General features: G+C 40.4%; 3 protein-coding genes across 18 annotated transcripts in view; 1 reads left to right on the plus strand and 2 right to left on the minus strand.

Moving 5' to 3' along the window:
* The window catches only part of PREPL (prolyl endopeptidase like), a 21613-nt gene extending 16021 nt beyond the window's left edge, over positions 1-5592 (plus strand). For all 11 annotated transcript variants that reach the window (XM_064446084.1, XM_064446089.1, XM_064446083.1 and 8 more), the window contains 4 exons: positions 478-604; positions 1684-1766; positions 2648-2762; positions 5120-5592. In XM_064446084.1, coding sequence (XP_064302154.1) covers positions 478-604; positions 1684-1766; positions 2648-2728 — 291 coding nt within the window. In that variant the 3' untranslated portion in view covers positions 2729-2762; positions 5120-5592. The remainder of the gene's footprint in view (positions 1-477; positions 605-1683; positions 1767-2647; positions 2763-5119) is intronic.
* SLC3A1 (solute carrier family 3 member 1) lies at positions 4270-21362 on the minus strand. Its single transcript, XM_064446091.1, has 10 exons — positions 20398-21362; positions 18942-19121; positions 17654-17808; positions 16478-16603; positions 13144-13263; positions 12023-12147; positions 10577-10775; positions 9629-9775; positions 5727-5843; positions 4270-4859 (listed from the first exon to the last, which is right to left on the minus strand). The coding sequence occupies exons 1-10, from the start codon at positions 20822-20824 to the stop codon at positions 4419-4421; spliced, it is 2037 nt and encodes a 678-aa protein (XP_064302161.1). The 5' UTR covers positions 20825-21362; the 3' UTR covers positions 4270-4418.
* A 14831-nt stretch (positions 21363-36193) lies between these two features.
* Positions 36194-100207, minus strand: PPM1B (protein phosphatase, Mg2+/Mn2+ dependent 1B). 6 transcript variants are annotated; one of them, XM_064446097.1, is made up of 9 exons: positions 99952-100206; positions 92179-92336; positions 92003-92075; positions 73588-73732; positions 60129-60992; positions 58114-58231; positions 49879-49990; positions 45775-45832; positions 38839-39868 (listed from the first exon to the last, which is right to left on the minus strand). In XM_064446097.1, exons 5-9 carry the CDS (start codon positions 60972-60974, stop codon positions 39563-39565), a joined length of 1440 nt encoding a protein of 479 aa, XP_064302167.1. In that variant the 5' UTR covers positions 60975-60992; positions 73588-73732; positions 92003-92075; positions 92179-92336; positions 99952-100206; the 3' UTR covers positions 38839-39562. The 6 variants fall into 6 exon arrangements, with proteins under 6 accessions (XP_064302169.1, XP_064302167.1, XP_064302166.1 ...); XM_064446096.1 differs by lacking the exons at positions 92003-92075; positions 92179-92336 and adding an exon at positions 83792-83907; XM_064446095.1 differs by lacking the exons at positions 92003-92075; positions 92179-92336; positions 99952-100206 and adding exons at positions 81508-81605; positions 83792-83907.
* Positions 100208-144179: the final 43972 nt, after the last annotated feature.

Genomic DNA, 144179 nt, shown 5'->3' on the forward strand with positions numbered 1-144179 from the left:
TGACATTGTCATCTCAGAGAAATCTTCCTTTATTTGAAGTAATGTGTTACCTGTGTTGCATGGCTTCATTAAGTATATATATGTATGTATATAAAAACAACTACTTCTTATGCATAGAAAGATTGTAAAAGTAAACCTCAACTACCGTTCTAAGGTGAACCGTTCCATGATCATGACTCCCCTTTTCTTGTAATCATCAGCAAGCAGACACGTATCAAACCTTTACCACTGTGGAGAGGATGTTTTTGATTGTTTTTTGCAAGTAGATGAATGTGAAGTAATTTTTCAGACCAGACTACTTTGTGCAGTTGGAGTGATGGAAGTGCTTTTTTTAAGAGCAGGTAGTTACATAATAGATGTGGTTTTAGGTAAGCTCTAACAAGCAGTACAGTAAGATAAATAGAGAAGAATTTGTTACACACTTTATGAGAAAAATCAGTTGTCATGTATTTAACTGGTTTTGTATTTTACTCTCAGTATTATCCTTCAGTTTTTATCACGGCATATGAAAATGATCAACGGATACCACTAACCGGAGTTCTACGATATGTTCAGAAACTTAGAAAGGCTGCACTAGATCACGCCAAGAGAACAAGTAAGAAAGGTAAGAATAAGAATATTACAGATACATGCAGCCAACTAAACCAGAGTATTAGTAGTCACGTAATTAAACATAAATATTGACTTCTCCTTAAATGTATTCATTTGTACAACATGATCCAGTATATAAAGCTCTGAAGTGATTTCCGTTATCTGCAAAGATGAGATGTGCTGTCATGCTGACAAATAGATAAATCTTAGCTCCTAAAATGCACTCTCCAGAGCCTTACGAGGGAGCAGATATCTCTGTTGTAAACCTCCCTGAAAATAGCTAAACACATATGTGTTAAATATTAATAGTGACAAACCACAACAGGCTCAGGAAAACACCAAGAATAAAAAAAAAAAAGACTGGGAGAATACGAGTTGGGCACATTCTTTCCTGGGCCTCAAAACATATGGCAACTGTTGGGCACGGCTAGGTGAACCCATACTGTCTAGTCCAGCTAGTGATACGGTCAGACCACAGTCCTCAACAATACATGGATAAAAATCTTTATTCATGCTGCTCCATAAAACACTACTTTTCCCAGTTTGCTAAAACTGCAGGTGCTAGTCCAAGTTAGAATGACAACCTTGCCAAGTCATAGATGCTTTTATACCTGAAACTTAACACTAGCTTTGGGACTGTTTCCAGCAAAAGGTACATTCAAGCCGTATTATTTTCTAGTACCATCTAATCTGGGGAGAGGTTTTTACCATCAGTACCAAAACAGATCTTGAATTAGCTCTTTTAAATTTCAGTATGCCCATCTCTGCTAGCAGCACAACTGCAATAGTTGAGAAAGGATAGCCGATGCTGCAATTGCTGTTGCAGTCTGCTCAGAAAGAAAAAGCACATCTTTCCAGAAAGACACAGAGAGAACAAACACGCTAAATATATAAATATTTTTCAAATACGTAGTTAATAGAAATACAAATAGTTCATCCAGCAAGCCCCTCCGGTACTTTTTTTCCTTGAGGCACAGCAGAAATTCTGTCAGAACAGAAGACAGAATTATCCATCCCTAAACAACTCACATCCCCGCTTACCTTTTTCCTCATTCATTCAATGTCAAGTGATTGCTAGCTTCATTGTTCCAGGAAATTGGATCCCTAATATCATCTTAGACATCCAGGCAAATGGCAGTCATTGTGATTCATCTTGGGAGAATTCACTGAATGAGGTATGTTCCTTTTATTGCACACATCCCTAACATGTTGGAGGGAGGTGTCCCCTCAATTGATACTTCAACCATAGTAGTTCATTCAGTCATCGAACATATCTTTGAAGTATTAAAAGAAAAAAAAACCCACCCTTCTGGAATTAAGATTGCTCTTGCAACATTTCATACATTTTGCAAGAGCAACTGCTGGTTTTATGTATATATACACACACACAAAATTGTATATATTGATACATATTTTTATATATATATACACATATAAAGAGCCAGTGACAGAGTCAGATCATTGAACCTCATTGTGCTTTAAGCCTCAAAGTAGTGTTAAACTCCCACTGTAATGTGCTGAGAGATTTGAATGAAAGGTTCCAAGTTGCACAAAAGATTGTTCCAGCAGGAAAAGTCTTGCACTGTAGAGTATTAAGTGCTTAAAATTGTCATACTGGCTATTTACTTCTATCTTCCCCATGAGTAAAACGTATATGATGGGTTTGATCTTTGTATTTTGAAATGCATGATCTGTACTATCAAAGGACGCCACTACAATTAGGTTTCAACATTTTACACTTTGTACAAGCGTGCATGCTAAAAGCAACAGACTCCCAAGACCTGCCACATTGTTACTGATGTCTCAGACTAATAAAAATTTGTATCCAGCTGTGATACTGTTAATTTTAACAAATCCTAACAAATGTTGTTTGGTTGCTGTGGCAGTTATTGCCAAAATGAATTCTTTCAGGAAAAGCCTTGTTCTGTGTTAGGGCAAGGTATTGCTTAGCATTAGTATGGGAAAGACAGACAATTAGAATAGCTGTGCAAGAACATGAAGGCTTATAGGGCAAAGAATTGTTTTATTTTGTAATAAAATATTTTCATTATTTTAGGTTGCGAGACACCTTGCTTTTCTGAACAAAGAACTTGAGGAAGCATGCCATCTCCACCATCATACGAAATCTTGCAAATAGCTAATAAACACCTTGAAGACCTGAAGAACTTCAGGTCAGATTTTCATTTATATGAAAAGTGAACAGGTTCTCCAGAGGATCTCTCCTCTTGGATCACTGCTTTATGGGCATAAGCAGACAAGAAGTTAAAAGTTGGGAGCGGCATTGGCTTATAAACATACAAACTAAAAGCTGAATTTCTCCCCTGCCAGACAGTACAGCAGTAGCCACCTGTATTAATTGATTTGTTCAGTACAGTTCTGTTCACATAAGCAAGCAGTGCAGCACTATACAACTGGAGTTTAAACACAACAGTTGGTGCTTAAAGCCTAGCATGTGAAAGCATGCACTTTGTACAGGCAGCCTTTCCAGTCTAAGACCTCTCTTCCAAGACCACATTTTACACAAGGCAATAAAACTCACAAGAAGTATTTGATTTAAAAGTCTCACTAGGGTCTTTAAAACTAATCCACATACACAGGTGATGATGACGATTGCCCTTCATAGCTGCACAGCAGTGCTAATCTACTGATCATATGGTGGGATTGAACAAACTGCAAAGAAGAAACGGACTCTCAAGAACAGGAATTTTCGCAGAACTCTCATCTGAGTAGATTAAAAATCTTGTCGTTACCTTAACTAGCATAGTAACCTTAAAAAGGATGTGCCAAAGTCCCTCCAGAAGACAAGATGAATACCCCAGAGGAGATGCCGGAGTTCCTCCAGAGGGTAACACAGAAAGAACGCCCCACTAGAGCAGCCTGATCCATGGCTTAGGTGACCTCCGAGCAAGGCAAAAAACTGCTATGCATTGCTTGTTAAGATAGCTGCATGGTGCACACCTAGGAACAGCAACTGGTACAAGCAATTGGTGGAAAATACACTACGTGGCCATAAGGTCCTCAAACCAAAACATCGTTCCCCAGAGCATCCCCATGCCCAAAACAGACTGTACCAAGTCAAATGTTTAGCCTTCCTTTGTGTCACGTAAGCCACTGTAGGTGCCCCAAATGCAAATCAGCACATGTGAACAAGTGTGACATGCAGTAGAGCTGGTTCAGTTGCTTACTGTGAATTAACATGTGCACCCCTTACCTCAACCTTAGGGTAGAAAAAGAAATAAGAGAATGCAAAATGGCTTCTAACTCAGTGGGCGGGGGGGCAGAGGAGTGGTGTGTGAATCAACTGGAAATACAGTCCTGAGTGTAGATTTAGACATATTAGCGATATTTTGTAACGTTGAGGATAATCAGAGCTGTTAGAATTGAGAGAAGAGGTAAGCCATCACAACTTTAGTATTGCTTTTACCTATTGTAACAAATATAGGGCCATCCCTTTAGAATAAGTTTTAGATATTGACAGACATTTAAAAAGTTACTATGAACTGCCACAGGCTGTCAATTCCACAGGAGCTCTTAATGACTAGCTATGGTCAGGGGCAGCACCCAGAAAGCAACTGTTCTCTTTCCGTCACAAAAATACACACACGTAAAGTGGACAGTTTTTTAGGACAGGTTTACTTTTCACAGACCCTAAGGGAGAGTTTTCATCACCAATACAGATGTAAGACAATTAGGTATCTTTTATTTTTCAGGATGTTGGTTTTGTACACAAAGTTTTAAAAGCCAAAGAAAGCTGAAAATTTCCTGGAAACCAGCATTTTTCTAAATTAACCTGAAGACTTGCTAGCTTGCTTATTCTACTCCTGCACTTAACAGTTCACATAAAGTAAATTGAAGGCACTGGAGTAACAAGCTTTTTCTGCCACAAAACAATTTCCTTGAAAAGATTCCATAGTATGAACAGGCTGTGCTGTTTTATATTCAAGGACCAGGCCTTCTCCCATTTCTGTTTTAATTAGTTTGGTATTGACAGCTTTACCAGCATTGCTAAAATTAGTACTTAGCCTTATAATAGCTTCAGACGGAAGGCTAGGAACTACAGCTTTCAGGTCTATTGTCGATTCCTGCCCAAAATTGAGAACCATCATAAAGACTCTGTCTAACCCATCCAACTCCCTCACATACACAAAAATATTACTGTCATTCCAGATGTAGCACATCCACCCCCGATGAATGGGTAGCTCATCATTGCGAAGTGAAATTAGCTCTCTGTACAAATTCAGGGTTGAGTTGGACCAGGTCATCTGGATCTGCAACAGTCAGCATTATCAGGGTCATTTCTTCACACTGATTGTAAATATTACTTACCCCTCACACCCATGAGCCTGCTGAGAACACACCTATTAGAATTGCGTTTTGACAGTTACCTCTCTTCAAATTCGCCTACAAATTCCACCGAAAATCTGCTTTTTCCTCCTGCACTTCCTCGACATTTGTGGAGTGGCAGAGACAGAGGTTATTAGGCAGGAGAGAATTTCCCCAGCTCTGACACTGTTTCTTCCTCCCACAGGTTTCTTGTAGTACCATTTATTCAGGAGAAAGCTACAGCCATTCAAAGTTTGATACTGAACTTTTTCCACTGAGTTTATTCTACTGAAGTCACAGGGTTTGTTTTCTGCTTTATTTTTCCTGTCTTTGATTTATTTTTTTTCTGTATTCAATTCTGGTCAGCACTGTAGATCAGCAAAACCTGTGATTCACTAACCAACTGACTTGAAAAAAAATTTATTTGCTTATGTTAAAGATGGTCCATGTTAAGTTCTTTTTACAAGGCCAGTGCTTTCTATAGTAATAGAAGTGAAAAAGAGACCAGATGACCAGATTTCAATTTAATGTTAATATCCTTTTAGTAATTGTAAAGGGCCAAATTGCCACATCTACATTTTAATTGCAGTTGCCCTGCTTAAATGAATGTAGATGAAGTAGACTTGCTGCTCATGCAAGAATTTCCTATTCTAATAAAGTTTGTTAGGATTCACTGCCTTTTTATTTTCCTCCCTTGAGTTTGTTCTTACTAGCTACACTACCAATTCCCACTAAGTAAAGAAGTCAGAGCGAAATAGATATATTAAAATATTTTCAAACCATTAGAGTTAGTCACACATACAGATACCTACTTCAACATTTACACTTTGATAGTCAGAGTTAACAGGTAACCAGCTACTGTTGCCTTCAGTAAAACCAGCATTAACTTTGCCATCCCACTGCATGGGGGATTTCTCTGGAAAGGTTGCCTAGAAAAAAAAGTGGTGTCAGAGCCATTACCAAGGAGTTACTTGTTTTGATTAGCATGTTAGAAAGTTATCCCTTAAATAGCAGGTTCTTATATCTTCCAAACAATCACCATTTCAGTATTGCTTTCTTTGGATTAAGTTAAAATTTAATTAGGAGGATTTAATCCTGCTCCAAATTTAAAGAGAAAATAAAAAGCGAGAGAGTTCCTGAAATGGCAGAGAACAGTGGGTCTCGTGGATACAGCATCACTGGGCAAAATGCGGAATTCCCAAATGACTCTGCTAGAGTTGTCTCCCCTTGTGACAGATAGCTGTCATTAGTAAACTTTCATCCAACCAGGATATTCTGATAAACATCCAGACTTGCAGTGAGTGAGTATATGAGGTAAGGAGTCTTTAAGAAAACATGCTGTTACAACAACTGGCAAATGCTATTCAGTGTCTGTTCTTTTGAGGCCATCACACTTTCCACCTTGGAACATTTCAAGCTCATATTTGCAAGAGGTACAATTTGGACAGGATTAATTGTGTTAGACAGAATTATTTCCAAGAGCAAAAACTATTGAATACCAGCTTTTAGCTGATTAAAGTGTCGATGTAAAAACTCTGCAGTTCTCATTTTGAAGGATTCTGAAAAAATCTAAAAAAGCTTCCTCATGGCTGTTGAAGAGCTTGCCAAAAGATCTGACACTTAAGTTTAATGATACAAGTGGGCATAAAATATTTTGCACATACTTTGTTTGTTTTCCACTAAAACTGTTTTTCATAGAAAGGCTACTTTTCAATACAATCTGTCAGAATAGCCGCTCAACAAAAGAAATTGTCACTTTGCTTTGTTACATTATAAAAAAAAGGGTTTCTCCTTTTAGCATGTTCTGAAAAGCAGGGGGGGGAAAATCCAAAATTTTCAATGCTGGTAACACTCCCTTTCATCCATACCTCTTTGAGCTTCTCCTGAAGTGTTTCAAACACTGGGGCTAAAAACTATACCCTGAGCAAACACTCTCCATCTTTCCAAGACACCCATTGATCGGGGATTCTTCCTCTCCAGACTGAAGAGTTGTTTTGTGTTGTTACAAAGCTGTGAGCCACAGGGTAGCCACTAAAAGAGTAAAGCCTGAGGAGCTGTGCTGGTTTTGGCTGGGACAGAGTTAATTTTCTTCACAGTACCTAGTATGGGGCTGCGTTTGGATTTGTGCTGGAAACAGTGTTGATAACACAGGGATGTGTTTGTTACTGCTGAGCAGCGCTTACACAGAGTCAAGGCCTTCTCTGCTCCTCACCCTACCCCACCAGTGAGTAGGCTGGGGGTACACAAGAAGCTGGGAGGGGACACGGCTGGGACAGCTGACCCCAACTGACCAAAGGGATATCCCACACCATATGTCATCATGCTCAGCATATAAAGCTGGGGGAAAGAGGAGGAAGGGGAGGGACATTCAGAGTTACGGGGTTTGTCTTCCCAAGTAACCGTTACGCGTGATGGAGCCCTGCTTTCCTGGAGATGGCTGAACACCTGCCTACCCATGGGAAGCAGTGAATTAATTTCTTGGTTTGCTTTGCTTGCATGTGCAGCTTTTGCTTTACCGATGAGACTGTCTTTATGTCAGCCATGAGTTTTCTGTATTTTACTCTTCTGATTCTCTCCCCCATCCCACCGGGGGACAGTGAGCAAGCAGGAAGGTGGGGGATGCTCACTTGCCAGCTAGGGTTAAACTACAACAGGAGCCAAGGGCAAGCCACTTTCCTGAAGAGTATCATTCTGTCAGCAGGAATCAGCAGCAGGAAAAACATGCAGGAGGTATTTTGACTTAGGTGTTTCTCAGAGAAAATGAGATTTCCTTTTAAATCAGTGAATCATTTCCCCACATCTGAATGAAACAAACCTGGTGATCATCCTGTGCTTCCTCAAGTACCTCTTTTGCTTTGGTACAAAACTAGCCAGCACTGTTGGTAACATCATGGGAGGCTGTCTTGTTCCCTAGCAGAGGCTTTCCACAGTGAAAACAGCATCTGCCATAGGACCATGTTCTCGTTGTACTCAAAAGTGATCAGAAGAGGCAGAGCTGAGCTGTTCCTTTTGGGCATGACCTTTTCCAGTCAGGCCCATACATCTTGGATAATGAGACACAACGCAAGTCAGGTATGATCATAGAAGGGACAAGAAATTACAGGGGCTGCATGTGAAAACTTTTAAGTTACACAGGTCAGGACAGCGTGAGAGGCACAGACACTGCTTTAATTCCTTGACCTTGAATAAACTTACTGCTGAAAATTTCAGTAATCAAACAAACCAAGTCCTGGGGTGCATCAAGCACTGCACTGCAGCCGGTCAAGGGAGGTGATTGCCCTGCTCTAACTCTGCACTGGTGCGGCCTCACCTCTAGTGCTGTGTGCAGTTTTGGGGTATAAGCTACTAGAGGGTGTCCAGAGAAGGGCCACTAAGTTGGTGTAGGGTTTAGAGGGGAAGCTGTATGAGGAGTGGCTAAGTCACTTGGTTTGTTCAGCCTCCAGGAGACTGAGGGGAGACCTCATGGCAGTCTGCAGCTTCCTCACAAGGGGAGGCAGAGGGGCAGGCACTGATCTCTCCTCTCTGGTGACCCATGGCAGGACCCGAGGGAATGGCAGGAAGATGTGCCAGGGGAGGTTGAGGTTGGATATTAGGAAAAGTCTCTTCACCCAGAGGGTGGTGGAGCACTGGAACAGGCTCCATAGTCACAGCGCCAAGCCTGACACTATTCAAGAAGCACTTTGACAACGCCCTCAGACACATGGTGTGAATTTCAGGGTTGTCCTACACAGGGACAGGAGTTGGACACGATGATCCTTCCAGGTCCTTTCCAACTCAGGACATTCTATGATTCACAAACATCCTGCCATGTGTTACTTGTAGCTATGATCAAGTGAGCTAGGCACCTGGTTCCTAGGCTCAGGTACCTAAATCCTTTATAGAAAGGGATCTAAAGGCAAATCAAAAAGCCTCTGTGACAAGCAAAAGCCACTTCTGCTTGCCACCAGGCAATGCTCAGCAGGGTTTGGTCTGTATACCCACCCCTCTCTGGAGATTTCTTCAGAGCTTGGGCACGGTGTGGAGGGCTGTGGCTTTGGTGCCTTTGCATAGTCAGAGCAAAGCAGCCTGCAGGAGATAGTGACTGTAGCTACGCTCTCATGAACTCTGATTTCTTTTTAAAAAGCAGACAGGAAATAATGGACTTTGCCAGCAATTAGAGTACTTCTGTGGCAGGAAGGAGATAGTGACTCAGTTCCTTTTGCCTCGGATGACTGCAACACACCTCTCATAACCACTAGCCCAGGCCCAGTGGTGGTGCTTGCTGCACTTTCTGCTGAAGTGAAGCAAAGCAACACTGCTGCAAACCATGCAAGACTGATCTGGCGAAGGACAGAAATCAGGGACCACGATTGCAGTTTAGCAGTTCAGACACACATCAGGGCCTTGGTTCTGGTCTCTGGCCTGGCCATTTCTGCCTGCTGCTCAGTGGTTTCGCCATGGCGAACACTGAAAACCATCTAAACAGCGATAAAGACTGGGTTTGTTTAACAAAAGTTCTTGTATTTTTGAAAGTTCTGTTACTTGGAACTAAATCACAGAATCCCAGGTTGGAAGGGACCTCAGGGATCATCTAGTGCAGCCTTCCTAGGTAAGGGCACAATCTAGACAAGATGGCCCAGCACCCTCTCCAGCTGAGTCTTAAGTGTGTCCAAGGTGGTGGAGTCAACCACTTCACAACAACAACAGGATCAGAGTTTATATGTTCTTCACTTACATTTTCTGATGCAATGTTCTCCATGCCTATTTCTTCACCATAGTAAGTTACAGGAGTTCCAGGGAGGGTTAAAAGCAGCATGTTTATAACATTGACGTAGTCCTTCCCAATCCGAGATGAAATCCGAGCAGCATTAGGGCTTCCAACCTGAAGAAAACACCATTCTGTTAAACACACATTATAAAATTCCATGCGTATGTGAAATTGGTTAACTAATTTAACAAGGTAGTAGGGATTTTATCTTTCCCCTCCAGGCCTGTGAGGGCAATTTTTTTTTTTTATCATGGTGCCAGCACAAACTTCTGCGCTAAATAATTCAGCACACAGAAGCCTGGCCAGCAGCACGAGGCAGAAGTGAGGAGAAATGACAAACAACAGCTCTCCATTATTACAGTTCGCTCAGATTTCTGCCATTTTCTCTGCTGTGTGAAGGTGGTGCTTATTTTGAAATGATCTCTTGCACATCCCAGACACGCAAGACCAGCAAGGTTTTAAGTTAACTGCCCTCCGCTACCTGCTTTGTTCTTCCCTGGCCCTGAGAAGTTTCCAGAATTCATTGCATTGAGTCAGTTTGTGGCCAAAGATAATTGTGCCAATCCCATTCTCACTTGTGGTTTAAACCCATGGCCCATACTACATTGGAGACACTGAGGGAGAGACGTGATCATAAAATGCCTTCTGTCACCCTTGCATGGGGAGTGTAACTGGTATGGAAGGGCAGGACAGCCAGCCAGCTGGCCAATGCCAATGACTGACAACAGCAGCTCAGAGTTTCACCTAGATATCTACTATAGATCAGCCATGGGGCCAGGCTGCTGCTGATCCTACTGAAATCAGCGTGCGTGTGTGCAGGTGGTTCTTGTTGCCGTAAGAGGAACTATCACCTATAGGTTTCTATCATTCTATAGAAATAAGCCCTTCCTCTAAGAGTTGGCTTAGAACTCTTACCGCCCAGTTTGGCCATTTTCCTGCAGGCATGTTTTTCATCCACAAGTTGACAGCTTCAAAAATACTGTTGCCTGATAGATTTTTCATATTAATTAGGTTGAAATTGAAGGGAAAGTCTGCTTCTTGGATAAAAGTTGTTCCATAATACATCATTGTCGCTTCAATGTCTTCCTTTTCACCACCATCAGAACCCATAAATCTGCAAAGAAGTACACGAGCACCTTTTTTGGCTCATTCTTGGTTTACACAAAGCAGAAGGAAGCTAGGAATGGTGTTGGACATACTTAGAAAATAACACAGCATTAAGAATTACGTTCGCTTCCCTCCTCCCCATCAAAAAAGATTAATACAGAGAAACAATATTTTGTAAAGTGGACAAGGAAAAATATTTCTTGGAAATTTCTGGAGAAAAATCTACAGGAGCCAACAAAAGGCTGTAAGTATCTGACTGAAGTCTTATCTTTCTGAATCCACATCCACGTAACAGCATTCCAGCAATTTCCATGCTTTTCTTTACAGAAAAGGACCTGGGAGTCTCCCAAGTTGAACACGAGCTAGTGGTGTACCCTTGGAGCAAAGGTGGCTATCGGTATCGTGGGCTGCATTAGAAGGAGTGCTGTCAGCACGTGAAAGGGAGGTGATCCTTCCCCTCTACTCAGCACTGGTGAGGGCACCTTTGTACTCTCATACACAAGTACAAGAGAGATGTGTACGTACTGGAGGGGGTCCAGCAAAAGGCCACTAAGACCATTAAAGGACTGAAGTATCTTTCCTATGAGGAGAGGCAGAGAGATGGGACTGGAGAAGTCTCAGGAAGGGAATCTCATCAATGTATATAAACACCTGAATGGAGGGTGCAAAGATGACTGAGCCAGGTTCTTTTCAGTGGTGCCAAGTGATGGGACCAGAGGCGATGGGCACAAACGGAAAAACAGGAGGTTCCCTCTGAACATCAGGAAACAGTTTTTCACTGTGAGGGTGACCAAGCACCGGAACAGTTGCCCAGGGAAGCTGTGGAGTCTCTATCCCTGGAGACATTCAAAAGCTATCTGGACACGATCCTGATGAGCAGTGGGGTCAGACCAGATGACCTCCAGAGGTCCCTTCCAAACCCAGCCATTCTGAGATTTTAACAATCTCTGACTATGTGTCTGATGTGAACAGTACTACTAATGCTATACAATAAATCAGCAACAGGGCTGAGTAATTACAGTGTCTCTGTGGTCCAAATGGTCGCCCATTCGGCTTACTTTTGTACAGACCATAGATACAGCAGAACTACCAGGGCCAATTCATTTTCTTTCCCTCACACATTGGGGAAAAGGTAATATAGCCTATGTACCATTATTTGCATTTGAGGAAGAAAACTTTTTATGGCATATTATGTTATTAAAAGAACCATTTTACTGCTAGAGGTTGATAAATATTAGCTGTAAAAATGATTACCTGTATCGGCCAGGTTCACTGCTGAACTGATTCATGGTTTGACGGAAGCTACGGATGATATCATGCATACCAACTTGCGTGGTCGTGTAGTCATGGTAGAGCTGGGAATAGGCTGTGATACTCTCCTTAAAGAAGAATGCAATATTTCCCACCAGTTCACCAATATTTTAGATTTCAGAACTCTCCAAATTCTTCTCATCCTTTTCTGAGACAATGCACCAGTCCAGATAAATTTTAACTGAAATTAGTTTAGCATACTAACACTAACAGTGCAGAGCTGAACTGCACTTGGGGAACTCTAAAGATATGATAGCAGAGGGGTGATTATTTTGGATGCCGTCCTTCAAGAGGGAGAGTTCACTCACAACACTAACCAACCGAGCCCATCTGCAGCAGCGAGCACAGCAGGTGCTGTGGCCGCACACCAGGCTGGAAAGACGGGCAATGTTGTTGTGACTTATAAAGGCATCAATACTTGTGGGGCTGACCAGTGTTGTGTGATCCTCAGCTCCACAGGGGAACAGTTTCTTAGTGATGGCACTATCTGGGAGCGTCACCAAGTTTACTACCTCAGCAAAAGCAACTAGCATAAATAACAGGGTGCACGCTTCTGAATGCATCTGGCCACCTCTCACTGTGACATGTTGCCAATACAAGGGGTTTTTTTTGTTTTACTCTGATGCCTACTAGCAATGTAGAAGAAAAATGTGCTACCAACTGCTACAGGATGCCAAGTGGGCAAGAGCTCTGAGCTTACCTCCTGTAGTGGGCTCCCCAAAGACAAGCAATTATCTATATAAAAGTCACAACACTGGTCTTGCAAATTATTTGAAATAGAAAATTCAAAGAACAGTGTCAGAAAAGAACTATGAAGTGTGTATGAACAATTCTCTTCCCACCCACAGCGCTCCTGCTTGACTGACCTACACCCTCAGCCCAGGGACTTCTTTCTTGTATATGCTCCTTCTACAGAGCACCCAGGAGCCACCTGCCTCCCAAGGGACACAACTGACTCAGTCTTCCCAAAGCCATAATTAGGACCCAAAAGAGGAAAAACATATACCCTCTTGCCCCATTGGGAAATACTCAGGAAAATAGCAAAGAGAGAACATATACGTTACTGGATTCTGGGACTTGTTCACTTGAGGCTCATCTCGGAGGTGTGTTGCTTCTAAAAGAAATTTAACAGCACGGAAACTAAATCCATCAATTCCTTTGCTGAGCCAAAATTTGATAATATCCTAGAGGAAAGTAAAAGTTGAGAATTCCAAGTGAGCTCATCATGCTCAAAATAGTACATACTTAAAAAGAAAACTAAACCTGTTTGCAGGTATTAATACATAACTATTTGGTTTTTAATTTGTACTTAAAATTTTACTAGATGTTAAAGTGAATCGTGTCGATTTAAGATCTAAATAGAGCATGTCTTATTATTTCATCCAGTAGAGAAAAGTCTGGTCTGTAATTCACAAGACCAAAGCCAGGGCATGCCTCACTAAAAGCCATTCCTAATCTCATCCATCAAAACAATTGGCTCATGCTAAGCGCTGTTGTTGGTGAACACCCGTCATTACTGCACACAATTAGAACACACTCATTCAAATATGCAAGAATGTTTTTCTGCACAGACCTTATGTCACCAATTTTCTTTTTCTACAAGAGAGCTCTTAAAACATTTATTCTCTTTTATTTGCCTGATGTGAAATTTTTAATTTTCTTTTCAGACTTATTTGTTGATTTTGCAGTCACATGAAAAGTTATTATCCAAGTTAACTACTATCAATCTGTAATTTCAGTATTGAATTCAGAGGTTAGTCACTATTAGTAAAATTATATCCTATGTTAGTAGCTATTGTATTACTACAGCTTTAGTTGCTCTAGTTTCAGCGAACAGTCCTAAAATTCAGTCCTCCTTGAGTGTTTTCTCCAAATGTTCTTTTAAACCAAATACTTTTCTTCATCTGAGGACAAACTTGGTTGTTTTTTTTTTTTAAAGACAGCTATTGAATTACCTTTTCTTGAATGTATGAAGTACGCTTATCTGAATAGGCTGGACCAGTAGGACCAGTCCACACTCAACTTTACAGATTTTTGTTTGTTTGTTTGGCAAATAAAGACTGTGTCTGACAGAGTTGTACTTTCTTCTAGAGACATTCTGAAAGCAGTGGCCCTCGATATGGTGTCTGTCCGGTATTGACTCCAACAAAAATTAATTTGCATTTATGCATGTGCTCATCACAAAAGCAACGCCAGGTATCAGCAGTGCAAATTTCAAGCACTGATGTGGTATTCAATGAGAAGGTTCTACTACTTTTGCAAGAAAGCTACAGCATAATGGCCACTAAGTTGCATTACTCCCACATACCTTTTGGCTAAACCAAAGACTTATCTAGAAGAGTAAGTTTGCTTCTTGCTCAGTCCCACAGCCCTAACCTTCTGAAACAGGATTTTAAATTAAGATACTAGCCAAAGATTATTCCTTAACATGCTGGAGCAATTAATGACGTTCATAAGCATTTACCAAATGTTGGTGGTGTCAGGCCAAACTTACTCGTTTCCATTTCATTTCTTAAATAGGAAATGCAGCATCTATTTGCTACTGGACCTTCGGTAACGTATCAACAACCATTCAAAAAAATTAACACGGACCATTGGAAAGTATGTGCAATGCTAGGAAAAAAGGTGAGAGTGGAAAGATCTGGCATTGAGGGAAGTACCAAGATTTAGAGAGGTTACTAGTGGAGTTCTTCAAGAATCGCTCTTATTTCATTCTTTAGTTAACAAGTGTGACCAAAGGTGTTTTGTTTCTTCACGCACATGCAGTACCCGCGGTGAGGGTAGAGGACCCAGAGAGACAGTGAGATGATCACAGTGTAACTGGACAGCCGTGAAGGCTACCACCAAAGAAATGCACCAAAACCCAACAGAACAAAGTAGCAAACACCTAAGGACTAAATCAAAACACCTGAGGCAGCTGTACCACCTGGTGGGGCAGAAGTTAAAGGAAAAAAAAAAGGCAGCAGTTGTCAGACTCCCCACATTCAGGCCCACTTCCCCATATTTTAATGGATTCCATGTTGTCTGCTGGGAGACATGATGCAAACAAGCATAAGGTTTCATCAGAGCACCACCTTGCTTTGTGAAGCACTCTTGCTGTGAGGGCTGTCCTCCTTTCTCCCCAGTAAAGTCAGGGATGTGGACAGGTCGAAGTTCACTGTCTCCCCCTTACCCACAAGCCCGGGCATTCATTGTAATTCAAATCAGCATTGCCTCACTTCCTTGAAAATGCAAACACCTCTTTGCTAAAACAAGGTGCCATCCCTACATTTGACTGGCTGATAAACAGTTTCTTGTATCAACAGAGATAAAAACCCTTCACTCTCAATGATTCAGCTCTGTTTCAGCACAGCTTCAGTGCAAGAGCTGCTTTACCTTCCAGTCAATCCTTTCATCAATTGTTGTCCTTGGTACAACACCCATAGGTGCTCAGTGCCTTCATGCTTGGGTCTTGATGGAGACTAGAGCTGATAGCAGTTAACTGCTTCCCGACAGCAGTCATGCTGGGTTATTTGACTAATAGCACCACCCTCAAAGCAAGTTACAGCAACCTTAGGATACAGGGGGAGATGCACCTACACCACTGTGCAAGATTCTGCCCAGATATCTTTTCTGTTAAATTTGTTTTATCCTGACCATCTGCATTGAGAAAAACCTCAGGCTGGAAGCACTGTGAGGAATAAGTAGCAGCTAAACAAACGGATGGAGAGTTTCCCACTTCAGGGAAGACTGGAAAAGCCCACCCCATTTAATCTAGCTTAACAAAAACTGAAGGGGGATGTGTTCGGAGCTGAAAAACAAATAAGCATGAACAAGGGTGGGAAAAGCTATTTCAGCTGAAGGACAGGTTTGGTTCATAGAGAGCTAGGTTTGTGAAAAAGGTTAGGCTGAAAAGTAGAGGGCTCCTGAAGCATCAAAGCAATTTTAAGAGAGCCTTTAGTGGCAAGAGAAAGGGAGAGGAAGCTCCTTTTAAAGTAAAGGAGCCTGTTCCAAAACCCCATCAAGATTTTGCCAGGCGCTTGTGACAGGAGACTTAAGCCAGCAGAAAAAGCAATAGTCATACTGCAACACCACCCGCTGCCAGTACTTCCACTCAAAGACAATTTTATTTAGGTTTTTTTCTGTGTGTTTTGTGGGTTTTTTTTGGTTGCTTGTTTGCTTTTAAATTAAAAAAGACTTGAAGCAAAGTAGCTCCGATACTGGAAGCATTACAGCGCTTGAATTTTGCTTGTAAACTTAATGTTTGCCTAGATATCTTTGTTTCAATTGTTTACATACACTGCAACCCTTGAATTACTTCCAACTAGATTGTAAATTGCGTAGCACAAATAATCAGAGAAATTAAGGTAGACATAGGTGCTCTGCTGTTGGTGTAGTAGCAGCAGGTTACATACTTACGTGGATTTCTTGCTGGACAGCAAGGCTGCGAAAATTTAAGTCTGGCTGTTCTTTTCCAAACTGATGGAAATAACACTGCTGTCTCACATGGTCAAACTGCCAGCTGGAATTCCCAAAGATGCTCACCTGCTCATATACAGGAGGGGGGAAATAATCAGAACTCTTAATTTAACAAACACTCCTATGCATACTTTAAGACACGGTGCATTACAAGCATATAAAAAAAGCACAAAATACCTAATCAATTGACTAAATTTTGAGTAATTTTGGTACTTCTGTTTTACATTTCCTTCTGCTAGTTTCTTTCCCTTTAGTCATGCTTCACCACATGTATTTCTTGTTCAATGTTCTGTTTCTTTCTTTCTTTTTTTTTTTAAAAGTAGATTTTCATGGGTAATTATTCAGAATAGGGAGGAAAACATGGGTGGGAACATTTCTTTTGGAATTGTTTCTCCTAAAACTTATTAAAACGAGCTTTATTTAACTTAGAGCTTTCTGCAGTCTGGTATTATCCCTTTGAAGCGCCAACAACAGTTAGCATTGTAAAATGTTAACATCATCTCTGTAACAAAAGATTCCAAAAGCTAAGATAGCTCTCAAGACTCTAAGTTTAAAGAGAAATTACACTAGCTGGTACAAGATATTAATTCTACTTTGAGTTTTTAGAATATACAAGTCCCTAATCATGCACCCATCAGTTCAAATGTCAAATAAATATATTTTAAATAGGCAACCCACTTTCTGGCCTGATCACCTTCCAGAAAAAGGAAAAAAACAAGAACACACAGTTTTGTTTCTCTTCCCATGAACTATGTTTTCAGTGAAGCTGAGATTGAAGTTTCTGGAGTGGACTCCCCAGACACCAAAGGGGGGTACTGTGAAAAACTTGTGCACAAATTGTTCACAACTATGCCTTTTTTGTTTGTTTAATGAGCGAAGATTTAACATTGAGAGAAAGAAACAAAAGTCATTTTTTAAAATTTGAAGTAGGAAACGTATCCACCCTGAGCTGGTTTAAATCTTAATCTGCGCTAGCTCATTTAGTTACATCAGTTTGTACCTCTGAACAGGCATTTCTAACCCAGTGTACATTGGGACAATTACGTTACAGCTGCTTTTGCTATGTGGCCACCCACTTCTAGCTTGTGACTTGCACGTGTCCCTTCCTGTGTTTACCCAGTTGTTTGGAGGAGTGACCGAACCATCAGCCTGCGTGCAGTCCTGCCAGACGTAGTAGTCCGTGTACTTCCCAGTCCGATTGCGACTCAGCTGAAACCATCGGTGTTTGTTACTTGTGTGGTTTGGTATTAAATCCATTATCACCTTTAACCCTTACAAAAAAAAAAATGAAACCATTAAAAAAAAAATAAATTCAACCTTTTAAGACAAAGCTCACATTTTTTCTTAATGCAATATCAGAAGTGTTTGGGCTTCTTCCTTCCAGAGGTCTGGCAAAAGAGCCTTCCAGAAGGCTCCTGCTGGAAGGGTTTAGGCTCAAGGGACTGGTGAGCACATTACATTTTGGGCCAGCACAGTCCCATTCCATTGGCTGCTGGTATGGGAATGCACAAGCAAAAACAAAAAGCCCCAGACTACTGATGCAGTTAGTGTAATGAGAGTCTGCAAGTAGCTGCGGCACATCTTGCTGGTACTTTACCCCTGCCTGTTGCTGGGAGAGGAACAGGACCGGGAAGAATAATCAGAACAGATTTCTGCTGTTATGAACCACTTCTGCTCACTCTGACTTCAACATCCGTCTGGTACCTCCCGGGTGGCAAAGGCACTTCACCAGTCCAGCATCAGTGAACACACATTCTTCCTCACCCTTCTTAAAGACTAGATGATGGTTTGCCAGCCAAAAACAATTTTCCAGTCAGCCCAACAGCTATGAGGAGAAACACCTGAGCAAATATTTGGTCTAAGGCATAAATGCACCAACCAAGGATGCAATCGCATGAAAGAAGTCTATGTTCTCTCCCAACCCTGTAATTGTTTTTCTGCTTTTTCTAGAAAGCAGCCATCAGTCATAAAATTCAAAGTCAGAAACAACTGCGTTTCAGCCTTGACCCCGTTGGACTATTGATGCCCATACCCATATGCACCAGGGAGCACAGACAGTATGCCAGTCCCACCACCCATGAACATCCTCGGAGAGAACCATGCCTTGCAGAGGATGTACCGCAGTCTGATGCTGCTGTTGTAAATCCCCACACCCTTGGTCCTGTTCCCAGCTCTTCCCCAGCACCCAGGGGTGGGAAACTGCAATCACAGAGCTTGCGTTGCTGCGGAGCTAACGAGTACTCTTTGCTGGCACCTCCAGCTGCTTCTGCTCAATGCCACCATGGGGGAACTGCCAGATGCACAATTTGAAATCTCAGATCTAACCTAGCGCTACAAGGTACACCTGTATAATATGAGTGGACGTCTTTTTAATAGAGTTATTTTGCTCAGAGTTGCAGCTTACCTCTATCATGTATGGCTGCAAGCAGATTCTCAAAATCGCTCATTGATCCAAACATGGGATCAATATCATAGAAGTCTTCAGCTCCATATCCAAGGTCTTTTAAGGGGGACTTATAGAAAGAGGTGATCCAGATGGTTTTTATATTCAAATATGTGATATAGTCCAGTTTTTCTTGGATACCTGTTCAAAAGAAAAGGGCATCACCTCTTTAGAAATGACAAAGTATTTTTTGTTGGAATATGTTTGCTGTGGGCTCTCAAAGCTGGTACAGAGATCCCTTTGATACATCACCATCCCCTATTTTCACGTGACATTTCTTCAGGGATAGTGTGAGATCACAGAATGGAAACCATTCAAAGCCACTTGTATAAGGAAGATACAGCAGGAATTTAAAAAAAAAAAATTGGATCAAAGCAAACTTCCACTCTGGATTATAAATTTACAATTTCATTTAATAAATTTAACACTCACTTCTGAAAACAAACTCCTATATTTTGTTAAAGTGCAGCAACTGATGTTCATGGAACAACAGTTAATCCTCAGACCACCCAAAGGGAAGCACAATTTTAATTCAAAGATCCTAGGTTTTCCCTGCCACTAGGAAAAAACTTGTACGGGGTTTTTCTGTTGTTTTCTTTAAGGACGTCTCACTCCAGCCTCCCCTAGTATTTTAAAACCCCAAACTCTCCTATCTTCCTGACATGTTACTACTGGCATGCAACTAAAGAAGCAGTTTCTTCTCTTCACTTGCCACTAGTCTATTCTAGCTAGTGCTTCTTGTTTAGAGGTTTATTGTCTATTATGGTGTTGAACCTTCCCCTTCTGAAACCTAAGTCTCAGCTACGCTACCTCTTAGTATCAGGTACCTCTTCCCAATGCATTCATGAGCTCAAACACACCCAGACCATGAACACCACAAGAAGTAACACATATTTCTGTCCTCAGTCACTTTTTCTTATGGAGACACAGCCAACCTAATATGACAAAGTGCTCAGCACCACTGGTCCTCCTGATTGACCTCAGTTTTGTGGAGATAAAAATCATAGAATCATAGAATGTCCTGAGTTGGAAGGGACCCACAAGGATCATTGAGTCTAACTCCTGTCCCGGTGCAGGACAAGCACAAAATTCACACCATGTGTCTGAGGGCATTGTCCAAATGCTTCTTGGATATTGTCAGGATGTTTTACTCTCATGGCAGTTGTGCTGCTGCTCTCTCTCAGCCCCACCTCTAAACATCTGTTCTAATTCCAGGCTTAGATTTAACAACTTGCGCAAGAAGCTCCTAGATCTATCAATGACAATGTGAATAATTAGTCAGACAACTTTTATTCTTCTCTCCAGTATGGTGGCTTTCTCTGTCAGGAGATTTCTCTCAGTGTATATACACATGTCTATACACACACAGACTACTTCTACACAGCTTTGCACATACTAAGAATGGAAATTCACCCACCTTTCAGATCCCCATTCCCATCCATGTTGCTGTCCTTGAAGGAACGAGGATAGATCTGATAAATAGGACTAGCCTGCCACCAGTTAAGGCACTTTGGAGAGAGAGCAATAATCGCAATCGTAGCACACACAAGCAAGACGGCAGCGGTGATTATGAGCCAGAAGAGAATCTCCCTGGTGACTCTGTACCGGGCTTGGCTGGAGAACTTCAGCAAGACTTCCTTTGGCATCCCCGCATAGGGCTTCAGCACCAGATCCTCTGTAGCTGCTGGGCCCACATCAACAATGGACGTTTTTGGCGTTTCTTCTTGGCTACTGGTATCTGTCTCCTTGTCATCAAAAGCCTCATTTTGAACAAATCCATTATTCTCCACACCTCCCTTCTCACTCAGCTCCATAGGTAAGCTCTTAGCTTCCTCCTCAACCATTTTACTTTACAGGTCCTGTCCTGGAAACTCTGGCCACAGGAAAGAAACACACCAACACACCTTTGTCCAGCAAAATAAGAAGCAGCGTAATTAGCATCTGGGTTTATAATCAATCGTGACCAACTGGTCAAAGTTCAAAAAGAGACAGAAAGGGCAAAGTGCTCCCGCTTTTCTGCATAATAGGCATCTTCAGCAAGATAAGAAAACACTACAAGAAAGCCCAGTCTTCCAGGGAGGCAAACCAATCGCTTGTACCAGCCGAGCAGAGTTAAGTTTACTGTTGCTCTCTCCAGTACACCAAACTTACCTTCCTTTTGACAGCAGGGGAAAATTTGGGGTTTTATACCAAGTAAAAGATTTAGTAAATTGCAGCTTTCCAGACCAGTCACGGTTTTCCCTGCCTAAAGCAGTCTGAGCATTAATGAGTAATTTAAACATGGACAGCAAGAACGAGGTGTTGACAACTTCTGGTCCAAAAGCAACAATACAAACTAAGAAGAAAATACAAAGGCTAGCTGCGCTTCCTTTCTCACAGCTTAGAAAAACACCCCCCTGCCTGCCCCCCAAACTAACCCAACCCAGCCCACCCAGAGCTCTTAAGCAGTAACCATGATAAGGCACATACCAATCTTGCGATTCACAGCATGTGACAGGTTGCTACGCCCAGAGCCATCCCCACAGGTCACAACACGGATAGCTCGGCACAGGCAAAAGCAAGACTCAAGAGAGAAAAACCCAAACCTGCTGCCCATTATTAAAATCACACACTCCCCTTTCTTTTTTCTTTTAATTGTTTAAAGGACAGGGACTTTTCCTGTCTCCTTTCCCCCTCCCCCCTTTCTACTACTCTAGCCAGGAAAAAGCATTGCCTTAAGTCTGCACAAGCATGCACAGATTTACATATCTGTGTGCCCTAAGGCCCAGCTGCCCTGAAGCCAGCAAGCCCTGCATCCCCCAAGACAGCCCCCTCCAGCCAGTGCCCTCTGCCCAGGCATGCTAAGGAAACACAAAGCAATATACATTTACCAAAGAGCTGCATGTAAAAGTATGTAAAAGCAAACACCTGCCCACAACCATAGGGTCAGGGTCCCAGGGAAACTCCCATGGGCAACTGCAGTGGAGAAAATGTTGGGTTTGGCCTCAAAAAAGTATTTATTATGTTTGCCTCAACCATAAAAGAAGTTTATAAACTAATGACTGAAGAAAGTCCATCATGCAATATTCAATTGTTTCAAAAACATGTTATTGCTTCTGTAGCTGAACTAAGAAGTTGTCTTTTTCTCTGATGGATTTAATCCTTTTCCTCCCCTTCCTCACAGCAGTGCCTGGCAGCAACCTCAGCCTGTGCAAAGTCAGGCAGTTGCCAGAGGGTTTGAGTTAACGACAGTAGTTTCAGTGCCTGTTAACTCCGTACTGCTGGGAAATTATTTGAAACAGCCTCTGCAGTATTAAGATCATGCTATCAGAAACCTGTAAAAGTTTCCAGGCAGGCACAGGCACTCAGGGCGTTAGCTGTATTTGGTACCTGGTTTGAATGTGTCGGTCTCTGTGTGCTGTACGCTTCATTCGTCTTTTCTGTAACACCAACCACTCCCCCCATCCCCTTTATATCGCTTCAACTTCATTTCAGATTAAAATAGCAAACATGTAAATACAAAACGTTTTTAGATTGCATCACACATGCCTCGATACCTCAGTACTCCCTGCTTTGCTTTTTGCCCATATTGTGAGTTTTAAACATGCTCACGGCTTTCTTTGCAAAAGCTCCTTCAAGCACCCAAGTGCAGGGGGAAGCAAAGTGGGTCAGAGGCAAGAGTAAAGGACAACCAAATTGCAGCTGCCTGCCACGGACATGCGGGTCAGCCGAACCAAGGGGGCTCAGGACGGTCGGGCACACAGAGAGGGCTCAGCGCCCAGGCTGGGAAAATCCGTGAACGCTCACAGCACCCTCTGTTGTGGGTTGTTGGGTTTTGTTTGGGTTTTTTCAGTTGTTTGTTTTGCCTTTTTTTAATTCCTAGACCATAAGCATGTTTCTAAATGGTGTGGCTGACAATACAGAACCAGGGTTGAGAATATGGATCTATATATAAATAGATATAAAAACGCAGGCACAGAATATGTATGTACACGCACCCCGCAGTGATGCATATGACCCTCCCAAAATCCCATCACTCACCACAAGAACAAAGCCAAGTCTCCCAGATGACAAGACTGTGCAAAATCAACACCTATAAGATGAGGCTTGGCTCCTGCTCTGATATTTAGAAAGAGAGAGGTAGGTAGTATGTAAAAAAAAAAAAGTTGAAGGATGACTGTGATGGGTTGACCCTGGCTGGACACAAGGTACCCACCAAAGCTGCTCTGTCACTCCCCCTCCTCAGCTGGACAGCGGAGAGAAAATATAATGAAAACCTCCTGGGCTGAGATCAGGACAGGGAAGGACCACTCATCAATTACTGTCACAGGCAAAAGAGACTGACCTTGGGGAAAATTAATTTATTATCAATCAAATCAGAGTAGAATAATGAGAAACAAACCCAACTCTTAAAACACCTTCCCCTCACCTCTCCCTTCTTCCTGGGTTCAACTTCACTCCTGATTTTCTCTACCTCCTCCCCCTCCAGCCATGCAGGAGGTCGGGGAATGGTTGTAACAGTCAGTTCACCACACATTGTCTCTGCCACTCCTTCCTCCTCAGGGAGAAGGCTCCTCACACTCTTCCCCTGCTCCAGCGTGGGGTCCCTCCCACAGGAGACAGTCCTCCACAAACAGCTCCAACATGGGTCCTTCCGACAGGCTGCAGTTCATGAACTGCTCCAGCGTGGATCCCTTCCACGGGGTGCAGTCCTTCAGGGACAGACTGCTCCAGTGTGGGTCTCCCACACGGTCACAAGTCCTGCCAGCAAACCTGCTCCAGCGTGGGCTCCTCTCTCCATGGGGCCACAGGTCCTGCCAGGAGCTCACTCCAGCACGCCCTTCCCATGGGGTCACAGCCTCCTTTGGGCACATCCACCTGGGGTCCTCCACAGGTTGCAGGTGGATATCTGCTCCACTGTTAACCTCCACGGGCTGCAGGGGGACAGCCTGCCTCACCATGGTCTTCACCACGGGCTGCAGGGGAATGTCTGCTCTGGTGCCTGGAGCACCTCCTCCCCCTCCTTCTCCACTGACCTTGGGGTCTGCAGGGCTGTTCCTCTCACATATTCTCATTCCTCTCTCCGGCTGCTGTTGCACAGCAGGTTTTTTTCCTCCTTTTCCCCTTCCTAAATACGTTATCGCAAAGGTGCTACCACCGTCACTGATGGGCTCAGCCTTGGCCAGCAGCGGGTCCGTCTTGGAGCCAGCTGGCACCGGCTCCATCAGACACGTGGGAAGCTTCTAGCAGCTTCTCACAGAAGCCGCCCCTGCAGCCCCTCCACTGCCAAAACCTTGCCACACAAACCCAGTACAAGGACATTCACTGAAAAAGGTCAAGTAGGAGTAACACTGACAAGCAGGCTGTACACTAGTTATCCAAGTAGCCCTGTTGTTTTGTTTGCTTATTTGCTTTTTGTTTATTTTTAAAATGCATTCCCAGCCATAGCATCACGTCCGACAGGAGCAGCCACCACCCTGCTCATTCCAAGTTTTTCCTACCAGGCTAACTGGGACAACCCCCCTGCATTTGTAGAAAATACAGAGGATGTATTCATGCTGGAAGACAACGGCATGACAAAATAGCAAAGCATTAACAGTACCATTTAAGCAGATTTCAGCACTGCTTTTTCCTTTCTCTGTTTCTCTCTGTAACATCACACCTGCCACACGAGCCTGCAGAGCCAAGGCCAGCCCTGCTGTTGGTTTGCTTGGTTTGTCACACAGAAGTTGCCGCAAGTCACGGTCAGTATCTCTTTTGAAGAATGCAGCCTGAGTCTGAGGATCCTCATGTTTACCATTTTGCAGCATGGGCATTCAATGAGAGAAGGCAGGTGTCAAAGCATTTACATACTCCAGATGCAGATCTGCACTTCAGCAAGTCCCAGAAAGCATCTCTGGCACACCACTGGGACAGACATGTAATTTATCATAATAAATAGCTGCTCAATAGGCAATGCTACATGACCATGACTTAAGATGCAGTTTTGTGTCTAATTCACCGGCATTTAATGCTAATTTAATCAACTCTTATCCCTGACTGCTTGTTCCTGCCTTGCATTGCCCCCTGCCTCATGGCAGGTGAAGTGTTTAGGCAGCTGTGCAGTGAACCAGATTCGGCTGAAAAAAATTTTCATTCTTCAGACAGCTCTATTCTTAATCCACCTGGTCCCCATGAGGCCACACAAATGTTTCTGTCAGTGCAGCACAGGGAAGAGGTAGAGGAGGACAGGCAGGGAGAGGGGCCAGGACACAGAGCACAACTACTCAACTGGCCGACTCTTCCGACAAATCATAGCCTTCACATCTAACATTCATTTTAGCACATTCCTGTCTGTTCTTTAGAGAAAGGGAGTAGAAAGCAGTTAAATCTCACACCCACAAATGCTCCTGGAGTCAAAAACAGGGAAAGGGTTTAAATTCTTTTAATGGCTTACCCACAATCATGCATGAAAACTGCAGAGGATCAGGGACTTAACCCCACTTCACCCAAGCACTACACCACTGCTACCCAAAACACTGTTGAAACTCTGGTTCCAAGAGAGTATTTCAGCCCCGCCTGTTCTTCAAGCCAGTAAACTTAATGGTGATAATCGCCTGCATGGACACCTGCGCTTGATCTAAAGATACTGGGAGGTTACCCTTTGTATGCATACTTCTAACAACTGATAAAGGCCAACTTAGTATTTCCCTAGTCAGGAGCTGCAACTGCTCTCTGTATGCATGGTTGGGAAACCAGTACTTTCCCCTGATTCAAACATCCTGCAGGGGCACAACAGCCAAGGCCTGCTCTGCAAACCCTGCCGCACAGGAACCGTGTCTTCAGAAGAGCCCCTTTTGTCCTAATGTAATCCCTAAGTAACATTAAAGGCTTATTTATACCTTAAGTAGGACAGACCATGTCTTAATTGCCAAGCGTCCGGCTGAAAAGAGGAGGATTATGCTGCTGTGGCAGATAAACACAGCTTGCACGAACCAGAGGCTGTGCTTAGATGAATCCATGGGCCCTACCTCCACCTTCCTCCGGCGGCTACGGGACTTGCAAAGATACAGGGACACACTGAATTATTTTAAGGTTAAAACAGAACATAAACCATCCTGGAAACAACCAGGTCGCTGCCTTGGAGAACATATGGTTTTTACAGCCAGACTGACTGTGCTTACAGCCAGGCTTCAATCATATTTCAGATCAACTCCACGTTGCTACATAAGAAGAGCTGCAGCACAAGCAGGTACCAGTAGAGCACAGGTACACTTAAGGCTGGACATATGGATCTTGAATACCAAAAATTATTCTAGAAGACGTGGAGGTAAAAATACAGCCATGGCGCTCAATAGGTATGGATGATCACCTACCACAGACCCTGGGGAACAAGCCCAAGAGTCTAGTACCTCCTCCTATAGGTTTTTTTTCTCCTCTCCTCAGACTAAAAATAAAACCACACAGGTATTTTATTACAGACTATTTTTTTCCTTTCCTCAACTTCAGTTGCTCACCTTAAAATTATTTGATAAAGGGCAACAGTAAACTTCATCTTAAGAGAGGCAGATCACCAACAATTCCCACTGAGCTTTAACTTTTTCCTTTTTAAAATATATTTTATGTATGCAGGCATTATGCTTCTGGCTTGCTCTCAAGCAATTCTGAAACGGTTCCCTCCTGAGCAATTTTATAGTTTAGCAGGAGTAACTAGCCAATGCAACTGCGTTAGCAGAATCCACTGAAAAGCATTAAATAGTAAAGAAAACACTTCACATTCTGTGCCAGTTATTCTGTTTACCTCAGGGTTAGATAGGGAAACAAAACCAACCGGTATGTGGGCAGTAATAGCTGCTATCTCCACACGGATTGCCATGGTTATTTCTATAAGATGGAGGGGTTAATTTCCACGAGTGGTTCTTACATGTAATTATTTAGATGCACGGGCTGACTAAGTAGTCTGCTGTTTGATGTTATACAAATGCCAAGGAGCTTGCCAGTTATTCGATACCGTACGTATCACACCAAAAACCACACAGAGGGGTGATTAAGCACCCTAATGTGCTAAGTGTAGGAAGATGTTTATTGTTAAAAAGTTTTCTTGCTTAATGCTTTTTCATTAAGTGGTTTGTTACCACTGGAACCGGTCTGACATAATGCACTTTACCTCTAAATATAACCTCATTATTTACAGAATCAGGGCCAGCTTTACACCCATGTAAAGAGGCAAACGCTGTGGGGTTCTCAGTTTTTCCTCAGTGGCTCCCACAAGACTGATGGATAATCTGACCCTTAAAGCTACGTTTCGTTCAGCACCAAGAAAGTCCTCCCTTGACGTGGAGGGCAGCCATCAAGAGAGAGACGCTCTAGAGGGCCAAGTTTCTGATGCAGTATGTTTTCCCCTGGGCATCCCTGCCCATGCACGAGGGCTCTGCTATCAGCCTGAAGTCCTGGAGGGTGGCAAAATGTAATTGCGTGGGACGCCGTGACAGGGTTTGGTGGGGGTTGTCTTGGTGTGTGTCTTTTTTTTTTTTTTTAATGCTCTTAGTCCACTAATGGACTATGCGATTAAAGGTTAATGGCGTTATAAATGCCGTAATTAGCTACTGCTTGGCTCACGTGATTTTCAGGGGTAAGATTTCAGGGGAAGGAGGCACCTGGCCCCTGCCCCCACGGGTGATCAGCACAGCTGGCTTCTCCCACTATTTTTGATTAAAACAATCATCCTCTAATTCTTGCTGTCAGTATAGCTGGAAGAAGGCAGCACGCAGAGCTGACTCCTCCTGGATGCCCTCCTCTACAGAGGGTTCAAACACTATGCTGTCACACATCCATAGAAAAACTTAAACTTCAAGTTTATTGCCTCTCCAGGAAGAAACTCATTCACGTAACTGCACCCTTCTCAGTTTACACTGTTACCACTCTTCCCTTTACAGCAATTGTCCATCACATTTCTGTCCTAGGGGATGACAACTTTCAAAGAATTTCCTTTTCCAGCCTAGTCCTTAAAAGCTTTGCCAGTAGGAGACCCAGACCTCAATTTTACCTTTGCCTGAGCTGGGCATGTTCAGCACAATATTAAACCCTGAATGACTGTTGCTGAAGTTTTGATGGCTGTACACTCAAGAGTGACTTGGTGTTACTGAAAGACCTCTGACATGGGAAATTGATGATACAGACAGCACAGCTAGGCAGCCCCACGGGAAGCCAAGCAGCAGCTCAAAATTAAAATGGCATTGCACTGCATCACTACCACATCTGTTCTTTGGGTTAATAAAAGACAGCACCCCATACCAAACAACATCTATCCATGCTCCAACTTCTCTCTTACAACAATTTACATTCACTTGAATAGTAACTGAGCAGCAAACTGTGGCCTGTTGAGCACTAAGCACTTCCTCATGGGGAAGGATGAAAGGATTTTCAGCAAGGAGCTGTCAGGCAAGGAATACTGGGTTTTGCTGGGCTGACACTGCATGACCACAGCCATCACCACACCATACAAGCTGTACTGCTTTCCGCAGTGCCTCAGTTTCTGTACTCACAGGAATTATACACATGTAGTATCACACATTTATATAGAGCACTCCACTGAGCATCACAAGAGCTTAGAATAATGAGTTTATGCCTTCTCTGTCTCTATCAGTGCATATCGGTAGGACCTCCTGCAACTAATCTGCGTTTTTCCACATATATCGAATTGGTGGCAAGCATATCACTATCAAACCTACTCATGTTGTGCTCCCCTGAAATAATTTCCACTGAAAGAGCTCAGTTTTGGTCAGAAATTTCCAATCTTTGTACAGACAACTTCACACTCCTACTATTGAATTGTACCCCAAGGCTTTTACAATGCCTGTCTGTGGCCAACAGTTCATTGACTCCACATCAGACCACAACAGTTCAGCCACAGGAACATGAGCAAGGGAGCGTGTAAAGTGAATGTGAACACTGGGAGTGAAACCAGAGTTGAAAGTATACGTTCCTGTAAGAAAAAAAAAAACAACCAGCCACCAAAAAAAAACACCCCACAACAGAAAAAACCAACGCAACCCAAACAAAACTAACAAAGAGCCCACTTCTCCAGCTCAGATGGACTCACCTAGCCTACTGCATGGCAAGAACTGGCATGTGAAAGCTTCTATACTCAAGTATGGTGCTCTCTGGCCAGCACAAACTAGACCTCTGCAAAGAAAGATTTCACAAGTCCAGGAAAGCATCTCCAAACAGATGCATGTGCCGTTCAACATAATAGGTGGTAGAACTTAATTTTCAATTTCACACTAGCCTGAGCATACAAAGACTGCAATGGAAGACAATGCTTACTTTCCAGTAGTTAGAAAAACTGCTAAAACCCTGATTTCAAGTAATAACCTCTAAAACACCACCCTATGAATCTCCCCACAGCCCATTCTTCAGCCACGTAGCACAACTTCCCCCAAGTTCCTCCACGGGCATGCTGCTTTCCTTTCACATACAACTGACCACAGCACATTCACACCTCTCACTTGCAGCCTCACTGTCTTCCTGCTTGTTCCCACACCACCTCACCAACATTAACTCCAGTTTCTGTAATAACCCACAGCTGCTCTACCCATCTTCTGTACGGGTATAAAGCAACTCTCAGTTGCGCATCCATTGTACCGAAATGCAAATCCAAAAAGAATACAAGAGACACGCTTACCACCACCACCACCACTAGGAAAACACTGTCAATGCATGCAGTACATAAGCAAGTAGCGTTCGCACGGTAAGCATGCTGGCAAAACCACTGTTTGAAAAGCACTGGACAGCAGCACACAAAAAACTTTCAAGAGGCATATATGTGATCCATACGTTCTAGGGTTTTATTACTATTAAAAAAAGAAATATTCTCGCAGGGAAGTGACAGTGACTAGCCATACTTAGTTTTCTATATTGCCTTCTTTAGGGTTGACTTTTTGGGGGTTATTTTTCTTAACTATACTGTTTCTGCGTATGTACTAAAAATATACAGATTTTACTCTGCTTAGCGTGGGAGGGTTGGTTTTTTTCATACACAAGAAATGGCTTTATAAGGCACAAAACTCAGGGCAGATTCTCATTTACATGGAGGTAATACTACAGTTCTCCCTAGATCTGTCTCCCTTTATGAACAGCACCCTTCGGCTAAACAGCCCAGTCCACATCACATGCCTCAGCCATCCTATCACTTATATAAGGTACCTATAGTGTGATGCAAATCATTGTATGCAACTCCATTTTGGCAAGGCCAAACTGAACCTGCGGTGGTGTAATGCCAGAACCGTAACCCTCTACAGCTTTCCAACACTGCCACAGATACTACTGCCGCAGGAAGGAAAAGAACACCAAATTACTGGACTTTTAGTTTTAAGGTATTTCTCCTCTCACTGGTTTGGAAGGGCTGAGTATAGCACCACTCCTGATTAACAGATGGGGAATGGAAGTCCAGGAGCCAGAAATACTCGTGAAAATGTTCCTGAGTTTCAATTTGAAAACACTTGCCCTGGACAACGGTATTTTTAGGCCAAGCCATACTGACGACCTCCCAACAGCTACCTTTTTCTTCCAAACGGTCTCAAAAAACCAGTAATAAAACATTCCTTAGAGCAAAGCCCCCATGAGATGAGTCTGCTTCTTCCTACACTGGCTCAAAGGGACTCTGCTCTAAAAACAGTGATAAGTCAACATAGTCAAATAAGGCTTTTTCAAGGGTGCAGTCTGGGTTTTGGTTGGGGTTTTTCGGTTTTCTGTTTGTTTGTGAGTTTGGGGTTTTTTTGTTAAGATTATTGTTGGTTTTCCCCCAGCAAGAATAATTTCTGTTAGGTCTTCACCATGCTATATATCATTCAGGATTATGAACTATACACTATAATCCTTTGCCTTGAAGTGAGATCTTGAAGTGAAACTAAGAAGCTTTTATCTGGCAACAGAGCTGTAACATTATATGCCATGTGATTGCATAAGCACTCCTCACAGTTTGAAGCTTTCAAGGATCCCGTTATCAAGGTGAGAGCAGTTATGTGAAAGGTGAGGGAAGCATTGCCTGCAGCGAACACCAGGCTTTCCATTTTGAACTTAATGAATCCACTGAATTGGGTGGGCTCTTCTGGTGCCGTATCTCACATTATGTATCTGCATAAAATAGTTTCAGGCACCTAGCTCGTCTGTACTAGTGAATTGGAGGGACAACCGTAATCCCACATTCAGCAAGCGTGCATAGTGTGCATTTAGATGCCCCTGCCCCTGTCACTCAAATAGTGGAGTGACAACTATCACACATACCCATTCCTCTCCCCTACCCTGAGGATAATTAAAGCAAGTGTCTTGTCTGTCTTTATATAGAATCATAGAATCATATAGGTTGGAAAAGACCTTTAAGATGCACTCTCTCATAGTTCTCATGCTTTTAGCTCTGCCATGCTGTCTAGGTGTCTGTAATACCAAGTACAGAGGGACTCTAATCCATTCAGAACCAAAACAGTTTGCATTTCAAAAACAGATCTTCCAAATATTTCAGTACTGAAGGCTGAATAGACAGACAGGCAGACATCTTTAAGTCAGTGATAATACAATACCCATTTTGTACAATTTTTTTCCTCCTTTTCCTTTGTTTAATCCAAAACCGTTTATTTAATGCAGTTCACAGCACAGGGACTAAGACCATATTAGAAATTATATCCACAAGATATAGTGTGGTGGTTTTTTTCCTTTTCTTTCAGTTCACAGAAGCAGGACTTGAAATGTGGTAACTACATATAAAAAAATGTTGCTGCAGTTACTCACACACTTGGATCTTTGCATTTTTTTCCCCTCTAATAAGTTGAGTGGGAGTTAAATGCAATAAGTGTAATCTCTGGAGCAACAGTATGGAACTTACTGAATGTTTTTAAGGTGAGGATGAGTAGGAGTGAAGAGATGACTTTGAAATGGTGAAATAGGTTTTACAATTGTCACCCAGTACAATAAAAAAAAAAGTGTCCATGACTAAAAGTAGAGACTGAGAAGTTGTCGTAAAGTGCCATGCTTGTAATCACCTCACGTTATTTGTATTAGCAGAGTATTTCCTACAACTATATCCTACCAAATAAAATATAGATTTAGGAGAGCTGGAAGACGTATTTCGGTTTGATTTCACATGCTCTCTGTTCCTAAAACTGAAATGTTATTATTATTTTAAACACACTAGAAAAAACATACCCAGGCCAAAATCCTTATTGCACAGTTAAACTTAGACAAGTTTATGAAGTGAAGAGGACCACTGGGTAAAGGATAGAAAAAAAAAAATCTCAGAGCACGTTCTCCAGTTTCTCCTAAGAACAACAAATTAAATACTGAAGATTATTTGTCCAAGATTAAGCAGACATCCACCTTTTTGCATAGGAGTATCCTGCCAAAACAGAAACAATACACATAGATAGAATGAATTTGATGGGGACAGTGTTAAGAAGTTTCCTTACAAAAATAATGGGAAATAGTTTTCATTAATACAATCAGACTTCAACATGTACGTATTTAAAGTTTCCAACTTCTAAATGTAGGGTGTTACTAGACTACATGTTCATCCCCCGCCATACCAAAACCAGCTAAAACACGCCACTGTAGAGAGCTGTTAGAGAGGTGTGTTTTCACCAGTTTCTCTTTTCGCAACTTTTTTTTTAAAAGGACAATTCAGATTTTTCAAGGAAAAATTCCTCTTGCAAGGAATATAACATACCCAAACATTTTTGAGTACCCTTTCTATATTCTGGAGACTAACTCCTGAAAGTAGTGTTTTATCTCACAGGACACAATTTTCATTCTACGAATTTCTGTCCAATTACTTTCACTTCAGCTTTGCAGCTCTTTCAAAGTGATAAAAGCAGATCCCATGCGATCATTTTCTGACATAACTTTGCATAGAAGTTATCTGAAAAATACTGGCTTGAAAACATCCCGTAATTACCCAAAAGAATCCAGAAACCACTTGAAGAAGGCCAGAAAAATCAGTATTTCTATATTTACAGACCAGATGAACCCCCAAGATAGTAACAAGGGGACTCATGAATTGGATTGTTTCCAACTATTTAGAAACTCAAAGGCAGGGTCCTGACAATACCAAAAGCTATTACAACATTCTTACATGTTACATGATCATATCTCATGTACACGATAGACAACTTTCCCACAACTCACCTTCAATTCCAGAAGTCTGAGAGAACAGAAAGCCAGGGTAACAGTCGTTTCCAAAACAGACTTGACACTACAGGTAATAGAATTATTTCCAGGAAAGCTCTTTCACTTAGTTGCCGAAAGTCTTCAAAATGCATCTTCCTACTACACAGCGGTTTTCCTCCTGTATTAGCAAGGGCAACTGCTTTCACAGAAAAGTTACCAAAAGGATGGAGAATGGCAGTGTGTTTCCCCACCCCGCCCCACAGCCCATCCCCATGACCTGAATCCGTATCAGTCTTTGGCAAGTTTTAAAAGCAGGTGCTGAGGCAATCATTAGTTGACATTAACTCGCAGTTGCTCATCACAGTAACAGCACAGCAAAGCTTTCTCTGCTGGATATTCCTAGGACAAATATGGAGAGATACAGACAGCCAAGGACAGAAGCTGGAAGTAGTCATCAACGGAGAACGAAGTTCTCAATAATACCAATCAGTCTTTAAATCCAAGCTTTGCAGCAAAGGAGAGCTGTAAGAAGGGTTTTGAAGAAGGAAAAACAAGGTATTTGGAGGAACATGACCTTTCAGATATAAAAAGGGCAAAGCACAGCAGCACTGATTAAGCATGTAACAAAGTGAATGATGTGAGATATGACCTCAAAGCAGGGAGCTAAAGACAGAAAGGAGGCGCAGTCATGCTAAAATGCAAAACCAACTCGCCTTTTGATCAGAAAAGCAACTAGGTAGGGATATACAACAGTACAAGCAAAGCATAGCTAGGTCAGATCTATACAGCAACAGTCCAAGCAAACAAGAGCAGGACAAGATCAGATTAGCATAGAGAGAAAGGGGTTACAGAGACACGAGACCCCAGGTGGAGTTTCAGTTGCATAAACTGTATGCTTACCTGGATGATACTGCCAAAGTTCAGCGACTTGGGCACTTTCTTGTGGCTTTGTCAAATTGCCTTCATCTCTGGGAGCATCCCATGCAGCTGCTCATCTGCATCAGTGGAGTTACCTCCCTCTAACTTCATTTTTATTTTAGAGCTAAAACACAGCTATAAAGAACTAAAAGCAACGTGCCTTCAGTAGACAATCCTTAAATGAAAAATTAGCTTTTCAGCTCAACAAAACCTGTATTAGTTGATAGTTGAAAACCTGCTTCGCACTGTAGCTTTTTTGCCAGAATAGACCTGGTACCTAGTGTTAGGCAGCATTGTTTTTTGCTTCATCTTCCAGGAATAAACATTGCCCAATAAAGGTTGGTTCAGTGCTGTAACTAATTCTTATTGATTTTGATTTCCACTATGGACCTTTAAAGTGCCCCAGAAAACCAGTCATTTTTCTTCAGCTAGTTTTACTTCTTAAGATTTCAGCCAATGATTATGGCTGACAGTATCGGAAAGATCACAGATGAAGCGGCTGACTTAACTCCATTTTACATATGGCACCAAGAAGCTACCTAGGCACTAATAGCTAGCCTGTGATGTGCTGAAAGAATTGACATCATACCGATTTCAAGTCTAGACTTTGGTGTTTGGGTTTTTTTTTCCCTCCTTCACCTAAATAGCAACATGAGCATTCATTCACATAAGGGGCATGACAAGTATGGATATTTTGACAAAGTCCTGCAAAGGTTTGCATGCAGGCTCAAATAAGCAAAGGACAATCCAGTCTAAGTGGAAACTTTCACTGTTGTTAAGTCAGGATGACACAACTTATATTTGCATCTGTTTCTTCATTCCCTATTCCATGTAACACATTAGCGATCAGTTAAAACAAATCTTTATTTTGCTCAAGATTATCATAGAGCAGACTTGAGAACTGACATAGAATACTTTGTCTTGTTACAGGAGAAGGCATAAAAATGAAGAGGAGGAAGAATCAAGCTGAATTTGATATGCCAGAAAGCCCTGAGGTGGAAAAGACACTCCCCACTCCTAGCGTTCTACAGAAATATCTTTGTTAGTTACCAGGTGGCAATATAATTAAGAGAACATAATTTTAAAACAGATGTTAAAATTGAGAAGCTACGGGAAATACATGAACAAATTTTATCAAATATTAAGGACTTCTCACACTACGAAGTCAAAAAGCACAGGGTTTTTTTTTTTTACAGGCTGCTGAAGTCTGAGCAGTATTTTGATTAAAATAAAAGCATGATTAGGATTTGAACCTAGTGGATGCATGAATGGAATGTAGTGCTAATTTAGAGGCAAAAAAAGAAGTCTTGATTTACATTTTGCTTTAGTGTGCAAGCCATGGTCCTTCTTTCGAAAAAGCTATGTGCATGCTTCACTTCTATACAATAAAAGCGTAAACCCTTTCATTCCAGGGAGACTATCCACATGATGCAAAAAAACCTATGTATGTAAGTAGTATTAGGATTGGAGCCTATGGAGTACAAGAACTCTTAGCAGTGGAACAAGGTATTTAAATTGCTCCCAAGGAAAGCTTGCAGGAGTTATGCTGTACAAGCAGATCCAACAAAAAAGTTCACAGAACTTAGACTCGAAAAAACTACAGGTTGTTCATAAATACACCCAGTCCACAGTAACACTAAGTATTCAGGCAGGTAATTACCATGCAGTATCAGTAACATGGAGGATTTCATTCTCCTTCCTTTCCCACCCAGTTAAACAACTTCATTAATGAAGTTTAGAGCTTGTACTGATTTTTTTTTATGTGAAAGCATTAATATGAGAGAATTTTCTATCCAAAACACTGTACAGGAGTAAGATGTTATAGGTCTAACCTCAGATCTTTAAGAAAGATCAATAAATGAGCTGACTAAAAAGTCAAGTTTAATCTGACTTTTTAGACTTTAAATGAATGCTCTCCTGTAGCTGGAATGTGTCTCATTGCAGCTGAATTTGGGATGGATTTGCCCTAGGAGTTCTAAGTGTTGTTTCCACTCTTCTGTCTCCCACAGAGAAGCCCACTTTGAGACTTCTAGCTTACTGTCACCAAGAGCCACATTTGCCATAGAGCAAACACAAATCCATCACTAAGAGATACCTCTAAATCCTAGTTGGTTATCTTTTTATGTAGAACAATTGCAGCTTCTTGATAAACGCTTCTCGAGAAAATATAAAGCATATCACACTGTTTTAGCAATCCTTTATTGAAGATAACAAGTTGGTTATGTTCACTGTATTGTATGAAACATCACAATATCATACTGGGAAGGTACTATCAGTACAGGGTTGGACCAGAGCGGACAGTCTGAACAATAAACCATTTTGCATTCTTCATTCCCTATCTTTTAACAACCCCCAAAAAACCAGTAAAGGGACAAATACCTGTTAACATCATCATTTAGAACACTTTTAACTTACAAAGCTAAAATCTAATGAATAAATAAAATATACCATGGCAATAAACCTCTCTAGACCGAAAAAAAAAAAATCAGATACACAGTGAATCAAAATGATTGGGAAAGCTGGCCTTTGGCACCAGTATGAAAGAGCATGTGGTTTTTACAGACTCACCATGGGGATAAAGTTACAGAAAAATACCATGAATTCCATTTCACACAAAACCAGTTGATGACTGTCATTAGCTTAAAACTACACACAAGGGCAATTACATCCTCGCTGAAACACAGTTTAAACAAATAGGAAAATGTCTACAAGGCATCCACAGCATGTAAATCATGTACAGATGGATACATTCATTGTTTCCCCTCCCCAATAGCTTTTATTTTAGATAAATACTTTACTCTTCCCCGTTTTCAGCATTACTGGAATCATTACATGCACAACTCAAAGGATTCAGGAAAAAAAAGTCAAGGTTATTGCAAAAATAGAATTAAACTAAGAATCTTCAAGTACCTTACATGACAGCCACTCTGTACCATGCCCATTGCTTATAAAATGAAAGGTCATTGAACCCATGAAAATATCTCTAATATTTTCTTAATTTAAAATAGATAATTTTAAGTGTATTTATAGTAATCTCAAAGTGATAATTTGAACTTTGAAAATAATGCAAACAATTAAAAATTATACCCATATTACACAAGACTTGTCTGTATCTTAAGCTGAAAAAAATCAAAAAACTATAGAAAACCACATAGAACAAAAAAATAATCACAATTTACATTATAATAAAGGCAAATCTTCAGCATTTTTAAAAAAAACCTGCAGCTGTGAGAGATGTCAAAGCAAGTCACTACTAACTATAAATTCATCAGTTTGGTTTTAAAAGATTTTCTCTAGCAAGAGTTTAAGGGTGTGTTGTACACATGCGTAAAATTCTTACTGTTTTTAGATGCCTAGAATCTTCATATATTATTGCCAAATACACTTATCTTCAAGCAAGCAGTAGGCAACATATCACAATTTGGACACCGCAGGGAAACCTAACGGTCTGGTAATACAGGTAAAACTGGAAAATTAAAAAAATACACATCTGATAGCGTGTTGCCCAATTGAAATTACTTCCAAGCCACAGAGCTGCAAAGCCTTCCAACTTGGTAACGTGATTAAGTAATGTCTCAAACAATTACTTGTTCTCTCTCATGCTTGTGCGCTCCACGTTTCATTTAGCCACAGTGTATCTTCAGAGTACACCTACAATCCCATGCACCTCAGGTACATACACCAATCTGCTGAGAGAATCCTTCCTTCCTTCCTAGGGCCAAAGTTCATTACAGATGTAATCAGTATGCCTGAGGCTGGTAAAAATACTGTAGTACAGGCAATGCTAAGAGTGGCAATATCAGAAAACACAAAAATGAACAAATGATGGAAAATTCTAATATCTTTCTGCCCATTTCACAAAATGTTGGAAATCCACCAGAATCTTTCCCTTGTATTGAAGAAAACAGATTTAAAAGTTTTTTTCCCCCTTTCAGAATCAAAAGCATTTTAGCAGATTTGTAAGGCTACCACGGATCTTCTAGATCTCCAGCACCCTACAGGAAAAGAAGAGGAGAAATATTACTACTCACCAATACAATTGAAAACATTCTGTTGCACTTTGGATTTAAGTGGCATAATTAAGTAGAGTACTAGCATAAGACAGACATTTTCCTTTTCTGCCATACCTGCCCACTTCCACACACACACATTGTCTGTTCCTCAATTTCATGAGGGAATTCACTTTTCTAAAACATGAACCTAGTAGGGTTATAAGCATAAAGACTTAAAATTAAATATTATCTGAAGTGGTACTAAATCATGGCTATCAACAGATGCTACACTTATAGGCTACTAAAAAAAAATCATCTATAAAGTACTAAGGAACAACTCTACAGGTATTCCTGGTCCACAAGAAATTCCTGCATGCTCTTTTTCATTAAGACAGTGAAATTTGTACCTATTTTGAACAATGATATTTTTGTGCAAGTGTTATGAACTGACCACCTACACAAGAATTCCAGATTTAACTTATTAGCAAACTGTTACTACCACTGGTAGTTTACCTGGTATTATCACTGATACACCCAAACGCACATACGTGTCGTACATTAAAAGACATGGTGAAGATTTGGCAGAAGGTAAACTGAGGTAGAATAGCCACTTTATTAATTTATATGGCTGGTATTTAACGTGAACCTGAGGTACGTTGCCCAAATAGAGGATTATGATGAATGTGCCGAACCCAAAGTTACACAAATATTTGTAGAAACTAATAAACATCATGAGTCAATATCAGAAGCTATGCAAGTTTCAAGTCATATCAGAATGACAGCATTTCAAAGGAAGTTTATTACTTGCTTAAAAGAGTCAATATGCATACAGATATTATTCCACAGCATATTCTTTATTTTCATTTAAACACAAATGCTTAGAACTTAACACTAGGTACTCAATTTAAGTACATTTTCATTTCTGGATATATGTTATTCTACAACCTGGAAGTAATAATACAGTCCTCTAGAAAATAGGCATTTATGATGAACAATGGATACAATCTAAATTGGAAAAACCAAACACATTTCATGAAGAATAAGTGACATCCTAAAAGGTAATAGCTTTTGTAATGTAGTTGTAATAGAAGCTACACACAGTTCAAATACAAACATGCAGCATACGATGCTGGGGAAAAAAGACTGAAGAATTTGTATAATTCAGTTTTGCACAAAAAGATACAATTAAGATGTGAATTACTTTACAATTAGCAAACATATACCATTAAATTTATTATTTAAGAACGTACTTAAAAGGAAAAGTTTTAAAATTTATTTTTGAATTAGCCTGTTAGATTCCTACTGTATTAGGATTTTAAAAAAAATCAAAGATCTCAAATGGGAAGTTAACTGCTTGCTACACAACATAAGATGCAATTACTGTAATATACCATAGTAGCTGAACTTCTAAGGAATAGAGAGCTTTATATAAACAATCTGTACAAATAACTAAAGGAAAAGCAGACAGACTTCTAGGATAGATGTGACAAATGTTGAGATATAAACACAGGAAAACATGCCAAGTGAAACGAAACGTTAAATTCGCTATGGAAAACATTACATCTGTTTATTACTCATCTCATTCATCCCTGAATCTTCATTTGAGCTCTGTATTTCAGCAAGGTGATTCCCAGATTCTGTGTGGGTGTCTGGTACGGGGTCACTGGGTCCAGCATGAGTATCTGAAGTAGATGCTGCAGCTGATTCAGCAGTGCACTCCTCTGCCTGCATCTTAGCTAGCCTGTAACTAGACAGCATCTCTTCCAGAAGGTGGCGGTAGTTCCCCCTATGATTAATTCTCATTTGCCTGAGTGCTTCCACCAATTTTCCCTGTGTTCCACTTTCCTCGGCTTCGCCAGGGTCCTTTTTTTAAGATTCAAGACCCCAAAAAAATCAGTTGTTAAACTAGGATATTGTCTAATGACATTTAAACAAAACAAAAACACACAGTTTTTCTGACTGAGAAAACATCAGCATTGCTCTATTTGAATCTAAAACACCGTATTAGCAACATATATCTTAGAACAATATAATCTGTGTTTGTCTATTTTATACATCATAATTTAAGAATTTATACCTATTACATCAGCATTTTTCATAATTTCAATTTATTTTGAGCCAGAGAGTGTCAACATGGTACCTCCTCCCAATTTACTCCATCTTGGTTCAAATTGGCTTTTGATGAATATAGCTGATATTCCCCACACCTCAATTGTCAGTGAAAATTTTGAAAATTTAAGCTTCTTTAGCAATCAGGTCAATATTTTTAATTGTGAATTTCTGCACAGCCAACAGCAACACAGTCCTGTGAAAAACTTACTAAAGAGAATAAATACATAACTCTACTGCTAGCAGTTTATAGTTGAATCATCACATTCTAAAATACTTTGAGCATTTATTTCAAAGTTATCCCCCTATATCAGAGACTGACTTCTGCATGCAGAATGCTGCTATGAAAGAAACATGTGCCCACCCATCAGCACCAGGAACGGTGGTGTTTGAACAACATAAGACTATTTCTGGCAGATGTGCATATTGGCTAGAAAAATTAACAGGTAGAACAGCTATTCAAAGCAAAATCTAGCAACGTACAGCACAAAATCTGAGTAATAAGCATGGTTAAAGAATGGAGGTCCCCTTGGCAAAACACCTATTTGGCTACAAGCCTTCTGCTGAGGAAAACTTTTTTTTTTGTAACTTTCAAGTGCTAAAGCAGTACTGTTGCTTTAAGGGAATAGTACATTCTAAATTATTAATATCTAGCAAGTTATCAAGTTAGACAAATGGAACTATCTCTGGGAGCCAGCAGATTTTGCAATACATTAGAAGCAAAATGCAGAGTGCCTTTTTCTCATGCTGACCTCATTTTGTTGTCATCTAGCCCAAAAGCTTCATGAACTACAAGTATTGCAGTCACTTATTTACAAGCTTAATAGCAGCATTAAGACACTACCTTGAGTTCAGTAGGATTTTAGATGGTGTAATGTTCCTAGAATAGAAGCCCCAAGACTGATTAGCACAGTCTAAGTTAAAAAGGGGACAATTTTACCACAAAAATGAATGCTACTGCATATAATGCTATCCCTCTAAGCTTAATCTGTTGCATAAATAGAAACATACTTCCACTGTGGTTTGCTTGTCTTAGTTTGAGATGTTGACTCCCATGTACCAGCATTTTCATATTCAGATAGCTCTTCAAGAGCCCACTGAGGAGAAGCAAGTTAAAGGAAGTGGTTTTAATGTATGAAGTTGGACTGTTAATGCTTCATGAGCACAAAGTCAGTGAAAACTCAGGGCAGCAAGATAAAGATACAGACGTATCCTCTTAGGTTTTGGAAAAAAAAAAACAAAACCCACAACTATTTACGTATTTATCTAGCCAATATTGAACAAGGCAGCAAAACTGAACTGAAAAAAATCCAGTTTTTTAAAGTTCAGAGAACATCTAAATTCCACAGTTCCTCCAGCCCATCAGCTTTGCTCTGAGGTTGACATCAGTGAACATAAACCCTGAATCTCCACATTTCACAATATTCAGATCTTTAAGAATTCTTTTGGCAGATTGAAGTGAACACTTTTGATCCCGTACAACACTGAGGAGTAAAAGCAATATAATCACAGCTCTGAGATTCCTAAGCAGTTCAAATGCTAGTAGGAGTCGAAGTAACAGTGCTGGTGTTAGTGTTTGATATTCAAACTCAAAACCTGCTTTGCACCCTGTTTGACAGCAGGCTGTTTTGTGCTACCCTTGTTCCCTCAGTGGTATCAGACAAGAAACCCTACAAGCAGGAGGACAGAAACTGCCTCTTTTATATACTATAGCCTGTATATACACTGTAATGCAGATTTTTCTCTAATGATGAGTGGCTGGAACGGGTCCCTGAAAACTAAGATTATTGTGCAAGTTAGCGTTCGTCTTCTTTCATGTTCTAATTCAACTTAGTGCTACTGACCGTAAAAACATGAATAAATTTTCACTAGCTATTTTTAACATAAGCATTCACAATTCTTTTACACCAGTTCTACTGTTAAATTTTGTATATAAAAAGGGCTACTAAGTATTAGGGACAGGATTTACAATGTTTAAGGGTGTAAGAATTTTGTCCATTTACATTTTTAAAATTATCTGTAGCAGCCCTTAATGACATATGATTTGATGTAGCAAAGTGCCAGTGTATTAGTAAAAGCAAGAGACAAATAAGAGTGGTTTCAAACAAGATGCTCAAACACTGCTTAAAACAAATGCCACTAAAACTATTAACACATCCACAACAATTTTAACACTGTTCCTTGTTTTAGGCTACATACACCCAAGTAGCCTAATTGGATAGTAGCCTCCTACTCTTAGGAACACATAAATACGGTTGAAGAAGTAGAGCCGTTAGAGAAAGAATACTACTTCAACATGTTAACTAGAACACTGACTTGGTGGTACTCTAAAATCACAGTGGTAACAATTATTTACTTATGAAGAAGTTAAATTCCCTTTGAAGTTTTGAAAGTACCAAGCCCCAATACATAACAGATTTCTATTTTTTCACTTGCCCTTGTAAAGGCACAAGCCACCACATTTATTGCAGAAGTCCTTCTGCTGAAACACTTGCAAAGCTGCTCTTTGTAAACCCAGTCCTGGGTTTAAAAAATACTTGTACTCTGCTTGAGATGCATGAGAAAAAAAACCCAAAACACCCACAAAAAAACCCTGCCCCCCAAACTTATGACTGCTATACCCTGAAGCCCCACTAGTGATCTCTGAATACTCCTGTAGTAACATTCTTTCACTCAGTCTCTCACTCTACACAACATCTTAGTTAGGATATATTTTAAAGATTCTCAGAAAATGCACATGTGAAGAACTGGAAGAAGTTACAACCACTAGCTTAGATGACAAAAAAAATTCTAAGCACAGCACAGAAATCTTTACAGTGCTGAGTATAAATGAAGCTAATCTAGAAAAAGATACCAACTTGGTTTTGATTTATAGACCTCCTAAGAAACTTATTTGCAAAGCTATTATGATCCAGTTCACAGTAACTCAGGAGAACTAGTTTAAACTGTTAAAACACCAGAGTATAGTCTTTTGAAAGATGCCATATTCTCAATTGCAAAAGTTAATCTGGTTGGTTTGGGTTGATGTTTTATCGCATTCGTTTTCATGGTTTTTAGTGGTTTTTTAAATTTGTACTCATGTGCATTAATATTTTAGCAGTTACATTATTACTTTGTCAATGTAAAAAAATGGTTTCAGCCTTACATAAAATCATCAGATGATGATGACTGCCACAGGTAGACTTTCCAGTTAGTAACACCAGCACACTGCACTATACCCAGGCTCCAACAGACACAGGGAAAGATTCTCAAGTGCAAGTCAGTGCACCTTCATACTCCGCACACAGCACCTGTCTGCAGCTCATAATTTTTAGTATGAAGACCCGCTCTCACTTCACACTGGTTTATAACAGGGGCATTATTAGTTACATTTCGGTCTCACTTGGAAATGTCATCATTGGGATGGACCACATTTCCTTCCTACCTTTGCTTCCTGTTTACATGTGAGATGTGTAGCAACATTATCACAAGCGTGTAGACATTGTGGAGAGTCTGATGTTGAGTAACTGAACAGCTTCCTTCCCTTTTACTCACCCCGTGCACTAAAGTTCAAAAGACTAAGAGATCACCACTTATATACCTGGAACTGAGAAAGACTAGCAAGGAAGTCACATTTTCATCACCTCAGAAATGAGGCCCACTAAATGAGTCTATTCAAGGATAGTAAGGTAACAATTCCTACTTGCTGGGAAAGTACAAACAGGAATTGCATCCTTCACCCAGTGGTACATCCTCCTCTCAAAATGCTCTGGGTCAGAATCACTTAGGACAGAACGAAGAAAAGGTACCACCTGACAAATGACATCTTGCCACAAGATCAAACCAACATTTGTTCCACTGTATTTAAAACACATCATCCAAACCTTTATCGAGATTTGCACTAAACACCAACAGAAGGAAAAGTTTACAAAGTAGACTGGGGTGTACTGCTGACATTTCATATTAAAGAAGCCAAATTAAAAGGACTCAAACCAACTATCCAGGGATTCTAATGGCAATAAAGGTCAAAGCTATTAATAGTAATATGGGTTAAAGCTATATTCTTTCATGAGTAACTTGCATATTTAGTTCAGTTACCTCATTTTATTAAATTAAAATGGCTGATATACAAAAATTTCCTGGAAGTAGCCAATACACAAAAGGATAATGTATGTTAGGACCCAGCAAGCTTGCAAGGCTACTGAAAAGTAAATTTGGATATAGGAAAAAAGATGCATCAGAAATGCAACTATGGCATGTGATATTTCTAGGAAGTTGCCATTAGACAACCTTCCCCCCCCCCCTTTAAAAAACCCAACCAACTTATGAAACCTATGCCATAATCTTCAAATAAACCATTTTACCAATAACTTCACCCCCAAAGCAGGAACAAAGTTATGGCTTAATATGAAAGCTAGTAGCAGGCTGACAGAGGTGCAGAGTTTCCTGAAGGACTAAAGAGGCTGAAAAGAGAAAAATTTTGTCTAGCTCGTTTTGTCATCCTGTTGCACAATTTGTTGAAAGTTAAATGAAAAATGTATACTCTGTCACTTTCAAACAAAAAAGCAACTGCTAAAAAAATAGAAAAGTAAGAGTACAAATAGTGAATCTCTAACAGAACAGTGGCCCCTTCCACCTACACAAGCCTTCTAGCTTAAGAGAATAAACCAAATAGAGGAAACAAAGGGACATACCACAATAATAGTTGTGGTGAGACTGCATATTCACAGTCTCAAGGGGCAAACCTGAAAATTTCAAAGTCTTTAAAATAAAATTTGACATCTCCCCAACACAATTCATTGTAATGACTACCTGACTGAGGACCTTGTAGCCATCTCAGAAGAGAGAAAATACGACAAAGGATTTACTAGAAGGTGAGTAGTACCTTCACAGGTTAGTTGACAAACTCTAGAGGAAATGACAGCATGTGTACAAGCAGTGATGTTCTTTATCAGTTTTTTGGTATTCCCAATATTTTTTAAAAAAACAAATTTAACCACAACTGATACGAACACCAGTTATTACTCTTTATACTGACATTAAGAACCACCTAGTAATCAGGTTTGAAGTTACAGAAAACCATATTTCATCATGCTATTTAAAAGTCAACTTATTAGGAACTGGGCAGAAGAACATAAGCCATTTTAGAAACCAGAACTGAAATAAATAAAATCACTTTACACCTTCCTTAAACCACTGGACACAAGATATTTAAAAAGAGTGTAAATACTAAAAAAGTAGTCAATATTAGTCCCAATTACCCTTTCTATGCAGTGTACCAAGGTCTTCCACTCTTACGGAAGACAATAGGAAGTGTGTTTGCCCCCTCTTCTACTAGATTGCTGGACAGTAGACATAACAGCTAGTTAAGTAATGAATATGCCAACCATAATTTGACAATAATGAGCTATAATTTAGAAAAACCCTGCATTGTTGCCTCACGGGTTTGACTGAAAAAGCAGTAGTCGAATGTTTAAAAAGCCTTTCAGAATTGGGTGTCAGTTTGCTGTCTTTTTCAGGATAAAGTTCTAAATCAAATCCATCCAAAACAAGGTTAAAATGAACTATATGCTACAGCGTGTTTATAATACTTCATTGGCAGTGATATACACTTTTGCTTGATGACACTACTTTGATGTTCTCATTAACAAAGAGATGTAGCTATCAAAACAGGAACTTACCCCCTCATTCTCTCTGTGTGGATTCAGCCTACTATACACAGCTTCAATAATATTACGCCTAAAAAGAGAAGTTTTAAAAATATTAATCACAAAGGATTTCAAAACATTAAGAACTTAGAAGGTTTGAGCACAGTAATAATTTCCAAGTGTTGAAGACGTTTTGCCTTTAACCTGCCTCTTAAAAAGATTCAGCCCACTCTCAGTTTCTTTACTCACTTTCAATATGATGTTTGGGGTTTAGCAGTAAGACAGGATTTGTAAACACTAAGCAAGGCAAAACACTCTTACCTTACCCTCCCCATGGTCTACCCCTTTACATCTTTAGAAGTTCCATCCTTAGGAGTGCAGTTTAGAAGTTGCAGAGTCAGATTTTGACAAGAGTAACATTTAAATCTGTATTTTGCTTATTATTTCAAAATTATTCAATTTTACTGGTTTTCTTGCCGTATTTCTGGATGCAGAACTTGAAGACAGTTGGGGTTTTCCCCATTTTTATTACACATACACAGGTTACTACTCCCCTATGAACTTTTGAAGTGTTGTACCCAGGGTATACAACCTCCAAGATGTGTTGTGTTGTATCTATTGACTGCAGAAATTAAAAAACCCAAACACCACTAGCTAGACTTTTTTCTGGCAGTGCTATATAGGTCCACACCTTCACAGGCAGGCAAGATAAGAATGAAAAGCTACTCAAAAAATAAAACCCAAAATAAAAACAGACTTCTGAGAGGAAAGAGGTTATGTCCCTACATCTTCAAGTCATAGTAAGAATTAGGAAATGTTCAAACAAGTATAATAAATATGATCAAAGCTATCAACAGCTTCAACAAAAAAAAAAAAGAACTGCTACATGAACTAAGACTCTCAAGTCTGGAAGTAGCCAAGATGTATAAAAATGACATCTTACAGTATGCGGATAAGCACTGACTGTTGACTCTTCCAAACAAAGAGCACACAGGCAAATGAAGACAGTGGCAAATGTCTCAAAAAATACACAGTGATGGCTCTCAATGCAACAGAAATTTCCTCCCCAGAATAGTGAGGATGCTAAAAGTTTGATGAGGCCCCTTCTGAACATATTTGACTATATGGAAGAGAAATTCTTAGTCACTAAGTACATAAACTACCTGAAGATCAGGAAGCACCTCAGCTGTAAGAAGCTGAAAACCAAAATAATGATAGAGGAAATATTTTACGTATTTTCCTGGGTTTATATTCTTCCCCAGGCATCTACTTTCAGCTATCAGGTGGACAGGACATGAAGCTAGAACAGTTCTCACTCTGATCTACTATGACAAGGTTCTTATGTTCACACCATGGAAGCAAAGCACACTCAAAACAGAAGAGTTCAGTTTTTGAATGGAATTTTGCAAGTATGTCAGCTTCTGAGACAAAGCAATAGATCAGGTAATCTCAATATCTACTGTCCGGCATCAGAATGTATTTTTCCAGCCATGATCCAGAATTTAAAACAGTACCTACTAGAATAGTCAGAACTCTGGGAGATGGTTTACAGATCAATGAATCCAAGGGCCAGTGCATCAAATCTCAGGATGACCCCTAACCTACAACACTGAAAAGAAATTGTGCTATAGTGTGTTCAGCAACGATGAAATCAGTGTTTCTCTACACACCACACCAAGACAAGCAGGAGGCAGGCGCAACAGATACACCTGACAACTTGAAGCCTCAAGGCAATTGTGTATATGCAATTTGTGCTTGTTCACACACAAAGGTTTTGGGCTCTTTCTGAATGACTTCCAAGAAAGAAGTTCAGAATTAAACTGATGGTGGCACTTTCAAAAAATATGTCCAATATGAAAAGTCCACTAAAGAACACAACTTCAAGGGCATATCAGTTCAAGTCAATACTTGAAGAATTCTGGAAGGGTTGCATGGCTAAGCTAGCATGGGATCCATCTGCACTGATGGAATATTTTCCTAGAGAAAGGAAACTAAATCTTTATGCAAATGATACAGGAAAGGGTTCTCTTCTCTCCATTTAGTTCCATGTTCAGTGATGGTGGAATGGCACAATTTTGACCAGACGTCTGTTCTATGGAGAGCAATGGTACCTCACACCAATGTAACAGAAAACACCCAGACAGTCCAAGCAAGGCTGCCATAGAAGCAGCAGATAGCCACTGCAGAGCATTTAAATCAGACTTAAAACTCAAGCCTTTGAGAGTTTTTCTACTTTAGCAATTCACCTTTCTCTGAACAGCATATTTCTTTGTAGTCTCCTTTGAAGGGAAAATTCAGGAGCAAGATGTTGAGTGGAAGTACTAATGTCCAAGTGACAGGATGACTCATAACTTCAGCAACAAGCGACCATTCTTTTGGCAGCATTTGAAGTTACAGAGGGATCTGCGTCAAGCCAGAAGCCAGTCTTTGAAAACTAATATTTTAAAAGATAGAACACCACCATCAAGTGACCACAGGAGAGTTGACACCTGTAGACCTCCTGTCTCAAAGAAGGAGCTAGTACAGGCTTCTACTCAGGTGGGATGCTTGAAGGAACTATACAATGCCAGTAGAAGTGGAACTACTTCAGAGGTTCCTAAGGTTTGCAAACATAATCCAGTCATGGTAACATCACATTGCATTTCTCCAACTCAAACATACTAAAAACCAGGAGCAACTATAACTGGTGCTAAAACCAAATATGTCAGCCACAGACAAGCTTTCTGCAACCTGTTTGAGCTAGGTCTTGGAGTTCAAACAGAAGGATGACATGCGAATTCTTCACATCCTGGTACATCACAGGAGAAGGATCTCAAGACAAAGAATATTTTCTTGTTAGTACAAAAGTAAAGCTAATAAAAGTTACACGGTGTATGGTTTTGGGTTGTGTGGTTGACCTTTTTCAAAACTTCCGTTCAGGAGCTCAATCTCAGAAGTGAAGTTAACTGAACACATCACTGTCTGCCTTTGGCCCAAGTTTTCAGGTTAAGAAAAAGTTACTCAATATTGTATTATATTATCTTAAAAGAAGCTGCAGAACACCTCCTGAAGTCAGTTCTCTTAACACAGACCTTCCAAAAGTCAAAATGGAAAGAAAGGCATCAAATGGCAAATTCTGAATCTAAACCTATTAAAAATGTAACCTGGGTTACAACAAATCAAAATAGAATTTATATGCAAAAGTTCCAGAATAATGAAGTAGTCCATGATGCATGTTATTAACGAGCAAAACACAAGTCATTCAGCAGTTGGGAGGCACTAAGAATAGGCACACCACAACTTCTCTGAATGCTTGGAATGCACACAAGTGGAGAAAAAGGCTCAAAATGCACAGGCACTTTCAAGGCTAAAAAAATAATAGCAAACAGTAATCATTAATAAGTACATGCAATGAAAATAGATGCATACACAAACGCTCAGAGGACAGGGCTTCATATTTTGAAACACAAAGATTCCAGAAGCAATGCAACCTATGCCAGGGAGCAATAATGGGTCTCACTGTTTGGGGCATTCTAGATTGAAAATTATTTATGCAATCCTAAATTATGTTCATTAAAATCCTTAGGTTGTTAGATCATCACCATTAGCCTCCCCAGAAAAACAACGTAATTTCTGAATGTTTTTTCCAATTAAGTTTCAAAATGCATATCCTAGTTCAATATTCTTAAACTGAACGTTAGATAAGCAAGACTAAACAATTTTATTATGAGAATGCTTGCCGAGCAAATAAGCATTGATCCAAACTTAAATTGGATACTAGGTGATCGAGGGAACATGACATCAGGAAAATTGAGCTGGTATTTTGATATTCTGATTACATTATTGATAGTTCTTAACAGATGTAAAGCAGTAAATAGCCAAGAATAAATATTTTTTATTTTTTAATTGGCCATATGGAAATAGTAAACTAGTATGTTATGTACCAGAATATGATCGATCGGTTTCATCTTACCATTTTGGAATGGGAACGGTGACACAAATGTTTATGCAGTGCAAAAGGTAAACTGGCTTAAAATATAAAACCTAACTTTCTTCTATAATTTGAGTACAGCTATTACAATAAGAAAGCTTTAAAACATTCAAATAAGCTTTTTTTTGTGAAGTAAAGAGTTCAAGACACTCCAGTACTGTACTCACTTGCCAGCTAAACCACCTCCTGGTGGTAAATTGGGGATATTCTCCGCAGTTAAAATACGAATAACATGAGCAAGATCAGGCATTCCTTCTTCACCCGATTTTTCCATAATTTCTAATTTAAAAACAGAAAAAAATCCTTTGATTACTGGATTAATACTACCCATTCCTTAAGACACTAAAATACAAGATAGTATCACTTTTTAACAGATGCATTATGAAAGAGTTACATATAACCAGGAAAACATTCTTTAAAATTTAGGTAAACAGTCTTTGCATGGTGGAACAGAGCTATTAAAATCCATAGCCTGCCTTTCCGGTATGCTTCTAGCCATTCTCTCTCAGAGAAACTCAGAAGCAGACTGTGAACTGGATGAAATATCCTGGAGACAGCAGCCTGTTCTCTTTCAAAAGGAAGACATCTGGGAGCCTGTTTCAGTTACCTTCCCATTGCATTGCAAAACATTTTAGTAGTTGCATGCCATAAAGCCAATGCTTCCCAGGAATTCAATCATACTTCACTGTGAGTAACACCTTGAGTTCTCAAAGGCCTGAATCTCCAGTGCATAAACATTAAGACCATCATGCAGTGGAGAGGCATATATAATGGCCCATTATTTCTCAAGTGGCCAAAACAGAATATAGAACTGATGACGAATAATTAATAATATAGTATTCCATTTTCAAAGCAGAAAAATCACACAAGTCCAGTGCTAGTAAGTTCTTCCGCCTTGCAAAAGAACTGCCTAAACTGAAGTAAATCTTCACGTTCTTATTCAAAGCTGCTGCAAGGTGAACATGTAACAGCTGTGTATACATTCACATAGGCAAAACACTACCAGCTTCTAGTCATCAGCCTCTAGTCATTCAGCTACCACCACAGCAGAAAAAGGTTCACTAAGTTAACTACAAATTGTAGTTGTATGCATGTCATGTATTTTTAAGATTTTTTTTTTCCTGAAAATGAATTAAATTAAGGAATGGAAGGGCGTTTCCTGTAGACATGGTTCTAGATAAAAATTCTTTGTTTGAGCTAAAGAATTAAGAAGAATGAATCCTCTCAAATATCATACTAGAAAAACCACCAGAAACAAAAAAACAACCGTCAGTCAGTCTGTATCTTGGCTACTATCCAAAGGCAAACAGATCACTTAAATTTCTTACAATAAATTTATTATATTCTGGATGCCTGATTTGGAGCCTGCAGTTAAAGCTAGAAGCAGCTACAACGTCAGTTTCTTAAGTTAGTAGAAAAGCACATTGATTACCTACTTTAAACACTGCATCCCAAGTTTCCTGGTATTTAAACCTCTTGATGTTTATCACCTATCTAGAAAGCAAGTGGTATGCAGGCTTCACTCAGGACTACTGAAAACAAAGTGCTTGCAAGGTACTTGATTACTTTGTATCAGGGTGATCTATAGGAAAGCCCCCCCAAAAGCAATTCTCTTTTAAAAATAGTTTTACTACCCTGTAACAAATAAGGTGCTATGCTTCCAAGGCCCAATTTTAAGTCAGCACCATACAATCTCTGCAATGAATAAGCTAGGTATACTACTACTAGAAGAGGTTAAACATTCTTCCATGAAACTTTATGCATATTACCATACATACATCCATTATGAATGAATCACGGCCAAAGGAAATGACAGCTGAATACGTATGCTTGAATCTTAGGATTTTGGTCACTACTTCTGTACACATTCACACAAATCAGCTACAAGTCCTTTTATACATTGCCTCCATTTGTGCAGTTCTACCTAGTTAGAAGTAGACTACCACTATAATTTTGCTGAGTCACATCTGATAGGAAATGTATATACTGCTTTTTATACCAAGAGCACATCTGGTTCTGTACATACTAAAAGCAGACAAATAGCAAAAATTAAGAAGCAGAAAGGCTACAGAATTAAGTGATTACTAACTAATACTACAAGATTTTTGTATCTTCTTAAAAGGGAATTAAAGCAATGACAACTAAGGATTGCTGTATATTTCTTCTTACTGGAAACTTCTATTTGATACTGCATAACCACTTCACAAGGAGTGCTGAACTGAACCATGAGCATCTCTTCATATCTAGAAATTGCCAAACCAGGAATTCTGGTGAAACTGACTATCTCCTTTTTCTTTTCCTGAAACTAGGGTGAATAATTTCATCCAGAACATGTTCTCTCCCTTAAAAAAAAGCTTCCTAATAGGATATCTGAGAACAAAGCAAATGACCAAACATGACCTTATTTCATTACACATCAGTTAGCAGATACACACTGCGTATTTGTTTGACAAAGGCCACTAGAGAAAGAAACCAAATGTTTTCACAAACAGATTTATAGGCATTTACAACACTTTCACCTTCATCTCTATGATGTTAAGAATAACCCTGCAATTAATTTTTTCCTTGAATCTGCAAAACATGATTGTAGAAACTTCTACACCTGCATTGTTAATATAATGCAGACACTTAAAGAATAATTTCCTGACATTATCACACATGCAAATCCATGGAAGTCCACTACGAGGTCTTCTACTTTACTCCTAAAACAGTTATCACAAAAAGTTTAACTATTTAACTCAGACTTAATTTCAAAAATTCAGACAAAAATTTTTTCAATTTTATATAATTTAATTCCACTACTTGACATTTTTACCAGTTTCCTATGTTCCGGCATCTCCTTTGATTTCCAGCTATAAGACTATGACAAATCAGTTTTATATACAGTATATATTTTGCATATGTAAAATGCACCATCCAACTCACTGTATTAACTGAGATTTCATCTACTATTGAGACTGTTTAAGCCTACATATAACATGTGCCCCTAGTTATGATTCGGGGGATCAGTGTTCTGTGGTGTTCTGTTGTGTTTGGTTTTTTTTCGGGGCGGGGGGGGGAAGGTTTTTTTTTTTTAACTGCACATCTGATACACCCTTTCAAATAAACTGAAACAGGTCAGAGAATTGACTTGATCTCTGTGCCTAGTTTTCTCTTCCTGTGACCAAACTTCAGATCTCAGAAAACAGAGAATAGAAAGTAGCATCTGAAAGTGGCAGTAAGACAAGACTGACCTAGCATAACTTAACTGTTGTCCAACACCTGCATTACTTTGGAAATTAACCAGTTAAGTGACTCAAAACAGAAGCACAGCTGTGCTCATCATCATGAATGGCTCAGTCACAAGCTACTGACTACAACCTCACAAGTATTTCAGAATACTCTTGAATAGGCAGCTTTGGAATGCAGTTATACACACTCTGTCAACCTCAAGACCCAAACTAGCACGAGGGCCTTGGTATACAGTTCTTCCACCAGAAATCTCTGAACTAACACTTGCTGAATTTATTTTTTTAATAACCATTCAAAAACCCTGTTTTGGTATTAAAACAATAATTCTATTTTGATTAATAACTCCAGAAAGATCATCTCGAACTACTAGCTCAACCCATTGTACAAACACAGAGGATCTCAGCATTCAACGTAGGAATGCACAAAGACAGACTACAAATGTTACATGTGTAAGTATTCAACTGCTTTTGAACACTGATTTTTTTTTTATTTTTAAAAACAAAAAGCATGCCTCAAACAATGCCTTTCTCCCCAAGCCAGAGCTTAAAGTGCGCAAGCGTAGCAGTGAAAAAACCTGTTGTCTAAAAGGTTTGATGGGTTAGTCCAGTCAGCTTGAAATTTAAGGTCCACAAGAGAACAGAAAAGTGTTCCATATTGAACAGTGCACATTCATTAAGAACAAATATCACTGATCAAACTAAAATTGGGACTCCTGAAGCAAAGGATTTTATACTAAGTGCCAAGGCTGCCCTAATATAAGTTAGTCACTTGCTGAAAGACAAGAGTATCTAAGGACTCATAGCTTGTATTTTTGACATCTTCATCTTTGCAGCTTAGTAGTTCTACGACAAGCTGGTCTTTTCAGAATATTTTTACTACATATGTAAATAAAATTGTTATTGGCTATCAACCAACTGCACATAACTTGTGAACTGTTAATTCTTTAACAGATAAAGAAACATTGTTGCACACAATAATTTAACATAAATAAAGCCCATTATTTGCCTTTTGAAAGGAACAGTCATCATCTAGTCCAGTAGCTTAAACATTAGTAAGTCTACTACAGATTCTCACTTATACAGTCTCTTGCTGTAACTGAACAGATTCTTGGACTTAGCTGCCTAGCTTACCATTCACAACACACATTCACAAAACACATCAGAACTATAAATAAATTATAACAAATATACTTCCCTGAACAAGATTATCCTGAGGTGTAAACTCTATTTAGAATACATCTAAAGAGATACAACTTCTGTACTTTGAAAATGACTAGAAGATACAACCAAATCCATATCAACATCACAACTTTTCTAACAGGCTTTAAGTTTTTAGGATTAAAGGCAGTTTAAACCTTTCAGGTACAGCTCTTTTATGCACTGTTTTCCAGACTACACTTAGTCTAAAGACATAAGCAAAATTAGATTATGGCAGTTGTCCTTACCTGATCAAAAAGATGTTTCCACCTTCCAAAACTTTTCCTTACTACTCCAATACCTGAGATCATCCCCCCCCCCCTTTTTTTTTTTTAAAGTGTATAGTTTTAGGTAGTGAGCAGAAATACTTTCCATCGGACTACTTTTTAAAAATAATCCAACATCTTTCCAAACAATTCTCCCCATGCTGCTTAGTGGTTTGAAACATTTGTTTAAAGCTTCCCTGTATCATTTCTGAACTAACAATACTTAAAGCACAAATGTAAGGTAAAAATTGCAGTCCAACAACTCTTTTAATTAAGGAGGCGGTGTCAAAAGAACAATTCCATAGAATTTATTTTGAATGCAAAAATCTGTTATAAAACAGGTAAATATTTCAAGTTGTTCTGAAGTCTGTTTCCTTTATTTTCTCCACTTATTGACAGATTTTCCTCAAATATGCTAACTCTCATTCTGTGCTAAATACTTGACATTTAAAGACCTTGCACTCTGTCCAATTAGCAGGACACAGAATGACACATGAAACTCATGCAGAAAAAAAACCAAGTAGAGCTGAAGCAACTCATTTCTCTTGAGCGCTTAAGCTTAATAATTTTGAGTTACATTTGGAATGGCTTTGCATCAGTTGAGGCTACAGACTCTCCACTTGTTTTTGGTGCATGTAGTATTTGTTAAACATGTTAAATACATTTCTGCTAAAGAAGTTGTTTTGATACAATAAAGTAGTAACTCATTTATGCTACAACACTGCATTGTTACTAGCTAGTAGTGCTTCCTATGTCACAGAATGGTAGGGGTTGGAAAGGACCTCTGGAAATCATCTCACCCAACCCCCCTGCTTGAGCATGTCATTCTCAGTTAATCCAGTCACTCTGATCCAAAGTTATTTGACAGCTTTTCTATTAAATATTCTTAACATTCACTTATGAAAACAATAAAATACACTGCAGTTCCATACATTTTTCACCTATTTGCTAATTGAGAGTGGAGCCACCAAGAAGCTGGGAATACTAACCTTTAACCACTGTGTGCACACTGACTGCCATCAGTCAGTGAAGGTAACTGCTCCTGGCACTCGCCCAGAGCCTATTAACAGCTTCTATACTCAGACACAGGAAGATAATAGGTATTTATCTTAACTAGTGTCATCTAGGAAGCCTGGGATGTAAGCCAAGTTCTGAGAAACATGCCTAGAGTTACCATTTGTAGTGACCATTAGCTCTCTCTAATCTCAAGAGAGACTACAAATATGCAAGCCATTTCAACTTAGATCCCATTTAAACAAGAGGGAAAGACATCACACAACACCAGCACATTCAGAGAACTTGTATCGTGGCCTGAGGGCCTTCTTATATATATTTAACGGTAAGGTTTGTTACATCAACTATCTAGATTACTGGGACACTGACACAAACAAAAAATTTCTCAGTTTACCTCATTTGCTTATGAGCGCAATTAAAAAAAGATATCTAGACAAAGAACATGAGTAATTTTCACAGCTTTTCACACACATGAAAAATTTAATGTTGAAATGTCTACAGTGTCATTTCTAGCATTAAAATAAGTTTGAGAATTTTTGATACCGAAGTGGCAAAACTAAGTTGTCCACAGCAACCAGCTTACAGTGGCAAGCAGGTATATTTCCATGTCACTGTCACATTTTACACTGAATTAGTGTTAAGAAGTTATGACTGGTTAGCTGTGGTATTTTTGCTATTGTACACTCAGAAGATTCTTGATCTCCTCGGATCTACAGATTACTTCTTACTTATACCTAGTGCTACTTATTTGGATATAAGCTACTTGCTAATGAAAGCACATCCAATCAGTCCTTTCAGTATCCATTACAGCAGATATTCAAATAAACCAAAACTAACAGGAAAAACAGAAGTAGCATCTATCTTCTATGTGGCAGTGCTGGAATCCTGGATGCCTGGAAAGTTTCCAGGTCCATGTTGAGAAAATTTGGTCAGTCACACCTTCTTTCATAAAAAATGCTCAGGTAGTCAGCAGCCAGAGCTAAGGCTTATGTCATGGAGACGTTGTTGCAGTCCCAAGATGGTAGCCTCATGCTGGTTCAGACCTGCAAAGTTCCAAACATCTTGGCACCCAAATTTAAAATGACTTTCATGGAACTCTGATAAATCCTGTAGATTTCCAATATTATATTTTTCAATATGAACACAGAAAATCACCATCAGGACAGCAATACTGTAGTATAAACCTAAACCACTGGTCTCAGCACCTGGAACGAACACATCTAAGAAGACTACACAACTCATTATCCATCTATAAAGAGATCGCCTCTTCATGAAGCACAGTTAAACTTGGATCTAGTGATCAGAATATTATAGTCCAGGCCTGAAACAAGTCAAGAAACGGTACAAATTATCTCAGCCAGCTTTGTCTTCAGTAAACCCTTTCCTTCCTTGAATACTGTTGCTGTAACTGATAGCTCCAGCAAATGGGTTAATAAGTTGCATCACTGTAAGCAGGTGACAGCACTTCAGTACTCTTCTGATGAGATTACAGAAGTTTAAAGAATCGTAACAACAAGGCTTTAAAAGCCTCTGATGACTGCTTCTCTCCAGTGATGCTACTTCACAGTATTATCCTAGCAACATTTGTAACAGCACGACAAACTGTTCCAAGAACTCAGTTATTTTCACGCCTGGGATGCATCTGCAAAAACCTGTGCCAACATAAGAACAATATTACAAAAAAGGCAAGCCTTTAATATCACCCCTCAACTTCAGTCAATTCTACCAAAACTGAGCTGTAGCTGGATCACTAGAACAATTAAGATTGAAGAGACCAGGAGGCCACTACATAGAGCTGTCATCAGACCTTAGAACAGCCTTACCAGTGATAACTGATTTAAAATAGAAGCAACAGTTTGAAAGCCTGCTTCAAATGTCAGTTTTTCTAACATTATTAATGCTGCAGAAAAGCAATAAATATACATGGGCAAGTCTTTCATTCTTATTCAAGTTAATTTTCACTGTTTCTGCTTAAGGGAAGAAGCTGAATTCAACCTTTTGGATAAGTAGAGAGAGTTATAAGATCAGTGACTAAATGAAACTGGTTAGGAATTAAGTGTAGTCCTCCATGAAAGTTCTAGAATTTTTTTTTTTTTTTTCATACATACACTTGGTAAGCACTCAGAATTCAAAGGGATAATTTAAGGCTCTTGTATTCATAGGTATTTTATATCTATCATATATAGATAGAGATCATTTATACTCTGTTAAGTTTTCAAAAATGCATTTTAAACAGTGGTTGGTGTGAATGTGACTCACAGCTGTGTAAATAGGCAGTTAAAAAGTTTAGATAGTTAGATGGATAAGTTGCCCCTTCATGAAAACCCGATACAGCTTTTTGTCAAAAGCTTTCCAAAAAGCAAGTACCACAAGTATCCCTTTTAACGATATTTTATAAGCAATAGCAATACCACATTTTACTGAGCTGATATAACACTCTGCAAGGTCCGTGGTTGCATTTTGACCTTTAAAAATAGAGGTAAAAACCTAAAGCTCACATTAAGAAAACACTTGTGGAATACCAGGATAAACTAACCACAGGGCTTAAAACATTTTTCCTGACACACAGAAGTTGAGTTGTAACCAGGCCCGAATTTGACCCAACGTATTATCGGCATCATGGCTTTCAGGGTTTCTGTTTTCATGCTCAAGAAGGTTATGACAGCATTTCTAATGAACAAAATTGATTTCTTACCTTCAACCCGTGATTCTAAGTACTTATCCAACTCAGCATCTTTTTTCACTGCCTCATCTGAGACCTTAGGAGCATTTGAAAAACAAACTAGTACGATACTCATGTTATCGCGACTCCCCTACATGACAAAGAAAGGAGAAGAGTTAGGATCTTTAGTTGTCTTTCATTTTTTGTATTCTAGTCACATTATTACTTGTTCCAAATACAGTACTAAAGATATACTTGCTAAAAAAGAAGCCTTGCAACAAAACTGCATTTTGATTAATAAGAACCTCTACGTTTCCCAGCGAAACTACTTACTAGAATTCATCTTACTGACTATTGCACATTAAGTCTTGAAGTTTAAAATATTTAATGGATTTATTTACATGTCAACATTTAAAAATAGTATCAAGAAAACAGATCAGAAATTACATAGCCATTTAACATTACCTTAAGCCAAGTTAAACAACTCGTTGCAAAACAAAATGCAGAATACTTATCCTAGACTACAAGAATAGCTAGCTCCAGCTACTAATTTACCTCAGTTTGAGAGCATTCACCTAAGATATTACATTCATTAAAATCTGTTTATCAGAATGCATCTGTGTCATAAATAGCAACTTGAAAAGTGCAAAATATTAATTCCTTTAGTATGACCAAGCTGATCTTAGACTATCACTTATGTCACAGCAACACCAGCCAACAGCTTTTTCAGATACCTACTTTAATGCCAGTTCTTCACTAGTAAACTCTGATACCGCTTTCCTGCTCATATTTAATTTTCAAAATTATAATCCATAGCTAAATTTAAAAACACAGTGCCTAAGTCTCTTAGAAGATCCCACAGGGCCATAATTTAAACTCCTGGTTCGAAGTCAAGGTCAATTTTTTTTTTTGTAGAAATTTAGGTGCCATTAGTCACTGCATGTTTCTGCATGAACCCAACCTACTGGATAGTTCCTATGATCTATCACAATTACTCCTTCTCCTGAAGAAATTAAGCGGGAATTTGACTTTAGAATAACTTCGTTCAGAAGTACTCAGGAGTTATTCTATGTTCCCTTTCATACCAAGCATACATGGACACGTATCTTTTACGGCAGTTGTTATGATGTGGTACAATTGACATCCTGAAGACAGAGGACAACGTTCTAATATCGTTACAAACTGCAGAGATCCAGGATCTGAATTCATAAAACACACACAAGGTCAGGGCTCAGTTTTACTGAAAGTATACTAGAGTGACCATCCTTTAACAAGATTTGTCAAGTGCTTGGTCAAAAAAGCCATGGCATTTAAACCAACCATACAACGTATAGTATATGCTGGAACACACCTCTATTCCTGAAAAAGTTACTTACCCTTTAGTGTTAGAATTCTGAATTTTAATATTTCCCCCCAAATTTCATGTTTGGTCTGTGGCCTAATGAAGAAACTCTATTTGCACTAGTAGGAGTTGCACTTTTCAGGGAATGCTGGGAAGGTTATATCTATGAAGCATTTGTAGACTGACCTGGAGTTGCTCCAAACAAACTCTAAATTTGTGGAGCACAAGCAAGCTCAGCTGCAAAAGTAGTGCTTCTCGATCTAAGCTACAGCAATGAGTGGAAGACACCACTTCAGACAACAGGCAAACCACACCTTGAAGGGGAGATAGTACAAACACCAGTTTGATGCAAAGGATACGAACACTGCCCAACTTGAAAGAACAAAAAAACCCCACACAAAATACCTTGCAGAGAATTTATTCATTTAAAATATTTTGTATTTGGAAAGAAAGCTTAGAGCTGGAACTATATGCAAGCATTATTTGAGAAAATAACAAACCTTTATTTTTGCAAATGCTATCACCTCTCCAGGCATAAACGATAAGGCTGTATATTCTTCAGCGAGCATATAGTCAAACGGGTACACAAGTTTGAGGGAAGGAAGAGGGAGAAGGGGAAGAGTAGGCCAGGAACTGCTGTTAACGCTGTACCCATCTAAACAGAAAATAATTTTAGAACAGCTACTTGGAGAAAACAGTTACATACCTTATGTAAACAAGTGTCCACTACCCAATTGCACACTTTTTCCAGGTCATCTGATACTTCAAGTCTAGACTTAACAAATTCACAGAGCTCTTCATTGCTCATTACATCCCAGATTCCATCACAAGCCAAGATGATAAACTCATCTTCTTCTGCCCTTAAAATTTCACAAACCTCAGGCTCTGGAGAAACAAGTTGTTCTGTAGGGCCTTTACCATCAACACATTTGTAGTCATAGTCCCCCAGAGCTCGAGAAACTGCCAATGAACCATTAACACGCTGTATCATTACACTGCCTCCTGCATTCTGGATTCGCTCTTTCTCCCTTGGGTTGCAAGGTTTGTGATCCTGTGTTGAAAAACAGACTTGTCCATTCCTATAGAGAACAGCACGTGAGTCACCACAATTGATAAAGTATACATGCTCAGGTGAAATCATAACTCCCACTGCTGTTGAACCACTTCTGTCCATCCCGTTTCTGAGGTCTGAGAAATTGCGCATATACTCATCAATTTTCAAAAAGCCAGTTCTGATTCCACTCTTGACATTTTCCACTGAAGGTTCAAGAGCAGATCCAGGTTTTTCTGTCGCTCTAAAGTCTTCATTATTAGTGATGTGTTCTAATAAGTGCATGGAGCAATAATTTGCAACACGAGATCCTGCGTGACCATCGTAGACAGCAAAAAAGGACCAGTCCTCTAAGCCGTGGGGAATACCTACAACAGCTGTGTGAGCATCTTCCATCTCCACTCTCCATCCCTGCATACTGCTGAGGCCATAACGCAAGCCATTCCCTGCACCATGAGCATTATGTTTTTCAGTTTTTGGTTTATCCAAAAATGCACCCATGTTTATGCAATATTGAATCTGGAAAACAGAAGAAAAGCCTTATTTATAAAACCACCACTCCATATAAGCTTTGGTCTCCCTCTCCTGTGTTGTTTCCTTACAAACAAGTGATAAAGCATGCAGATGCACAGAAGTCAAGAACTATAATGGGGGGGAAAGTAATTTATAAATTACATGAATGAGGTGTGAACTTACAGACCCATTTGCATTTTTGGTGAGGTGGTTCATCTTTAAAGAGCTACTTCATCAAAATAAACACTCTCCATATGAAGGCAGAGTAGTTCACTTACCTGTGCAGCCCTGCCAATTTTGTCATTCTCTGCAGAAGCTAATTCATGCTGGAAAAACCACCCTATTACTCCTATTCTCTTTCCAGTTTTATTGTGGCATGAAGAAAACCTAATACTTCATAAATAAGAATCAACTAGTCTAATTAGACTTGCACATACTGTGCTGCTACTGTATTCTTGTAAAGGATGGCAAAAGTGACAGTAGGGGACCTTAGATAATCTAACAAAGGAAGCAAGAAGACAAATCCCACTTTGATCCAAGAAAACCCACAGGATTCTCTTAATTATATAGTCCTTTGTAAAACAACATTTCAATTTTTACCATACCTAAAAAGATGTTCCTGTGTTTACATGTGATTTTAACTTTATTGATCTTAATTGCATTGATCTTGATTTTAATACGTATCCAGTTACAAGAGATATGAGCTACCTATGTGAAGAAAATCTACAGAGAAGCAGTTGTTCTTCAATATCTGGAGACCTACTTCAAAATATATAACAAACATATCCAGAGAGCAAGCTTGCAGGTAAAAGGTGAGTAACCTATGTTGAAGCTTTAGAGGACTTCTGACTTCCTCTCCCGTAATAGTCTACCTTGCACTTTATGAAGTCAGCAGAGAATACATTCTTTAATCTACAGATTCCATAGTACTGTTCTGAAAACTTCAGAAACTCAGATACCACAACTCCGATCATGCTAAAAATGACTGCCCATGAAACCCTTAGTGACTGAATGTGAAAAATCGAAGGATTTTTCCAGATCCTTCATTCGAAAGGATTTTGAGAGAATTCTGCCATGACTGATTCTGAGCAGTCACTTGGTCTCTGACACACTAGTATCCACCAAGCCTGCAGAGTCATGATAATCTAGTTCTGGTTTAAGAGTTATCGGGTCAGAAAAAGAGGTTAAGAAATCCTTACTTCTGCCATTCTCCTCATCTAAACGCATTCTCAGCATACACAGCTTACTCTGATAGGAGAGATAATAGTACAATGCAATGAGGAAGAGATTACAGTTAGGTTCTGCACCCCACCTCCTTTTTTAGGGTAAACCTTAGGACTTTCCTCTAGACAATCCAAACTTCTGCATGAAGTGCCAAGCATCTCTAACATTCCGCAGTCCCCAACAGTTTGCTTACCAGTTATACCTTTTTTGAAATATATCTCCCACTCTTACTTCAGGACAAATTTAGACAAGCTTCCCCAAATATTGCAACAACTCCATATCTGGTTTACTTTTTGGTCTAATTTCACTGCCTGTCCTTAATTCAGTTTTAATGGCCTTTTGATTCAGATGCTACTAACATTACAGAACCACACTGTGCCTTTTGTGTAAGAGACTGAACATCATGTAACTTGATGTACTTTTTCTTTGAAAAAAGCAGAAAGAAAGCACCTGACTAGCTCAAATCAACTGAGAAATGCCAGATTTTAAACAACTCTCATGTTCCAGGACTATGCTATGGTCTAATTACAAGTCTCAAATTATCTGTTCTGACATGGAATAAAACACTAGTGAGATTGCACATTTATAAGATTTACTAAAGATGATTCTTTTAAACATTCAGCTAGAAACTGAGGTTTTGCATGGACAGTATATATGCTAACACTGCGCAATTACCCCTTCTAGGTCAGCTATGAGATACTACCAAGACTGGTGATCATTACTCATTTATTAGGGAACTCTACACTTGTGTTAGTTGTTTCTATGTACTCCTATTCTGCTATCAAGAAGTCTGATGTTATAACACAAGTCTTGTACTTAGTAAGTTGTCTTAACTAGCCATTAAAAAGTGTCCTGAGCCTTTTACACTCTCCAAAATGGGCATTCCGTGTACAAGGTACACATCCTCAGCTGCAGAATCTATAGCAAAACCGAATTATTAAGAGAACATGCTCAAAGGTTGCTGCCAATTTTATTTTACTCCATATAAACAAGTCCTGAAACTGGATTGTATAAAGCAAAATCAGAAGTACTGATTTCACAGCTTATGGCACATTTAATAGAAAAAAGCAAGGTGCAGAATGTCTTCAAACCCACATCTAACATTCTCAAAATACTTTCTGTACTTTTAACAAATTCAAAAAGTAATTAAGCCCTTTTAACCACAAATTATCCATCCTAAGCTTCACTCACCTTCCCAATCAGTTCAATTTTATGATATTATCTAAAGAATTTCACGCACAAGAAACCACAAATATTATCTTTATTCTTTATCTCTGTAGTCACCATCCACTGCCTTCCAATCATATTACCTGGGATAGCAAAGATTAAGATAGAATGACTACACAAACTTATGTTATTCATTGTAAGCTTCACTCGGTATGTAATTTGCAAGTGAAAGTAGTAAGTTACATTCTGCCCACAATTATTTGCATCATTATTTTTCTTTCCTTCTTTATCTGAAAATAATACTTTCAATGCTGCTGTGCTGTTTTTGGCTGGGACAGTTAATTTTCTGCACAGTATTGTGGAGGCTGTGTTTTGGATTTGTGCTGGAAACAGTGTTGATAACACAGGGATGTGTTTGTTACTGCTGAGCAGCGCTTACACAGAGTCAAGGCCTTCTCTGCTTCTCACTCCACCACACCAGCGAGTAGGCTGGGGGTGCACAAGGAGTTAGGAGGGGACACAGCTGGGACAGCTGAACCCAATTGACTAAAGAGATATCCCACACCATATGTCATCATGCTCAGCATATAAAGCTGGGGGAAGAACAAGGAACTGGGGGATGTTCAGAGTTATGGGGGTTTGTCTTCCCAAATAACCATTATGCATGATAGAGCCCTGCATGCCTGTAGATGGCTGAACACCTGCCTGCCCATGGCAAGGAGTGAATGAATTCACTACTAGTGAATGACCTGGACAGGCTGGAGAGCTGGGCTGAGGAGAACCTGATAAAATTCAAGAAGAGCAAGTACATCCTGCACCTGCAGATGAACAACCCCACACGCCGGTACAGGTTGGAGGTTGACCTGCTGGAAAGCAGCTCTGCTGAGAAGGACCTGGGAGTGCTGGTGTACAGCAAGCTGACTGTGAGCCAGCACTGTGCCCTTGTGGCTGAAGAGGCCAGCGGTATCCTGGGATGCATTCAAAGCAGTGCGGCCAGCAGGGTGAGGGAGGTTATCCTCCCCCTCCACTCTGCCCCAGTGAGGCCACATCTGGAGTGCTGTGTCCAGTTCTGGGCCCGCGCGCTCACGAAAGACAGGGAACTGCTTGAGTAAGTCCAGTGGAGAGCTAACAAGATGATCAGGGGACTGGAGCATCTCCCTTGTGAGGAAAGGCTGAGAGACTTGGGTTTGTTCAGCCTGGGCAAGAGAAGGCTGAGGGGGGATCCCATCAATGCTTATAAATATCTGAAGGGTGGGTGTCAGGAGGAAGGCGCTGGACTCTTCAGTGGTGCCCAACAACAGGACGAGGGGCAATGGGCACAAGTTGGAACATGGGAAGTTCCACCTGAATATGAGGAAAAACTCCTTTGCTGTCCAGGTGCTAGAGCAGTGGCACAGGCTGCCCAGAGAGGTCGTGGAGTCTCCATCTCTGGAAATATTCAAAACCCACCTGTGCCCCCTGCTCTAGGTGTACTTACTCAAGCAGGGGGGTTGGACAAGATGATCTCCAGAGGTCCCTTCCAACCCCTACCACCCTGTGATTCTGTGAATTCCTTGTTTTGCTTTGCTTGGGTGCACAGCTTTTATTAAACTGTCTCAACCCACAAGTTCTCACATTTACTCTTCCAGTTCTCTACCCCATCCCACCGGGGGGTGGAGTGAGCGAGCAGCTGTGTGGTGCCTAGTTGCTGGCTGGGGTTAAACCAGAACTGCAAATCAGTAGAAGGAACACAGCAACAGAAACGAGGTATTCATTACTTAGCAAGATACACAGCCAAAATGCTTTTCACAACCCTTTCTCTGATTTTGCTTTGGGAAAAAAAAATATATATCAGTGTCAAATGGTGTCATAAAAGCAAAGCAAGGCAGTGTCACACATGACCACAAACAACTGCTCTTAGTGCTCTCAGCAACTGATATTGTCAGTTAAGAGCTGAACAAGTTCCATGTAGTTTAATAGTTCACCTAAAATCAGTAAAGCAGATTCTTGAAATGATTTTAATGGCTGATGACCACTCATTCACAAGTTACACACAATATAAAGCTACTTTAAAAGCACACAAAAACATTCTTACTGGTAAAATGTAATACACAACTGAAATGCTGCCAAAATGACAGAAATCATCCAACACTCCAGACTTCTATGAGATTCCTTTAAATAGAGGATGTCCTTATGTTCTTAAATATCAAGTGTGGAAGAAATTCTATGACTAAGGAAAAAGATCAAACCCTATCTAATTGCAAAACCTTGTGAGCTCAATATTAAGCATTGTTTTATACATACAAAATAAGAAATCCTGTTTAAAAAACTTCCAAAAGCACGTTTCACATCTCAGCTTTACCAATTTCATAGGTAGTACTGGAGAGAACCTGAAAAGAAAGGTGATACTATTCAAGATTATATTCTTGATATTCTAAATACCCTACTTAGTATTACAAACATTTAATAAAGGATGCAGAGATTGACTTGATCCGTAAAAAACAGTAAGTTTGGTAATCAACTTACGGCTGGTCCTATAAAAGACACCAAACACACAGATCTTTCTATCACTATTATATTATGTAGACTATATAAGGCAGCAACTGGTTTGAAGATGAGCCAAAAAAGTCAAGCCATTTCAGTGAGCATAGAACAGTCATTTCACTGACTCATTGCAACTGAGGTTCTCAAAGTTAGTAACAGTGAGGCACAAAGACGACTTGAAATGGAAGAACACCTATTCTGTTTAAAAACTTCATTTCTAACAGTAACAAGTTTTAGCATTTTAAAAATACTAGGAAGTTGAAGAAAAAAGCAAATGACATAGCGTACAGGTGAGTACAGTATCTTCCTATCATGTGTGATGCACAAGTGTAATTTGAACTTCACACCTATGGTGCCAACACATTATCTCTTGCAGTAAACTCAGCTGTGTATTTACCTATGTACAAATTAAGTCGAAGATATTTTAATGAAATTTATGGTATCATGCCAAATTTCACTTTTTTAGCAAAGCAGCTTTAAAAAAGTCAACCAAACAACACAACACCAAAAAAACCCCGAAACACAACAGAACACCACTTGTTTTCTCCAAAATGAAAGGTTACAAAAAGAAAACAGCTCCACTGGAAAAACTACCCTGGTACTTGCATCTAGTTTTGTCCCTCTTTTAACATTTCAGGCTAGATCAATAAACAGACTTGAGCACCTAAAAATGGGACTCAACCAAACTGTGGGACTCAACCAAACGGACCTGCAAAAATCCTGCAGAAAGCAAAGCCTATCATAGATCTAACCTGGTGTTTCCATCTCTATTTGAAGCATGCTAGGCTAGATAAAAGTCAGTCTTGACACAAGCACCCAGATATCTGACTGTTTAAGTCAGGTCAGAGTTCACAAATTACAGAATCATAGAACTATTCATGCTGGAAGAGACCTCTAGAGCTTATCTAGTCCAAAACCCTACTCAAAGTTCACTCAACATGATATCCAACACCAAAGGTGGCTCAGGATGTTCAGATCCCTAGTGAGACCACATTTGGAGTGGTGTGTCCAGTTTTGGGCCCCCCAGTTTAAGAAGGACACAGAACTGCTATGGCAAGCCCAGCAGAGAGCTAGAGATCATCAGGGCACTGGAACATCTCACTTATGAGGAAAGGCTGAGAGACTTGGGTTTGTTCAGCCTGGACAAGAGAAGACTGAAGGAGGATTTCATCAACACTTAAATATCTAAAGGGTGGGTGTCAGGACGGTGGGACTAGGCTCTTTTCAGTAGTGCCCAATGACAGGACAAGGGGCAATGGGCACAAGCTGGAACACAGCAGGTTCCACCTGAATATGAGAAAAAAAACTTCTTTCCTGTGAGGGTGACAGAGCAGTGGAACAGGCTGCCCAGGGAGGCTGTGGAGTCTCCTTCCCTGGAGACATTAAAAACCCACCTGGATGCATTCCTGTGCCCCCTGCTCTAGGTGTCCCTGCTCAAGCGCCTGGACAAGACAATCTCCAGAGGTCCCTTCCAACCCCTACCAATGATGGAGATCCCATAGCCTCTGAGCAACCAGTTCATGTCTGACCACATTCATAATGAAAACACGTTTCCCACCAGTGCAACTTGTGTCCTTTTGTCTCTTAGTCTTTCATCACACATCTCTGGGAATAGTGTAGCTCTACCTTCTCTATATTCTCCTATTACATAGTTGGAAGGCAACAACTGGATCCACCCCTTTGCCTGAGAAAACAATTTAATTACCTCTCGAAAATATTTACCTCATGTAAGATTATTAGCTGAAAATCTCAAAATCTGCAAGACTGTTGACTATAATTTCCAGAATTTCCTTGGAAATGGAGATGGCCTTCATTCTTACCCATGTTCCACAGACTATTCTCTAAAACTATATAGAGCCTTCAGACCAAGAATTGAAACCTAGAATTCCCTTCTTCCAGTAGCCTTCTCATCTCTGGGAAGAATAACAACAATTAAAAAAACCATCACTCACCTGTAAGTGCCAATAATCACCAAGGCTCAAAGGCTTTTGGAAGGCCTTTAGAGGAAAAAAATACTGGCTTTTCCCCCTCTCTGGCAATGGAAAAAACCAATTTTGAGCAATGCACTGCTAAAGCAGCAGCTCTACCTAGCTCTCTACTGTATACTCTTCATCTCTGCTTTTTAAATCAATAGCTAAGCCATTTCCAGTTCAGGGCTGAAAGTCTCTAACAACAGCTGACATCCCTCCCTTTCCCAGGGCAAAAACCTAACCCAAGGCTTGCTTCTCTGAATTCCTAAGATATTCTTCTCTCATGCTTCCTACCTGATACAAATCCTACATGAGGCCCTTATCTCATTTATCTCATATACAGGGAACATAAGCAATAATTCTGGCTCAGGAAACCAAAAACATCTACCCTTTTGAGTTATGCAGGTATGAAGACAGAAGCCATGTCCTCTGAAACACAAGAAAACATCGTGGTAAGTATCTTTTTATCCATAGCTACACAGTGAAGACTTTCTTTTTCATATTAGATCAGCAGCAAAGGGTCTTAAAATCAGGTCTGTGTGAAGACTGAATGTCTCTGTTTAAAGAGAAACAATCACACCCACTGATTTTCCCCAAGACCTGCTTATAAAATGCCAAATGGTTCTTGCCCAGTTAGAGATATCCATGATTTCTGCTACATCATGAAGGGAAAACAGGCAACTACTTTAAATGAAAAGCACGCTGCTTTCCATACAGATTTATATTTAACAGGCAAAATTATTTACTTCCTGGTTGTCATGAAGGCAGCCAAAATATAATTAGTTTATAAAGGTCTAAAAGCCATAATCAAAGTTTTTGTAGATACTATAAAATAATTTTCAGATCACATGTCCGTTTCAAAGAGAACATAAGAACTAGACTAATACCTTTATGGCCAACAGTCCCAAAGGCAATAACATATCTTTTCATATAATGAGAATGGTCCAACATCAATCTTTTGGGCTTAGGTCATAAAAGTCTAGTATAAAATGTTTCTTCCTTAGAAGAATTCACTCAATGGGCCAGTCATTTTTAATAAGTCAGTACTGTGGAAAAGAAACAGTGCCAAAGTTCCCTCTTGCAAAACACATGTGCTCCTGCTATAAAAAAAGACATTTCAACAGAGAAAATGCCGCACTAGATATTAAAGATATAAGTTAAATATAATCAAAATACCTGTGACAAACATTTTCAAAGCTTACGGAAAACTGCAGGAAGAAACAACTTCTCTGCTTTAAGTAAAAAATTCAAACTTAGCCTTGGTAGAAAGCTCCTCTGTCTCCACCTTACACACATGCTCAGGTGTATGTATGTGCATACACACTCTACAAATTACACATGTCTACACACACTGAATAGTTTTGACATTCATAAAGATTCCCTGTACCCTTCAATTTACAAGAGAGTGACAGAATATTATTTTACTAAGATCTTTTACTAATCTTGTGTTTACTTACAATATGCTATTATACTATCACCATAGTTACATTATACTATTTATACTGTATGTATACCAAACATAAGTTCATGTGATGAGCGAAACCAGCTTTAAAGATCTTTATTTTTCATCTTGGAAAACTTGGCACTGTTTTTTACTTACTGACCTTAAAAAAGCTGGCACTACACGCATTTACATTAGGCAAACAGTTACTAAATTTTTGAGCAAGAGCTCTACTTGAAGCTTGGCTGTAACAGCTACTCTAACTACAAAGCCACAAGTACTGGCAGAGTCAAAAAACAATTATTGGAATTTAAGAATGAGAACTGAATATTTTCTTTTTACTTAAAAATGAACTACATAAAAGGACAGTAATTATCATTCATGTTTACTTTCAATGGGGTTTATTTGTTTTGAGGGGTTTTGTTTTGTTTTTAATCTGTTTTGATCTGTTGCCATGGGAGTCACTATCAGGAAGGAACTCTACTAACCAAAAGATACTGACACAAAGAAATTAAGTATCAATATAAAGCTTTAATATAGATCATACTTTCAAAAACTTTTCCTGCCAGGATGACATGAAAGAAGCACAATAGGCTTTTAAACCAGGAATTTCAAAAATTTTGCCAGTTATCCCCACTATCAGGTAGAATACATGCCTGGGAGCTACAGCTGTACCTTTGAAATGAACTTCTGCATCTTTATTGTTACAACAGTTGGGAGAAAAGAAACAATAACAAAACCAAAGAAAAGACACAACATCCCCTCCCATTTAAACCAGCAAGTCAAAAAGGAGATGAAGATTTGAGAATGTGCTTCAGCTACTTTATACTGGTCTGGAGGTACAAAACAATCTCAGATGTAATTTACTACTGTGTATTCACATCTATTTTCAATGTCAGTAGCAATACCTGAAAACATGATCACTTCTGCTCTGCCTCAGCTACACACCACTACATTGTGCCAGCAATTTCTTTTCTTTCAGAACTGCTGGCTGAGACATTTTTGTCTTTACTCTTTCAACTGTTTCACTGAAGAGGTCCAAAGCTAGCTTTAGTATTCTGAAACTTAGTGACTTTGACTGCAGTGGGTTTAAAAGCCAGCAGCTTAGACAGCAGATCCAAGGGGGCTGTAACAAGGAAGACAGTGGGGAAAAAACAGGAAGGAGCACCAGGAGCTAGGTTAAGAGCTATAACCTTTTTAGGTATGTTAACACCAGAAAAACATATATGCTCGTGGTCTTTTCAGTGGTTCATTTCATATTCTGCTTTCTTGCACCTTATTCAAACATGGATAAAGCTAGGTAACTGCAGATCTTCAAGCTCAGCTTATATGGCAACTGTCCGTGTCTCACGGACAAGTTGCACACTTCTGTACTGGGGCTTCCTATCTTCCTGGAATGCAGTTTGGGAGGTACAAAGTTGATCATACCTCAGATTTTCAAGATTAACTTCACAGAAAACTTGAAAGTGGACTCAATCTAGATTTGCAATCAGCATGTAGTACAAAGCCATCATTGCCCAGGCTGATGCATTTTTACAGTCACCAAGCCTTTATAACGCAGTTTCACTCTTACATAAGTTGCAGAAGTCAACTTCACCCAGTTTTGTGACCAAATGAAAGCTTAAAACAATATGCAGTGTTCTTCCTACTTAAGCTGCATATAATACTGTGCTCGCCAGTATGACTTCTGATAGCAAGCAGCCCTTAGTTCACTTTGGCACCATGGCTAGGGACTTACTGAAGAGGAGGAATGCAGAGTCATTCTCAGTAAGAAACACACTACTGTAGCCTATCTCCATTAAATGTCACTTATCTTAGTTTTCCAGGTAACAACTTCAGGTTTTCTTTACCAAGACTTCCTCCAAACACTGTGAAGTCTGGGAAATTCAATCCCCTTTGTTATCTAGAAACAGTTTATCTGAATTATATATTAACCATACAAAAAGTGATATATAAATACCCAGGCTGGTTCACCAAGTACAACATTAGGCCCAGAGAGTGCAAAGGAAATGGACTCTCTTCTAGCACCTCCATGAGAACAGAATGTAGGCTCTGTAAGAGCCAAGATAGCTCTGTATAAGCCAGTATTCATGCTCTTGTACCATTTTCTTGAAGTAGGAGTTTGATGCACTGGCATCCAAGTGAAATGGCCCTGCTTAGTTAAACCAGATATTACCTGTTCAGACTTACTAACTCTGTAGTAATGTTTTGTCCTTAACTCAAATTCTGCAATGAGGTGGGGCTTTATTATTATACCACCCAGAAGACGGCACTATACTCTTATTTATCCCTACTGACCATACTATGACAAGATTAATATTCCATGTTATTAACTGAAATTACTTCTGTTTGCCTGTAGCCAATAATCATGTTCTCACTTCTTCACTGGGCTATTCAAAGCAGATGCACATGTGGCACTTGGATACTACAAAGCAATGATTCTTCCCTAATAAAGTTTATAGTTATTTCTATGCAGAACCATTTTTTGTTCTTTAAATTCAGTAAGAGACCAACTATATTGAGTTAAATTTAGTTTGCTCCTTTTCAGTCAATCCAACCACCACCAGCCAGGTTTCTATTAATGAAATAGCACCTAAGACTTTGAAGAAAGAGAGCCAATGTTTAGCCAAATACATTATTGGTATTAAAACTGAAGACTTTTTTTACTCAGTAGCATGAAGCAGCATGTCACTAAAAATGAGTTCTCCGTTAATCTAAATTTAGGCATTTAAGACAACTTCTTTTCTTACCTTTTTCAATGTTTGTTTACCAAAAGCTTCAGACACATTTTTGTGAGAATAGGGCAGCAACGAATCACCAATTCATATCATCAATAAATTGTTCCTAAACAGGTCTGAAAGACCAGAATAAGTGCTCTGTAGCAGGTCTGCTAAACCACAGTAAAACACTAAACCATTTATTTAGATAATTGAGGGGTGACTTGTTGATTCACACACAAATCTGACAAAGTCACACAAGAGCTGGGCTCAATGAGCGCTAGAGGTCCATTTCAACATAAATTAGTGACTTGCACAGTGTAAGACGACTCGTGCCTTTTTCATCACCTGTTACATCACTGCAAATCAAATACAAACATTCCATCAGGATGACAGTAACAAAAAAAAAACCCCAAAACACATTGTAGCAGCAATGCTCTTCCATTGTAGCAGCAGAAAAATCAATGCCACCTCCTCAGCACAAACCTGTCACTGACCTATGCATCATCCAGCTTTGGAGTAAGGCATATTTGAGTGCTTAATACCAACAGCCCAGACTCTTGTCCTGCCACTATTGACAAGTGCAGCCTAAGGCAAGCAACTCTTCCTGTCAGACACCAAAATGTGAAATCAAGACTGAAAGGCCTTAACTTCTTCATAATTCTGCAGATTCAGCATATGCGATAAAGCTATTTCATGTATAGTCTTCAAAACACATACTCCCTGTTTAAAAAGAGAATTGTTCAGAAACATACAAACCAAAATATGCAATCTCTATGACAAGTATCTGTGGTGGTGTGGGGTTGGTTTTTTTTAAATTGATATTGTTTTGTAGTATGGATTTTTTTTTTTTTAAAGTCAGAGTAAAATAAAACTGAGTTTTAGTTCCCTACACACGAGTTCAGAAGATGGCGCTTGAGCAGTGGGACAAGAGTTATCTCAATTGTCAGATCAAGTTATGATACAAAACCAGCAGCCAAAACATTTTCAGTGACATGGAAGAAGACATCAACTTTTACCCATGAAAAGGTGATTCAAGAGTTGAAGCTACAGCAGACTTGTAACAAAAACGTAGATGTTTTCTGTAACTGATTAAAATAAAACTTAAACACTACTGCTGCAATTAGCACATTTAAAGAAATACAGGCTTTGTGGGGAAAGAAGCCACACACAGACAGTAAGCTGATCTCAACACAGTGGCAAAACACTTAATGACTTTCACTGACACTGTAGTGTCTTTTGTGTGAGAAAATACCTTCCTCAAAATCTTGGTCAGCACACATTTAAGTGTTGAAAAATTACTTCCCCCCCCCATTTATTAGCAGTGTTTTGTACTATAGCAGAGAAAAGCTATACTTTAAGTTACATCTCCTCCCTATTAAAAAAAGATTAAGCAAAATTCAAATGCATTTAAAGAAAAAAACCCCATCCCTTCATCCAGACTGTTCTGAAATTCCTGTTAAATTCTTGGTCAATTAAAAATTGCAAATTAACACACAGTCAAAGTAAAAGCAGTTATACCTTCCCATAAATTTCCAAGTGGCAGAATTTGTTCTTACCTGTAACTGCAACCTTGTCAAAGTTCTTGTTCAGTGCTGAAAGAATAAGCTTACATTCCTGCTGCCAAGAAGCACATAAGAGAATGACTTGCAAAACCTTGAGATAACAGTACAGGACACAACATCTGCTTTATTTTGGTATTTCCTAGAAAGTAACAAAGAAAGTAGTTAGCTACTGCGGACGGTTTACAACAGATTTGTACATAAATTTTTTTCATGAATACAACTTTTTCCTAAATAGAAGTGCTTAAACTACAGCTACGCCTGCATGTCAAAAGACCTTTCAGTACACTCTGTAAACACCATATTAAAGATTCATGCTAACAAAGAATTTTCTTTTCCTTCACCAGCACAAACTAGTACTTAAGAAGTCATCTAGCTTATTAGCTTGCATTTAAGACCCTAAATTCAGTAACAGAAGGAATAATTTTTGCATGCTTGCTAACCTAACAGTGCTATTTGTTTAATTTTATTCACCTGCTCAAATGAGAGAGTACACTCCTTGAGTGTTTGACAAAGGCTTAAACCCACCAAGTGCAGCACATGCAATTCGTAAGCTCTTCATTTTGCTTGCTTAGATGTAAAAATGCACAAGAAGTTAAAATGAAAGCGACAACCTTCAGTTGCAAAAGTATTTCAGCTCCTCTGAAATAAGAGCCACGATGCTTCTTTAAAAGCAGTTTCTATAGAATTAACCATAAACTCAACGTAAGATGTAAAAGTAGCAGATAACTAATAAGCAGATAACTAACAGACAATTCAGATGTGTGTATCTAGAAAAGCATCTAGGCATCTAACGATTGTTTTGAACAGGATGCAAATGCCCAAATTCCTTCATGGATCAGGGACTACATATTTGATCTTATGAACCACCGCATCTTATAAAAGTTACCACAACAGTACACTGGTAGAAGGAACTATAACCTGGATAACAGCCAGCTTTGTCTGGGGCATGAGGGATATACAAGCCTTATTGTAACACCAATGATTTTAAACTAATGGCAGCACACTGATGAGCTGAATGAGTGATAAAGGGGACATACTGCAGACCTTAACTTTAAGCCCCTGATCAAAGGATGGAGCTATGACAACATTTCATTATGGCTTACCTCTTCCAAACATAAAACAGTGCTTTCCAACTAACCAAGTGTCACAAGCAAGAAAATTGCTCAAAAGAGGGAATACTTTGCTACTGTTTGAAGAATTGTAGGGGTTCCACAAGTTTTATGCCTGTAATGTTACACTGCTGCAAGCCCTGTATTTTCCCCAACGTTTGCTCTTCTTAGGCACCAAAACAGGAGAGATGGTTCAAGGAATCAAACTAAGCCAGAAAAAGTCAATTATCTTCTGCCACTTGAGCTCCCTGAAATAGCCTAGGAAATGCAGGATCAGACAACTGCCAACGCAATAAATGCAGAACCAGCAGCTGCTGCGGATTCAGATTTGCTTGGAGTATTGTGAAATTACACCTTAAGCAGCATCCACTAAATCATTAATGAACTTGAGATATTTTGAAAGAACTAGACAGCAAGCATTCTAAATGACTGTATCAGACTACATGGCAAAAGCCCTTTAAAGAAAGTTAAAGTTTATCAGTAAAAAAAGTTGTTTCCACATCTAAGAACTTCAGGAAAAAAAAACCAAAACACAAGCAGCACAGATTCACAAAGTTGCACAAAATAGCTTAAACCCGTCTTCTTAAATCCACCAGTGACTAGGGCATGAACAGAGTGCATGACCAGAACACAATTCCCTTTGAGCACCGTCTCCCGCCTTCAGAAGATGCCCTTAACTGCGAGGGTACAGGGTGCTTCTGTGATGAAGTGCTCAAGAGCCTCAGCTCTTCTGAGGTTACTCCCATAGCCTTTAGAAGTGGCCGACTCACAAAAACAGACCGGAAGACAAGCATTATGCTTCCCATAAGCAAGAGGCTTGACCCCTCCCAAATTATTCTATTCTACAGAGGATGTGAGAACATTCATTAGACAAGGATGACTTTCAGCCTGGAGACAGGTTGCTTACAGTAGGGCTGGCACAAAGGTAGATACTTTGGGCTAAGAGCATTTTACACCAGAATATGCTTCTATTCATCCAAATTCTATCTACACCAATTCTCAGAAGTAAGAAATGCAAGCATTTAGTGTCTCAACACACTTAACATACATACTCTACCACTGAACACTGCACAAAGAGGGGACCTCATTCCTACTTGCTTCTGCCCAGTAGTGACTCTTATTTCTCCAGTTAAGCTGCATGTTTTTTCCCCCCCTAAGAAATGACACTTAAAGCCATGATACAGCTTTGGGATAACAGGCTATGATATTCAGCCCCCAATAATTTCTGTGTAGAAATATGCTCACATACAAACTGGTTTTATCTAGACTGCTAATCATAAATTACCATCAAGAATGAAGCCGAATGCTTCCTATTAAAGGCTTAATTAAACTACAAGGTGTATTAAGCATTTCTTTGGGCTCCTTAATCTTTGATGTATGTAACACTAATATTTGAGTAGGACTAAGTTAGTTCAGTAAACTTTTATAGTTTTTGCTACTAAGACAGCAGTACTTTAGAGCAGAATAGTTTTTAATTGAGCACAACTTAAAATATTCCTTAGCTAATAAAGAATTTGAATTTCACCATGTTTACAATATTTTCTTCAGAAGGGCAAGAACTATGCAGCCAAAGCCATCCTAAGCAAATCACTGCTAATGAACTAAACTCAATATTCAACAGTAAGCACATAAGAAGAATTATGCAGTCTAGAGGAATTTGAAGAACCCTACTGTGTTATTTTATAGAAAGGTATGCATCAAATGCTGGTCTTCCTGATGATTACATACTTAATACTGAATAACCCTGGTGGCAAAGCACTAATGATCCTTAAGCTGAATCCTAGTGTTTAAAAACAAACCCCACTACAACAGCCAGTCCTTTGCAAGTTTCCAGACTCTGGTCAGAGAAGCACCAGAAGAACACTCTTTTTACTCTGCTCTGCAACCAACTATGACTCTGACCTTCTACAATTAACCAAATCATTGCTGCTTTAAAACAAGTAAACAAACCAACCCACTCACTGAACACTAACAGAGCACACTATAATCTAACGTCATAATTGACCTTATGACATCACAAGACCACCACTGCCACTATCACCCCCAGAATTGTGAACTGGTTCACGCAGAAGATCATAAAAGATTTTGCAGAAGTAAAAGATATTAGGAGGGAGAGGAAAAGAGCAATAGTGTAAGCTTACCACAGGGTAGCTAGTATACCGCAACCTACCAATTGCATGCTCCCAACATATGGTGAACATAAGATAACATCCCTCGCCTAAGAGTCATTAATTAGGTTACCTGATTTTTCCGGGAATATAAGAGCACCCACCAAGGGAGTGCACTAGTTGTGCTGCAAGTTCACACAGTAGTTCCTTAGTCCACATATATGACAAAGCCCAAACTAAAACAGGAGTTAATTTCTGTGTAATTACTTGAGACAATGTACAACTTTCACCCTAAAGAGAAAGTGGATCATCCTTTGTAATAAAAGGATAATGAATTCTCTCTGAATTTGCTAAGTTGTTCTTGGTTATATACAAAAACATTGTGAATCAACCAACACTGGGCAAAGCCTTGATTTGTGGTTTTGTGGGTGTATGGCTTTTTTGTTGGTGTCCCGCCCCCCTCCCCTTCAAATAGTGAACATTTTAATGCAGCTTCCACATGACAACCATTAAAGGATGGAGAATGAACAAAAGTTCAAAACTAAAAACTCTATGAAGTAATCTAAGTGCTTTATCCTTTTTGAAGCAGTTGATCTAGTATTATGGTTTTGTAAAATAGTGCTATGGTATCTTTCCACTGCATTTTAGAAGTAATGCCCAGGGTTTCTTAAAAAGGTGAATGCCTTGAAATAAATTTACTTGGGGTTCTGGTGAAAAATTTAGTTCAGCAATTGGAAGCGTGCAGCTCAATCTTTTATTGCAAGTTAGTCATTTGAACTATTTAAGGCTGAATTTCCAACAGGAACATACTATTAGGCTAGTATTTTACACAAGTCTAAAAGCTTGATAATACTATGGGCTTAGCATCCTAATTAGGTCCATAGTTCTAAGAATCACCTGACAAATGATGGACTTAAGCAACAGCATCAGAAAGCTGCCTTTTGCTACATCTAGAAAGCAGTAATAAAAGCTATTCTGAACTCTTTTCTTGCAGACCTAAATATACATATTTGTAAGGAACCTCTTTAATTACTGAAGTCTCTGTAAATATCTTTTAGGTAACCTTTAGATCAGGAAATTCACATTATGGCTATGTAGATGTCTTGGCAGCAGTGGTAGCTTAAGCAATATTTGCTCTCAGCAGCTCCATCCTGTTTCCCTGCTCATGTCTGTTGCATAGCCACAAAGATAGCTACGCTGGTACAAGCGAATGCCTGAAGCAGACTGCTCATCTAGCTGATGAGTAACTCAAACTCTGTTGAATTATACAAGCAGAAGATGAAGGAATACCAAAAGCCAGCCTTACTAGTATTCAAAATGCACATATGCAATCTACATTTGCCTACTGGGAGATCGCTGGCAAGCACTTACTCCTCTGTTCTCCTGTAAGAGATCAGTTATACTTAGCATAACTCAAGCACAGAAATATGGAATCCTCTCTCATTCAGTCATGCTGGACAGCTATTCAAACATCCAGTTTCAGGAATGCTGAGGAGAAGGCCATCTAACATGCTTCAGTAAAAATACCCAAGCACAAAATGGTTTTCATTTTCAGTTACCTGACCTTTAGCTGAACTGAGGAGTGAATATCTTCAAGAGTTAATACGTACTGTGTTTATGTGTTAAGTGCTCTTTTGCAAAAAAATCTCAATTAAAACTACAAAGAAGGATTGTAAGTAGAGCACTTCTACTTTGAACAAACATGTTGACTGGGGCTGCTAAGGCCTTCTGGAGAATAGCTTGCAAAAGTCTAACTAGCTTTTATCATTGCTTATAGTGTATGCCTTCCACAGCAATTCAGGAGCTGCTAATTAAGGAATATGTGTTGACATTCTGTACAGGTTCATGTTTCTTTTTTCTTAATGCAAAGGGCAGAGTGTGCAAACACCCATCTTCCTCATGGGGATTCAGAACTCCAGCTCAGACACACCGGAGTGATTTGCATGGGCAACAAAAGATGTTTACTATTACTGAAGTGCCCATCTTTTGAGCACATTCCTATGGTGTTTCCCCCATGAGGTAAATTTATTATCATCTTACTAGCTAGAACACCTAGGCAGCAATAGCTAATGACTCAGTTTGCAACCATCTGTCCATGTTTTGCCTCTGAACATCTGGCCTTCAAATCAATGTTGAAAAAAGATACAGTCACTCCAGGTGGATTACTTAGATTTTGTAAACATCCATCTGCTTAAAACAAGCAGAAATCACAGCCTGAACACTGGTTAAATGTTCTGAGAGAGAATCCACCACACCTGTCATCTGATAACATTACTCACATCTACTCAGAAGTCCTCTGGGCCAAAACAGCATGTCACTAAACCACACCTCACTTCACACAGGAGTGAACTGTCTCATCTACTCTAGCTACTTTAGCAGTATTAAAGAGCATCCAGAGTCTGTCATTCCTTTCCCCAAGAAAGGAGCAAGGTGTTGGCAAACTACGGTACTATTCTCATTCAGAAGTAATCTTGAAAATAAAAACTTTTTCTGTTGATTATGCAGTAAAAAGGGCTTAGCCCTTTCTTGCTATGCTTTTCAAGAAAACACCTTAAGTATAAAACCATAAAGACCTCTTACAGAAGTAGCTGTCAGGAAAATCAGAGAAAGTGACAGATTTCAGACTGGTTCATTCTCTAGCAAGTATGTGCATTTAGATAATAAAGTACATTGAAACAGACTTTAAAACTTGTAGGATAGAGAGGTAAAAAACCTGGCATAACTGTCTACTTACATTGCTAAGGCAGCAAAGGTGACAGACCTCCAAAATTTTAAGATGCTCTAGCTGTAGGGTATAGTTGGGAAGTTTGATAGTTTTCAAAGGATTGATATCACTGAGTCTCTCATATGAAAGGCTCTCAAAGGGGAAGAGCAGATTGTGTGCAGAAGGCTATCCTGACTAATTCTTCCCTGAACAGCATTCAGAGATTTTAAGCCAGCTACCAGCTAGAGTACCCAAAAGTTAATTTTTGTCTGGGTCAGGAATCTCACCCTGGCATCCTGTGGCTAGCAATGCATTTAGAACAAGTCAGCTTTTGAATGAAGTCTTGCAACTGCCATGGCAGCCAATATGGAATTTTTTCTATCTTCAGTACCACATCTTATATTTCTGCTGCTCCTGATAGAAAAAAAAAAGCCTAAACCCTCTTTCAACAACATTTTTCTGTACAGATCCTGTATTTAGAGCAAATACCCCACACAGGTTTCTCAAAGGCACAATAGCGTCCCATTTTGGTCTATCAGGGGAATTAAACCATTATAATATATGCATGTCAACTAATAATATTTTCCCCCTCTTACATGTGTAATACACACAACCCTAAGTGGAACCATGAGAGTATCCAAAATTTAGAAGGAATTTAAACTCCACAAAGTGGAGTGAAAAATGAGCAAAAAGATCAAAATTACAGTATTTGAGTTAGTACCAGGTACAGAAAATACAGTAGTTCCCTAATGTTATGTTTGACAGTGACCAAAATCAAGTTTTATCAAGTTTATAAGGGATAGTAAGAGTGTTTTTTTATTTCTTTATATGTGATGCTGAGGATCAGGGGAAGGATTTCCCCTCTCTCCAAGAATGCAAGTAAGGTTCTTATTCTTCCCTCATCTTCTAAGGATAAGTCTTCAGATACAAACGAACTAAAACTGAGCCATCACAGCAGATTAAAAAAAAAAGGAGACTTGGACATTGCTGATGTACCTGTGCAGACAGTTACAGGAGGCATAAATTCTCTGGCACACTACTTAGCCACTTGGATCTATTTGTGGCTTTTTTAGCCCTGTTACCACTTCCTAGGTTTAATTTAACTCCTTTTGTGTATAAATGCAAAAAGGTCATTCAACCCCATAATAAAACCACCAGCACATTCAAATCAGTAATATAAGAACACCAGTACTACAAGCTGCCAAATGTTAACGCTTACTACGGTATAGGCATTTTAATGTTTACTGCAAATCACACAACTTTGAAAGAGATAATTCAACCATCTGTTATGTCAACTAGCAGCCTACACACACAGTCTTCCAAAAGAACTAATTTAAATAATACAGGAACTGAAGCCTCCAAATAGGAAATGTTAAAATACATAGTTATTTTTATACCTCAATTACAGTTTTAGAACATCTTTTTTCCTCAGTCTCTTCCATGTTAAGAAATTTTTTCTACCTATTAGCAAAGTTACTTCAGTGACACTACCGTATTAGTACGAAGAGAATCAGCACTTCGAAATGTGAGGACATCTTAACATTTTGAAGATCGTCTGTTTGCTCCAAAAGTTGTTCCCTTACTGCTAATACAGGTTTATCATTTTTCTAAATCAACCCAGTTAAACTGATTTGGTTCATTTCAAATAAGGGCTGTCTCAAAGCATTTTAAGGTACTTATAAACAAATGCGTAAGAGAAGCAGCTGATCCTACATGATATGTAATGATATACTGCCATACTGTAACAGGATCAATATACCTCTTATCACATAATACATTCTATACTATACTGCGGATTAATAGTAAGTTAGGTTTCAGATCACAGATGGCTTGTCAGACTACTTCAGAGAACACAGTACTCCCCCCTGCACTTTTATAGCATGCTCTACTTCTCCATGAAGCTAGAGAAACTTTTTCTTAAGAAAAAGTCTGAAGTCTCATTTTAAAAAATCACTATCTCTAGAAACTGCAGAGTGAAGCAAATTTCCATTACCTTTTTTTCTGGCAGCAGTCTCCAGTATCGTTGCCTGGACACATGGAATCTTTTTCAGGTGTCTGCATTGAGGCTATCTGAACTGCTTCACTTGTCATCTAAACAGAGGAGTACTTGGCAAGAAGCAGCCATTTGGCAACTTGCAAGCTTAAATACTCGAAGTTTTGTCCAATTAGTACTGCAACTTCAGTTTCACAATAAATCAGTTTGTCTCACTTCTAACCAATACAGTTTAAACTCTCTTGATTTGCAATATATATTTCAATGCTGAAGTTTCAAATATATCTACTGAGTAAACACTTAATTTTGCTACTATGCAAGTATCACAATACATGTCGAACTACACCTGCAAAAATTCAAAGGGCAATTTTATCAATAAGAATGTTAAAACTAACATACAAGACGACCATGCCAGTTTTCAAGAAATCAATATTAAAGAAGATGCTTAAGGGCATTACAGGCAGTAATAATAGGTCTACATGGACTTGACAGCAAAAAGGATTCCAGGAAGCAAGCACGTTAATAAGTCAACATTCATTTTATGCTGTTCATGAGATCAGACATCAGCTGCAGGCAAATTTGGATAACACAGATTAAGACACCATCTCCAGCTCCACCAAAGGTTACTGCTCCTGCACATTGTTGGCTGTAAGACATGCCCTTGCTGGACTGAATGATGATGGGACCACCTTAGCACAAAGATGCATAAAACCACAATTAATTGTAGCGAGGGGGCAGATGTCCCACTCTGTCATCCCATTTATAGAGACAACATGCCAAGTTATTTTAAAACAATATCTTCCAAAGCTCTCACATCTCAGTCTTACCTCTTTACTACATGTGAAGCTTAAACTGCATGTGTTCTATACCAGGCTTAACAAATTGCCTGGATTAAACTTGGTATCCATTTAAAAAAAAACCGTAAAGGCTCACAAGGGAATACTCAAGTATTCAGGCTTTTGCAGAACGGCAACTGAAAGAATCTGATGAATTTAGCAGTTTAAAGAGAAAAGTAGACATTCAGCTTGGGGATTACACAGATAATTCAGTAAAACCTGCTATATAAAAAACAGAACCATGCAGTCACAACAAATTAGAAATAGGTGCATGAACAGAAGACTGCTGATGTGAGCCTTCAAAGAGGTGCTGAATTCAGCACAATGAGTGCCAATTTCAGTAGGTCTCCACCACCCCCCCCCCCCCCCAAATTGAAGAGCTAGCATTAGGCAACCAGCTGCCTACAGTAAGTGCTACTTGTACATTCCAGTCCCCAAAACATCTCCTACGTCCTTCTGAGTGACTCCATGTGAATGCCTCCACCATCTGTTCTATGGCTGAATACTATGGCCTTGTATTCCCCTTCTTACACAAACTACCCGATCTGCAAGGGATAGAGCTATGTGCCTCTCCACTCTTCTGAACCACTTTTTCAGTTACTCCCTTCTGAGTGCCATGAACACGATGCCAGCCCACTCAACAGTACAGTCTATCAACATTCTTGCCGAGACTGGTCCCACTGGAGGGACCTCCACTTTGTCTGCTACAGGCTTTATCCCCCTAGTCCTTGTTTAATCCTCCACTCTTCCCTGGGGGTGGTGTGGGAATGACACAACAAACATTATTGAACATGTTGTCAAACCATGCATGGAAGCTGAAGGCAATGGTATCTCTCTGCTGAATGTCTTCAATGGTTCTACCACTTGATCAGTGCTCTAACTTGCAGACAGATGACAATTGTATAGGTGCTTGAAGCTACAGTTTAATTGAAAGAAATGCATCTACCATTTTTTCCAAAATGCAGCAAACCAAACCTGCCCTCTGACTCGCAATTATTTCCTGATATTTTGAAACTGACTGGAAATGTCACTTGAGCTACAATATTGCATTCATAGAGGAATTACAATCAGCTCAGCACAGGACTTTAAGCCAAAAAGAGTTAAAGACACAGCCAATTTAGTAAGACATTCCACATCATGCAGCTTTGTGTATCAGGTTTCAAAGTGGGAACTCCTATGCTACCCAAAAGACAGCTTTGCAGAATAAACATTAGTTACATGTAGCAACCTCCTGAACTGTTTTATTTAAGGAACACAGCCACAGCTAGCTTACATGCTTCTGATCATTAGTGTATTTCCACAAAACTATGCAGAAGTATTTAATACAAAATAAATATTCATAATATTCTGTAGGAATAGTATAATATGCAAGAAGCCAAGAACTCAGTACCATTTTGCAAGCCTCAGTATTCATGCTTTTTGTCATCTGACAATTTTGAAAGTCTTACCTTGAATGTAGTAAAAAAGACAAATTTCTTCCAGATCTTTGTCCTTCTGATAAAGATTCACTTTAGAGACTCTTCCTTATATATTAGGGGTGAATAAAGCAGAAGAGCCTGTGAGTCTGAAAGTAGTAAGATGGAAGAATTGACCAATTTCTCCCCTAGTTCAACACAACATTCAGTAAAATCTATAGCTTAAGAGCTGGTTAATAGCAACTTCTAGATCGGAACTAATAAAATACATGAAGCACTGGAAGCAGCCAAGTTAGTCAAGAAATTCCTACTTCTCTAAGGTAACGCAGCAAAAGATCATGTGAAAGTCTTTCACTTGGTAGAGATAAAAGTATGAAGTGATCTAAGCTATGCCATTCAGTGGCCACTACTTGCCAAAAACTCCCACTGTCAATACGTACCACCTTCGCAGAGGCGTAAGCAAATCCATTTCCAAACCAGGAGTATGTCCAACCATATGACAAAGAGTGCCTGCTTATACTTATGCATATGCATGCATGTTTAAGTGGAGAGAAGATGGAAAAGTCTGGCATACTAATGCAATCATTTACAAGAATATATCCAGATCCCGGACTCAAATGAGGAGAAAGACTAGAAGTTGAGATTCAAACTTATTCTAAAGCACAGAAACCATGACAAAGAAGCCTATTACTAGCCACTGCAGGTTCCTTTAAAAGCAAAAGCAGAAACACACCTGACTATTCATCAAAATTATCTTGGTTATGAGAAAGCAACGAAGTTGGTTTTCACAGAAATCCATGAGGGGCTATCACAGTTGAACCCACCATGCCTGAATATACCAGTAACTTCTGCAGCATGAATCTGACTAAAGCCGCCTTCTTTTTGGAGATGTCTACATGTAGCATGCAGGATAACAGCCTCTTTTTATAGACCTGGGCAAAGAGGGAAGTGAACCAGTCTCAGAGAAACAGATTTAGTTTCCTTTTCCAGTATCTTTCTTTCCCCCCTGTAACTTCAAATTGCTTTGTTTTACTACAAGGCTCACAATAATGGGTGAAGGCAAGTGAGAGACAAGACATTGATAAAAATAAAGTTCTAAAACTTCTTTTCCAACAGTAAGAGTATTTTTCTTTTCTTCCTTAGATGAAATGAGCTTATTTAATGAATGCATCCTGCTTATTCAATGCTTACTCAGTAGGTAGATTTCAAGTAACTAATTCTTAATATCAGAAATAGTCAACAAATTATTATGTCCAATTTATTTTATTTAGCAGCATTAGAAATAAAGCCGCTTGGACAAGGAACCAAACTTCCAAATAAATCAAAATGTATCGATTATTTGGGCTACTTAGGTCCCTGCCACAGGTGATTCTTCAAAGAATGATTCAGAGTGGAAGGGACCCACAAGGTTATCCAGTTCAATCTCCTTCTCAAAGTATAGCCAATGCCAAACTCAAGTCCCAGTTGCTCAGGGCTTTATCCACTCAGGTCTTGAAAGCCTCCACAGAAGCTTACAGGTTACCTCCTATAACCTCTTAACAGTCATCCTCACAGCAAAGATTTTTAACATATATCCACCCATTTCAATTTACAACCACTGTCTCTTGTTTTCCCACTGTCCACCTCAGTAAAGAGACCGGCTCCACTTTCCTGGTACCCGTCCTTGTACATACCAGATGGTAGCTATTGGGTCTCTCCTAAGCAGCACCTCTTATCCAAGGGTAAACAAGGCCAACAAAGGCTCTCAGTACACCCTCACAGGTCACATACTCCAGCTCCCTGACTATCTTGGTGGACTTGCCTTAAGTTTGTCAACATTGTTCTTGTTGGTAGTAGGGAAAACAGGAGCAAAACCGGACACAGTATTACAGATGCAGCCTGGAAACATCTGGAACAAATGCCAACTAAAGGGGGATAAAGCTGTTTGCTTTCATCACTACCAGGGTGAACCACTGACTTGTATTCAGTCTGCTGTTCACCAGAACCAGGTCCTTCTCAGTAGAGCTACAGTCCAACCAGTCTGGAGCACTGCAGGTGGGTTACCAATCCTGGAAGCAGGACTTGGCATGTACCCTTGTTGAACAACTTAAGATTCCTATGGGCCCACTCCTATAGCCTGTCCAAGTACTTCGGGATGGCTGCCCTGCCTTGGAGCCACCCAGTTCTGTGTCTACCACGTACCTGATGAAGGTGCATTGACCTCCTCCTCCAGGTCATTGACAAAGGCATTAAAAAAAAGTAGCTCACATCAGACCCTTAAGGAGCTCCAGTTGTAGCTGCTGTCCAGGCAGAGTACAAACCATCAGCCACCCTTTCAGATGACTCTTGAAGCAGTTTTCACTCATCTAGTTATCCTCCCATTTAGATTGTAAATAGGAATATGCTGTGGGACACTAAAAAGCCTTACTACGGTCAAAAAGAAAAAACCACCCACTGCTCTCCCCGCAGCTGAAGACCCGGTCATTCGACAGAAGTCAGTCAGATTCATCAAGAATGACTGACCCTTATTAGAGCCATGCTGACTATTTCCAGTCATCCTTTTTCTCCTAAGGGCCCCAGAAATGTTTTGCTACAGGTTGACATAAACTACTTATTGATAGTGCCATCCAAGTAAAGCAGTATTTAATGCTTTTAGCAAGTGAAATAGAAAGCTTTGTTTATTATGTAACATAGCAAGGATGCCTAAAACAGTGAACAGGAACCATCAACAATTTGCAGAATACAAATGTTCCAAAGCCTAAATATAAGAACTCTGCACATAAAAACATGCAGGTCTCAACAAGTGAACACAGCCATCAAACAATTGAGTTTCTGACTAATTTTCAAGGTATCTGGCAAGAAGACAGTAATAGCAGAGGTTATGAACACCAAGTTTTTCCTTTTATAACTCTACCTAAAATTTATTATAGAAAGTGGTGGTAGAGAAAGGCATGAGAAAGGAGTGGAGAAGAATAACAAATGGCCAAGAGAACTTAAACATGTTTCATTATGCACATTAGGAAGAATTTCTGAAATTCAGATTGCTTACATCTTTTCAACTGGTTCGATTTTCTCCTGGAATGTATTGAAAGAAAATTCACTTACTGACACCTTTGAAATTGAACAAAATCAGGAACTCTCGGACACAAAAACAATCAGTGATTGACAAACAACCACAAATTCCAGTCTCTACCAGTGATGAGATTACTCATGTTTCACCCAAAATACTTCAGTCCCTTTGCAGTTCCCCAAAACTTATGCTTGAAGCAGGGAATAGATAAGATACTTGAGCTCCACATTAAGCAGTGAACAATGCCAACACCACAGATGAGCAGAGGCAGTCCTCTTATCCGATAAGTAAATTTGCAAACATGACAAAAAGCAGAGAGAAACAGCTTGACTTTCTCAGAAACTTTCTGACAAACTCCTTACCATGACCTTTGCTATGTAAAGTTTTGGTTTCTGCTGTATTCTCATGTGCCCACAGAATAAAGATATTCTTGTCAGCAAGTGCTGATATTTAATTAAACCAGAATGACTGCTGTGAAGGGAGTCATATCAACATCTGTAGCAGGCTATGCATTTTGGGAAAATCCAAAAGAAGAGATGGCCTTTTTAAATTTAGTTATAATAGAGGTTTTGAAGTCAACATTTAATTGCATGTTCTTTCACTTTAGGATTGCAACACAGTGGTGACGCTGCTAATACCGTCACAGTTGTGACTTCCAGTATGGTCTTCTCTTCATCAGCAATAACATTCCAAGCAAATTTAGCACTTCCACTACAAGATAGGTCATCAGGTATACAAACCATTAGTGTTAAGAACCTATGTTAATAACTACACCTTAAAAGAACCTTCTTTAAAACATCTCAGGGCACAGTCTTACAAGACATTACGCTAAGCTAAACTGGTGACTGCTGTAAGCCCGCCTCCGGCCACGTGTACTTTTTACTCCAATTTTTGCATCAGTAGTTGCTGCCATATTCTCATGTAGCAAGCTGATTCAAGAAGCTAAACTAAAAAGAAAAACTTAACCTCAGCAACAGATACTCAACACACACACAGATCACAACTCTCTCACCATGAGATGAAACACAGCCAAATATCAGCATGAGGAAGAAGAGGAGCACATGGACAGAGGCAGAAGACTGCAGAAATACAGCAGCACTAACATATTTAGGTAATTATATGAGAACCTCTTTACTAACAAAACAGTCAGGATTTTGAGTGGGTTCCAGAAGCAAATGCCTGAGTGTATGCAAAGACCCAACAAGAAATCTTTTCTGTACTGTATCACCACTGAAAAGTGGTGGAGAAAAAAATTCGAAGGACCTTTAACCAAGAAGAATACCAGATGCTCATCAAGTAGGCAGCACATAGCAGAGAGTTGTTAGGGTAGAGGGAGTGAATTCCCCATAACAAAGAGACAAAAACAAAGTTATATTGTGTACATGAAGTAAGCCAGCTTCCAAGATGTTACATCCATTGTTTTTAAACAGCTGCAAAGAAATAACAACTGTACCTGGCTGACAAGAGAAGCAGATATATCTAGTGCCCAGCACCTCTCACTGGGGCAGACTAAGATTTAATGACTAGAAACCAACACAAAAGAAATTCCGAATTAAAACCTCAGCTTCAACTGAATTACATGCTAGCTACTTCAACTGTGCTGGGTTTACCTTCATCCTGTCTCTAAAGTTTTGAAGGCACTACCCTTTGGCAGCTGAACCAAACAAGCTTTACTGCTTTTTCTCTCTTAATAGAAAAAATTATTCTGAATCACATCAGCCCACTCTGATTTTCCTTTCCTTTTCTCAACAAGGCAGTTTAGTCCAAGTATATCGTTTCAGTCAACCAAACCTACCTAGGAATCTCTGCTTCCTCATTAGCAGTGATGCAAGTCTACCAATCCATGACACCTTAAATCCATAATAAGAATAGATCATGCCACGTATTAAGTTTTCCTCTATCTGCAGGACTTTTTAGACAGTTCAGGGTGAAAAAAAACACCCCTTTTACATCATTCAGGGATAAGCACTGTAGACTAAAGCTTCTCTCATTCCCACCCAGCCCTTCTTAAGGGACACAACAGGAGTAAATGAGCTAAAGGAATGCACCAATCAACAAAAATAAAGAGAGGGAATGAATAATAATATAAAGATCCTCCCCATCTCACCCAGCAATACAGATGTCAGCAGTCAACTAATACTTGTTGGCTTTTACCCATGTAAGTAATATGTCATGATACCCCTGAAAGGCAAATAATTCCATTAGGCTAGTGGCGAACAGCAGAACTTGGTAATAAAAGGTTGCCTATCTGCTGATAAAAATCTTTCACATGATGAACAGATGAATGAACAGAAAACAGAACCCTGTGATAAGAGAATAAAGAAGAATACTCATCGATGAATAGTGTGCTCTGCCTACTCAAGTATTCTCTGGATTAGTTTAAGTGCTCAGTGAATTTATGACTTAGTTCTTTAGAAAGCATTGGAGTTTTCTTCCTAAGAATGCTACTTTTCATTTCCTCTCTTGCCTCATTTCAGTTTCTCTCTTGCAGTAACAGTATCAGACTTTGACCTAAGGCAAGAAGAGGATGAACACTAAGTGGAAAGAATCAACAGTTCTGAAACTGGAACAAACTAAACTGTGCAGAAGAAAGTTTGCTCGCAGGTAGTCCAGGTTCACTGATTCTTTTTGTACTAATGATAGCTTAAGATGATTACTAAAAAGAAGATAAGCAGCAGAAAAGGATGATGAAGATTTCAATACAGTGTTCTAGGACCACTACTTTAGAAAGTCTTCAAGCACAAACCTGACAACTCATGACAGATCTAAGCTGTCATGTCTGCTTTGCAGGCAAGAGCTTCTGTTTTAATCAGTGCTTCAATAAAACAAGACCTATGGAGAAAGGGACAATATGGAGAGACATAGTATGAAGTTTTCCACATTAGCTTGGTATTCTTTGTGAAATTGACAACATAACCAGGTTTCAAGTCTGGACAAACTTTAAGACACCTTTCAAAAAAACTAGTTACTTTAGTTATGGAATTGCTACCTCAAGTTTTTGTTTATACAAGACATTTGCAACTGGTAACCCTGAACAAAATTTAAAATGTGAAAAAAGATCACTTCGGCTAGTAACTGACTAGTACTTTTCCTACACAGAGCCCTACTTTCCCTCTGTATAGATTCAGAAATGTGGAAAACTTTTGACTGAAAATAGCATGGTCATTAAATATATCTGAGTATATAGAGTGTTTTTCAAGGAAAATATTTTCCAAATATAAATTAATAAGGGTTTAAAACATACAGTTTCAGAGTACTTTCCCCAGTGACATTTTCAGGACCATGTTAAATTCTATTCCCTGCCATTGGCAGCAGCATTGCACAAGCTCATTTCAAGAATCCTGAACTACACTGGAATTTTACTTCTTCCCCTCTGACTCCGTAAGTCAAGCCCCATCTCACTTCATGTTAAAAAAGATCAGAAATTGTTTTGACAGTGTGTAAGTTTATCCCCTTCCCTCCAAGCAGTCAGATATTCCAAGTTGACAGCATTCCTTTTTTCTTTTACATTAAAACAATACTGTAACAATAGTCAAAACCACATAGTAAGCTGCATAGTTAAAATACATAGTTAAACATACATACATAGTTAAAAACAGCTACTATTTTGAGTTTATTAAATATTTTAGAGAAGTTGTTCTCTGGCTGAGAATTGCTTATGTTTGGTGCATTCTAGTTAAAGTGAGATGGCATCCTATTGGATTTAATGTTACCAGCTAGATATTGGTCTTCAATAGCTCTTCACCTCCATCACTCTTACACTCAAATACAGTAATAAAACATACAGAGGTATACACACGGTTCAGCATAAGGCAAACCAAAGGGGAAACAGAAGTGAAGTAAATTATATTGTTTACTGTGATATAAAAGTAGGATACCAAACACCATTGTCACTATAGCAGGGTCCTAACAATGCTTTTCTTCCACATCAAACAAACCTAATTATTTCACTTTTAAAACATAGGAAAACATTGAACTATAGCTTTTACCATTTATAAAGAACAGATGAGCTTTCAGGGCTTGCCTGCAGAGACTGCACAGTTATTTGACTCTAGCAAACATTATGTTGGAAAGAGAATGTTTCACAATGGTCTGCAAAGGTGGTATGCTTGTCTTTTCCTTGATCCCACAAATGATGAAGAAAGTCACCTTAAATTGCTTCCAGTTTCTTTACATTGTAAGAGATGCACAGAATCTAAAGGATGGTTGGTTGGAAAACCTCCCACAAAACAAGCAATTGCTGTTATTAAAGCATCTTTTGAATGACTGAATGCCTATGAACTTCTAGGCTACCTTTTAAACAGCAGCTCAATTGTCGTGCACCTATGGAGGTTTTACAGACCAATTTTCACGCACCCTTTCACCCCCAATATTAGCTCTATTATTTTCAGAAGATTGTTTTCATTTTGCTTATGTATATAATCCCTACTATTAGAAGTTTTATGCACAAGTTTAGAAAAAGTGCTCCTCAAACATTATCAGCCACAATCTAAACTTCAGATAATTCCAATAAATTCATCCACCAGCCAAAGCAATCAGGAAGGTAAAGAGCAGGAAATAACAAATCCAGATCAAGTATTGGATATTATCAATAGTAGTACAAGAGTATTTTTCACACTTAGACCCCATAAAAGAACATTAAAAAAGACATTATCTCAAATAAAAGGAAAAGTGAAACAAAAAATCCCTTGCTGTAATATGACTCTTGGAAAGTGGTAAAGATACAGAAAACATGACAAGCTAGCAAGTGGATAAACATCACATCTGAGGAGTCAGTTTGATACATCTATAGGTATAGTAGTCCCACAATTACTGGATAACATTCACTAAAGATGCCTGTAAATCCCCTCTGTAATTAGGCATTGTTTATTACCTCCTCAGAGGTGTCACTTCAGAAACGTTTGTGACTCTGAACAGAATTGCGCACTGGGGCTCCATTGAGCTAGACAGAGCTTCTTTGCCTTCTAAGATGTAGGACTGATCACTACCTATGGGAGTCAACAGACTACCTCTGCTAGGCCTGGATTCAAGTTTTACAGAAGCTGAAATGAGAACAGCACTTCACTTTTGCCTTGAATACACACCCTAAAGAGTATCCTCTTCTTGAAAAATCAGCTGTGAACAATTTTTCTCAAATGCCCCACAGAGAATCAGTGTCAGACAGTAGAAACCAGTGCCTGCAACTGGCACCATACCTGAAGTGAGGTCTTGTGCACAAACTGGTATGCAGAGTACCTTTTGACCAGGATGAGATTTGCCTGTTGGCAACTAGAACAAATAAAACAAGTATTTTATTACTATACTGGGGAAACAGAGAGCAGGAGCAGAAAGGACACAGAGAGAAACTGAGTAACATCTATTCTAGGCTCACCTTTCATACCTTTACAGAAGCTCTCTGAAGTCAGTGCTTAGAGTACAGGCCCACTTAAAATAGAAGCAAAAGGAACCATTTCCTTAGCTTTATACACTGAAGACAACTCTCAGAACTCAGCCTGCAGTACTACGTAGCTTCAGTACAGTACTTCTCATCTGAAAAGTTCCAAAGCACATTAGAGTTTCAGCAGCTTTTCAAGGTCACAAGGGCGATCACAAACAACTCCCTGCCCCCTTCAACTCCTAATCCACCACCCTCAAAATCCAATCTAGCTGTACTCCAGAGGCTTCAATACGTCATTCATTTTCAAAACCTTCATTCACTTCTCTCCTAGAATTGTGGTCCAAAACTACCATATGTGATACCAGTGTGAAACACAAAAGGCTACAATATACTTCAAAGGCAACTTTAGACCTGTCTATATTTATCTGGAGGTGGTTTAATAAGCATGTTGGATACTCAAGAATTTTATCTATCCTATGGAGAAGATATTTTTAGCATCCCTTAAGAATTTGGTATTAGGAACATAATTTCCTATTTCTAGGTATGCTTGCTCAAGTGTTGGGGGCAGGGAATACTTTCAACTCTTATGGAAGAAATTTACAACACTAGTAAATACAAAGAGACAGTAAAACCAGTTATAGCTTTAGTGGAAAATAAATAAAATCCACCTTAGGAAGCCAAGCTCCAGTGTGTGTCACACCCCTCCCTCCACCACCAAGTTGCACTGAAACTGGCCACAATCCAGACCTTAACAGAAGGGTAAATATTTCAGAGACAATCAGGTCCTATGAGCTTTGTGGAAATAAACAGTCAAATCAAGGAGACACATCTGAACTAGTGCCCCGTGAGGACAAGTGCAGCAGAAGCTCAGCTATACTACCAAAACCAACTTCCTATACAGACAGCTGGACAGATAGTGCCCCGAACTCATGAAAATACTTTCAGAGCTCACAATACAGTACACCCAGAAAAATCCAACCACAAGACAAAGCCACAGGAAGTCAGGCTTCATAACCTGTTGCTCACACAGCTAGTTTCATTCTTGAATAACTGAAGTAAAACCATGAAAGAACTACTTTCCAGAATTGTAGTTTTAACACCAGACATTTCCACACACAGTTTCAAAACTAGTGACAATAATTTGGGAACAGCAATTCAGTTACCTGACAAGATAAACTATCCTTACTGAGAGAGCAGCAGCACAACTTCTGCAGTCCTGACAACAGCACTCAGGGGGCAGGAGAAGGCAGAATCCAGTTCCCCACATAGCTCAACACCCTCTGCAATGCTCCAAGGTACCTTTTAAAGACCTGTTGGTACATCTATACTAGCACTTTAGTTTGGATCAGGACTGCACTTCTGAATTAAATCTGCATCACCTGTGCTTCTCTCAGAAGTTTCTGAATACATGATCTCAACACCTCTCAGATTAACCTAAACAAAAACTCTGGGAAAGCACCTACATACCCAGTACTATTTGGAGTATACTCAGTCCACAAAATCGACTACAACTAGTCTAAAATAAAGCCCCATGAAGTACACACGCGGTGGACACTGGGTCTGCCTAACTTATCGTTTAACTCCATAATCTTGTCCAACTGCAGCATACTGCTTGCTAATGTAAATATCAGTGTGGTAGATACTGCCCATCCATTTAAGAGAGCCTCAAGCAGCAGTAAGTAAAGCCACAGACTTAAACAGCCAACACACACCTCATCAGCCCTAAAAAGGAAGGCTGCACTGTGAATTTAAGTGTTCCTTTTCCTGGGGTAACTACAGCAGCAGTGTCTCACCACTCATCCACTTTTGCTTCCACCCCTTTACAGTTAGGAGTATCAAAAACTAGTGGGATACATCTAGGAAAGTTCTCCAAGTAAAAAAAAAACAAAAAACCAAGACCTACACACTTCATGCATCACTTGTATTTACTGTTTCATAGAAGTTTTTAAATGACACTGAAAACACAACCCAATAACCCACATCAATGGCTCCACTACAGCTAGTGGTAGGAAAGGAAGAGCAGCATGTGCTCAGTAATGCTTTTATATTACTTGCATATCAGCTTAACCAACAAAGCTGCCCAGAAAAGAAGGGATTTTGTTTCTGAATAAGCTGACCAACATAATATTGTTTCAGTTTTCCACTTGAATCAAAATATCAGTTCTTTACAAATAGTTCCATCATTTGAGATTTGCTCTCCAGTCACTAATTTCTTCTTTCACTATAGAAAATTTTAAATGCAAGATCATGAGTTTTGAACATATAATACCTGGCTTTAACAGGACAGACGAGCTGATGAGAACAGGCCAAAGCAGTATTACATTAATAAATTACAATAAGTATACCTCCTCCACTCAACAAGTGATCACCATCTTACTTCATTACCTCCTTGATAAAAACAATTAATTCACATACTAACAATGCAGAGCCATGTGCGCTCTACATTCAGTAAAGGTCAACTTCCTACACTGAGGTGCAGACACAGAAGTAGGATTATTGAAGACGACATTTTCTGTTAACACGTTAATCCCCTGAAAACTGCAAAGACAGACAGATGTTTTCCTTTGTGACTTAACTGGAAGTTTGTGGTCATTGACTTGTCATTACCACACACACTGAAGAGCCATCTTAAGCTCTCCAGTAGCCTTGACTGAAACATCCTTAAGCGACATTTTTCTGAGCTGAATTCCTGTTAACTCTTGTGAAAATAGACTGAAGCACCTAGTTGCACTATTTATTTGAAAGAAAACTCAACAAACAGGTTATTTCCCATCAAAGATGCAGAGAACCTACACCATGAGGTAGTAATATACCAACATCATGAAACGATGCACTGAAGTAATATTAATGAGAAACTAATGGTGCATGGGGAAAAAGTTGTGGGTGACTTATTTTTCCTAGCAGAATAATACCTGGGCCTGAATAGTTTCCTCCAAATCTATAAGAAAGGCTGTTGTCCACTGAGATATGGGGTTTGTTTCCCTTCTATTGTTTTCTAAATTAAAACATCTTTGTGCCTTCTCTCCCGATACAGGTTTTTCAAAGAGCCAGAAGACTAATTTAACCAATGTTCACTGGCAACCCTCATGTTTCATCATGCCAATAATGTCTCAAGTTGAGATGAGCAGTTCAGTTCATCTCAAGAAACTGAGGTGAGCTACACCAGCTCAGTTATTTTCCAGTGTCTCATGCAAAGCTTTTCAGACCAGTTTCCTTTTAGAGTGCCTCCCACTAATTTTTTCAGAATTTTTATTTGGCTTCAGCATGAGACAGGTATAAATCTGGACAAGATTTATTTGCCAAATTTTAAGCAGTTTGTCCAAAGTTTCCCATGCTAAATATATGCCCAAGACTGAAATACGTCAGCCAAATAGCTGAGAGGTTCACAAGGTTGTCTGCTGAAAAAAAAAAACCACAACAAGTTTTTATGATTCTTGTTCTTGCATCAGGGACACATGTTTCTTTGTCCATGCAAAAAATTTCCCTTTTCTGGGCTTCTATAATCTGATGTTATTTGAATGTGAGGTTTGGGGTTTTTTTAATTAATAAACAACAATGACATGTCCAGAATTTTAAACTAAATTCCCTGAAGATTATATGCATACCAGATATGCTGAAGACCAGGGCTAAATCAGACCCCTCTTGAAGTTTCATAAAACATTTATCATGCATTCTCACTGCTAATACAGTGAGAAGGAAGAAGCCACAGTTCACACCCTGTACATTTATAAGCCAAATCTTGAAGATGATCAAGCATTAAGCACAGAATGAAAAAAGCAACAAATAAGGAACCAAGATAGCAAAAAATTTTTACTTTAACAGTTTTCCAAAGAAATCACCCTTGCTCTCCTCCAATTTACTGAGAAAACCAATATTCAGATCAAATCGCTTGGGCTGCTAAAAGGCCCAAGATCTGAAGGATATTTCTTCATTTTCACAGAGAAGTGAAGAGAAACAAACACTAGTGCAGCACTGAATTCAGAGAGATGAGAAAACTTCTTGGACAAGGTGGCAAGAATTAAAAAAAGTTAGATACAACAGATACTTGATACAATTAAGGCGGTGGGCAGAAAGAATCAATATTAGAGAAAAACACAACTATGGACACAAAGATATGCATGACCTGTTACAGTAATCACAATCCACACATGGAGTCTAGAGCCTGGATTCTTTCACCAAGGTCTTCCCATTCACTTGAAAGAGACTGTGCTTGCAAAAACCAATGGTTTGCTACCTATTTTCCAGCACTGACCAGAAAAGAACAGCTATTTACCACTTACTAAGCTACAGCAGTAGGCCTATGTGGCAGATTTAGGCATTCTTACAGGACTGATGATCCAAGACAGTACCAAATGATTAATTTCAATTTTCAGAGGATTTACTGGGGGGGGATGACAACAAAAAGACACACACACACAAAACCAACAAGAACAACACACACACCCCCTAGGAACTTTATGGTAGCATTTAGCTACGTGTGCTGCAGTTTGTTTCATTCCAGATGGACAGTACTCTCTGAACATCATTCCACATACAACCCCATCCCTTGCTGCAGTCTAAATAAACCCTGCTCCAGAGAGTGATATTCGTTATTATAATACAAATACTTCACATGGATTTTTACATCCAGCATTAAGAGTGGATTTTTACTGCCTTTCACTCTCTGTAATATGAAGGCAACACATTACTGTAAGAAATACTCACTACTCTCAATCACCCCCCTCCAAGACCAGTCATTCTTGACACTGAGGCCCTTAAAAGACAATGTTCAAGACGCAGATTCCACAACCTTTGATTTCAGTTGTGATGGGTTTATATTTCTGCCAGACAGGGTCTCAAGTTTAGTAAGGCAGAAGCATGCACTAGTGATCACCACTGGAAAAGTTTAAGTGAACAATTATAATTCTGCACCAGAGACGAGAACTGGATTATCCAGGACAACTACTATCAGAGTACTCTTTTTCCTCTAGTTCCCTACCTAACTGACCATCTCGCAGCTAACACAAGAAAAATGGGTTCTATGCATGCTCTATACAGCTCTCTCAATACTACATAAATTCCGTTTCCCTCACCATGATGTTATGCACCTTAATTAAATTAGTATCCTACATAACAACCTCCTCTAAATATCTGTGTGGAACAAGAGATGAGGGGCTGTGTAAACAAATAATACATACTATCACAAATCCGCAGACCATGGGATACACGCATGCAATTTTTCCTCATTTCCACCTGAGCCAAACAGCTTTCTGGTCTAAATGGATTATCTTTTTCACAGATCTCACCCTCAAATGTTTACGCACTAGCCCCCTTTCAAACACAAGCATATGTCCAGTACAAAAGACTTCATACCTTTCAGACACATGCACTCAGCTAAAGTGTTAAGGTATATATAACGGACATAGTAAATATATACAATAGACACATTTGAGGCCCCGAGCCCACACATACAGGGGGCTTGTCTACACCACAGTAAGTGCTTTTAGTTAGCTGCTGACTTGTCAACACCATTATGAACACTAGCTTCAGCAAAAGTTTACCCTTAAAGTTAATGGACAATTTACCCAGTGGAACAAACAGAGCAAAATAAACGAAGAAAAGCACCTTTAAGAGAAACCCTTGACTATTCTGTAGCCTCCTTTAATCTTACAACATTCATAACAGTAACAAATTGCCTCATCTTCATTCACTTTATTTAGTTTCCACTGGCTGTCACAACCATAAAATACTTCTCTCCATGACAAGAGGAGCAACAAACCTCCACAGCCTCCTACCTGCTCAGGACACACCTGGGACCCTGGACCCAGTTCACCATCCCTCCCCCACACCATTTTGGCTTTTCAAAGCCTCAGCCAAAAATTCCTACCTCCTCTCTCCATACACAAAGTTCCCACTAACTCAGCAATACGAAAACTCCAGTTTCCCTTTTGCACAAATACCATTCCCCTGATACACACATGTATACATAGCCTAACATAATCTTCACGTTGTATATGCATCATCCCCACAAATTCATCCTATCCCCCCCCCCCCCATTTCAAGCGTACACAAACCTTTCAAAGACTCCACAATTAATTTCTACTTCTAAATATTCACCCAAGCCCCCTCGCTTTCTTAGACTCCACGGTAATCCCTGGAAATAGACCCACAAGAAGTGTGTATTGATGCCCTTACAGGCAGAAATTTACACGGCCTGACACCTGTCTCAAATATGGACACCTACAGTTCTACAACTCCCCAGGGCACACACAGACTTTTCTTCAAAGAGCACTGCCATGACCCCAACACATGGCATTTGCTACACATTTTCCAATTTGTATCCCATGGCTCAAAACATCAGCATTTCAATTTCACCACAGGTGAGACACCAATTCACAGCTCCTCTCACATTCCCGGGACACAGGCCACATTACTTGCTGCCCTAGCTCATCCCGACACACAAGAAACAGGGCTCATGCAGCTGGTGACAGCCCGGCATCTCTCTCAACTCTCCGTGTGAGCACCAGACCTATCGACTCACACACGGTAGGAACATGCGTGCTTTTCTGTCCACATACCATCTCATATTACACACGAAGGTCTCACACATTAAGTCTAACCACACTGGCCACCAAACAAAACAAGTTCAGAACCTTGTAGCAACCTGTTACCACTGTGCCTGTAAGTTGTGCATAGGCTTACCACCCAAAGCCTGCCCTCTCCACAAGCCTTAGAAGCCAGCCAACTTAACACCTTACTTCTCACAACACACACGAGGTTGTTTACCTATCACTCCTAAATTCACATGCTCTCATAAATACATGCGGTTTCACCCACCGTCTGCATCCCCACGGTATAAACATACCCCTCAACCTACCACAGCACACAAAACAACACTCGTACAGATTTTTCCAGCTGCCTCCAGCCCCTCAAAATAACTCCCTCCCTTCGACCATCTGCAAATTATAGTAAAAATACATCCACGTCTGTAGCCACCGGGTTCGCGAAGCCGGCGAGCTCCAAACTACGGGAACCAGCCTCCTTCAACTTCTCTCCCCTTCCACGCCAAAGGCGCCCCGGCGCTGCCCGTGCCTACACCCCCTCCGCACACCGCCAGCTCCGCACCAGCACCCAGGCCTGCCGGCAGTTTCTCCCTCCAGCACCGTGGCCCGACCCGCGGCTCGCCGCCCCCACCCCCACCCCCCATCACTAAGCGGCGGGTGCCGCCGCTGCCCCGGCCGACACACGTGTGCGGGGCCCCGGCCCACCGGCGCCCCCTCCCTCGCCTCGCCCCGCAGACAGCACCCGACCCCTTCCCCGCACCGCAGGGGGCCCCGGCCCGCACCTCCCCCGCCCCACCCGCAGCACCGCCGGCGTGCGGGGCCTGGGCCGCCGGGTGCCCCGCCGCCGCACCGGCCCACAGAGGGCGGGCCCGACGGCCCCATCCCCGGCTACATCGGGGGGCGGGGGGGAGTGGGGGGTGGCTTCCCCGCCGCAGGCCCTGTCAGCGCGGCCCCCAGACCTCTCTCCTCCCCCGGCGGGAAGCAGCGGAGGCCGGGCCTGCGCGGCGCCTGCCCGCTACCCGGGGGCGCACCGGCGGCAGGCCCTGCCCGCCACCCCCCCGGGCCCCGCTCCCCACGCCACGCGCGCAGGCCCCGCCGCCCGGTAACACACGCGCCCGAGCCCAGCCCGGCGGCCCCCTTCCCCTCTTCTACGCCCGCCACCGCCCGCCCCGGCGCGGACACCACCCCCTTGCCCGCGCCCCGCGGCCGGCCCTGACCCCTCTACCTGTCGGCGAAGGAGCGCCGGCGTCCCTCGGCTCCCGGCGGGCAGGGCAGGGCAGGGCCCGGCCCGGGGTGAGGGGCTTGGGGGGGGGGGGGGGGTCGGGGCCTGGCTCGGCCTCAGGCGCGGGCTGCCCCGCGCTGGCCGCCGCCGGCCGCAGTCGCCGCCCGCTCGCGCACTCCAAGCGCCGCCAGCAGCGCCGACATGTTGGGCGCCCCGGTCCCAAAGGCCGCCACTAGCTCCGCCCTCCCCGCCGCCCACGTCACAGCGCTCCGGGAAGGGCGGGCGGGGCGCGGGGCACGGCCCACGGCCACGCCCACCACCGCCCCGCCGCCGGGCTCCTCCCCGCCTCCTTCCCGGCCGACTGGCTGCCTCTGCTGTCGCTCATCCCGTCCCGCCCCCTCCCAGTTGACCATTGGCCGCCCGCCCTGCCGGCTCCACCCTTCCTCAGTGTCGTTGGCCGTTCCGTTCGCCGCTCATCCGCCAGCCCCGCCCAAAAGCTTTTCCCTGATTGGGCGTTTCCCCTCTGCTTTGGTAACTATTGGCTGCGGCTCTTGTCATTCAAGTCGCTAATGCACGGACAGTGTCTTTCTCCTTTTTTTTATTTTTTAAACGTAGCCTGGGCAGGACTGACGGAAGCGGCTGTCAGCGAGTGCCCTTGCCTCTCCCAGCCTCCCTGCCCCCGCCACATCCTTTCCCTCCCGGCGCGGTTTGCCTGCAGGCCATTGGCTCACAGCGCCGCCACTCCCGCAGCCGCCTTCGCCCAGCCGCCACTGCGCGAAATGGGCCTAAACCGGCCTTCTCCCGATTGGCCGTCGCCCCTGCTAATCAAACGGAGCCGGCGGGCACTGGGGAAAGGCCGGCGGGCCCCGAGGGAGCCGCAGAGCCCACTCCCGCACGCGCGCTGCTCCTGCACAGCGATTGGTGGCGGGGCGGGCGGGAAGGGGGGAGCGGCGCGCAGCCCGCTCTCCTCCCGCTCCCATGGGGGGCGGCAAGGAGTACCCGTATGTTCGCGCGATTACATCACCGCCAGCCAATCAGAGGGCGCGGGGCCGGTCTCCTGCTCGCGGGGGGGCGGGGCCTCGCGCCCGCGCAGGGGAGCCGACGCGCCTGAGGCGGCCGTTGGGGTTGGGGGTTGCGTGGGGCTCGGCCGCTTGCGGCGGAAGTGCTGTTTTTACCACAATAAAGAATGAGACTGGAGGCGGCCCGGTTCCGGGTATTCCCTTTCGCCGTCTCGGGACGGGGAACCCGTTGCCGCTGCGGGGACGCTGGCACGGCGCCGTCCGTAACGGCTGTCCGGGGCGGGGGGCGGGGCGCGAGTCGCGGCGGCTCTGGGCCGCCGGCCCCTCCGGCAGGAGCCTCCCCGGGAGGCTATAATTAGCCCCCTGCGTGGGCTCCGCCTACCCGTTAACTTCTTCCTCGCCCCAAACAAAAAACGGTTATTCAGGGAGGAACGTGAAAATCCACCTGGTGCCTCGTAATTCCTCTCTTCCTCAATCAGCGGGCTGAAGCCAGCCGGGGTTCGTCTCTCTGGGGAGGGACCCAGCTCCGGCCTTGCTCTGCAGCCCTGTCCAGCAGTGCCGCTGGCTGCAGTTGGACGCTAAAGTCTTTCCTCATAAGCTAATGGCACCGAAGCTATGTCCTTGCTTTACTCTCCCAAGTGCCTGAAGTTTAATGTACCGCCTGTACAAAGCCATATAATTTCCCCCACTGATCTCTACTGAGTCTACTGATGCCCTTGTCCCCTTATGGGGAGGTATTTCCTCCCCACCACCCTACATACATGAGTGTGAATGAACGCCTGTCATATGCTGGACTTGAGATCATAGGTCAAACAGTTTATACAGCATTTTTATTTATCCACCTTTCTTTTCTGGAGTGTTTGCAGAGGAGCAGGCCCTGAAAAAGATGGGAGCTTTCCCTTCTGGAGTTGGCATTCTCTCCCAGTCTCCCACATAGGCACGCTATGGGATTATTTTTCCAGGCTTTCCAGAGTCATGTCCATTGTACAGAGCACACTATGCAGCTTTTAGCTTTAAATTCATCAGCAGTGCCACTCACATGAGAAAATCCTTGCACAGAGCTTTCAAGGCACTTTGAACTCTGGTAACTGATGCAACTACTAAGTTAGAGCTGAAGCTTTGCTTCCTGCGGGCTCAAGTGCATTTACTCCGCCATGAGAACACAGGAAAGGTCACTCCAGCGTGACGCGCTGCTTCCCACATCTTTCTACCAGTTGTTAGAGTTGATTGAGAATGAAACCCAGATTGCCTCAGCACAGGCACTCGTGAGCAAGTTCAGAAACGGCCGGAACACTGAGACTGCGGTTAGCCCTCTGCCATAGAAAAGTTGCTCATAGACAAGCTAATCTGAGTGTCCAGACCCAGCTGCCAGTCAACCTAGTTAACTTTGCAGCATCCACATGATCTGGGACTCAAGATACCTTTACATATCTAGCTAGGGATTTTTTTTTTTTTGCTTTCCTCAGGCTTATATCTAGTAGTCACTTAAACACAAGTCATGTATTATTAAAGCGATGACAAATCTGGCTAAAAACTGCTATATCTTCAGGTTGATGAATGTAAAATTCAGTCAGCCTAGATACTTCTTGGGCTTTTGAAATAGTTTTTATTTCAAGTGATTCACCAGGAATTTTCTGAGCGCCTGTCACTCTTTAAAGTAATGGTAAACCTTGCACAGATTTCAGCAGATACAGAACTGGGCTGTAATTTTATCAGGTCTCTGTTTACACCCTCTACTTTGCTTCTTGGCTACCTGCCACAGAGATACCATAGGTAGCGCTGGATAATGTTGCTCAGTATGAGCAAGGTATACTCAACTGCTACTGACTCCTCCATCAAATTTATGATGGCAGCCATCCTTCCCACAGTGACTGCTAAAACTTCAGAAATACTGAAGGAAATCACCAGTTAGTCTTCAAGCCTTCAAACCTTCAAGCCTTCTGACCCTGCCTTTCTCCTTGCTTCTGGGTTTGGCACCTTTGTTCTTATCTCCTTCATTTCACCTTCAACTCTAACTGCATACATCACTTTATAGAAAATTTAGAAAAAATAAAATACTTCCTTATCATGTCACCTCACTCCCAGTACAACCTTTACAGTACTGACTTCACAAAATAATAAATATTACCCTACATTATCTCTAATGTAATAAATCATATCCCCTATTGCTTCTCAAAAAGGACCTGCTTAAACGTTAGAGATTAAGTAAAAACCTACACCCTGCACATGAGTCCTTAACCCAGCATAAACAGCACATTCCTAATCACTAGAAAATGTGCGTATCTGGCTGGTTTATGTGGGCTAAAACTGAACACTGCCATTGCTCAAGAGGTGTGTGTGGCAAGAGGCAAGTAGCACAGTGACAGGCAGCAGGGGCAGCGGGTGAAGTAATAAGTAGGCGAAATAATGGTTGTATGTGGCAACATGGAGTTAATGGCTAATCGAGGGATTTTGTGCCTTTTCGCGGCTGGCCCCAGTCAAGCTGTGTGTAAGGTTACTAAAGCAGGATGTTTGTTTGTGAGAATATATGTGTGTCAGATCAATGGCAACGTGCGCATGCCTGACTGCATGTGCATTTTTTAATATATGATTCGTAGTGGCGATGAAAATAACTCTGAACTATAGAAACATTAACCAATAAATCGGAAACAGATTGTACAGGATAATGGTAGATTGCAAACAGCTTTATTTGGTACTGTACTTAAGAGGAATGAAAGTGAGTTCTTACTGTACAGAGTTTTTAAAATTCCCTCTTTTTTTTAATATTCTCTTGTTATTGGTGAACAGATTTGTTCTTTTAGGAGTAGCTCTTGATGAATCTTAAGAATTAAATGTTTCATGTTCAAATGAATGGGCTGTAAAACAGGTCTTGACAAAATAGCAGTAACTTTGGGAAGGTATGATATCTGACAGTGTTTCTACATTATTACATCAACTTCTACCTCTTGTTTTTGAGCTTTAAAACAGCTTTTCACCTGAAGCACGTATCCATCTCGTGTTTTAACTGGCCTTCACAGTGGTTTGACCACAAGTGGCAACTGCTCTAGTTTCAAAAGAAAGCATTCTCAGACACTGAAAATATTCACTGTACATTAATATTTTTTTTATCTGCGAAGCAAAAAAGCTCTTTTGTTTTCAGCTGAGTAACTTCCCAAGGAAATTAATTCACTAAACAACAGTAGTTAAGTTCTTCACCACTTCCCTGTGTACCCCTTCTAGATTACACCATCTGTAAAGAAAGGAAGGAAATCACCACAGATAATAAGGTCATCCTCGTCTTAAGAAATTAGCAGAGAAAATTTGGAAAGATTCATGTAATATTTCGCCTTGGTTTTGCTCAACAAGAGGAAGATTCGGTGCTAATACAGCAATAGGGAATAGGATGAATGTGGGATGGGTAGCAAAGAAAATGGCACAGACAGAAACAAAGACAAAACCCAAGTAGCATTAATGTGTCAAAACATCATAACTGAAAAATGGATATACTATTGCCAACATTTGGGGGAAAAATGAAGGCATGTCATAAAACTCTTCAGGACGTACCACCTTGTGATAAAAGAAAACTTGTCAAGTTCTTAACTGGAACATGTAGATTAGAGGGGATTTGCAGTCAAGGAAACACAGAAGTAAAAATAAAGATGGGTAGTAATATGCTATGTCAAGGAACACTGTTCTGCAAATAAAATGCAGGGAATAAAACAGCTCATCGTTTAGTTCCAATTTATCATTGGAAAAGGTGGTTACAAAGTGTATTGAGAGGAAAGGGCTGAGAGATTGTTACAGACTCCTGGGTGGAAGTTTTGGAGGTAGCTAGAAAACTCCATATTGTTAAAGAGATGGTACTCCCTGGATGTAAAGAACCAGTCTGTGAGATTTCAAATTCCCAGTTAAGAGTTTGGGGAATACATGCTACTCATTATGGGGGCCAGATGTTCTGGACTGTGGCAGTCAATTAATTCCTCCTTCAAACTGTCACTGAGCCTGTAAGTAGTAAAGCTTTTGGATGGTTTAAGAAGGCCTGACTGTAGATAATAACCCTGGAGTAGGTTATCACAAGTTGTGTGAAGAGACGTAGAGGTGAAAGAAAGTAGAACATTCTCAATTTCAGAAAGGCAAGCTGTGATAGGTGAAGATACCTGGCAATAAAAATAGCTTGTGTAATGAAATTAGCAGTTTGAATGTGGAAGAAGCCTCAGGTGTCTTAAAACCAAAATTGCAAATTCCAGTGGGATTCTCTGTCTCACACAAGGCAAAAAGGTTTACAGGTAGAGGCCTCAAGGCATAACTGGAAGAGAAGTAACGTCAAGAGAGAACTGTAAGCAAAGAGCATATAATAAAAGAGTAAAACAGTCTGGTTCAGGAAAGATCTCAAATATCAATAAATGTGAGAATGAAGGCAGAATTTATGTGGAAAAGCAGGTTAGTTCAGACCTTGCATATCATATCTGGAAAACCAGAAAGTTATCCAGGTTTAACATAATATTGTAAGAAGGAAGTGATGTTGCTTTCCAGTGAAGAAGTGGGGATCAGAGACAGTCTACATCTGATTCTAAAACTAAATACATGTTTTGTCTCAATTTTCAGTAAAGATGGTGATGCTGAATGCAGGGTTAGAGGGCAGGATGGCTAATAGCTAGCAGAGAAAGGAAATTGCTAGTATCACATCTAAGATGAAAATAAAACATGGTCTAGAGCCTCTGGGCAGAAAGAACAGATAAATAATGCCCAGAAGTCAGAAAACAGCATCAAATGAAATCACTTGTCTCATAGTAAGCTCTTTGAAGTAAATATAGCAGAAAAAGAGAGTAATGTTTGTTTACAAAAAGTGGACTGTACCAGATTAACCTAATATCTTTCTTCAATAATATCATTCAACTTCTAGATGAAGGAGGAGGTGATAGGAATTAGCAGAGCAGTATCAGAGTAATGGAGGTGATGGACTATCCACAGAGGGTGAAGTAAAATCTGATGATCAGAGGTGAAATATCTGAGTAAAGGTTGTGTTTGGGTTTTTTTGCCCCTCCCCCTCTCCCCTAAAGATCAGTTTTACACTTAAACCTGTTAGATATTATCTTTGATGGCACTGACACAAGAGGGTGGTGGGAAAATAAGTTTGTATATGACCCAGTACCCAGAGGAACCAATGCTAAGGAAAGCTAGGAAACCATACATGATTAAACTGATGGAGAAATAGAAATAGAGTTAACTTCAAGAGTATAAAAGCGAGACCTTTGGGGACTAATATCAGAAATTTCCTCTAGCAGGTGGGAGCTCATCACTTCAAAAAGATGATGAAGAAAGACAGAATACTCTAGTTTATCACAGCATGATATGAATGCCATTCAATTTCAGCATTAAAATGACAAATACAATCTTAAGCATGGCTGGGCAACAGGTTAAGTGCCTTCACACAGGCACTTAATTGGCAGTGTGGAAGTACTTATTCGGAGCTCCACACAGGCAGCCGTGAGCTGGCTTTGAGATGTAACAAACTGAAGGGGTTGATGTGCCATGATTATTTCTCTTGCCTTCATTTGAGCTTTGTTCATGTTGTTAAATTGGGTAGGGACAGACAGCCACAAGCTGTCAAGCCAGTTTGTAATTAAGCCATGACTTAGCATGGCTTAATAAGTTACTACTCCACAGACAAGCTGTAATAACTGCCTGTGTGCATGCTCCCAGCTCGTCCAGCTGCTGAAGTAAAATGTGTTAGTTTAAGCTACTATATGCTGCTATAGCATCCTAGCTGATAAGCAATAACTTGCCTTGGTAACCCAATCACTTGTGAGCATACATACACGCTTTTCCTCCCTGCTGCTGAACTCGATGCAGTATTGTAAGCAGCACCGGAGACAGAATAGAAGTGTTAGTTTTGTTAACTTCTTGCTGAGATGTCTCCTTTTGCAGCCTAAAATCTTGCTAAACATTTTACTTTGACATTAGAATACCAACTTTTCCTTAGACTACTCTCACCCGTCATCCCTAATGTGTCTTCATCATTATCACTGCCCTGGTTTGTTCTTCACTGATTAATTATCTGGACTTTAGATTACCATTTCTACTCTTTGACTGAAGCATTTTAAGAGAGCTTAAAATGTTTCAAGAGAGCTTAAAATGCTTTAAGAGAGTAGAAAAGCTTAAGCATAATCAACTGTAAAGTACTTATGTTCTTATCATCTTTTAAGCTTATGTTATCGAAGAAGTCAATCAAGTTTGGCTAGCAAGCTTGTTTTTAGGCTCCATAAAAGAGACGACTTCCAGTAACAATATCCTCTTGTGATATTTCCCTAATTCATATAGAATCGCCATTACTGTTAATTTGCTATTATACCCTTCCTTACTATGACTATAAGAAATAACTGCCTGGGAGAGTGGCAAAGGTTGCTTCATAAAGTCAGCGGCGCTTTAAAAATGCTTTCTCACATTACGATTCACCATCATCTCTTTTTCTCCCCATTGTTAAGGGAGAACAACAGCTTGAGAGCCCCAGTGAGAGAGGGGGCTTGTAACACACGCTGTTCTCGCCTACTCATGGGTAAGAACTAGAATGGGACAACCTGATCTATGTGAGTGGTTTGTATTATTTGAAGACATTTCTGGTGAGGGCATTCTGTTAGGATCAGTCAAGCTGTTAAACTGGAACGGATGTGGCTCATCATCCTTCTGAGGGGAAAAACACCAGCAACCAAACTGTGCGCAGTGTGAAGGGCTGCCCTAACGCACATTTGAAACATTACTGATGAGCAAAGCAGGGCTTGGGAAGAAATTTTTTTTTTGAAAGACTGAGGGGGAAAAATTTGTTCTGACAGAAACTTCATGCGTGTTCAAGAGGTCAATGAACCTCTTCATAATGAACTGAACCACAGCAGGGGCTGTTGAGTAATTTATAGATGCACGCAGCCAATGAATGCCAGTTTAAGTAGAAAGGAAAGGTAGCAAGAAATCAAACAAACTAAGAAAAGTAAGCCCACAGCAAGGGAAGGGCTTCTTTCTCTAAAATCTTGTAATGCCTAAGCAGTGCTCTCTGGTATCCATCCCCAGTGGTGCACAACCCCAGAAGTAGCCCTGCAGGCCAGAGCTGCAGACGTGACTGGTTGTGAACTTGCTAATGGAAATGCTTGGTGGTGACTCAGTTAAAAAGAGTCACCAATAGCAAACCCATCCCGTAAGATCAACAGGCTGTGCACCAGCTTACTGGTGCTAATAAGCATCGTTAACAAGAGGGATAACACTGACTCCAAATGGAACCCCTCCCTAAGGTGTTACAAAAAAAGAGTTAATTATTTCTCTTCTGCATTTCTGTAGGGTGCTTTGCTAGGAGCTATCCCTGACTATCAAAGTGGCCAGTGTCAGACACTTTGTCACATTGCAGCCATTTCATTTTTGAGCTCTGAACAAAGAGCCTAGCGTTCTGCATGCTAAATACATGTACATCCCCTGCATTGTCTTGCAGTATCCACAATTCAAAAACTAACATTTTTAATGTTAAAACATGTGTATAGTGAATCTTCACAAAAGAAAGCAAAGCATTATGTAGGCCAGGTTCCACATTGTTATTTATTAAGTTTTTTTTTTCAATTAAGTGTTTTCTTTTTTCCCCCAATTATATACTAACACACAGAACAACTGTTTTAAGGTAAAAGTTGCATTTAGTTTTGAAAGTATTAGTAACTAGACAAAGGAAGAGTTAACAAATCCTTCCTAAAAAAAGAAAATGTGTGTATTTTGTACCAGCATATCCACATGGATATTATTCATGACAAGGGTATTAATTTATATAGGCTATTCTTCTGGCTTCTAGAAATTATATTAGTGTCTGGACAGAAAAAAAAAAACCAGCACTCAGATACATTCTCACCATAGTGACCTACGAGAGAACTGTCACAACAGAAGCTGCTGTTGCCACTACAATTTCCAGAGCTCCTGCTGTTCATGTTGTTGCTGAAGAGAAAATCCACTGCCCTTTGCTGCACTTAATGCTCAGTAAGATCAGATTGCAGCTTAAAGATAATGTTCATACTTTACTGTACATCAGCATCAAAGAGAAAAATTAGATGATCAAAATATGTCAACCATAATAATAGTGTCAACATTAAGTGTGCTGTGTGCTTCCTTCGAGGTACTGAGCACTCTGACTCCCTCCTGTTTCAGCAAAGGGAAACTAGCACCATGATCACAGCCTTCGGGTTCAGCTCTGCTCATGCCGGAGTGCCACTAATCTTGGTAAGACTACAAGCTAGGTAAGAAGTAGAGGATTGCTCCCCCTTCAAAGGAAAAATAAAATCCAGTGGTGTTTCTGAAACACAAATAAATTAGTAGTTGCAGTTATCAAAGAGAAAGTATAAAATAAGAACAGGCACATTGTCTCTGCATGATGAATGTTACGAACTCTGTACCCGCACTCCACCAAATTAACACCAGTTAAAATAAGCGTGTTGCAAAGGTGCCTTTTTGCCAACAGGGCAACCAAGTCAGTGAATTGTGTAAAGCATACCTTTTTAACAGGCTACCTGTTACTCAACTAATTAAGTGTTATTTCAAATTATTAGAAAAGGTTTTCAAATTTCGAAGATAATCTGAAGCTAGTGACAAGAGAACATCAGATTTTAAATGTGAATGTTCAACTCCAGAGACATGAGCAGTTCTCTGAATTTCACACTCCGCAGTACAAAAATGAAACAAAACCAACAAAGCCTTGGTGATGGGCCTGGACATTTTAGAAGCAGTATTTCTGGAAGTGAAAGGCCCCCCAGAACACCTGCGATTAGCCTGCTCACTAGCAAGAAACTCTGGAATGAATAACTCGGAGAAACTGCCAGGATATCTATAATTAACTATGGCTAAGGGAGTTAGAGTTGGAAGTTACTATGATAGTTGTAACGCTTCTAATGTGATAAAGTGAGGAAGTAAAAGGAATGAAACTTCTCTGAGAAAATGCTCCAAACCCTAAACTGATCAACTGATCATCAGTGTTAGTAACGTCTCATGTGTGAACCCTACAAATAATCTTTTTTTTTTTTTTTTTTTTTTTTTTAACAAGCTGCAATGTACAGTTGATAGTTTTATGTAATTTATAAGATCTTCAAAAGGTTAATAATAGAAGTTATGCTGTTTGGGAAATGGAGACCCAAATCGAATTATAATTCAACTGACTTTCTAAGCATGGAGGTAAATCTGAGTTTGGAAATCAGTGTGTCAAAGGATCACTGTGTATCAGAGATGATTCAGTTTGAGACAAGCGTAAACAAATTCACTTCATATTCCCCTAAATAGCTCAGGTTGATCAAAACTATGATACAATGCATCAGAATTTTCTCTAAATTGAAGGGGGCAAGGGACGGGAGATGGTCTGAAGAAATGTTCTGAGGTTTACGCTCCCTCGCAGCGAGGGAAGTCCCTCATACCTTGGGCGGAGGCAGACACGAGCCCAACCGAGCAGTACATCTTGAAGTACAGGTGTACTGGCTCCTTGGCTGCTGGAGGCAAGCGTTGAGTGACTGCCAGAATAAGGTACATATTGAAATTGGATTTTCTTGTTTCTGTGCTTTTTGTTCGTGTGTTTAAGTTTGTTTCCATTGTGTAATCAGAAACGGAACCCTTGCTTTGCTAGTATAATCTTTTTTCCTCATTTAACTTTGCCTGATAATAACAGTGATTTCACATTACTATGGGAAGCACAAGGTGCATTATTTCTGAAGAAGCATGAAGTCCAAATGAGTTGACACACATACCTTTAGGATACCCACAACCTGGGAGAAATTTGAGAGATGAAGGCATTTCTTAACAAATAGCAAGACTCAGTGTTACACTATGGGGAGAAGTCTTCCCAGTGGGGCGTTCATTGAACACATGAGATTGCACAAGTGCAGATGCCCCACTGAGATTAAATCTTTTGGAGGTTACACAGTGCTCTGGCACTACCAAGGATGCAGCTTATCACAGGAAATGAGGGGTGAGGCAGAAGAATAGGTGGAACTCCAGGACAGTCAAGTGAGAGTGCCACAGAGAACCGCAGAGTGTATGACTGCCAGGGTAAGCCAAGGGGATACCTTGCATTTAGAAACAGATTCAAGAAATGTAAATATTACATTCCATTGCAAAAGGGTATAAGAACAGCAAAATTCTGAAAGCTGGAAAAGAAAGAATGACAACAGACCCTGGAGAGCACTACTGTGCGAAGCCCTTCAATGGTAACAAGCTCAGCTTTTTCATAAAGTGTTTGGAAAAAAAAAGTTGAGAGGTTCCACAAGTGAAATGTAGTAAGTGCAAAGGTAAGTACATAGTGGACACTGCTAAACATGCTTCTGGCATTGTCATATCGCAGTAGGGTACTTAAACCTGGATGCCATCAGTGTATAAGCCACAGAGATACAGAAGACTTCAGTGCCAGTTTATTCAGGTAGAAAGGGACCTTTGGATACAGGCTTTGCAATGGTGTATATTTATCTAAGATAGGCCAGTGTTAGCTAAAACACTGTAAACTGCTCGTTTGCAATGCTAGATGGGGCTTGGGAATTTTCACTCCTTAAAAAAATGTTACTTTTTTCAATTACTGGCACATTGCTATTACATTATATTTTTTGCAAATCAGGAGTAAAAGAAAGGAAGGTACAGTATTTGCAGAGACATTCAAAAGAGCAGGGGCATTCAGTCTCCAGTGGCTATGACTTCCAAGTTAATTTATTCAGTCTGTAACCCTCCAGAATAGGCTGTCAACGATGACTAGCTCTGGTAGCAGCCGTAGCATACTTCTTACCACCATTCCTTCCAGATGCCCTTTCTCTGACCAGCAATAAAACATGGGAAGGACCAAAGCCCCTCGAGAAAGAAGGCTTTTAGAAATAAGCTACTGTCAGAACAATTAATCCATAGTCACTCTTTCTCTTCGTAGGTCTGTGGCACCACTTGGAGAGAAGGAGAGCAACAGCAAGCTGTCTGAATTACTTGGCAATGCCAATCTGTATTTCTTGGGCACTCATCTCTTCAGCGTGGGAAACCTGCTGCAAGCAACCTGTTGCATATATTCAGTAATTATGGCATTTTAAGGAAATTGCCACGTGCTGCAGCAAAGGATGGACCACAGCGTCTGGCCCTCTCCTGTCACTAGAGAAAGGTGTAGCATCTCAAAAGTGGGCATCTCTACTACAGAGCACCTGCCAGGGGTTCAGAGAGGAGTCCTTAGTGCATGCCCATTTGATAGAAATTGTGGCTGGCCTCAGATAAAATGTAGACTGTAACTGGCAGTGCAGCAGCAAGAGGAGGAAAGTTAATAGGCAGAACATACAGGGACTGAGATAGAAACACATTTCAACTTCTATTCAAACCTTGTCACACAGCTGTGTGGTTCTCCTTGTATCATGCCCCATTACATACAGAGTCCTAATGACCGCTGAGGGTTGAAGTAACGAAAAGAAGAAGTTATACTCTATTTTCAAGCACATTTAACTCAAACCACAAAACCAACAACTTCTGAATTCTAGTGACAGAATTACAAGAAAGCCCTGTGTGAACAAGGATGGTGGGCAGGACGGTGTGACTAGAGACTTAAATTCTGAGATTTTTGTTTTCCAAAAGCAAATCAAAGGACCATACACCCAAAGTACAAAGACGTCAGTGAAGCAGAAACCACAGGGGATGAAGTGTCCACTCATCGGTACTTTCAGATTTAGAGGACAGGGCAATTCAGTGAATCCCAGAGACGAGAAGATAGAATCATAGATCAACTCATGCAGATTAGGAACCATGCCTGACTGACTGCAGGAGCAAGAGAAGTAAAACACACAGCCCCAAAACACTGTCAAAGCTGACATGCTTTTGAGAAATGGCATAAATTCCCGGAGAAAGAGGTAAGGGCATGTGGCTTGGGGGCATCACTGTCTTTCCAGGATATTGGAATGGAGGAGATAAGTCTAGAGACCTCACTCATTTACTGAAGCATTTGGTCATGTTTCTTTCGGGGGAAGATACATGCATCTCATTTTCTGTTGCTTGAACATTCATTAGTCATTTGTCAGAAAAGTTTAAAAAGCAAATCATGCAGGAGTAGTCCAAGCAAAATATTTTTTTCTCTCCCTTCATCTTTTTGTGGAAGGGAAAGAATCCTGGGGTGAGGATGAGGCTATCATAAATCTGGATTTAACAAAAACATACGAGTCTGTTTCAAAGAGTATGAGACTGAAGAGACGCATTCATTTGATTCCAAGAGAGAATCTCCCTGGCATTCATCTCTTCAGTCACTGCAGCTTGTACTGTAACAACAACAATTACTTTTCAGGCTGCTACATCATGTCAGATTTTAACCAGAACTGAGAGAGAGACAAGTAATTGGACGATCATGTTCCCATTAAAGTCTGCCATACAATTCCTATTTATTTCAGAAAAAGCAAAATCAGTCTGAAGATATTTGTAGTAGTGTTTAAAGAATTGCCTTCACACTGACTTTTATACCAATTAATTCTGTTGGCTTCAGTAGGGTAACATATGATTTTCAGTCTTAAAAATAAAACCAGAATCAGGTCAATTTGTCTTTTTATTAATTATTCATTGCCTAGGCCTAGGGATTTAACGCAGTTGAGGCCCCTATGCACTGCTGCTAAAGCTATAGCAAAAAAGGCAGTCATTATGTATTAGGCCCTTAAGTCCATAGCATCAGAAAATTATCACTGCTTCTATATACCTGCCATGTTTTCAGACAGACCTTCATATTTGGAAAGTATAGTTGCACTTAGCCAAATTGATTTCAAAGGATTCTGCAAAACATAATCTGAACACACATTTAATAAGACATAAATACAAATTAAGGCATCCATTGAAGAAGTGTATCTGTCTCTGTAGTTAAAGCCTGCTAAATCAAATTTAAAAGAATTCACTCAGACTGGAAATCATATCACTGTGTGTGGGCATAGAAGAAGGCTCAGTAAATTCTGGCTCGGTGGGTGAGTCAGCATGAGTCATCAGCAGACATACCATCCTACGGTTATATGAATCCACAAGGTACATTTAGAAACAGTTCACAGTAAGAAAATAACGTGATCCTCCTGCTTTTTGTCTAGATGACATTAATGACAGCCCCAACTTTCCTAAAATATTGTAGGTGTTCTCAGCTCAACATGGGAGGTTAAAAAAAATCCCCTATTTTGGTATTTTCATTAAGCAAAGCTAACACAAATATGAAAAGCCATTAGGAAAGCTTCAGGTTTTACTTGAAATCATTTACACAGTTGCATTACACTGACAGACAACTGAGCAACGTCTATTTTGCAGGCGTATTTCTGATTATTTGATTGAAACACAAGGAATTTTTTTTTATCTCTTCCAATTTTAATTGTTTCCATCACTCAAAATTTCAAGTGGGTAATAAGATGCTATGATAAATGAAGTTATTTAGTTGACATCATCAACTGTGTCATAAGCAAAATAGTGTCAATTTTGTTCAGAAAGACTTTTTGTGGCATCTTATTGAGAGACTCTGCAATATAGACGAGCATTTGTAAAGCTGAAACTATTCCTGCTTTCTCCTCTTCCACTTTTCTTAATTTCCTTTGAAAATGTTGAATTGTTTACTTTTTATATTTCATTTTCCTCCAAAACAGACTTCATTCTCTTCCGGCATGTCATTCCATATATGGGGTACAATTACCCAGCATAGCTCAATTTGTACAGCTACATAGGAAATGCATTTTTCACTCCTTCTCATATTGATTTTGGAGGGCTTTATACTTACTTTTTCTTCAGTTTTGCTAAACATTAGGGAAATTTGCAAGTAATACGGCTGCGCTGACAGCTAGTGAATGGACTAGGACTGTTCACAGGCATAGACAGCTATTTGGCCGACAGACCACCTCACAGCCCAGTCTGAAAACCAAATCCACTGCCACAGTTAGTCATCCACTTGGATCCCACTTACTACAGTGATGCCACACAGATGCAGCCAGATCCACATCAGCTAATCTAGTTACAAAACAGAGGCCCTGGTTCTATCAGATACGTTAAAAATCTGTGTAAATAGCAATGCTTAACCTCTTATTTTAGGCCGCAGGCTCTTGTTTCCCACTCTCCCAATAGCTTGGCAAATGCATTCTGAATTTGTTCTCTCATTATTCTCAAGGGGAGGATATTTCCTGGATTACATCTTGGTTTACTAACTCCTTTCCCTGGTAAATTGTCTCTGTATCACCTACTTAGTATTTCAGGCAATTAATATTGCCCTTCATTTGCTCTTGCTATGTGCTAGCAGTCTTAATAAAAACTTATTTGTTATTTATTCTGTGAATTATATGTTAACACTTCTATACTGAATAAGCAGGGTACACTTGCTTGTGCTGCTGTTTCTGCCTATTTTCACAAGGCATTAGCCATAGCTAGAACTGTCTACTGAATAGGGCTGTTTGGCTGGATAAAGAAACACCTGTTTTGACAATCTTGTTAAATTTAGGAGCAAACTACTGGCATTAGGACAGGTAGCCATTGGCACACTGTGCGGAAGTGTGTTAGGCCCCTTTCAAGGGTTTGCAAGAAGCTCTGAGGGCAAAGTGTTTTTCCAAGTGTCAGAGGCACCTTAATGCTGGATTTGGTCTTTCAGTTTTTAGGTGCAACCACAAGGACAAACTCAAAGCCATGCTTATCAAACATCTGTGCTGTTCGTTCTCTGGGCAATCAGGGTTGCCAGTTCTCCACGTGCAACCCAAAGATTTCAGCGCTTAACCCAAGTTGTGAATAAAATCAGTCATCAACATGTCTGTTTTTAATAGCTAGCATATAGCAAAAAAACCTGCATACAAAGAAAATCAGAAATACTTTTTGCAAACATGTTCATTCAATAATACTATTCAATAATAGTTTTTCTCCAAATATTTTGCTCGAAGTCAAATCTTGTAGGACATTGCTGCTTTTTGACTGTAAACAATGGAGAATGGAAAACATTTTCTGCAGAAAAACTCATTCTTGTAAAGTTACATATATACACACAATATACACTTCTGTACATACGCATCTCTTTAGAATATATTCTCAGCATGTAGTCTTCCCACAGAAAGGCAATATTCAATACGCTTTGTGTATTTTAAGCTGTTTTATACAAAAATGTAAAGTAACGTCTGTTTTAGTAATCTCATTATCAAATGTTGCTAGAAGCAACATTCACTCTTCTGATATATTGGTCTTTCTTCAGCATTCTCTACAATTAAACTGGGTTGATGTACACTGATTTAAGTCATCAAAAATGAGGCAAATTCCCTATTTCCATATGTTTTTTATCAGCTACTGAATTTCACATTTTCTGTAATTCTGGGGGAATTTGTTTCCAATCTTGGTATAAGTAGGGGAAATCCACTCTGATAACGATACAACAGGTTCAGAACAAAGGATTTGTCAAAGATGATTTAATATCTTGCTGCAGCAGATGACATAAGGAAAATAATTCTTGAGTTACCTTTGAAGGAGTATCCCTCTTCCAGCAGAGGCTATCAGAGCTCGGAGGAGTACATGGAATTTCCTTTACTTTCACTACAAGTCCTTCCTGAAAAAAAAACTCAGAACTAATGTTCACAGACTTTTATACCCAAAAACTTCCAGTCAGGCCTACAGAGATGAAGACCTTGTGAGTAATCCAGTGAGTAGGCCTAGAAGAAGAAAAACCACAGGTATATTTACCTCCTTTTCTCACTTAAATGCTTTCAGGTGCATTTAAAGGCAAATTCCTCTGCCTCTTGAAAGAGCCACAGCCTCTGTTCAGTACCTTACCTGCCTGGGTAGTAGAAGCTCCTGAATGCTCTGGATGTTTCTGCTCACTCCCATTCAGGCTGTCTAAGACTGCAGGATGGATTCATGTTTAGATCTTTGGTGTATCCTGGGTTGGGGCTGCTCCTCACCTCAGCCATTGAATGGGTATCTAAAAAAGCATTTAGGTATCTTAGTCCGCTTCAGATCTCCTGTAAGACTCTGAATGAGGAAATTCCAGCCCCTATGACTGGGTAAGACGACAATATTGTAAGTCCTCAGTTGGGCTTACTCTAAGGGTTTGGGACGCTTGTTCTTAAAATTTTGTGTAGCCCCTGTAGTATTTTACACAGTGCCAATTTTCTGATTTATGTCATTCCTGAATGCACTTATGATATCACTGTCTGTCTAAATAGACAGTGGATTAATTCAGTGAAGGAAATATGCCTTCATTCTGTATCCTTGTATTCTGTCTTTGCTGGAAAGGGACTAGTAAAGGCTTTTTCTATTCTAGCAACAGGAGGATTTCCTAAGATGAAACTGCTGAGTAATCTTTGTTGTTTTCCAGTATGCTGCTTTATTTAATCTAATTTAGAGCATCATTTTCATGCCTGTAGCATTTAGGTAATCACTAGCTAAGAGTTGCTGATAGAACCAAACTTTCAGCTGTTCCGTGCAGACCTGCCACATTTTCCAGCTTTGATAAATTGGATGTCAAGACCAGGTACAAGTGTTGATGTTTCAAATAAAAAAAGAGAGAAAGTGGGAGAATGAATGAAAGAGGGAAAGGAAGGAATGAAGGGAGCAAGCTCTGGAGAAAAAGGCTAAAGTTTTTCATTTATTAGTTTGTTATGTAAAGTTTTAACACTGTTTTAACACACACAAAGATGTTAAATTATTTTTCAGCATCCTTTAGTTTTCCTAGTTGTTTGATAAAAAGTCATATAAAGTTTCTAAAAGTAAAATGAAGCATGACAGAATCAAACTAAGCTTGCTCATTGATGGTGACCCTTACACTTTGGCAATATTTAATATCACTTCAAGTTTTTTGCACAAATAAAACCACTGTACAAAATGCAGGGCAGTGGGGAATCTGACAGTATTTTGCGGGTCTATATGTATATTTGCGGACTCTATGCATATACGTATAGTTGTGTAATTCTGATTAAAAAAAATATCATGGCTTTGACTTAAAACTAGCCAATGCTACCTGAGTTCATTCACATGCATAATTTCCCCCCATAAACCTATGGAAGTAGCCACTGCTTAGCTCCGGCTACTGCAGCTACAGGCAGAGAGAGAGGAGGGCTGGAGTTGGCAGGGCACTGGGGACATGGGCATGAGAGACAGAAAGGCTAGAGGTGCGTGGGTGATGATGAGGTCCATAAAGCATAGCTGTAAATAAAAAAACAGCTAAATAAATGCCAGTTGTTTGATTGTCTCTTTTTGCACACCAATATGTTTATGTAGGGTTACTATGGGCAATGCTAGCGTCTGAAAAAAAAAAATTATGCAAGTGGCTGAGCTAGCTGTTACTGGGTGGGAAAGTGGGAGGCAATGAGAAGGCAGCAGCAGAAATTGCAGCTTTTACATGCTTAGGAAAAAAACACATCAAACATGAGCGTGTAGAAGCTGCTGGGTGTCACAGTGCATAGTGCTGAGCCAACATTGTTCTGCTCTCTGAACTGATTGATGAGCAGATCTGACATCTAGCAACACCAGTCATGGCACATGGTGAGCAATTCTGGAGCAAAAGATCCAGTGGGGCCAGGGGAAGAGGGAATACTGTCAAAGTCACATCTCTGGTCTCTTCCCAGTGAGATACTGGCATGGAATTGCTCTGTGGTATAAGCACTATCCTTCCTTAGATGTTACTAATGGTGCAAACCAGTTAATGAAAGGCTTGTATGTGCTGCAATTTTTTCGCAGGAAGCACGAGGGCACAGGAAAACGGAGTAAGAGGGTGTTTGCCCTGCTTGTGGGCAATGGGTAGATAGGGACAATGAGGTGCGTAGGATGGCACAACTGCTTGCAGGACTGTCCTACACAGCGCTGCTGGGGCTGAGCAACCCTGAGGCTTCCCTGGAGCGTGCTGATGCACATGCCGTCCTGCTGACAGCTGCTTTGCTTTGAGGCCAGGACGGAGTGGGCAGCCATGGAAGAGACCTGGGGATAAGGACTCTTAAGGAAGTGCTGCCAGAAGACAGTGCAGTTGGAAACTAATGCATGTAAAACTGCTTTAATTATACGGTGCTTAATTATATATATTATATCTAAACGTAGAGAAAAATGAGTAGGAGTAGCCTATATAAGTTAGTTGCCTGCAAAGTAAATAATTCCCTGGGTACTGCAGTTGGATAAGTGAATTTCATCCTACATGTTTGTTTCTTCTTTTTCTTTTTTTTTGAAATCCAAAAAGCTTCTCTAGTAAATTTGCATAGCCATTGACTTGCTGAGGGTAATGCTACTAACTATGTTGCTGAGAGAAGTCCTCCCAAAAGACTAAAACCTGTGGGCTTTATTTCTTTTCACATCACTGATTCATCGCCTGCTCTCCTCCCTCAAGATTTACAGTGCATCAGGACCTGACTGGAGGAGCTGTCTGTCATACTTCCAGTTAATCAATGACCTACTTTATTATTACATTTAAAGCATCAGCTCAAAGAGAGGCTTTTTGCATCGAGTGAACATCTGATCAATAACTGGCATGAAGGACACGGCAGGGAACAGAGCTGTGGAAGAGTGAATAGTTTTTGCTAAATGTCACTTCATGACACCTCCCCTTGGTAGTCCAGTCTATTTTAGGTACAACAGGATGTCATCACGCCAGTTATTCTTTCAAATACAGATGTGCAGGTTGTGGAAATATACTGAGCACTGACCTGGAAGCCTTTTATATAAATATTAGCACATCAGAAGGAAACAAAACAAATGTTATTTTCATTTCGTGTCATCTAATTGTATGCATCTTCTTTGATATAATGGCAAGCGCAATCCATCCAACTCAGCCAACCTCAGAAAGTTAAGTGGAACTGTGTGCCAAAAAAAAAATATTTTCTGCTGGACTAACAAAGGGCAACTCTGTTTTGAAACTTTGTAAGGCGGCTACCATTTTGGGGACAGACCTGTTCCTTTGTGTCTTCTGTATCACAAACACTTCATTTCATTACAAAAGTAACCACTTTTCCACACCTCTGCAAAACTGCCACGAGTCAGAGAGAAATTAACTGGGTTCTCCCTTATCTCATGTATCACCTAGAAGATTACTATTATTTTTCTATTACTTATACTGTATATAACTAATATATATATACACATACGCAGTCATGCTTCTGCAACCTCATTTAGCCAGCAGAGTCAGTGGATTTATATTGTTCTCACCAAAGGCTGAAACCACCCATGCACAGGCGCAGCTGAAAAATGATTTGACTGAGTGTCTGTTGTCACTTAGAGGACAAGGGTTGGAAAGATCTTGAGTTTGAGATCTGGGCTGAGTTTGCATGTTTTGCAACTGAATAATTTCTTAGGTCTGGATTCATCTCACCTAGCTCTAGGCAAATGTTTGAGTCGATCAGAAGGGTAAGTAGTAAACCTCATGTCTGCATAGGGATAGTCATGAGTGACGGACTGAGTCAGTCCACCTAAGATCTGACTCATTTTCTAAAGGTGTCTGTCCTTCTCCGTGAGTCAACACAGGAAGCCCAGTGAGACCCCGTCCCTAACTGGACATCTCAAGAAGTGCTGCACTAGCTGTTATCGGTCAAGGCCTTCATGTGCTCAAGGAATGGTCCTGACCTGGGAGGAGAGGACTGATATAGATCCTCTCTCTGTTGTAAGAAAATGGGAATTCCCTAAAATCTTGTGCCACTGGTAAATTCCCCAGCGATTCTGAAAAAAACCCAAACTCTTGAACTTGAAATGTGTGGGGTAATCAAGAGACAAAGCTGGTTCCAGCAGTAACCCCTTTCCAATGATAGCAAACACTATTCAGGAGAATGGAATCTTGTGGAGCCAGAAGAGGTGCATGCTAATGAAAATGGGGTGAAACAGTGTTGCTCTTAGGATTTTGGTTCCTGCCCATTTTTGCATAAAGGGAGGGGTTCCAACACTTGCAATTTATACTCTCTGCAGTGCAAAAGCTCCTTACATCATCTACCTGGCCTGTTATTCTGCAGCCATTCAGAAGTGCTACAGTGGACAGAGATCCCCTCCTCCTTCCGCAAAGTCAGAGTAATTTTGGGACAGGTGAAAGGATGAAAAGGAGATGAAGGTACCCAGCATCTCCTGTTCTCTCCTCCTAATATCAATATTTAGGCAGGGTAACATGCAATACTATCACAGGTCACAGAAAAATACAGGTAATATCTTTAAAATAGGGCTTTAAGTAGAATAAGGTCAGGGCTGCTGTCTCTGCTCTCTGGATTCTTTATATGGAGAGAAGAATTGCTTTGTATATTAAGATAAATGCCAATACCTGAAGCAAGGTACCTAAATAAGCATCTCAGTTTCAGGTTCCTGCCAACCATGTGGCTTTGGCATTTTGCAAAATATAATGGTGGAGTGGTTAAAATGGGTTGCTAGGGTGTTACAAGGATGACTTTGAGATTGTTCCAAAGAATGTCTCATCTCAAAACTGTAAACACACAGTTGGGCTGAGGAGTCAAAAGGAGATAAATTAGATGTTGGCTACATGGCTCTCTGGCGTGCCAGAAGTTGGTATATCTTAACTGTTGTAGCTCAAAGGGCTCCAAAGATCAGACAGGCCATGAATACTGATTATTATGGAATTTATAGGATAAGATTATGCAGCAAGAAAGCCCATCTATTTAGTTCCAAACTGAATAATTAGATATGGAAATTAGTAGCCGTGGGTCACATAATGCCATAATTTTGAGAATAACCTCATTGTAAGAGCTGATCAAAACTGAAAAACACAAGGAACAACTGAACAGAATATAACGCATTTAACAAAGGAATAAAATTATGTTGAGATGACTACAATCCAGGGAAATTAAAATCTGCTCCCAAACTCTGACTATATTTGTTCAGAGTCTCATATGCTAAATCTCTCCGAAGGGTGATCTTTCTTGAACAGCTCAAACAGACACACTTCAATATTGCAAGCCCCGCTCCTACCACTGCTGCACAGAGCAGAGCTACTGATGGTCTCCTCCACCCCAAGTGTGGAGAGACTTGCCAGGGGTACATGGTTCCTTCCAAAGAAAGCAAACTTATTAGTTGGTTGCTCAGTTAAATGCAAGTTACTAGGCCTTTTGCCCCCCTTTTTGTTCCTTCTACAACTATTCTGTGAATGAGATGTTTTGCCACTGAAGTCATGCAAGTAATAAAAAGAGCAATGTGGTGTGTTTCCTGTATCTATTCCCTATCTCAGCATGACACAGAATGCATGTCTGAAGCCTTTCAGTCTGACTTTGGTAGAGCATGGCTTCCAGCAGGCTGTGGTATAAGGTGTCCCTGAATCTCAACCTCCTCCCTTTTGCATTTCTTGCTCTTTAAATTATTCTCACCTCTGAAAGCGAAAAAGGAGCATGTGCCTGAAAGTCCTGTATTAGTGACTAAACCTTCAAGTTTCTAACAGGTCCTAAAGTGCTGAGTACCCTGAGCACTCACTGGGAATTTAAGCCCCTCCACATTTTCTGCAGCTAGCACCAGAGAGCACCATAGGGAACCAAGTTCTATGCCTCACCGTACCCATGCAAAAGAGGGAGGAATGGTGCTGCCTTCTGCACTGCTGGTGGCTCAGGCCAGCATTTCCTAGCTTCCCCAGACACAAATGGCCCTCCCTATAAAACAAGCCTTCACAATCAGTCCAGAGTAGAGTTTGTGCTGCCTCTGGATAACTCACCTGTGCACGAAGAACAGCAAGAACAGCTGTAGCTGTTAGCTGGTACCCTTGGGGCAATGGGGAAAACATCGCAGCAGAGCGAGGCATATGAGGTGTTTCTGAACTGCTATTCACATGCTTGGGTTATCTCGCAGCACTCACCAGTGCTCTTCTGGACCAAGGCATCCAGAATCCCACACCAGAGCTGTGGCCACAGCTGCTCCAGTCCAAATTGGAAACCTGTCAAAAACTCAGGAAAGACACCATCTTTTCTCAGCAGTTCCGTCATATTCTGGATGAGCCAAGGCCTGAATCTCCACCCGGAGGATTTATCTCCATTTTCCATGGCAGTGATGTTAATCCAGGTGGTTACTTTGATTTACGCAGAGCTGCTGAATTACTCTCTTGTAATGTTAAGCAAAAAGATCCACTGGAAATGCACCAATAAAAATTAAAACAAAGGCCAATTAGGTTCTTTTTTCTCTGACTTATTCACACAAAGAACACTTTAAAAGGTGAATTGCTGACTGAGGCACCACTCCAGCTGGGATGAGGATAATTTGGGGTTGGTAACTGTAATAGCTTCTAAGTGGAATTCATTTGCTGCCAGTAGCGCAGCTCTAACTGATTTTCATCTGCACTTTTAATAAAGCAATTACAAACCAGTGTAGTCTCTGGTATTTGAAAGTGTCCAAAGCTGGGACAGAAATTAATAATGTAATAGGGTAAGGTGCCTGGGGTCTGGATAAAGTGTCCTGGAATTAGAAATGCTAATGGCTTGTCTCACAGATAACTGGGTTGGTATAGCAGTGGGCACAGTGGCCTGCCACGAAGCCCACTCTGCACTTAAGTCACTCCAGAGCCTGGGAGATGGCTCTGCACATGTCCAGGTCTTCCCAGCACCACTTACACCTTTACAGAAATGCCAGAAGAAGAACTGCTGCAGCCATTTCAGAGCACCGATACTCCTGATGTCTTTCACCAAAAAGACTAGGGTTGTGATAAGGAAAATCTTTTCTGCCTGCTTTTGAAAGGATTTGTTGGTTCAGGACTAGACCTAACATTTGTGCTGAGACTTCCAGTGTCTCAGAAAGGCTGAGAATCTGATTACAGTTGAGATGAACAGGGGAAGATTTCAAAAAGCCTGGCAAATTTCAGGAGTGTTTTGTTGATCAGAAAGAGCTATTTCAGCAGGCCATGATTCCATGAAAGATACTCCCTATAGATATGGAGGAAAAATAGGTCAGAAGGAAGGCATAAATGAGTTGCCCTTAGGAAGTTTCCACTGTGACAGTATCTTTCTAGAGAGATCTGTAACTTAACTTCTAATAGACTTAGGTTCTTGAAACACCCTTCCACTGTTTCAAAGAACATACATTCACTTATTCAGAAATACTGGGCAAGTGTTTTAATTTTGCTGTGTGACAGAGTACTTATTTGTACAAGCATCCTACCTGCTTACATGAAGGTTGCAGCTAAACCCACCTGTGTTTGCAAAGCACTTAAAATACCTGGATGTCAGTGAGTCAGATATTAAGAGCATTTGGTATTAGTTATTTGCTACATTATCTCTCTACATATTTTAGTCATATAATAGACATGCAAAAGAATAAAAGCAACTTGCATTGCTTTCTTTAAGACAAGTAAGTCTTCCTTCTGGCAGCTCACAATCTGGCCCTGCAGCTTTGGCTGTCTGCCAGACAAGTTAGTGCTGGTATCATGTAGGCTAATGTAACTCTTGAGTCACTTGACTAAATTTAGACACTTGCCTCAGAATTGCCTCCAAATATTTAAATAGACTTCACAAAAATGCTTTTCAGGTTTTGTGGGGTTTTGTTCTTTAAATCAGACACATGCTTTTAATTTGGTTGGGTTTATTTCTTCAGTAAAAATAAGTTATTATTCATAGTTACTCATTCAAAAATATTCATTCTAAATAGTTGAGAGGTGCTTTTCTGTCATAGCGTCCGTTCAGCAGTGGCGGGTGCCTGAGTGCCCAGGTGCAGGAGCAATGTGCAGAGCGACTGGTTTGTTTTCTCAAAACTCAGCATTATATAACCCAAACCACAATGGCTGCGATGGCATTGTTTCTTCAGGACACTTGCCCGGCGGCAGTCATCAGGAGAGTGACCTTCAGACCTAAGAGAAATCAAAGGGACCCATCTGAGCTATCTCCTCTCTATCCTTCCCTCCTTGAAGGTGTGGGAGGTGTGGGAAGGGGGAAGAGCCCAGCGAAGCAGGTTTGCAGTCACGCCTCACCACCCACTTTGACTGACCCCACACTTCGTCTCTGAGCTGCCTTTCTGACTAGTTGACAGTATGGTTATGTTTTGGTGAACTATAACTGTGGGCAGTGTCAAATCAAGCAAGTAGCCATTATGGGCAGACCCCTGGCAGATACATGCCAATTCACTTTTGGGTGGCAGTCAAGCCCAGTGAGATGTCTGATGAGCAGTCAGAGACTGAAGCTTGGTCAGCACTACCCACTCTCTGGTGTGGAACCGTAAGCTCAAAGGAAGTCCTACAGACTCACCTGAAACACTTGGGGAAAACACATGACTCCAGGGCATTTCTGAGCCTCCGGGAAGGAAACCCCATTTTCTGAGCTAAGCCTTGTACCATCACTTTTTCTTTAAGGGATATTAAAACAAAGCTGTCCAATGCATAAGCTCATGGATGTTTTGGAGTTCATTATACACTGTACATATTGATATCTGGTTGTCAGTGTATACAAACTTCCCTGCTGCAGAGTTTCAGAAACTGAAAGCAAAGGCTATATCCTGGTTTCAGCTGGGATAGAGTTAATTTTCCTCTTAGTAGCTGGCATAGTGGTGTGTTTTGGATTTAGTATGAGAATAATGTGATAACACACTAATGTTTTAGTTATTGCTAAGTAGTGCTTACACTAAATCAAGGACTTTTCAGCTTCCCATGCTCTGCCAGGTGCACAAGAAGCTGGGAGGGGAGGGGGCACAGCCAGGACAGCTGACCCAAACTGGCCAAAGGGATATTCCATATCATATGACATCATGCTCAGTATATAAACTGGGGGGAGTTGGCCGGGGGGCAGTGATCACTGCTCAGGGACGGGCTGGACATTGATCGGTGGGTGGTGAGCGATTGCATCACTTGTTTTTCCTGGGCTTTGTTTCTTTCTCTCTTTTTGTTGTTTCCCTTTTCATTAAAATAATAATATTTATTATTATTATTATACTTTAACTTTATTTTATTTTCAACATTAAACTGTTCTTATCCCAACCCACAAGTTTTCTCACATTTGCCATTCCAATTCTCTCCCCCATCCCACTGGGGAGGGGAGGGTGAGCAAGTGGCTGCGTGGTGCTTGGTCACTGACTGGGGTTAAACCACAACAGGCTATAACTGCAGTGTTTGAGAAACACCACAGGGAAGAATTGGGTAAGCGAGCAGCAGAATGAGATTTATAAGAATATATATGAATCCTTCAGCTGTAAACAGCTAGCTATACCACGGCCACACAGAGACAAAAAACCCTGCTGTTTAATTAGTGACGGGGATGTGCAGTCCCTGCTGCCGTACAGAGGCAAATGATATGTCTGTGTGAGAAGCAGAAGCAGAAAGTTTGGAGTGAGTTGGAGACTGTGTTGACCTCCTCAAACACCATACATCACTCAGGGTGGTAACAGCTGACTCCACTCATGTTTTGTGTTCTTACAATGCATGGTTAATATTCACTCACTAACTGTGGCAGCTACGCTTGGTTTATTCTGTATAATTAACGAGTTTATTCCAGAAATATGTACCGTAGCATCCCTTACATTTTTCTCTGAAGCATCTGATATTGGCCAGGGTCAGATCCTAGGTTTTTTGGATCAGCTTGGAAATTCTTCCATGTTTTATTAAACAAAGTCATAACATTCTCTTTGCATATGGCAAAGAGCCACACTTGAAGCCTAGAAAACAGTATGTTAGCAGAACTTACCCCAAAATAATCTGAACAAGCTGTAACAAATATTTATACATATACATGCAGATGTGTATGTACATAAATATGTATCTGTAAGTACATAAATATACAGCTATAGGAAGCACTGCCTGAAATACCACCCTCCCTAGGGAAGACCATGGCAATCGGCTGGTGCTGAACTCAGCCCATAGCAGCAGAAGGAAGGGGAATTTTGACCTGTGACTACAAAGGACAACTCCTACAAAAACAGAGTTCACATTGGCAGCGTCTGTACACAGCACCTCTCCTGTGTCAGGCCTCAGCCGAGACTGCGCAGCCCCCCATAAAGCAGCACTCCGAAGTGAGTGCCTTTGTGTTGAGAAAGATTGAAAGTGTTCATTCATAGCCAGAAGCCACAGAAAGCTTGCAATGAAAGGCATGCAGAGGAAGGTGTAGCTGGGGAAACAAGAAGTTAGTGAGTACAAAAGGACAAAACTACGCTCAGAGATGTCCAAGAAACTGATCTCTCAAATCTGCTGATGTCCATCAGTGTAGCGCCTGGGCTTTCTGGGAAGGAGAAAGTCTCAGTGACGTCGTATGTTTGGGGCAAGAGAGGCGAAATGGATTACTCAGGATAAAGTACTGGGTTTGTCAGTGACCAGAGGCTTCAGGCATGTTGCCTGAAAATAGCCAGAGCTTCAAAGACAATCACAGTCATTGGCTTTCTCTGTTTAACTCTATTAATTCTTTAATTATATAATTCATTAATCTTCCTCTTTTTGAGAGGAGAAGGTAGAGTTTTTAGCTAGAGATGAATGTGAACTTGGACCTCATTTTGAGCACACACATTTTACTGAAAAGTTTTAAAATCAGTTTGGATCTGAATTTTACTTCTGATCACCTTTAGCACTTAAAAGTACTTAGGCAGCTGGAAGACAGACCTTTACGACTGGCAAAGTTTACATGTGGATCTGAATTTAAAACCATAGTTGACACAAACCCATAGTCTATGCACACATTATACAATTACACTTTCAGGGATGTAGACTTTCATTTCCCCATGTGGTCTGTGGCCCAGACTACAACATGTGTGTTTCCCACATGCCAGAGCTCAGTTTTCAGCTTTACTAGTAATTTCACCAGCAAAGTCATTGCACTGGCCAATGTCATTCATGGTTACTTTCTACCATGGCATTTTGTCACAGATTGAATTTGATTACCTAAAGCTTTATTGCCAAAGCAAAACAAATCACTCAGATTAATTCTGCAAGATGAATGTTAGCTGAAGCATGGTAATCTTTTGTTCTTTCAGTAAAGCCTATATCTCTTTCAGTACCAAAATTATCTGTATAACATGGTTTGAGATCATCTATACCAGCTGAAGTCACTGTTAAAATTACCCTTTATTCAGTCAGTTTCAGGGGACATCTAATTGTAACTTCAATACTCTTCTTCATCTTTATGCCATGGAAAGGGATAAAAGAGTCCAAAGGAAGACCTTAAAATCGTTGTTCCAGAGGTGAGAAGTATCCCTGCTGAGCAGGAACTGAAGCAACAACTGTAGGGTGTTGTTGATGACCTTTCACAAAATCAACAGTAGAAGGGATAGCATAGCATCGCTGATGATTGGAGACAGGGGTATTAGGCTAATTAAGCTGCATTGCTGGCAGCAGCCCAAAGTTAAGAGGGCGTAAAGTTGGAATTCCTGCAAAGCAAGGTAGAAATGAGGTGAAAAATCCTTCACAATATACCTACCCATCAAGATCAATGGCAATTAACTAAAGATGAGAGCAAGGGACTAAAACTAATCTTTTAAATTTGAGTTAATTTTCTCACAGTCTTTTTTCTATTGAACTTCATTCTCCACTACTTATAAACTGGCAAGTGACATTCTCGCTATAGATCTTTCTTAGTATCAGTTTCCAGGTAGTGGCTCAGCATATGAGTTATTATTCCCCTTTGCACTGCCATTTGCTGTCCTTTCCTTGAAGACTAGTCAAAACATCTGCCCTAACAGTGTGAATTACCTGACATAGGAAGATACTCCTGTGTAGACAGCATCAAGTATGCACATACCCTTTACTAAGCACATTGAAAATGAACAACTCACTGTCTTGCTTGCAGAATGTGATGCACAGACCAGTTATTGTTGGTGAAGAGGTCTCACAATTTTCCTTTTCAATGGTAGAGTGTGTTACGGGAAGATTGAAAGAAATGAATGGTGCTTATAATCTGCAAAGTAGGTGCCTGTTCTAAGTAGAGGTGTGATATGAAAAGAAGTGCAAGTCACAAATGGGAGAAGATGACAAAAGAAGTAGGCAGCAGAAAATGCATGGAACAGATCAGGGTTGGTTCATATGGCTTTCAAGTCTGTTTATTTCTTTGGATGACTGCATAGAAATCTATTTGCCTTGTGGACAATTGACCCCTGAACACAGCCTTGCTTTCTGGTTTTCTGTGATTCTCTAGGTATAGACTTCCTTCCTCATACACTGGCCCTACAAACAAGCTTGCAACGTGCAAGGAAGGAGAAGGGTATTAAGAGACTTCTGTTAATTCCCTGATCTGCAGGAAATTGGAATTAACCACTCCATCCTTGTGCTTCTCTATCCTTTAACCATACCAATGTCAGTGTTCTCCTCACCATTAGAATATCTTCTTGTTACTGAGAACAAAAACTCTAGAGCACCCAGTGCTGGCAGGATCCATGTACAGGGAGCAGGGAAATGATAATCCTCTGCGTTTTATGGCCTTTCAGGGGCAACTCCTCATCAACCACATGCTGGGAAAGCAGACAATTCAGATGCCTTTAAAATATCACATGGAGAGAGTGTGGGTAGAGTTCAGGGCTTAGGTAGCCAAAAACAAAAAGAGCTTTCAGGAGAATGCTTAGACTAAACTTTTTACAGCCTGGAAACTTTGACATCTGCAGAATGCAATGCTTAGTTATTCAGCCTCTGTTTACATCTCCTTCAGATCTAGCCATCTGCTACACTTCAGCTGTTGTGTTTTGATGCCAACCTTCCTGTAAGCAGACTTGCATTGATTAGATTCCATCTAGCAGTGTAGCTGCTTCTCTGTGAAAGCCTAGCTTAGTGGCTCCTTTCTGACTTCTCCTTGGACATGTGAATGTTGCTTTCTCATCAGAACCAAACTGACATATCATACATCTATTAGTTGCCCACATCCATTCTTGTCAGTCCATTCATTCACCGGAAATTCCTACTATGTTACTTCATGTTGCACTACTGCAGAGTATGAAAGTAGAGGCATTCCGTACATGCATGGGTATGACAGATTGAGCAATTAGAAGTTCACTTTCTTGCACCTTTCACTGGCATCTGTTATATTCTATACAAAAGGAACTGTTCAATATATTAAGCGTGGGTCATTTTTAGAGGCTGTACTCATGGGCCTGAGTTGGCTGAGATGCAAAGATTTACTTAGACTTTATTTTTTTCTCTGCTTTTCTACTTCTTATTGTCCTTAAATCTGGGAATAATTTCAGATAATATTTACCAAATGCATGGATAGTAGAGAAACCATTCAGTAAGCCCCTAAATCAAAGCCATGCAATGCAGTCTAAGGAGTGGGAAGAGGAAGGGTAGAAAACTGAAAAAAAGGAGAGAAGTATAATAGGTATAGATCAGTGAGAGTGAAAATTTTGTTATTCCTTCTAAGATAGTGATGATACCTTCAGAAAGTATTTTTTTTAGCTGAGGTCCTGAGTCCCTTCTTGCATACCTTGAAATTCTTATTAGTTTGTGCAGTCAGAAACATTCTGCAATAGTTTCCCTAGTTTGCCAGGGCAAAAAGAACAGCAGGTATTGGAAGACTGGAAGCATGTCTAGCTTTATTTTCATGTTTCATCTGCCTTCCTCCCTTACTCTTCATCCCTTATTTCATACTTTTTCAGGCCATTACACTTTGTAGAAGGGGCTGTGCCTTCTAAGGCCAGCATTTAGGATGCTGTGAGCACAATAACATAAGCTGTCAATAATAATGGGACAGATTCTACCACTCTACACCATGGACCAGCTAATCAGCAAAGTAGGTCCTGCAGCTAGCTCATCCATAGTAGATGTAGAAAACATTTTCACAAAGTTGTCTTACATAAATCAGTGAGAAGGTCTATGGTTGTGAAGTGCAGCACATGCGTACGTGCTTTTGGGATTAAGGCCCAGTAAACAACAGGGTACTGTTTATTTTAAGCCTGCTTATTGCACTCAGCAAGTTGCAAGACACCACAATTTTATTTTGCTTCGGTTTTGTCATCACAGCAGCTTCCAAGAGTGCTGGAGTGAACCACTGGTGCTGTTGAATAAACTGCAAGCTTTTGCTGACTTCAGCTAGACCTTTTAATTTTAGTGTTTCTTACCACTCTCCCTCAGAAATACTGAATTTTTTCATACAAGGAAGAAGAAAAAAGTATTTCTTCAGTTAATTTCCTTTGCCAGAAAACTCCCAGGAATTACAATGTGTATTCTTAACTTTGTGATTGGACTCTAAGCTTTTGTTATAAAGCAAATGCAGCTCAATATGCACTTCTCCCCCAACCTCCAGAAGCTGGTTAGATGTACCAATCAACCTTTCTGTTGAATATACAATGGACAACACCCACTTGTTCACAAATACTTGATCAGATCCTGAAAATACAACTTTTTATTATGTGGAGAGAGAAAACCACTATATTAATTTGGGGATTTGAAGGAATAATTAGTAATTCTCAGTGAGTATGGCACTTAACCCACCAGCATCCCTGGTAGTAGTCCCATGCCATGGATTCCCTCAGGGATCGTTGTCCAAGGCACAGGTCCCACATGCTGTCTTCATATTACCTCCTTTAACTGTTCTGTCAGAGCTCGTGCTAAATTATTCATTTTCAGCATGACACCATTTGCAGATATATCCAGGGTTGTCTAAGGAACCTTTATTTAAGGCAGCCATTTCAGCTCAGGGTATGCTAGGCAAAATTCTCCCCTGTTCACCTGCAGTGAACAGTTTTGGCCATCTCTTGTGGCAACATCACATATATTCGTGAAGCTCCTTTCATAGTAATTTGAGATCTCTGTAATATAGCTGTGGGAAGGCAACATCTTTGACGTAGAGGTGTTGTACTTTATCAAACCAACTGACAAAGTTGCAAGAAATAAGAAGACTAGCTTTCAGTCCCACAGGGCCTGATCTCAGAAGTCTCATATGGGTGGAACAAATTTTGTGCTAAGCATAGACTGAGCTGTGTCACTACCACTTAACAGGGAGGTCTCACACAAGTCTATTCATTTCTTGCAGATTGCTACAGCTTCAAAAAAAAAAATCTAATCAGCTTTCTTAAGCATAAAAATCCAGGATTTCAACTACCCTTAAAACATGGAGGAGACATTCAAAAGATACAAAACATTAGATATTTTGAATACAGTCTGTGCTTATGATGCTACCCACCCTACATAGCATAAAATCTTTTTCCTAGTTCTGTGTTGTTCAGGTCATTTCACATTATTCATAGGTACACAGATGAGGTTTTTCTATGATGAATCAGTTACTCAAGGCATAGCACAGTTTTAGCATAGCATAGCAAGGTTCTTTAGTCCTGCAATAAGGATTATTTCACTTAATCTCCTACAACCCTTAAATGAAGTATAACCAGATTCTTTCCAGTGGTTTATAAGGTGATTGCTAAAGCAAGTGATATCTCAGTTTCTTCCTACAGTTCATTGATGCGGATCAGCAAGGTTTTCCTTGATGTCTTATCCCATACTACGTAGAAATTCTCTATAGAATTCTCTACAGAAAATATATCTTTACAATGTTATTCAAGAGAGCTGCCCTCTCAGAGAGAGAGATTCTGAGAACAACTATGGAAAATCAGAAGAGGGAAGATGAAAAAAAGCATTTGTTTCCTAAGGATTGCCTCTACTGATCATAGTCCAGATTTTCTTCGTAATGAAGCTCCCAGCCTGGAAGGCTGTGTGTGTGCAAAGGTCAGGACAGCATGTGGGAAGTTTAGGGTGTATTTTTTGGAAAGCTTGACATGAGAGAAGTAATGACAAAGCTCCAGACCTTTCACCTCTAGATACTCTATGACCTCTGACTTCTACATAGTGTTTCAGGAGGCTCTAGTAGGATGGTGGAAAGGCAAGAGTTCTCCTGCTTAAGAGTGGCGCTAGACAGCTGCATGCAGGGGCTCCCTCTATTCACAGATACCGAAAAAAATAAATTCTTCCCACTCTCCCCTTTACTTTATATGATCCTTTTCAATTCAAGGGCAAAGATCCAGAGTCGTAGCCAACACGAAAAGAGGCCTGTAAATCTGATGTACACAAATCCGTGCAGCAGAATTCAGATGGGTTTGTGGTTTCTAAGGCAAATAAAAAAGTATAATCCTGGATATTTTTTAACAAGTGTTCCCTGACTACAAGACAATTGGCAGAGCCTGCCCCAAAATATTGCATTTAAATGTCTGTGAGTAGACATAAAGAAGGCATTTTGCCAAAATGAAAATGAAAATCATTGGTCAAATTAGCATCGTGTGATCTTAGCTTTAAAATGACCCTGATACTGTATAAACAAGATTACATAAGGGTTCAGAGGTATGTGAAGCAGTTGAGTAGTGCCATCTTGAGGGAAGCTCCTAGATGTTATGTACAACTCCAGATTTCAGATCATCAGCATTTGCCCATGTTTTATTAGTTGGAAATAAGTCAATAAACTACCTTAGAAGAATGGGATACAGTAGATTCAGAAATGCATTAAATCAGGCCCCTATTTAGCAGAAGAGAAGTCAAAGCCAGCACTAATGCATTTCTATTGCTGCGGAAAATTATAGTCTGCAAAATAGAATTCTAATGTTTTGCACTTTTAGCTGTTTATCGCAAAGCCACTCAGTAATGTGAATTAAGCCCTGCAAAACATTAACACTAATTTAGACCATAAATACCTTTGTGTCAGAAGGGAGCCAGTGAAGTAAAGAGCTGATGACAGAGTCTCACAGAATTCTGTTTATTTTCTGTAATCTTTATTTTCATCTGGGATGCAGAACAGGATCCATTTATCCTAGTCTGATTTTCAGTAGAATTATAACTATACCTCAGAAATCAGATTGATTAATTTATGAAGTGGCAAATGGACAGAATTACAAAAGAGGATGCTTACAATTATCATCTGCTTTGCTTTCCATCAGTTCCTATCTTCCCCATCACATTGGTCTGGAAGTGCCATATACCATCTGGTAGGCTAAGATCAGTAAACGTCAGAAGTGGTTTTCATTTTTCAGATCTGTCAGCTGGTGACAAGTAGGGCAGTTTAGAGATCATGCAGTTTTTCTTTTTTTACTGAGGAGGGCTCTCTCCTTATTCACAAACATTTCTGCATTTCCTGACCAGAGCCAGAAATGATAGCAAATGATGGTTTATATATGGAGTTTCTTTTTTTCCCCCCACTATTTTCTTCTTTTACTGAGAACAGATTTACAGCTCTTAAACCATCTTTAATAGCTTAGATGTTGATGACTTGTTACTTGATGTGCACAATCACCAGAGCTGACGTATGGTTTATTGATTATCTATGAAGGGACAAACAGCTGTGAACTTTGATGCTTCTGTAAATATCAACATCCCCCTAGCGCAAATGCATGCAGTGTGTGATCTTACAGCCACGCACAATTCCTCTGGGCCCTGCAGGTGGAACTAAACATACAAATTCAAGTCACCTCTTCACAGGATCTAAGCACCTTCATTTATTGCTGAGTTTACCAGGATCAAGGGCATTTCGCACCTTTAGGAAACTCCAGGTCATAAGACTGTCTCTGGAAGAAGCAGGAAGGGAGAAGGAAGGAAGATGCCTTTTCTTTCCAGGAAAAATTGAAGAGAGAAATGAACACCCCCTTGAACGTAAGTGCAGAGAGCCTCAGAGCAATTGCAGACTGAGATCCTGATACACGAGTGTGATATTCATTTCACAGAAATAGCTCTTTGAATAAAGAATAAAAGTTGTGGCAAGGTAAATGCCATCATACTGTTGTGATAAGATATCTTGCTGTGACTTTTTTGTATCTTGTCATTCTTCAGAGCTGGCAGAGTAGTCAGTCCCTCTCTAATACTATATGCGATTATGTTTTATCCATGTTCTGATATTAAGTAAATGGTTAATTACCTGAAAAAATAGGAAAGACACAGAAAACAGCTGTTCATAAGTCTCCTTGAATCAATTCCTGAAAAAGTGCTGAAGACCAATACTTTTGCATGTGTCCTTTTCAAGTGTAATTTGCATGAAAGATAGGCAGAAAATGCATATTTTTTTTATTAAACAGTAACTATATATTGTGTCCAGTGTACCAGTACATGCCTTCCTTTTTTTGGCTTCCTCCTCCTGTCTTATATCCTTTTTGCTCTTCACCATGAATCCGATTCTTGGGAATAAAGTATCATCAGTAGTCTCTGAACTATAGCAGTTTATGAAGGTGAGGGCCTGCCTCCTGTCTTCATTGTCTTTTATACCTTATTGTTAATCATTCTTGTATTTGAAGTTAAATTTTCAAATCAATATTACCATAATCGTGTGAAACTGAAACTTAAGTGAAAGAAATAAAAATGCTAATGCTTATTAGAAGTGGATACATATTTCACCGAGAGACATTTTCCCCATTTTATGAATTTATTAATAAATCTAATTTTCTGTATTCATTGTTTCTCTGGGAAGCTGTCAGGAAAGATGAAATGGAAAATGTGAAAAATATCCAGGACTGTGTATCTAAGTCCTTGGTATGCGATGATCACATATATACATCAAATCACTACGAACTGAAGAGGTAATAACATTTTTGCTAGAATTGAGAGAATGCCTTACTTGTTCCTCTGTGGAACTGAAAATCATTTCCATCATATATTTCTCTATCAACACAGCATGCAGATAAACAATTATCCAAATTACTATGTAGTATTGCTCTTTCACATGGTCCTCACTCTAATTAAAAACTCTACCTAATCCTGCTCTGGGAAGAAGGTTTGAGTGCATATACCCTGCCACACACATGAAAGGAGGAAATCTATGGGAAGACTGTATGTCCGTACTTGTTTCTAGCCTCCCTATACACACACTCGTGGAAGGAGGCAATAGATGGGAAGGCTCCGTATTTATGCACTTGTTTGTAGCCTCCCCTTTTCTTTTAGAAGACTGAAAATACATATCAGAAGATCTTTTGTGCTGACTGGGCTGCTGGCCCATCCCCTTGGAAGAAGGAAATTTATTGAGGGGCAGCATATGGCAAATTAATATGGTTTATTTTGCATATTTGGGAAACAAGTTCATGGATTACAGCAGGATTTCTAGTCCTCCTTACACACCCAGCCCATCCACAAAAAGCTTTCTAGAGGGATGAATAGGGAGATGTGGTGTATGGTGGAGCTGCCTTCTGTCCTCTCCCCATGGGGGTAAGGCCCTTGTTTACCTCTGGAAATAGAGGCAATGATCTGCCATTAATGAATAAACTGCTTTATACTTGTCTTCTTTTTCTTGCAAAGCAAAAAGACCTACAATTGAGGTATGAATTTATATATGTATGTATGTATGTATTTAGTCTATTTCTTTTTTTAATTTGCTCTCTTCTCCTTAATCAGGTCCAGTTCTACAGCCCAGATCCTAGATGCCTGGTGCTAGATCTATGGTGGCCAAGAAAGCATCACAGAGCAGGGACCACTCATTTCCAGCTGAGCCGTGGAAAATACTTGCAGTGAAACCTCTAGAAGGCTTTTCCTGTTTATAATTTTCCTGTTTGTTGGGTTTTTTTTCCCTGTGGTTTTGCACTTCTGGGTAGATGTGTCTACATCAAATAAATAGTCATGAATGAAACCAATCTGCATTCAGAAATGGCCTGTGTCTTGAAAATATGTGAAAATTTACATTTTCAGTTTATCCTTTCCATAGAAATAACAAAAAAATAAGCAAAGCTTGAGCTGTGGAGATGACACTAAGTGTAACAGAAATACTTTTAAGAAAAATACACAGAACAAAGAAGGAGCTTTTCTTCAGTTAAGTGTCTTTGTGGGTATCCTTTGCTGCATTTCCCATTATATGCTATCCGAATAGACTGCTACGAAATTGATATCAAGGAAGTAGTATTTGTATCAATCATCTGAGTCTCCTTTAGAATTTGCTTTCTCTCCTATTTCCAAACAACTGGTTTGTGATTTGGCAGTTTCATTTAACTGCAGTTCATAACCTCACCAGCGAAGCTAGTAGGTGAAATGATTTTTCTAAAGTATAAAACATGAAGTCCTGATTGAAGGGAGTTCTCTTTATGCTTCTCTTGCCCTTTGTTTTTTATTTTAAATGTCCACCCTCAAAGGGATTGGGTGAAGGATGAATGTGTTTCATTGACTTACATTCTAACATGACTGCCTGAAAACCGAGAATCACCTGCTTTACAATGTTAATTGCTCCTACCATAGCACTGTTTCCCAAAAGCAAATTCAGTCATAGGTTTACTGTTTTGAGCAGCAGTAGGTGTGTCATTGCATCAGTAAAATATCTGAACAAAAATTAGGCTTGCACCAATTTTACGCCTGACAAAATCATTCTGCAGTAGTGCATTAATTCAGAAAAAAAAACATTTCTTTATGGTTTTGTCCTACTGAATCTGTGATTTTCACTCCCCTTCTACAGAATTCCTGTGAAACTTAGGGCCCTGCCTGTGAGACTCCTTCACATCATCTCTCCTCAGCCTGACAAAGATATATTTTTTTAGAGTCAATAGCAAAACAAATGCTAAGATCCTAACACAGGCAAGACAGCAGAGTACATATGCTGGACTAGGTAGCATGTGGGCATACTGCTCTTTTTCAAAAAGGAGGTACGGACTGGCCTATCCTATTGCTAGATTATCCTTTTTTCTCAAACAGTCCTACTGTGGGAGGATCGTCTCTGTTGTTGATGTGAAGTTCTTATATTGTGCATTCAGAACATGTGCAGTTCTATAACAGCTGGGTACCATGAGGTGTCTCCAGGTTTACTTCAACCAACCTCCTAAAACACTTTTGGCAGCACAGAAAGATAATGGCTAGATGTACTCATAATTTGCAAAAGGAAATAAAAAACCCAAACCTTCTTTCAATTTCTACTTTAACTTCCAGGATTTACTTTCCTCCCAAAAGAAAAAAACTCAGGTTGCCATTTCATCTTATTCATATATTTGTGTTACAGTCAGAAATTCACATACATGGTGGTGATTTCTATTTGTTGGTATTTAAGTATGACGTTCCCTTGCAGCCAAGAAGCTATTTCCCCTAGAAAGGATCCTATTCCAGCAAATGTGCCTTGCCAGTACTGTGCTTTACAGCCATTCAGAAAAGGTGCTGAACAATGTGAGACGAGAGAGAAAGCACATGAACAAGAAAATGCTTAGAGCATATATTAGAAGTACAATATGATAAATACACCATTTTTCTCCATGAAATATACAGCTTTTGAATAACCCAGAAAACTTCTTAGGACTTTGTTTATATCTGACTGTTACCGCAAAACATAGAATTCAGACTTCCTTTACCAAATGGCAAGATACAAACAGACACCGTGATTCGCTGCAGAGAACAGTCCACAAGGCTGTACATAAATCTAAACAACACAATTACACACATGTTTAAATTAAGACTTAATTAGACATAGTGTTTTAACCGTCTCCATGAAATACGGTATTTGATTTGCGATTGTATTTTAAAATCAGTTATTTCTGACTCTACATACATTAAAGCCTTACTCATTCATGACTGGTTGCAAACAATAATCTGATAAGTATCAGATTTAACCCCTTGCGTGACAGCCTAAGAAAATAGGACCCTGATCTTGACTAAGGTCTTAGCAGGCTATAATAAGACAAAATGATACAAGTTTCTCCTATAATTTTTGTCAGAGGTCATCAATCTGTATTCAACAAATCCATTATTGATATTTGATGCCAATGAGTTCCTAGCTCACTGGCTAAAAATAATCATATGACACATTAAGCCTATTCTTTTTCTTATGTGAGACCCATAATTAATAGGGCCAAATCATTCTCCACAGATAATTAATTCTCATATAATTCTACAGGGTGACTGACATTTCATGCAAATACTTCTTTGGATAGGAGGTTGCAAAGAAAAAGGGCTTAACTGCCAAACACAGTGTATTTTGCATCCAGCTAAACCTCCCCATCAGTGTGCTGTTGCAGAGATACATTAGTACACGTTTCCCTAGCCCCTTTGCAAATGGCTGGAGAAACAGTCTGTAATTTGAAAGAGGAAAGGGATTAAAAATGCTTAGACAATCAGAATGACCAAAAGCTAAGACATTTGCAGTTTTGAAACTGTATCACAAAGTGTAATGTCTGTGTAACCTTCCTGCGGTGATAACATCTTAACACAGCCTGTTGGTGTTTTTAAGCAAGATGACTGAGCCAACTGAATACACCAGTGCTACCAAAATGTGCAATCCCATTCCCTCTTCCTCTTCTCTGGAGGAAGCTCTGGTGTGCATTGCACTCTTTACTGAGATGACTTCATTCACCAAAGCTGTAAAAAGTAACAAAACACACCTAAAATGTCATGTTAATCAGTTAAAACAGCCCACTGTAGTAGCAGAAGAGAAGAACCAGAGTTCGCCACAGACATGGTGAGTGCAAGGAGAAGGGGAAGAGGGCTTCCCCTCCTGCCAGCCGTGACCTGGCCGCAAAGCCCACCTCCTCCAAACCTGCCCACCAGAGTCTAAAATGCAGGGAACACCCTGACAACCTCCTTTCCCCGCTAAGGAGAAGAAAAGGAGGGTAGAGAGGACACAAAGCATTCACATGCTTTCTTGTCCCATCTATCTTCAGAAGCAGATGGCAGCACTTTGCACATCCTTGTAAAGCAGGCAGCTGTGCAGTTAGGTGGCTGCTTTTTCCGCACAGCAACTTCAGGTTGAAGTCCTAAAAACTGTGGGACCATCCTCTGCAAGGCAGTTTGTATCGGCTACTCTTGCAGTGGGAGAGAGATACTCTGCCTTATCTCCTAGTCATCTGGGGACGGACACCTTGTAGGTGCAAATTGCTTTTACTACAGGACCTGCAAAGAAATCACAGCACATGGAAGCTGAGGATCTGAACCCGTTTTAGCCAGTTCTCTTGAAGAAACAATGCTGGTGAGATCACGCAGTATGTGTGCATGCATATCTATCTGTATTTCTGACTCCCTTTTTTTAACCACTTCCAATGTCATTTAAGCAAAGGACAGAGGTCTCAGGGATGGTAAGTTCCCACAACCTCTGGCTAGTAAGAAAAGACAGGTGGTTATTAACCACAGGAAGGGCTGAAGAGTGAACTAATCATTGTTAGACATGGCTGTGAGGCCATGTGAAAGCTCAACCTAAACGTACAAATGGAAAAATGAGGGTTCGCTGGTTCTACTGGCCCCACAGAACCAGCACAAATACAAGTCTTGACAGAGGCTGACTATATAAGGCTGACTGCAATGTAAGTCAGCTTTTCAGCTCTGTAGACCAAGAGGCTGAGTTCCCTGCTTACGGGGAGACAAGCAAACAAAGTAATAAATTATAATATTGTTCACCTTTGCAGACAAGATCCTTCTTTTCCTAAAAGATATATTAATAAAATACCTCACCGATAGAATACAAAAGCTTTATCTCAATTGTGTTTTTATAGAGCCCCCAGGATTCATGGAAAATTATAGCAAACCCCAAGCACAAATCAGAGTTTTTGTTATGAGGCTGCCTTCTATTTAATGTGTAGATTTTTGGTAACAAAGAATGCTGGATTTAGCACCTTCCTGGTCAATATTGAGCTTTACAGTTTTACTCACTGCCTTTGGAAACTATTTAAAAATCGATGTGAAGACATGGGAGTAAAAATGTAAAAATACAACAGACCTATTAGGTCACCAGATCCATCTACATGACAGACCAGGACAGTTCTCTGTGACAAATCCACCCAGCAGAGTTTAGCAGTCTTAGGCAATTGGACAACTAGCACTTTCCCTTACATTATAATTTTTTCAGACCATATGTTGTGTGCTTTATTTCATTAATTCGACCATATTTTTTCCTCTTCCTTTTAAATAAAGATTGCAGCACTCACATGTCAAGCTGAAGAAGACATTATTCTAACAGTAACATCTAACATCTGTTTTTGGCAGGCACTATGGGCAGTTGGCAGCAGCTTTGCAGTTCCCTCCTTATGTAAATGATCATGTGCTGGTGGCTGTCTAAGCTAACATTGCTGGAAGACAAAGGAAGAAAAAGTCCTTTTCCTTTTACTTGATGCTTACTGTTTAGCTAGAATGTAAGGAGTTTTGCATGTTGAGCAGACAGCCTCATTTTCACTGTATGTGGGCCAGATCTGGCTTCAGGGGTCCCAAAGAGAACCTTGTACAACCAGGAATATTCACTAAAATATTTATCAAAGAGAAATTATTTTTAGGGTCTTATTTATGCATGGATTTATTTACTGGAAAGAAGGAATGCTAGGGAATGCTGCCTGACACAGAGGCAAGGAAGAACTTACTATGTGCACCCTCCGGTCCACACAGCAGATGTAACAAACCTTTCCAAGACTAGAATGCATTTCTAAAAGGTACGTGCATTGGATGCACAATGATTGTTCAGACCTGTTTTAATATGCCTGTAAAAGATAGTAAATATAGAGCCCCATTTACTGTGAAAATCTGTCCTTTGCCGGGCATCACATAGAAAGACCATTATTTACAATTCTCCCTCTCATTTTGTGTGTTGACCACTTGATATATGGAATAAAAATGGGATAACTGGAGAAATTCCACACTGTGTTGTACAAGAAGACGAACCAGAGGGTCCCTTTAACTTAGCTCTGTAGCTCTCTGGAATCCAGCCTGTGAGATCTCAGCCCTTTTAGCTCCTGCAGAGATACAGTTTCTGAAGATACCACTTCTCTGAGATGTTTTGGAGCTTCTCATAATGCCTGTGCTCCCAGCTGTTGGGACAGTACCACCCAGCCATAATTCAACTGAAATTTTATCTCTGGTTTGGTGGGTTGACCCTAGCTGGATGCCAGGTGCCCACCAAGCCACTCTAACACCCCCTCCCTTCTCAGCTGGACAGGGGAGAGAAAATGTAATGAAAAGCTCATGGGTTGAGATAAGGACAGGGAGGGATCATTCAGCCATTACTGTCACAGGCAAGACAGATTCGACTTGGGGAAAACTGATTTAATTTATTACCAATCAAATCAGAGTAGGATAATGAGAAAGAAAAACTAAATCTTAAAACACCTTCCCCTCACCCCTCCCTTCTTTCTGGCCTCAGCTCCACTCCTGAATTCTCTACCTCCTCTGGTGCAGGGGGATGGAGAATGGGGGTTGCGGCCAGTCCATCACACGTTGTCTCTACCATTCTTTCCTCTTCATGGGGAGGACTCCTCACACTCTTCCTCTGCTCCAGCATGGGGACCCTCCCACAGGAGAGAGTCCTTCACGAACTCCTCTAACATAGGTCCTTCCCACAGGCTGCAGTTCTTCAAGAACTGCTCCAGCGTGGGTCCTTTCCATGGGCTGCAGTCCTTCAGGAACAGACTGCTCCAGTGTGGGTACCTCACACGGTCACAAGTCCTGCCGGCAAACCTGCTCTGGCGTGGGATTTTCTCTCCATGGAGCCACAGGTCCTGCCAGGAGCCTGCTCCAGCACGCCCTTCCCATGGGGTCACAGCTTCCTTCAGGCACATCCACCTGCTCCAGCATGGGCTCCTCCATGGGCTGCAGGTGGATATCTGCTCCACTGTTAACCTCCACAGGCTGCAGGGGGACAGCCTGCCTCACCATGGTCTTCACCATGGGCTGCAGGGGAATTTCTGCTCCAGTACCTGGACCACATCCTTCCCCTCCTTCTCCACTGACCTTGGTGTCTGCAGGGCTGTTCCTCTCACGTATTCTCACTCCTCTCTCCAGCTGCAGTTGCTGTTGCACAGTTTTTTTCCCCTTCCTAAATATGTTATCACAAAGGTGCTACCACCACCACTGATGGGCTTGGCCTTGGCCAGCGTGGGTCCAAGTTGGAGCCAGCTGTCATTGGCTCTGTCGGACATGTGGGAAGCTTCTAGCAGCTTCTCACAGAAGCCAGCCCTGCAGCACCCTGCTACCAAAACGTTGCCACACAAACCCAATACAGCTGGCTGCAGTGAGAGCATAAGTAGATTTAAGGGACTACCAGGACAACACAATGCAGTTGTATATGAGATCTTCAGCCCCAAGGAGCAGGTGTTGGCCTGAGACCATATTTTCATGTTAATTAGTCCAAGGTGTTCTGAAACAATACTTCTGCAGCCCTGCCTTCCCCTCTGTCCTGCTGCATCCTACTACCTTGTATTTCTGTACCTGCAATGGCACTTCTTCAGGTGCATTTTAAACTGGGGCAGGTAGCTCAGATGGCCAAACATCGATTCTACAAGAAACATGGGCTTTATCCTGAGCAGAGCTCTGTGCTAATGTAGCGATACTGCTGGGCCTTAAGTCATTTTAGCAGCTCCCATTTCTTGCCTCAGAACTGCATTGCACCACGCTAATGTACCTTACATGTACTGAGGCATAGTTGAGAAGGCTTCCAGACCACCACTTCACAGCTTCAGACTCTGGCTAAATACCTCTCATCAAGACTGCTGTCAGCTAGATATTTTTCCCCAGCTCACAGCATACCACCTCACCATCACTGAAAGAACTAAAGCTGATACATCCATGGCTCTGGGTTCCTATGTGTAAGTGCTGCCATGCAGTTCAGCCAATCTTGTTTTAAACAAAACCAAGCAACCCTAGTGTTTGATATCTGAGTAACATAAATGTCAGTATGAGAGGACAGTTGTGATGCTATGTAGTAGTAAGAACCCCAAAAGAAGGAGGAAACCATGGAGCTTGAAATAGTGGATGAAGATCTGTTTAGATTTGAGTCTTCCTATGATGCTGCTGTTTGTAAAAAGAAAATTGAAATATTTTCCATTCTGGCAAAGTTCACACTTCACCATGTTCATACATGGAAGTTTAATTTAATGGTTAAAAAGATAAATTTGATGTAGCTTTAGAGTTGATATCTGGACTCTGTTTTGGCCCAGTTCTAATCTTCAGGTTAATTTTCAACCCCAAATATGCTACATAGCAGAAAACAGAGTTTCTTTGGTTAAGTGGTTAAATTTAGGGATACAGCTGCTGAGTATGCTCCATTCCCTCAAATGTCACCAGTATAGTAAGAATGCCCAGCCACTTTTAGGACTGGGCTTTCACCTGTTTGCAGCAATTAGTTCATCTATTCAGTAAAATGCTGCTAATTTCTCTCTTTTCTTTGGGAACGTTAGGAAGCTGGTGCTGTTTGTGTATTGGAGAAGCCTGGACTTTTCACTGGGAACCTTTTCCGCATGTTTACACCAATCTTTCTATCTTAATGCCATATTAAACTATGCTGAACAATGGTGGGGACATGCTGTGCATACTGCTTGCGAGAAAAGAGAAAAGAATGAGCAGAAGGACAGTAGGAAGCTGAATGGTGTGTGAAAACGAGAATATGACTAAGTGACTTACCATTCAAATTGCCTTTCACCAAATGTGTGCAATCAATTCCAGCGCAGTAGGGATGGTTAACATTACAAAGGCTCTAATCATGGATTTGTCCAGTATCGTCTTTCCCAAGAAGTAGCCTCAGATGCCTGAAAAGCGTATGCATGAGTTTAGTAACAAAGACTTGAGGT

This window comes from Phalacrocorax carbo, chromosome 3 (assembly GCF_963921805.1).
Source record: "Phalacrocorax carbo chromosome 3, bPhaCar2.1, whole genome shotgun sequence".
Taxonomy (NCBI): domain Eukaryota; kingdom Metazoa; phylum Chordata; class Aves; order Suliformes; family Phalacrocoracidae; genus Phalacrocorax; species Phalacrocorax carbo.

Excerpts from the sequence above, each read along its gene's own strand:
- PPM1B (XM_064446098.1), bottom strand. The coding sequence starts at position 60,974 with ATGGGTGCATTTTTGGATAAACCAAAAACTGAAAAACATAATGCTCAT. Across the intron at positions 58,232-60,128 it reads TGGACACTTGTTTACATAAG|GGGAGTCGCGATAACATGAG; the intron begins GTATGTAACTGT and ends TTTGTCATGTAG. Across the intron at positions 39,869-45,774 it reads CACACAGAGAGAATGAGGGG|GACCCTGGCGAAGCCGAGGA; the intron begins GTAAGTTCCTGT and ends TCTTAAAAAAAG.
- SLC3A1 (XM_064446091.1), bottom strand. The coding sequence starts at position 20,824 with ATGGTTGAGGAGGAAGCTAAGAGCTTACCTATGGAGCTGAGTGAGAAG. Across the intron at positions 10,776-12,022 it reads AGTGAACCTGGCCGATACAG|ATTTATGGGTTCTGATGGTG; the intron begins GTAATCATTTTT and ends ACTTCTTTGCAG. Across the intron at positions 5,844-9,628 it reads AGAACATTGCATCAGAAAAT|GCAACCTTTCCAGAGAAATC; the intron begins GTAAGTGAAGAA and ends TTTTTTTTCTAG.